We start from the raw sequence: 117,429 nt of genomic DNA on the forward strand, positions 1-117,429 counted from the left end.
CTCCCGCCCATCTTGTCACTGCCTTGGGTACAGATTTGTCTCTGTGCCTCCCCAGCTTCGCATGTTCCCAGAGGTGGTTCCTCTGGGCTCCCAAAATCACCTGTCCCCCCTCATCCCTCCCTCGACCAGTCACTCTCTCACAAGCCAAGACGGGGGGACTGGGGTGCGAGGAGAGCAGGCAGGGACCCGCAGGTCCGGGCTCGCACCTCTTCCCTCCCACGGTCTCCTGGTCTCGTAGCCTCGCATCTTGAGTACCGGACTCCGCCCCTCTCTTCTTCTCACCTTCCCCAGGCCCCAATCTCTGCGGCTCCCGAGCAGCAGTCCCACCCCTGTGCCCGCCTCCCGCCCAATTTCGGATGCCTCTGTCTTGCCTCTTTCCCAGGCTCCTCCGCTCTCAGCTGTGGTGCCAGTATCCTGGCCCACTGGCCAGACGCTGTACCTGGACCTCTCTTTGGTCGCCCTTTCCCTGTCTTCCAGAAGCTCCGGTACTCGCCTAGCCTTTCCTGTGGGTGCCCACTGTCCCTCCCCCAACTTCTTTTCACGCAGGTGTCCGGCGTCCGCATGTGGGACATGGAACAGGAGGAAAGGAGAAGGGTCTCGGGGAGCCTAGGTGCCAGCCAACAGACAGCAAATGAAACCAGTACGCCGGGGTCTCCAACCTGCACTGACAGCTGCAGTGATCCTGCACAAGCAGGGGTCAGCAAGGAAGGGATGCTGATGCGAGAGCTGGAGGCGCTGGTCCTGGAGATGGTGAAGACGAGTAGTTGGTGGGAGCGGCATGGCCTGGATTGCTTCATCCTTGCTCTTAACTTCCTCGCTCTACCCTTAGGTGAGAAGTCTGGGGCACCACCTGCGCTGGGGCCAAAGCGCCAGGACCCCGGGAGGATGGGATCGATCCGCCAGGCGCCGTGGGGGCAGGGAAGGTCACGGTGTTTTGCAGAGTCAGGCCCCAGAGGGGTTAGTTAACGCAGCTTGGTGTATTTCGTGGGATGGGGAAGAGGGTATGGGGAGTGGGAGAAGAGATGCACGTAGGTTCTGTTGGACTGGGGGCGGGGGAAGGAAGGCGGACTTTTTAGCGAAATGCTCCTGGGGTGGACTTTGGGATGAAATGCCCTCTTTCCCCCAGGGATTACATTGTGGCCCTTTCTCTGTAGCTCCAATTTCCTTTGGTCTGAGCGAGGCCGCCAGGCAGATCAGAAAATACAGCTGCAGTCGCTGCGGGTTTCGGGCTGACCTGTCCTCAAATCTTCCTGTCCATGTTGGGGGCTGGGAAAAGAATTGTTAGCCCTCACTGAACGCCTGGAGGGAGGGGATGGTTAGGACGGAGAAGAGTTGAGCTCGTAGTCTGTTCCAAAGTCTCCAGGCTTCTCCTAGGGCTCATTGAGCATGAGGGCAGGGGCTGGCTTCCCTCTTCTCTAAGTCTGGACGTGACCCTGCGAGGTCAGGGCTCTAGAGGGGAGGACGGTGAGGATATTAGGTAGAGTTGGTAAGAAAGAGTGAAGGAAAGGAAGGTGCATGCAGGAGTTCCTTGGAGGTGAGAAATGAGTGGAGAACCTTGTAGGATAGGAGGATGGGGAGAGATTCAGAGGAAAGGGTGAAGGACATGAGGAGAAATGGTGAGAAAGATGGAGAAGGATATTTACCTGGGGACCTGCTGAGATGAGAGACGTTAATTCTAGGATCCAGGACCCAACAGAATTATCTCTGGATACTCTGTCTTCCTGCTGGTGAGGAAGTGGCATTCAGGATGGGAACCCTACTGTCTCCTTGGTCCAGCTCCTGCAGGCTGATCCCCACCCTATGTTTACCCCTAGTTGTCACTTTATGTTCTTGGGTGAATTTGGAAAGGGAGGAGATTCAGAGTGCATGTCCAAAGGAGAGGAGACTCCGGTTCTGATTCTGATGTTGTCACTGCTATGTTGTATGACCTTGGGCAATTGACTTCACCTTTTTGTGCCTCAGTTTCCTCTTCTGTAAAATGAGGGAGTTGGGCTAGGTGATATCCAAGATCCTTTCCAGCTCTAATGTAGGAATCTTGGAAACATATCACTGCCCCGAGTGAGTACCTATTTCAGCACCTACCTCTCCCTCTCCCTCCCCCCACCCCCCCTCCCCCACACCCAGCTTAAAGGTCTGCTTTTCAGGGAGAGGTGGAAAGTACATAGAAGCCAGAGTGGGATCAGGGCAAAGAATCCTTTTAATTAAAAGTTTTCCCCTGTCAAGTAGGGAACCTGAGGATTGGAGGAAGTGAGATTACCTGGGTGAGCAGTGATGACAATGGTAGAATTTGAAACCTTTGCTTCTACATCTCTGTTCTTGGGTCTTGAAGCCTCAAACTTATCCTGATCTCATGTTTTGTTCCCCCACCTTCATTTTTCACCACTCTCCTGCAGGATTCCTGTGTCTTCGATCTCAGAGTGCCCTGGTCTTTGTCCTAGGGATCGTCATCCTGGGGGTGGTGCATCACACATTCACAGTCAAGGGCAGCCATCTGGCCAGCCATGGTGCCCTCAGCAAGTCCAAACACTGGAGCAGATTTTGGGTGCTCTTCTTTGTGGAAGTAAGGAGGGGACTGGGCTTCTGGGACTATGCATAGGACGGCCAGTGTGAATTCAAATATCCAAGCAAATGTGATAACATGGACATATCTGGGCAATTCTAGCTGTATGAGCACATGACTGAGTGTGGGATGAAGATATAAAGTATGCATATATTAACTGTGGTGTGTGCGATGTGGACATACTCCATGTCCATGACTTGTGTGTGTGGATACTTCGAGCTTCTTTAACTCTAGTGTGGTTGCTATTCTTTTTGTGACAGTGGGCTGATAGCTACTTGGAGCTTCTTCCTCTCACCAGGGGCTCCCAATTGGCATGTCCAGACCTGTGGAGGATCCCTCCTGTGACTGCAGCTTACAGGGTGTTGCCTCACAATTTTGCAAGCAGGGTGTCATGGGGGAAAGATAGGAAAGATCCAACTTGGTAGACCTCCTACTTTCCTTCGATGCCAATATCTGAGGGCTTAACATTTGACTTCAGCTCAGGCATCATGACACTCTTATTCCTTCCTTGTGGTGGCAAAGAATACTCTCAGGAGAGCTGTCTTAAATGGAGCAAAAACTACCTTCTCTTGAGGCTGATCATTTTTGAGGTTATGAAACTTATCCATGTTGGCAGTTACAGACACTGAAGGTAGAGATCACCAGGTTTCCAAGCCAGATCTACCCTTAGCTCATTCCTGGCTAAGATTCCCATGCTCTTTGAACAAGTTCTTTCTGTGTCTTCAACTTCCACTAAACTAACATTCTGCTCTCTTAATCTAATGCTCCTTTGTATAATAATAATTATAGCTAGCATTTATATAGCACTTTAAGGTAGGCAAAATGCTTTACAAATATTATATCATTTGATCCTCAAAACAACTGTGGGATGCAGGTGTTATTATCCCCATATTACAGATGAGGAAACAGAGTCAGACAAAGGTGAAGTGACTTGCTCAAAGTTCAATGTCTGAGACTAGATTTGAACTCAAGTCCTCCTGACTCCAGATCCATTACTCTACACACTGTGTCACCTAGCTGTCTTTCACCTGGATGCCTGGGTTCTCTTCTTGTCCCGTCAAATAAATATGAGCATTGATTATTTAAGCCTGAACATAGAGACATTCATCATTCTGAGAGGCCAAAGGAAGTACGGCATTAAAAATGTTCAGAGCAGTGGATTGGGAATATATAAACCTGGATTTGAGTCACAGCTCCATTATTTGCTAAGACCACAGGCAAATTACTCTACTGTGATGCCTTAGTTTCGTCATCTGTAAAATGGGCCATCCTGTCTACCTCAAGGACGGGGATGTGCTGAAACCAGATCAGACCAGTTAATATGAACCAATTGTTAACTTGTCAGTGTGAGCATTTACAGCTCAGAATTCAGAAAATGCTACAAATCCAGGCTTGATTTATTATTGTAAAAAATTGTCTTGACTCAAGAAAGTGGTGGAGAAAATGTTAACAAGTCAGATTAAACTTAGAAGTGTATTGTATGTAATTTCTCCCCCTTGGAAAGCAGGTTGTTAACATTTACCAGCACACCCTTGCTAAGAGGGTTATTAGGTACAGGAACTAGACCTGTGAATTCATTCATAGGGAATGCCTGGGTGAGGAAATACCATATATGTATGTGCAACAATGGCGAAGAAATGCCATATATATGTATATATACATATGTGTGTGTGTGTGTGTGTACCTAAATGTTGTTGTTAATTTGTTTCAGTTGTGCCTGACTCTTCATGAGCCTATTTGGGGTTTTCTTGGCAAAGATACTGGAGTGGTTTGTTATTTCCTTCTCCAGCTCATTTTACAGATAAGGAAACTAAAGCAAACAAGCTTAAATGGCATCCCCAGGGTCACACAGTTAGTAAGTGTCTAAAGCCAGATTTGAACTCAGATCTTCCTGACTCCAGGCCTGTCACCTATCCAATGCACCTCCTAACTGCCTCGGGGTATATGTGTGTGTGTATGTATATGCATAGATGTGTACACACACATATAGATAGTGTGTATGTGTATGTATATATGTATACACACATATATAGATAATGTGTGTATGTGTATATATATATGCATGTATGTATACACACATATATAATGTGCGCATGTATATATAAGCACATAGTGTGTACATCTATGTAAATGCATATATGCATACACACATATAGTATGTGCACATATATGCACACATATGTATACACACATGTAGATAATATATGTATTTATACACACATATATAGTGTATATGTATATGCATATATCTATATATGCAGACATATAGATAGTGTGTATGTGTATGTATATGCATATATGCATATACACACATGTAGTGTGTGCATGCATGCATATGTATGTGTACACACATAGTGTGTCTGTTTATGCATATATATATATATACACACATAGTGTGTATGTGTATGCATATGTGTATATATACACATGTATAGATAGTATGTATATGTATATGCATGTATAGATAGAGTATATGTGTATGTCTGTATTTGTGTATGTATGCATATGTACACATGCATATACACATATACATATGCATATAATATATTTACATATACACAAATATATGCGAACATACATGTACATAAATATGTATGTATAGAGCTCTATCTATAGTTTAGCACCTTATAGCCTGAGAGAGTTACCTTGAGCACTGAGAAGTTAAGTGACTTGCCTAAGGTCATACAGCCTATATGTGTGAGAAGTAGGACTTGAACTAGGCTTCAAGGCCAGCTTTCTATTCGCTATCTCATGCACCCTTTCAGAAGGTTGTTATAAGGACCAAATGAGATAATATAAAGCTGCAAAGTGTCATATAAATGCTTAGCCATCATAGGTGAATTCTTAGCAGTGAACAGTAACCACGGGCACAGCATGAGTTGTTATTTTTGTAAAAACTGCAGCTGGAGAGTTAAGTAGTGCAAGCACATTCAGTCGGGGAAGAGAGTAGGTCCTCATATGCAGCTTATCCCCTCCTCTCTTGTTTTGCTTTTCTCCCTGCATTTTTGAGGCAAACCTCCAGGGAGACGGAAGAGGTCATTGGGTCTTTCATCCTCATAGTCCTAAAATGGGTGGGGACTAGTTCTCTCACTCAATAGGCTAGAGACCAACCACAACCCCAGAATGCTTGCGCTTCTATTGTTAATTAATTAATTAATTTAAGCATTTATTAAGTGCCCACTATATGCTGGGATAAGTGCTTTACAAATATTATCTCATTTTACCCTTAAAATAACCCTGGAATGGAAGGGCTATTATTATCCCCATTTTACAGTTAAGGAAAATGAGGCAGAGGTGAAGTGACTTGACCAAGGGTCACACAGCTAGTAAATGTCTGAAGTTCTATTTGAACTCAGATCCTCCTGACTCCAAGTCCAGCGCTCTGTGCACTATGGCGCCACCTAGTGGCCAGTTGAAGAGTGCGATATAAATGAATAGCTGGAAATCTCTGCACAGTGTGGTTCCAGCCTTATTTTTCCAGACTTTCCCCCTCACTCCTCTTCTTCACATATTCTGTGTTCCAGCATAACTGGCTACTTTTCTGTCCCCAGAACTGAGCATCCCCTTACCCCACCTCTGTGTCTTTGTACTAACTGTTCCCCTTGCCTGGAATGCCTTCCCTCTTCAGCCTCCTCTTAGAATTTCAGCTTCATGTGCCAGGACCTACTGAAGCCTTTTCTAATCCCCCTGGTTGTGTTTTCTCCATCCTCATATTTGCTCATCTGTTTACACATTGTACCTGCTAGAAGATAACGCAAGTTCCCTGAGGGCTGGGACTATTTTGTTTTTGTTTTTTTTGGGGGGGGGCAATCATAGTGCCATGCACATAGTAAGTGATCAAAAATATTCAGCACCTACTATGTGCCAGGCACTGTTAATAGGGAAAGAAGCCTCTATCCTGAAGTCCCTTGGGAACAATCCTAATTTTAGATATAGTCATGACTTGCAAGATGAGATGGGGATTGGAGAAGTACTAAACAGTCCTTTTAAGCTCCTTCCTATTAATTTTTAATCTATGTTTCTATGGCCCCTTATTGAATGTAATTTTTATTACATTATGATCTCAAAAAGGATAAGCTCCTTCCTTAGAAAGGTTCATCTTGTCCAAATCTCTCCTTGAGGCTAGCTGGCATAAATAGGATTCTGGTAATATAAACAATACTCTCTATGTAATGCCTTGTTTCTCAAAAATCTCACAGGCTTGAAACCACCCAAGAATTTTAATTATAATGAAGTTTAAGGAAAGAGTCTTTCCATTGTATAGCTCTCCTTTCTTAACCCTCAGGGCCTGGAGGTGTGAATAAATTAGACACCATTTATAAAATTATAAAATTTATATAAGAACTGGAAACATTTGTTCTGGTGACTCTTTGGAGCCATCTTTGTGCCTGGACTTATTCAATAAAATCCAACAAATATTTCTGAAGCATCCATCATCATGCACCCGGGTTGGGTATAAAAATGATAATGTTCCCACCCTCATGGAGTTTATATTCTACTATGGGACAAAACTGTTATGATATATATACAACTAATGATAATTCAATGTTGGGAGTGATAAGGACCAGTGAGAGATCCAAAGAGGTCCGGGAACATTTGAGGAGGAAGAGAATGCTTTCATTTGGATGGGAATCTATGGAGGAAGTGGAATTTGAGCTGATTCTTTAAGGGAGTTTCAGCCATGATCATCATAATAACTAGCATTTATATAGTGCCACCTAACTTATTAAATGGACAGCTAGGTGGTGCAGTGGATAGAGTGCCAGGCTTGGAGGTGGGAAGACCTCAGTTCAAATCCAACCTCAGACATTTACTAGCTCTGTAACCCTGGACAAGTCACTTAACCATGTTTGCCTCAGTTTCCTCATCTATAAAACGAGCTAAAGAGGGAAATGGCAAACTACTCCAATATCTTTGCCAAGAAATCCCCAAATGGGGTCAGAAAGAATCGGACATGATTGAAAATGACTGAACAACAACAAAAGTGTATTAAACAAGTTCACAAACCCCACATTAGGAACCCTTGCTCTGAAGCAGAAGTGTCAAGCATGTGGCTGAGTGCAGCCTGAACTAGATTAAACTTTAATTGAGAAATATTTAACATTACATTTTAAAACTATGTCTATATGTGGTCTACAGGGATCTTTACAGATTAGTGGCCCCCATTTCTAGCTGAGTTTGACACCACTGCTCTAAAGCAAACTGGCAGAGTTAGGGAGATAGAAAGCCTGGCATACTGAACTGCCCCTACCAAACTGCCTTGGAAAAAAGGTCTGTAGGAGAAGGCTGATTTCAGAGACTAATGTTGAGTATTTAAAGGGGGAGGAATGTGAAATAAACCTGGAAAGAAAGGTTAGAACTAGATTGTGAGGAGCCTGAAATACCAAGGTAAAGGCATTTTATCATTATTATTTTTATTATTATCTCAGAGTCAATTAGAATCTAGTTAATTTTTTTTCAAGCGAAGGAGTGACAAGATCAGATCCAAAACTTGGGAGGATTATTTGGGCAGTTTTGGGAAGGTTGAATTAAAGAGGAGAGGGATAGGAGGCAGGGAGACCAATTGGAGGCCATTACAATCATCCTGATAAGAGGCAGAAAAAGGAAGGTAATCATGTATATAGAGAGAAGGGGATAGATGCAGAAAACATCTGAAGCTGCAGAAAAGGTGCCAACTTGCATTGGCAGAGGGGGTTTCCAATGCCAGTGAAAACCACAAGTCCAGTGCCTAGCCTATGGTTAGGACCATTGTTTTAACCCTCTATATAAGCTGATATGTGTATGTATGTGTATTTGTATGTACGTGTGTATATATGTATACATGTGTATATATGTATATATGTGTATATGTGTGTGTGTATACACACACACACACACACACACACACACACACACACACACACACACCTATTTCCCAGGATTTCTATAGACTGCCATGAAAATTATCTTCTAAAAGGCTATTGCTCCGAGTTTCTGAACTGACTTTGACCTAGCACCTAGGAGGAGTGTGGTTGATATAATAAATAGTGATCTGGGCCCACAGTCAGGAATACCTGAGTTCCAAATGGATACTTTGCTTGCTATGTGACTTTTGCAAGTCACTAAAACTTTCTTACTTTTAGGTTCCTTATCTTTGGGGTGGTGGGGGGGTAATGTGTTGTATCTACTTACCTCGTAGCACTGTTTTGAGGATCAAATATATACAAAAGGCTTTGCAAACCTTAAGGTATGATAAAAATGCCTTATTTCATAGGCAAGGTAGGTGGTCGTTTTGGATATAATATTAGGGATGGGAAGGTACAATAAAGGATGTTTCTGAATATTGTTCTTTATTTACAAACTTTTTTATGTCAGAAAATTCCATTCTCCAGGTCAAATCTCTTTTACATTACCATACTTCTCTTAGATGCAAGGTCAAAGTCAGGCACAAAGACGATAACTTTTATTTATTTTGTGATGAGCCCAGTCACATGTTATGGTGAAGGCCTGAGGCCTCCTGTGAACTATCGCATACAGGGATCACAAATTTCTGACCTCACCTAGGACACAGACATCAATTGTCTCTTAAGGCTTTGTCTAGATCCCTACAAAAATTCCATTTCTTAGAAAGTTGACAAAAAGAATCACTGGTCTGACTACAATGTATGTGTCCTCTATAAAACCAGAGTTACAATAAATGTCCATTTTGTTACAGTATACTTTTTGGTACGAAACTAGAGTTTCTTCTTGGGTTTAGTTTGAGAAAAAAATTTATCCCTGAAGATTAATTTGAATGCTTTCTCTTGTCAGGAAATGAAGTGCAAATAGAAAATGTTAAACTATGTAACCTAACTTGTTTCTCTTTTAGCCTTTGCTGCCAGAAAATTTAGAGCAAAATTTGGTGTTGAACCATAGCATTTCAGTCATCTCAAGTGGTTGGTATTCCTAGGGAGATTTTATTCTGTTTTGTCCCTAACTGTATTGTTTTCCATTTTAAATGCATTTTATTGATGGCTTTTGTCTTTACATCAAAATCATTTCCCTCCCACCCCACCAGATTTAACCATTTCTTGTGACAAAGAAAAGCTACTAAGTAAGAATATCCAAGACAAAGATTGCCTGAAAATGTACATATAGTATGCTGTCCCGGTGGTCACCCACTTTTCTGCCAGAGGGAGAAGGGAATTATTTCTTCTCCAGAACTTTAAGGGTTCAGTTTCTTTTTAGGAATCTGTTCATGCCACAGAGATTGTTTATACTGTTTTCTTATTTAATTTATTTTGCTCTAAATCTGCTCATATAAGTCTTCCCAGAATCCTTTTTAGTGTATGATAATATTTCATTATATTCCTATACCCTGGTTTTTCAGACATTCCCAAAAGGGCACCCCCACACTTTATTTCTGGCTCTTCATTACCAAAAAAGTGCTGCTATGAACATTTTGGTCTATCTTAGATTTTTGTTCCTATCTCTAACTTCTTGGGAAATATGGTAAGATCAATGGATCACAATGTATAAGTGGGTTAGTCACGTTTCTTGAATAATTCCAAATTGAAGTCCAGAATGGTTGGAGCACTTTATGGTTCCGTCAAGAGTACATCAGTGTGCCAGTCTTCCTCCCACATTGCTGGTTCCCATCTCTGCCAATTTACTTGTTGTGAAGTGAAACCTCAGAATTCTTTTAATTTGCCTTATTCTATTAGTACTTGGGACATGCATTCTGTTTTAAAGGGTAAGCTCCCTCATTTCCTCTTGATGATGGGCAGGAGGGTAAATCTGAAATAAATAAAAATTATTGGCCTAGATAAAAGCTTCTAAGGAGTGCTATGCTCTGTAACTTTTGCATACGTTTGCATATAAGGAAAGCATTAACTTCCTATCATGCATTCAGATTTCTTCTTCTATTTAAAGAGTCCTAGGGGGTCTCTCCATGCTTCCTATCTGCAGAGAATTCCACCGGATTTCCATCTCTGTTGCTGTGTGATTTATACAATTAATTATTCTATGGTTTATTGACTTTGTGGACAGTCCATGTACATCTTCAACCCCAGCTTGGCTGTCTTTAGCCACCTAGAACACTCAGGGTCCACCCTGCCCTTTAACTGATGCAGACCCAGAGAGTTCAAAGAATTAGGATAGTAAAGATGCTTTAAGGAAATTACAAATTGCTTTGAAAAGCCAGGAGAAAAATACATTTGCCATCACAATTCTCTATTTGTGTGCATAATGGGAAGCTGACTGCAAATGCAAGAATTCTTGGGTAGGGGTTGGAAGGCGGTCCTAAAGAAAAGCACCCACGTGTTAGCCTGTGCCCAAGAAGGTCTTCTGTTCCCATGCCAATGTTCCTGGCACCCTTATTCTTCCATATCTCTACTCTTACACTCCTTAGGTGTGCACTTCGTTTACATCTGAACAGGCCACACATGGCCATGTGAAGTTACATCATGGTTACACCAATGTGGTGGGATTGGGGGACTCGAGTACGTGGAAGGTGCCTATCCTGAATCGATATGTCTACATGTTCTTTGCTCCATTGATGTTACCCATCATCACCCCTCTGGTGGCACTTGGTGGGTACCTCTCAGGACCAGTCCCCAAATTCCCAGGGCATATCTTGAGTAGAATTAAGGAACCTCCTTGGAAAAGGAATACCACATTTCTCCCTTCCCCTACTATCTTCAAGGAGGCATCTTATGGAATAGATTGGGAGCCCAGACTTCTGGGTCTTTTTCCCAGTTCAGGTAGGATAGATAGATAGCTCACCCTGTCAACAGCTGAGGGACTGTTGGCTTCATATTAAGAGGCAGGGTAGGCTAAGAACCTTTGAATGCTAGTGCAGGATGATGAGTGAGTGGTATGATGGGAATAGCATTGGCCCTGGGATCAGGAGCCCAGGTAAGAATCCCAGGTCCACAATATGCTAGCTGTATGACCCTGGACATGACACTTAAATTATTTGAACCTCAGTTTCCCCATGCTACACATGGATATGACAATATTTATAAAACTTATCTTGTAAAGATCATATGCTGAGAGTTCTTTGTAAACCTTAAAGTGCTATGGAAATGTAAGGCATTATTGTTACCTGGAGGAAGGCACTTATTTGTAACTCTGCATAGCAATAAAGATGCTTGGATTTAGGTATCAGGCTTAGGGCGGAGAAATATCTTATGATACTTAATAACTAATAAATAACTGGCATTTATGTAGCACTATAAGGTTTGCAAAGCATTTTAAAAAAATACCTCGTTTGGTCCTCACAACAGCCCTGTGAGGCATCCCCATTTTATAGATGTAGAAACTGAGATAGACAAAGGTTAAGTGACCTGCCCAGGGTCACACAGCTAGCACGTATCTGAGACAGAATTTGAACTGAGGTCTTCTTGACTCCAAGTCCAACATTTGGTTCAATGGATCACCTAACTGCCTTTACAGAGATGGAGGAAAAAACCCTCGCTAGCCTCTATGGCCTTTTAATAATATGTCTATATTTTCTGTATATTCTATGGCCTGTGGCAGGGCTGAATTCCTTACTTTGCCCCAGCTCCATTAAATATCCCTTCGTCTACTAAGTGCATCAGGTGGAGTCCTATGAACAGAGGGCTTGGAGCTAGCAGCCCTGAGTTCAGATCTTAGCTCTGTGGGCAACACCTGTGGGACTCTGGGCAAATCACTTGGTTTCTCTGCACTCTCTTACTTGTAATGTGAAGGGATTGAATCGTATAGTCCTTAATGCCCCTTCTAGCTCTAAAACCTACAATTGAGCTCCAAGGGGCCCTGGCCTGGGAAAGAATTGGAGAATATTCAAGCAGGAAGATGTCCTTAAAGATGGTCTAGTCCAGCTTCTTCATTTTACATTTGGGGAAACTGAGGCCCAGTGAGTTTAAGTGAATTGTGAAAGGTCACAGAGGCAGTCAGTGGCAGGGCTGAGATTAGAACCTTGATCTCTTCGTTCCTAGTGCTGTGTTCTATCCCCCTTGGCTCTTAGTGGGATGTGGTGTGGAGGGCGATGGATTTGAAGCCAGAGAACCTGAGTTTGAACCCCAGGTCTGTCACTTTCTCCATATGTGTAACCTTAAGCAAGTCATTCCCCTTAATTTTCTCATTTTAAAAATGAATTTTATTGTTGTTATTGTTTAGTCAGGTCTGACTCTTTGTGATCCCATTTGGGGTTTTCTTGGCAAAGATACTGGAGTGGTTTGCTATCTCTTTCTCTGGCTTATTTTACAGATGAGGAAACTGAGGCAAACAGGGTTAAGTGACTTGCCAAGGGTCACACAGCTAGTGTCTGAAGCCAGATTTGAACTCAGGAGGATGAGTCTTTTTGACTCCAGGTCCAGCACTCTATACATTTTGCCCCCTAGCTGCCCTAAAAAGTTAGACCATGAAGGGACTCAAAACTAAACCTCATGATCTGAAGTCAGGCACTTTATCTATTAGGGCATGTGGTCCACCTTAAAAAATGAATAGGGTGGAAGAAATGACCACCCAGGTCCCTTCTAGATCTCTGAATCTACTATTCTACCATCTTAGTCTTTACTTGCTATAGTTCTAGTCTTTTGGAGACTTCGAGGGGGCTTAGAAGATACCCACCGACCTTGCCTCACACTCCTCTTTCCCAAAGGGCTGCTGAGGAAGGAGGAGCCCAGGATAATTCTTCGGACTTTGTGCCTCATGTCCCTGGGGCTCTTCTCTCACTACTGGCTGCTGATCAAAGTCTCTGGTTTCCAGTCTCCTGGGTTTGCTCTTCTCTGCATGCTTATCACCCGGGGCCTGCTGGCTCACCCCTACATCCATGTCAACATCTTCCAGGTATGGCTTTTCCCTATCAACTTTATGAAGTGTTGGAGGGTGGGAGAAGGCAGAGGTTCCAAACACCCTGCCTATGCTGTTGGCAATGCTCTTAAGTACAGCTGAACCAGATTAAAATAGAATTGAGAAATATTTAGCAAAACAAATAAAAATAGATAATATTATGTTTTAGAATGAATTCAATATTTATGTGTATGGATTAGTGGCCTATTTCTATTTGAGTTTGACATTACTGCTCTAAGGCAGCACTTCTTCAACTGTGGGCCCCAACCACATATGGGGGTCATGAAAAATTTGGCAAAGTAAAAGCTTTCTGAGAGCACAACCACCAGAAATTAATTCAAAATTAAATGCCTAATGAATCTGAGGTGTTAATGGCAGTGCTTGCCTATGTTGCATTGGGCAACTTTACTGCAGCCTTGGTTCTGAACACAGAGCATGTGCACTTTGCATTGCATGTGCCTTCAGGCCATATAGCCAACAAACAGTGCTGAAACTCAAAAATGGGGGTCCAGTGGAAAAAGTTTAAGAAGCCATGCTCTAGGGGACTCTGGAAAACAACAGGTAGGGCTAGAAGTGTCCTGGGTGGGTGTGGATATCAAGTGAGGAGAAAGAATAACTAGGGAACTTGGAACAACTGACGAATACTCTCAAATTCAGGAACAGGTTGGGAGATCTCAGATGATTGTGGTTCCAAGAAGTGAATCTTCCAAAGCAAGCCAAAGGAAAGCAGTCCAGCCTAGGGGATCAGTGTGAGCACTGCCTTCCCTCAGGCTGGGAAAGGGCTACGATCTCAGAGTATGGTTGTATGTGTCTCTTTGTGTGTGTATCAAAGCACATCGGGCTGCCCATGTTCTCTTTGGATAAGAAGCCCCGGAGGATCCACATGATGAGCCTTGGGGTGCTCAACCTGCCCCGAAACCCTATCCTGGACTGGACATTTGGCCATTCCCTCATCAGCTGCCATGTGGAACATCACCTCTTCCCCCAGCTCTCTGACAACATGTGTCTAAAGGTAGAAAAGAATGGGGCAAAAAAGGGCTGAGGACAGGAGAGAAAAGAAGGAAAGAAAAGAATTAGGGACTGAGGATAAAGAGTTAGGGGCAGGGAAGAACAGGGTTGGGGCAAGGGACAGCAGTCAGAGGGATGTGAAAAACTGGCCCAGTGGGAATAGCTTTAGGGCATAGGGGTCCCGAGCTGATCCTGCCCACTGCCTCTTGAGGGGGTCAGCACACAATGGAAAATCAACTACTTTAACTCCACATAGAAAAAAAGCATTGATATTTTTGTTTGGGTTTCTAATATCAACCAATCAACAAACATTTATTAAGTACTTACTATGTGCCCAACACGGTGCTATGTGCTGGGGATGCAAAAAGTGGACCAAAAAAAAAAGTCCTTCCCTCTCTCTCCCAAAGAACCATCAACTCTAATAAATAATTTTAAAAAGGAAAGAGGAAAAAAAGCCAGTTCGGTAAAATGAGGCATCGCATCAACCATTTGACTTTATATCCTACACCCATAGTTTTTTACCTCTGCAAAGGCAGGAGAGAGGTGCTTTTTCTTCTTTGGGACCAAGTTTGGTCATTATAATTTCACAGCATTTAGTTTCTATTTTTGGTATTATTACTGTTCCTCTCATCTACATTGCTATAGTTACTGTGTCTATTGTCTAGTTTTGCTCATTTCACTTTGCATCAGTTCATATAAGTCTTCTCAAGCTTCTCACCAGCTCTCTTCTTAAACATCTTCCAATAAGCATCTTTGTGGTGCAGCGAATAGAGCACTGTGTCTGGCCTCAAGGAGACTTGAATTTAAATCTGGCCTCAGACATTTACTAGCTCTGTGACCCTGGGAAAGTCCCTCACCTCTGTCTGCCTCAGTTTCTCCAACAGTAAAATGGAAATAAAATAGCACTTACCTTCTAGGGTAGTGTGAGAATCAAATGAGACAATAATTATAAAGCACTTAGCCCAGTGTCTGACACATAGTAAGCACTTATTTCCTGAAATCTCTAGAATTACAGATTTCATGATTTCTATTGATCCCAGGAGTTAATCATCTTTCAGTCAGATCTAACCCAAGACTCTCATGTTGCAACTGATGGGGAATTCTTTTCATTTGAGCTCTCTTGTGATAGAGAACAAGTAGTCAGCATTTCCTTCCCAATGACCCTGTATACACTAAAGATAGTTCTGAAGATGCTGCTTGCCCATCCCCCCACCCCACCATATGCCCATTCTTCAAACCCTCTCACCCAGTTTTCCTTTGGGCTAAACAGCCACAATAATTTTCAGTCTCAAATTCAACTTGCGCAAACATCTCTCAATTGCCTACTATGTGCAAGACACTATTTCGGTGGTTCTCCAAGAAAGCTGGGAGAGGTCACCAAATATGAGACGTAGACTGGTTCATTTAGTGGGCATAAGAGATGACCTGTCTTTGCTTGGACTCTCGAGGTCAAGGAGGCCTAGAGTATGACCTGTCCTGTTTGGTTTTAGTAGAAGAAGGGAAGGGAGCAATAGGGAATGAAGCTATCTACCCTGTTCAGTGGCCTGGGAGCTTAGGGATGTGCCTCTGGTATTTGGGACAAGTAGTGCCATCATGTCAGGGACCTCTTATAATTCTGTCCTAGAACCTTCATGTGGGTGTTGAAGGAAATGACTCCTCATTTCAGTGAAGGGTATTGGATTTATAACCCAATAACCAGATTCTAATCTTGGTTTTGTTACTTAATACCAGTCTTACTCATTGTACATGATCCTGGACAAGTCATGTAACTTCTCTGGGCCTCGGTTTCTTTATCTGTAATACAAGGAAGTTCCGCTAGATGACCCCCATGGGCCCTTCCAAGTCTAAATTTATGATTCTATTATCCTTTCTTTTGACTGCTGGACCAAACACCCTCATTTCCTGGATTCTGAACTAGAGCTGTCTGCTATAGACATTAGCATATGAAAAAAGGGTGAGTGAAGGAAGAGTCCCCCTTTGGGGAAAAGACCAGGTCTCTATTTTATTAGTTTTTGTTCACTCCCCTTCCTCTAGGTGAAGCCAGTGGTGTCTCAGTTCCTTCAAAGGAACCATCTGCCATACAATGAGGACTCCTACCTGTCAAGACTTGGGCTTTTCTTGAGCAAATATGAGGACCTCATGGTGCATGCCCCTCCCATCACTGACCTCGTGGGGCTCCAGTGAGGATGTCCCCTTATTGACAAGTCTCCCCAGCCCCCTTGCGCTCACCAGGGTTCTGGCTCAAGATCCTTCTGCTTTGGCTGGGAACATACCCAGAGACATCACTCTAGAACCTAAGCCTGCCTCTCTCTCTGCTCCCTGGAGCTCTGAGTAGATTGAGGGGCTTCTCTTGGATGGGTACTATGTCTGCTTTTTTACCTTTCCATCTTGGGGTGGGAGGGATGGGTTTTGAGTAGGAGGTAATCCAGCACTGTACTTCCCCCAGAGGACAAGTGGATATATGCCCTGGAGGCCCATGGAGCATTTCAATCTGTTTTCTACTTTCCTGAGTTGGGCATAGAGTAGGCAGCAAAAGTGGTGGCCTATCCTCCCTTGGGGATGGTGTATCCTTCTCCATAATACTTTAGACTACCTTCATCTTAGGACAAATCAGCCTGATCCTTTATCTCCTTCCTCTGTCTTCCTTTCTCACTCTGACTGTGAAGTGTCAGTGAGGGCAGTAGGCTTTGCTGAGGCATTTGGTAAGAAAGGAAAACGAAGGGAACCTTGGGGCCTGTGGGTTCCCGAGAAACCCGCCACGTAGTAGTCACCGAGTTCCACTTCAAGGCTGCAGTTGCCAATACACTATGGGAACCCCAGCTTAGGCAAGCCAGAATCAGCCCAAGATATTGCCTCAGCATTTTCTGTGGCTCAGGGTACTTCTCTAGGATCTGGGGAAGATTTGACGGCAAAGGGAAATGGGATTAAGCACTTCTTTCAAGATGGAAAACACGGATAGGAACTTAGAGACATCTGTGAGTAATCTTGGTGATCACTAGAAAAAATCTAGTTTTGAAAAAGGTTAGGAGAGTGTAATCTCTTGGAGAGAAGAGGCTTATGGTAGGGGGAAATGGCTGGGGATGGAAATAAAATAAGAAAAAGATTTGGAATGAGAGAGTTAGACAGGAAACAGAGAGGAAGAGGAGGAGAAGAGGACAGGATAGTTAATGCGGTGGGGGAGGGGGGAAAGGAAACCTTGAAGGCAAGGGCAATGACAATACAGATCTGACATACTTTAGCTTGAAGCTTGTAATAAATTATAAGGGAATGCGGCAGGGAGAGGGAGGGGGAGGAAAGGGGAGTAGGTGACTAGAAGAGAGGCCAGGGGAATAGAGGGAGCTGTAGGACACCCACAAGGCTCAGACTGGACAGGTCTGGACTGGCTGCAAGGCTGCGAGTGTGGCTGGCTTGGTTACGTGGCCATACACCAAGTAAAGTAGTTAAAAAGTACGCTAGGATTTATTCTAGGATTTCAGTTGAAATAATTTGAGAATAAGTCACAGGACAGAGCAGAGGATTCTAATTATTCAGATGGGGAATGGGCGCTTAAGGTTTGGGGAAAAAAATCAGAAAGTCAGCCTCAGGTTTAGGGAAATTCTCTCAGCCTTGGAAGAAGGGAACATAATCATTCTCCAGGGTGATTTGCTGCGCTATCTTTGATACCAGAAGTTATCTTCACTCTGTCTTATGGAGGCAGGGAAGGGGGCTGGGGCAGCCCGTTCAGTCAAAGGGATGATGGGAGTGTGCAGCTGTGATGTGGCCGGTGGTATTGTTATTGAGCCATCAAGGTGGTGTGAGCGAGCCACGGCCTTGGAGGAGGGGAAGGGAAGTTGGCATCATGCCTCAGACACTTACTAGTGATGTGACCCCAGACAAGATGGTGACCACGTTGGCAAAATGGAGGCAATAAAGCAACCTTCCTGTGAAGATCAAACTAAATAATATTTGCAAAGCACATTTCAGATCCCAAAGCACTGCATACGTGTTAACAATTACTGTTAGACTCTATGGGTTTGTAGATGCCCCAGCAGCCTTGGGACCTGGGAAGCAAGTTAAATAAATAATGGTCAGAAGAGGTCTCAGTTAGACCGTCCTGGATAATGATTAAAACCATACCAAGATGCGACCATTGGTTCCTGAGTATTGATTTGACTCCTGGAGAATGGAGGGGGCGGTGGCTTGGTGAGACACTAGAGTCGTTGGTTCCATACCTGTTTATATCACAGTCACACGTGGTTCCCCCCTTGGCAGCTAGGGGACGCAGTGAATACAGCTTTGGACCAAAGGCAGGAAGACCCGAATTCAAATTCGATTTCTGAGACTTTACTAGTGGTGTGTGACCCTGGGCCACACGCTTCATGTCTGTCCGCCTCAGTTTCCTCAAGTGAAAAATGGAGAAAATAATAATATCCATTTCCAAGGGTTGTTGTGAAGATCAAAGGAGATATTTGTAAAACACTCCGAAGGCACACAGTAGGTGCTTAATAAATGCTTGTTTCCGTTCATCAACTCAGGGAACGGGGAAAGAAAGGCTCTGCAGGTTCCAGGACAGTGGCCAGTTAACAGAGTTCCTGGACCAAAGTCCCCTCGCCTGGCAGAGCATTTCGGAGTCCTTTTTGAGATTGGCTGTTACCGGGTTCAGTCTAACCCTGGGGTGGAATCAGAGAAGGCAGAGAAAATTTATTTTGAGCCCAATTCCCACGCTGCCAGGGAGGGGGCGGGGCAAAGCAGAACGCTCGCTCCTCATTCCCCTCTTGGGAGGCCGGGAAAGAGAAGGGGCGTTATCCCGCCCTTTATTCCTTTTGCGCCTAGTGATTGGCTTTAATAAACGTTAAGCCGGGTCTTTGTATAGTTAGTCTCCTCTAGTCTCCTGGAAGCGGGGGGTGGGGCTGCGAATGACGGAGGGTGGAGGCCGAGGATTGGGTTTGTCCTAGAAGGCGGAGGTGGGGTGGGGGTGGGGGGGTGGTGCTTACCCAGAAAGGAAGGAGGGGTCGGGGCACAGGCTCTGGCATGACGAAAAGGGGGACTGTGCGGGGGCGGAGCATTTTGCGTGACGTAAGATGAAGGGCTGAGCGTCGTCTGCGCAGCAGCTCAGAGCTGACAGGTGCACGGTGTTCCTGGTTCTCCAGGGCTCCCAAGGGCTGGGGCTGCGGGCGCTGGGCAGCTGCTGACGGAGGCTGGGCCGGCTTCCTGCTGCTGCCTCAGGCTCCTTGCCGTCAACTGCAGGTGGGGAAACTGAGTCCCAGGTGAAGGGACCTGCCTGCCTGATGTCACCCCCCGGGAGTCAGGGGCCAGTTCGAAGCTGGAACCCATCCCCACTGACCCCTAGTTCAGGGCCTTTTGGAGATGGGGGAGGTCAGAGGGAAGGAAGACCCTACCGTGACAGCAATGTTGCTAGCAGCTGCTGTAGGGGTTTGAGGGCAACAACACCAGCACACAGAAGAGCCACCAGAACAGATTCTTTGATCTGCTTTTCTAAGGAAAGCAACCTTAAGGAGTTTACAATCTCAGTTTACTCAAACATACCTATATCATTCACTTAGTTCAGGAAGAAAAGCCAGCCCTCTGAGCTTCAGAGCAAATACAAACAAATTACAGAGATAATATAAACAGAGCAAATAACACAATTCAACAGATAGGCTTTGTTTGATCAAGACATCACATACATAGTTACCAAAAATCACAGGACACTCTTCCAGTGAGTGAGAACCCCAAACAAAATGCTAACCACTGAGTTTATATACCCTTCTTAGAGCTGGAAGGCTTCATACCTAATCAGCAAAAGGGTGTGGGCCTGGGGCTTTGCACCTAAGTAAGTAAGACTTAATCAAAGGCACTTGATTACTTTAGCATTCTAAAAGAGAAAACAGTAAAAAAAAAAAGTCTCACCTTAATTATCAATATACTTCCTCATCCCCATTTAAGGGATTATATAAGAAGTGGGGGAGGGGCATAGAGAATTTCTAGGGGTTGTTTCAAGGGGATCTGGAAGTGACAAGTGACCATGTGGGGCATCTGCCATAGAGAGAATAGGCTGGTGGGGACAAGGGAGGAATGAGAGTGAGGGGTATATGTGTAAATAGGAGAGAGAGAGACTGTCAGTGGAGGTGGAGTAATCCATAATAATGATAGCTGACATTTATATAGCATTTACTATGGGTCGGGCACTGTGCTAAGCAATTTAAGCTTACTATCTCATTTAATCCTCACAACCGTCCTGGGAGGTAGGTGCTGTTATCATACCCATTTTACATATGGGGAAACTGAAGCAAAGAGAGATTAAGTGATTTGCCCAAGGTCACTCAGATATGAAGTGGCTGAGGCCAGATTTGAACCCTGGTCTTCCAGACTTCAGGCCTAGCATCTGGTCCACTTTACTGCCTAGCTAGCTAGGACTGAGAGATGGGAATACTATATATGGAGAGAAAGTATAGAGCAGGGGTGATGAAGGGAGACAGAGACAGAGAGAAAGAGATAGGCATGAATGAATTGAATATAAGGGAAGAGGGAAGGTGGGAACAGGTGAAAGATGAATGAATATATAGAAGTGAGCTCAAACGGAGAGGGAGGAAGGGAGACGGACATGAGAGATAGGAATGAATTAATTTGTGTTTATGTGTGTGTGTGTGTGTGTGTGTGTGTGTGTGTGTGTCTGAGAGAGAGAGAGAGAGAGAGAGAGAGAGAAAGGCCCTTTGGTGGGGAAGGAGGAAGAGATAGAGAAAGGGAGATAGGAATGAATGTGTGGACGACGACATAAGGGCTCTTTGGGATAGAGAGGGAAGAATGGAAGAAGAGACAGATGATAGAGAGGAATAAAGGAATGTGAGGAGGAGAAATATAAGGGTCCTTTCAGGAGAAGGAGGGAAAAAAGAGCTATAGAGAGATATGAATGATTGAATGTGTAGAGGTGAGATATAAAGGCCCTCTGTGTGTGAGTGTGTGTAAGAGAGAGAGAGAAATAGAGAGAGAATAGGAAGGAAGGAATGGTGGAGGTGAAATATAAGGTACCTTTGGGAGGAGAGAGAGAGAGGGGGAGGATGGGGACAGAAGAGAAAGAGATGAATGAATGTGTTGGAGGTAAGATATAAGGGCCCTGTGTGTATATGTGTGTGAGGGAGATAGAGACAGAGAAACATAGAGAAAAAAAGGAATGAATGAATGATGGAGGTGAGGTGTAAAGGCTCTCCCTGTGTGGGCTGCTGACTTTCCCTGGGCTTTGAGGTCCAGGACTGGCTGGAGATTGGGTACTGGGAAGGACAAAGTGTAGGTTAGAAGGGGAGGAGGAGGAGGAGAAAGCTGTGGCATCTATAGGAGCTTGGTGCTGAAGTTTACTGCTGCATGTGAGGGGGTGTCCTGGGCACGAGATGAGGTATGTCTGACCTTAACCCCTCTCCACACCCAGGGTTCCACCAGCTGTTCTCTACCCTAGAGCTGGCCCCTCACATATGTGTGGTAGGCAGTGGTCTGGCTGGCTTCTATACAGCCCAACACCTGCTGAAGGTATGTGACTCTTCCTTATCTCTCCTATTCCCTTGGCCCAGCTCCTCCAAAAGGTTAAAGACAGAGAACTTCTCTAGCATCCTATTCATGGAAGGCACTTTAAGAGATTTCCCAGATTCTGGAGGGTAAAGGACACTTTTCCTCTCCAAGTTTCAGGCTTCTCATCTGTAAAAGCAGGGTGTTGCAGCAGATGAACTTTCAGGACTCTTCCAGGTCTAATAATCCTGTTTCTGTGGATTCCTCTCATCTACCCCCCCATCTTCTCTGGAGCACCACACATTGCCCTGGGGGTGTCTAGGGAGGCATCTGGCCTGGCTAGTGCTGCTATGGTGCTGGCCTGTGTGAGGGAGAGGTTTCCTAATTTAGCCTAGCCTCTCTCCAGCCATCCTGTTTCTGTAATCAGTTCCTGTTCTAAGCCTTCTCTATCTCCCCCCTTCATCTCAGAGCTGCCCCTGACCACTCTTCATCCCAGCCCTCCTTCTCTCTCCTTTCACCACAGTCCCTTCCCTTAGGATCATAGACTGTTAAAACTCCCAGAGACCACAGACACCATCTCATCTAACCCCTTCATTTTACAGATGAGCCAAGAGCGATGAAAGGAGTAACTCAAGGTCACAAAGTTAGGTGATGGTAGAGCTGAGACTAGAACCAGGTCTGCTGATTCCCAGGTCAGTGCTGCTTCTACTGAGACCTTGCTGCTTCCTGACTCATCCTCTCCCCCCTCCTCAGCATGTTTCTCTGGTTCATCTTTGTAGGTGAAGGCTGAGCTCTTCATGCTGAAGTCACTGGCCTTGGTGGCCAATGCCCCAAGGCTGCCTGTTTCCCTTGAGCCTCAGGGCCAGCTCCCTGCTGGGGGGGACGGGAGGGAGGTGGGAAGTAGGATTCAGTGAGGAAGTATCCAATATGGCATAATTAAAGTGTCCGGAAAGAAGCCCATACAGTGCTCTGAGCATCTATGGGTGAAACACCCAACATGGTCCCTACCCTTAAGGAGCTTAAAGTGTAGTGGGAGAAACAGGGTAAACATACACCTTAGGAACACTTACCAAACAACATAGGAAAAAAGGGCAAATTAATGGTGGAAATAGAATGTGAGTGCTGAAGAAACCCAGAATGTCAGGCAAGGCTTAATCAGACCTGGAGAAAGTGAATTATGGCTTATACTTTCGTTAATTTTTTTTTAGCACAAACAAGCAGAGTTTACTACTATATTCATATAAACCTACCAAAAAGTAAACTAAAACCATATCTAATGGAACACATAAGGATTGGGAGTGATATTGTAATTAAACACAAGGACTAGTAGCTTATGTAAGTCATTGGAATTAGTATTTTTATAATGACTGTGAAATGGGTTTATAATTTTTCCTTTTTCCATAGCCATTGGCAGTGTTCCAGATTTCCCTGATGTAAATAGGTGAGTTTTGACTGCACCAGAAGGGGCAGACAATGAAAGAAACCACAAGAAAAAGGCCAAAGTTTGGGAAATCAGGTTGAGTCAGTAGGATACCAAATCCTCCCCCTGCATTTTGGCTTCTTATTCAAATATGGATTTTCTGTCTCTGAGCCCTTATGACCTCCACTTTGAAGGAGAAAATCATAAACTCTGGGTCCCTATAGGGGATAGAGAGGGCTTGGTTCAGGGAATCATGAATAAATATTTACTTAGTACCTATTTTATAGAGCATAGTGTTAAGTGCTCTCCAAACCAAGAGGTAGAAGACAGGGTCCCTGTCAGAGAGACAGGATATGTAAAGGTAGAGTCTGCAATTAAGGTAAATTCAAGCATCTCTGAGGTACTTCATACTCAGATGCTTAGAGGATTGGCTTTTGAGTCAGGAAGATCTGTGTTTGAGTTTTGCTTCTGATCCATACTGGTGACTTGCAAAATACTTATCCCAAGGCAGCTCTTTAAGCCTATACATTGCACTGCAGTGCCTGATCTACATTGGTAGAGGAAGTTTCCACACTGGGTCATTAACAATGAAATCACAAGGTATGGATGAAAAAGAAAAGCATCTCTCCAAAGTACTTCATTTTGGGATTTTTAGCAAATATAGTATGTCACCAACCTGGTATTACAGACTATGAATACCACGTGCCCAGGCACTGTAATGAAGAAAGAAGAGACAGACCAGGCTCTTTGGAGCTCAGAATAATAGGAAAGATGGGATATGTTATAAATGAAAGGCACGAATAAAAAATTAAAATTCTTTTTATATATTAGCGCTCCCTAGTAACTGAAAAAGATAATAATGGATCAAGGCAGAATATATTAGATGTCAGATGAACAGTGTGGACAGTTAATGGAATTCAGAGAAAGGAGGGAGAGATTACTGGGGGCTGGGATGGCCTGGGAGGACTGTGCAGAGTAGGTGGGGCTTAATGTGGACCTTGAAAGATAGACAGGACTTAGATAAGTGAAGAGGAAGTTGGGGAGGGCATTCTTGGCTGGGGGAATGTCAAAAGCAAAGTTATGAGTGGTGTACCTGACCTATGGTCATAGGAAGTTAGAGCTGGAAGAGGCTTCAGAAATCATTCCAACACATAAGGAAACTGAGGCCCTGAGAGAGAAGTGAAGTGACCTGTCTAAAGGTCACTCAGCTGAGATCTAGACATGGGTCTTCTCCAGATCTCATGATCTTGATCTTGATGAATAGGCCAGTTTGTAGAAGGGGATTCACATGGAGGTGAAGTGAGAGAAGGCTGGAGAAGTGGGCAGGAGCCAGATGGGGGAAGATTAGGAATGCCAGAATCAGGGGGTTTGGACTCAATTCTGTAGGCAGTGGTGAGGCAATCGAGGCTTTTGAGTGACATCATCAGATCTATGTTTTAGCAACACTAATCTGGCAACAATGAATAGAGTAGTTGGGGTGGGGGGCATAGAAATTGAGAGGAGGGAAAATCATGGAGGACAGGACAACCTTTACCAGACCATTGTAATCATCTCAGCAGTTAATGAGGGAACATCTAAATCACAGGAGAAGCCCCCATGATTCCCCAAACTCCATTTTGAGGGGTGAGCTTTGTAGGTTGACCCTAGAAATAAAGAACTTCATCAGTGATGTGGGTTCTTTCTTTGGATCCTGCCCATGCTTACCCTCTCAATAGCCCTTTACCCACTATGGCCACTATGTGATGCTATATTTCGGAGATCCCTGCCAGTCCCTGGGGCTGGGTCCAAAGGGCCCCTAGGCCACCTCTCCTTGAAATTCTTTGCTGCTCTCAACTTTCTGCCCTTACCTCCAAACAGATGGCTTTTTTTGGTGGCACAGGCTTCTTTGGCAGTGTGGGTGAAGGGTAGAGACCTCTTCTCAGAAAAATGTTTTTAAATAATGGGAAGTCATGGTAGACTTCGGTTAGAGGTTCATGAAAATGAGGATGTAAATCCTCATTTCCCCTCTGGGTTTTCAGGGACTCCAGGTGAAGAGCCCTTTTAGTAGAGGAGGCCAAGGAGTACCAGTCAGCCCCATCTCCCTCAGGCTTTCATTGGCTTCTCCCAGGCTCTTGAGGAGGAGGAGAAAAGGCAGTGCTGGGAGCTGTTCTTCCCCCCTCCCTGTTCCCAAGGGCTTGCTGTGCAACCTTTCTGTCCGTGGAGGGCACCCCTCCTCCTGCCTAGGGTTCCTCTAGCCTCTTGCCATCATTGATGTTGCTTTCCACGTGGGTTTCCAAGCCCCCTTTAAAGTTGGGGGGGGGGGTCACTCCGAGAATGGTGTGTATTCCAGAAATGAAGAATAGGTCCAAAGCGTACAAGAGAAACCAGGAGTTCTGCCTCCTCCCCCACATCCTTTTTTCCCTGACTCCCGCCCCCCACCCCGGTAGCTTCTCTGCCTCGAGAGAGGTTGGGAGAGAGAGCAACGAGGTGGGCAGAAGAGATCGTTGCATCGGCGTTAAGGCTGCATGCAAAGTGGCTCGAGGAGCTCGAGCGATCCAGTGCTGCCTTCCGGCTATCTACAGGCCGACTCCCGGAGCAGAAGAGGGGCTGGGAGCACCAAGGCAGAAGGAATCGATACCCCTGCAGGATCTGGAAGCCAGCAGCCCAGCCTACCTTAGCCTCAGGTGCCACATACCGAGGGGGACAAGGGTCAGAAGCGTGGAATCGTGGTGAGGGCCCAGTATGTCCGGCAGTGGCTCAGCAGTGCCTGGACTTGGCTCCCAACTGAATGCTCGTGATGCCTCCCTGGAACCCCAGAGAGCCTCTTTCTGGCAGGGCGCCCAGAGGTGGCGTGTCTCTATGAGAAGTAGGTGACGAGGGGGCGAAGCGCCCCTTCTCTTCCGGGCTGAGTGCACCGCAGGAGGCGGGAGTGGCCAGCAACCCTCGGGAGGGGGCCACAACTTCTTCACCAACTTAGACTATCAGAGTAGGGATCCGGTCAGAGATGGGGCAAGGATGGCGGAGACCTAGACTGGAAGATACCTTGGTGGAGCCCGAGTGTGGTCCTGCACTGCTGGAGGAGGAAGAGCAGTGTGCCGGAGATGAGTCCCTTTTTCCCTTCCCTCCCTTGGTTTCCAGGCTCTAGGTTGTCGACCCATAAAAGGCGGGACTCTAGTAAGGGGAAGGGGAGAATTAGGGCTCCCAGCATCTCCATCTCATTCTCCTCTCTTGTCTCTCTAATGCCCAGGAGAGCCTGATGGGGCCTTGGATGCCTAGGGACATTCTTGTTTTTCGCTTGACTCAGTGGTTCAGTCTCCCGGAAGGATGAGAGCAAGATGAAAGGGACCAATTGGCACACCCAGGTGCTCAGCCTCCTTCTTCCTACCCAGTACTGGGTATCAGTTATCTTCTCAGCCCCAACCAGTCTATTAAAAACATGCGTCCTGTTTTTCCAAAGAAAGTGTGGAACTGTAATATGCTTGGACCCTTGTTGGGAGTGACCCCGCTGGGAGTGGAGAAGGAGTAACAGGGAACTTGTGGGTGTATGTGGCCTGGGAGGGGGTAGATAATGCAAGTAATGGCCCCTGGGACCATCATTCTGCAAGGTGAAATCAACTCTGCAACACTCACTTTCTCAGGTCATTTCCCAGTCAAGGACATCATCATGGACCCCACCTCTACCACCTTTCAGCATCTTTTTATGTGTTGTTTTCCCCAATTAGATTGTGAATTCCTTGGGAGCAGGGAATGTTATGCCTTACTTTGTATTCCCAGCACTTAGGACAGTGCCTAGCACATAGTAGGTGCTTAATAAAGATTTAACTCTGTGTCTGCCTCAAGACCCTGGACTTAGTAGATAAGAGATAGGCTCAGTCTGTGCACAGAACGATCAGTCCCAGAGGAAAAGACCTAGGGAGTGTTCAATTCCTTGAATTGAATCTAGTCCCTAAGAAGATTTCCTTTTATTAGGTTTTGCCTGCCATTCTAGACTGAACCTTTTGACCTTTTATATCCATTCCTTTAAGCTGATCCTTCCATCCCTTGTAAGCAGAGGTGACTCAACCTCCTTCACTCTATGTCTTCTTCCCCGACTGTGTGTTTGTGTGTGTGTGTAAGTATGTGTGTACTTACAGTCACAGGATCTCAAATCAGAAGGGAACTTAGACCTCATCCATTTTAACATGTTTATTTATTTAATTTTAAGATTTATTGCTGACCCCTTTTCACAAGGCTGTTACTTCCTGATGATCCTGGACTTCCTCTAACATTGGCCATGTCTGACAATATATGCCTCATTCTGCACCAATAGTTCACCACCTCTCTGCCTCTTGGGAAGCATCCTTGACTAACAGTTCTCTGAAATCATAATTGGTCACTGAATTGATCAGGGATCTGATATTTTTAGTGTTGCTTCCTTTACATTATTAGGTTTATTGTGTAGATTGCTCTAGCAATGGATAGCTAACATGGAAGAAAAGTACAAGGTAGTAAAAATGTAAAAGAACAAATGTGAGAAGCACAGGATTACCAAAATGGGGGAGAGGTACAAGATGAAAAACATGAAGAAATAAAGAATGACAAGCTTGGAGAAATAGAAGTTGGCAAACACAGAGAAATACAGAACGGCAACATGGAGAAATAGACGATTTTAAACTTGGGTAGATAGAGATTAGTGTGGGTTGGAGAGGTCAGGAAGTCTTAATGAAGGAGGGACTAGAAAAGGGTCATATTTGATGGATAGAATTTGGATGAAGAGAGTGGTGAAGAGTATTCAAGGGGAGGAAGAAAGGATGTTAGTAAAGATGTGTAGAAAGGAGTAAGCCTGTGTGGTACAGTGAAGAGAGACCTGCTTCTTCAGACCTCTGTGTGAGTGCTTGCCTTGTGTGAGTTTTCCATAAAATAGTCTTTAGGCAAACATGCTTTTGGCGTTTGAACAAAGTGGCCTGCTCATTAGAGTTGTGCTCTCTGTTGTGGAGTTTGAATACTTCGCAGTTCAGTTTGAGAAAAGGACCTCAGTGTCCAGTATCTTATTTTGCCAGATGATCTTCGGAATCTTCCTAGGACAATTCAAATGGAAAGAATTCAATTTTCTATCATGGCACTGGTATACTGTCCAGGTTTCATAGGCATACAACAATGAAGTCAGTACAAAGGCTCTGTAAACCTTCAGTTTGGTAGGAAGTCTAATACTTCCTCTTTCCCACACTTTCCGTTGGAGCCTCCCAAACTCTTAATTATCTCTGGCAGCTTTTTGGAGCTCTTTTGCCATTTGGGTTAGTCTATTCTTTAAGGTGTTATTTTCTTCAGTATTTTTGGGGTCTCCTTTAGCAAGTTGTTGACTTGTTTTTCATGGTTTTCTTGCATCACCCTCATTTCTCTTCCCAATTTTTCCTCTACTTCTCTTACTTGCCTTTCCAAATCCTTTTTGAGCTCTTCCATGGTCTGAGCCCAGTTCATATTTTTCCTGGAGGCTTTTGATGTAGGCTCTTTGACTTCATTGACTTCTTCTGGCTGTATGTTTTGGTCTTCTTTTCACCAAAGAAGGAATCTAGAGTTTGAGCTTGAGTCTGAGTTCATTTTTGCTGCCTGTTCATGTTCCTAGCCAACTACTTGACCCTTGAGCTTTTTGTCAGGGTATGACTGCTTGTAGAGTAGAGAGTACTTTGTCCCAAGCTTTAGGGTCAAAGCGCTATTTTCAGAGCTACTTCTACTCCACCATCACCCCAGGCTCTGTCACAGCAGCGCTCCTCCTCTCCCAAGAACCACTAACCAGGATCGAAATACAGATCCAAGCAGGGCACAGCAACCTGCCTCCGTGCCCACAAAGCGCTCCTTGCACTCCCACTCTGATCCGCTGCTAGATTCCTCCCACCATGTGAGCCAGGGACTCAGGGAACAGCTGACGCTGGAGCTCTGGAAGCAGCCTCAGGAGCTTCCTGCTGCTGCTACTGCCTCCCCCAGGGATGGGGCCAGACTACTCTAAACTTGCTCCCACAGTTTCCCACTAACCTGCTCTTTGGTATTAGTGGGTTGAGAAGTCTGGTAATTTCCACAGCTCAATGATTCATGGCTCTAAGGCCTGTTCCGGCAGGCTGACTCCAGGTCTGGTCTGTCCTGGTGCTCCCCACACTGGGCTGCGCTCCACTCCCAGTACCATGCGATAGACCCTTCCCAGTGACCATTCAGGCTCTCCTGGGCTGGAGACCTGTTTCCTTCTGCTATTTCGTGGGTTCTGCAGCTCTAGAATTTGTTCAGAGCCATTTTTTACAGGTGTTTGGAGGGATTTGGGAGAGAGCTTAAGGAAATCCCTGCTTTCCAGCCGCCATCTTGCTCCAGGTACATTTTCACAATTTTTATAAGTGATAGTAAAGCAATCTATCAGATAAAACTCATTCTTTAACTATAAGCAAACTTCCAAGTCCTTCCAATTTAGCTGGGAGTGGTCCTAGTTTCTCAAATGTCATTACTTCAGAACTTTACAATATGCCATCAGTAAGGGTGATAAAATCTTATGATCCTGCCTAAATGGAAAGTACCCCAAACTTTATCTATTTAAAGTAAAATATACCCAATTAAATATGCATTTTTGAACATTGTGACCACATTCTTTACCAGCTCAATTCATAATCTAACAGCATCTGGATTAAAAGAGAACTTACTTTTCTAATGATACATTTGCAACACTCTAAGTGTATCATTTTTCAAGTTAACATTTTTTATACAACTGTTATTGACAGTTTTCAGTTGTGACTAACTTGTCATGACCCCATTTAGGGTTTTCTTGGCAAAAATACTGGAGTGATTTGCTATTTCCCTTCCCCAGCTCATTTTACAGATGAGGAACAGAGTCAAGCTGGGGTAAGTAACTTGCCTGGGGTCACACAGCTAGTAAGTGTCTGAGGCCAGATTTGAACTCAGGAAGATAAATCTTCCTGACTTCAGAACCATCCTTAATCCACTATGCTACCTAGCTGCCCTTTTCTTATACAATGGATTCCTCCAAATCACAATGCAAGGAAAATTAGAAACCTAACAATAACATAAACAATATAATAGAATTTTAAAATGTAATGCAAAACTTTTCCCCAGACAAATATTATCAATTCATTTGAATGCAAACACCAAGGGAACTCACCAGGTTCTGGCTGTGTTTGCTGTGATCCTGTTTTGGTCAGTACCACCTATTCTGAATCCTAGAATCACAGAGATTTGCTCAGTTTCCATGGTCTTGGAGAGCCTTCAGGTTTATTTGGGAAATTATGAGAGAATCCCACTTCTGACACCATATTCTTGTTTGGGAGAACAGACCCCAGAATCTGAAATAATTTTAGAAAGAAATTTATTAGACCATTTGGTAGAAGAGAGAGCTGGAAAGAGGGGCTGGCTCCCCTCCCCAGGTTCTGGAATATTATATAGGATTTTGACAAAGGTTTCCTCATGGGAGTCACACACAAATAATCTGACAAAGGTATTGCACAAGAATCCAATGAAGGCAACCCAATACACAAGCCTGGGTGGACCAAAAACAAATCCTGAGTATAGAGACCCAAAACAAAAATGATTTGGGTTGATCCAGGACCCCAAGGGAACCTCAAATTTTTTGTAGCCACTTCTAGCATTCCTAGAGAGTTGCTAAGGTCAGGTGACATTCTGGTGCAAAAAACCTCTAATCACATAAAGTTGGATTAAACAGTATAATAATTTTATGAACAATATAATAAGCATTCTTTTCTTTTTTCTTCTTTTATTATTATTATTTTTTATTTTAAATTTATTTATTTAACATATTTAGTTTTCAGCATTGATTTTCACAAGAGTTTGAATTACAAATTTTCTCCCCATTTCTATCCTCCCCCCCCACTCCAAGATGGTGTATATTCTGGTTGCCCTGTTCCCCAGTCAGCTCTCCCTTCTGTCATCCCACTTCCCTCCCATCCCCTTTTCCCTTCCTTTCTTGTAGAGCAAGATAAATTTCTACACCCCATTGCCCGTGTGTCTTATTTTCTAGTTGCATGCAAAAACTTTTTTTTTGTTTTTGAACATCTGTTTTTAAAACTTTGAGTTCCAAATTCTCTCCCCTCTTCCCTTCCCACCCACCCTCCCTAAGAAGTCAAGCAATTCAACATAGGCCACATGTGTATCATTATGTATAACCCTTCCACAATACTCATGTTGTGTAAGACTAACTATATTTTGCTCCTTCCCAACTCATCCTGCTTTATTTAATTTTCTCCCTTGACCCTGTCCCCTTTCCAAAGTGTTTGTTTTTGATTACCTCCACCCCCATCTGCCCTCCCCTCCATCATCCCCCCCTTTTTTATCTTCTTCCCTCTTCTTTCCTGTGGGGTAAGATACCCAATTGAGTATGTAGGGTATTCCCTCCTCAGGCCAAATTTGATGAGAGCAAGACTCACTCGTTCCCCCCTCACCTGCCCTCTCCCCTCCTCCCACAGAACTGCTTCTTCTTGCCACCTTTATGTGAGATAATCCACCCCATTCTATCTCTCCCTATCTCTCTCTCTCAATATATTCCTCTCTCATCCCTTAATTTGATTTTATTTCTTTTAGATATCTTCCCTTCATCTTCAACTCACCCTGTGTCCGCTCAATCTCTCTCTCTCTCTCTCTCTCTCTCTATATATATATATATATATATATGTATATATACACACACACACACATACATATATACATACATACACATTCACTTATATATATATATACACATAAACATATATAAATATGCATATTCCCTTCAGCTACCCTAATACTGAGGTCTCTTGAATCATACACATCATCTTTCCATGTAGGAATGTAAACAAAACAGTTCAACTTTAGTAAGTCCCTTGCAATTTCTTTTTCTTGTTCTTTTTCTTGATTACCTTTTCATGCTTCTCTTGATTCTTGTGTTTGAAAGTCAAATTTTCTATTCAGCTCTGGTCTTTTCACTGAGAAAGCTTGAAAGTCCTCTATTTTATTGACAATCCATATTTTGCCTTGGAGCATGATACTCAGTTTTCCCGGTAGGTGATTCTAGGTTTTAATCCTAGCTCCATTGACCTCCGGAATATCGTATTCCAAGCCCTTCGATCTCTTAATGTAGAAGCTGCCAGATCTTGGGTTATTCTGATTGTGTTTCCACAATACTCAAATTGTTTCTTTCTGGCTGCTTGCAGTATTTTCTCCTTGATCTGGGAGCTCTGGAATTTGGCGACAATATTCCTAGGAGATTTCTTTTTGGGATCTATTTGAGGAGGCGATCGGTGGATTCTTTCAATTTCTATTTTGCCCTGTGGCTCTAGAATATCAGGGCAGTTCTCCTTGATAATTTCTTGAAAGATGATAGCTAGGCTCTTTTTTTGATCATGGCTTTCAGGTAGTCCAACAATTTTTAAATTATCTCTCCCGGATCATAAGCATTCTTTTCACACAATAAAGTGGGAAGAGGAAAAGGAGATGAACAGGGCAGGCTGGTGAATAGAGACCAGTAAGGGAGGGAGACATATTAGGGGAAGAACCTATGGCAGGGCAATGCAGGGCAGTGAGGGAGCCAGGTAAGAAAGGGTTAGAGGGTCAGTGAATGGGATATAATCAACGAAAGATCACTTGGGGTGTGTGTGTGTGTGTGTGTGTGTGTGTGTGTGTGTGTGTATGTGTGTAACAACAAGGAAGGGATGGGAGGTGAATTGAAAGCTAGTGAGAGAGAGGAGCCAGTGGAGGAGGAGTCATTTGGGGTACAACGAGCATCTTAAATGAAGAAGATCAGTATAGGTGAGGCCATTGTTGTCAGGAATAAGGGAAAATGGTTAACAGGGAACCTTTAAGGGAAAAGCTAGTGGGGAACAGTGAAGGAGGAGCCAATGGAGGATAATAAACAACTGAGTTAGTTAATAAAGCCAGGGATGGGATGGGACTAATGAATGAGGGCATTAAGGGGTAGAAGGGAACCAATGAAAGAGGGAGCTGGCGGGTGGGGGGGGCAATGAAGGAAGACAGAAAAGGAAAGAGCTAGGTACTACTGGAAAGACAAAGAAAGATCAGAGCAGGGAAAAAACACTAGAGAGGCTGGGTCTTGTGGTGGATGTAAGGTTCTGATGGGGAGAATATGATTATGGGATAAAGTGTTTGAACCACCTCACTGGAAGTGAAATAATATTTGACTGGACCCCAAATAGTATGTCTGAGTCCCCTTCTATATGAAGTTTGCTGTGGCTGAGGATTGATGAGGAGGGGAAAAGCTGGGAGCTGATCAGGACAGAAGGCGAGGTCACTGGGTAATGTGCAGAGAGTATAAGCAAAAGTGTCTTTTGTAAACTTCAGAGTCTCCCTGTGCATTGGGTTGAATTATTCTAATCCTTCTGGAGTGCTGGGGTATGTGATCATTCTTCCTATCTCCTCCTTCACTTTGGAAAGAGAGGGATTTGGTATTAAATTCACTAACACAAAGTCTGAAGTCAAGAAATAGGCTGGAAGAATGAGTCAACAAAAACAAAAGAATCCCACCCAAAAGAGCTATTGTGATGACAAAGACTCTCAAGACATAAACCCAGAAGAAGTAAATGACTCCAAAATGTCTACAAGTAAAATTTCTTTCCTTAAAAATTTTTCAAAAATTTTTTTCCTCAATTTCTCTCATTTGATTTTTAAAGTCTTTTTAATGTTCTTCTATGAATTCTTTTGGGGCAGGCGACCATTTGACATTACTCTTTGGGTGCAGAAGAGGATTTCTTTCCTTTAGTATCCTCCTCTGAAGACAAACCCCAGTCTTCTGTATTTCTATAGTTACTCTCTGTGGTTGAACTCATTCTTCTTTGCCTATGCATTAAAAAAAATTTGTAGTAGCATAGTTTTTGTAATCACCTCTAGTCCTGGAGTATGAGGGCAAAGTGAAAGTAGAAAGAATCTATTGGTCATCTTCTAAAGAAAATACCGTAATGAAAACTGCCAGGTCCATTATAGTTAAAATCCAGTGCTTTCAGGTCAAAAGAAAAGTACTATAAATAATGAGAAAGAAAGATTTCAGGTACCAAGAAGACACAGTCAGGATCATACATGAGATAGCCGCTACTACTATGAGCGAGTAGAGAGCTTGGAGTAGAGAGTAGAGAGCATAGTATTACTGTACTAATTACATAGTATTACAGAACACAAAGGATATGGGATTATAGCCAGAATAACTTACCCTCAAAACAGTATAATGCCATAGAGGGGTGGGGCAGGAAATGAACCTTTAATGAAATAGAGAATCTCTAAGTACTCATGATGAAAAGTCCAGAGTAGTATTGAAAACTTAGAAATGCAAACACAAAAGTCAAGAAAAACATAAAAAAGTAAACATGAAAGAATAATAGCAAACTCTAAATAAGGATAAACCACTTATATTCTCATATGAAGAGATGAAACATGTATCCCCTCTGAACCCTGTCATTGCCAGGGACCACAGAGGAAGTCCAATTAGACAGAAAACCTAGGAGTGGTTCTTTTTATTCTTGATGATCTTAAAAGAAAAAGGGGAAATGTAGGGTTATAAGAATACCCTAGGGGCTAGGGAGAAAGAAGAGGAAAAGGAAAATTATGTCAAATAAGTGGGATGTGTAAGTAGAAATCTGTAGAAACAAGGAGATAGAAGTGGGAAGAATAGTGGCTGACATTTGAAACTCACTCCCATCTGAAAGAAAGAATAAACATACACACACACACACACACACACACACACACACACACATTTAGGTAAAGAAATACATTTCACTCAACAGAGAAATAGGAAGGAAAAAGGAGAAGAGACAAAAGGGAACTAGAGAAGGGTAGATTAAGGGAGTGATTAATCTTAGGTAAAACAAACTCCACCTAAGGTTACACAAAAATATAGCATCTTTTTTTGCTCATCAATTTAGGAATGGTTGAACAAGTTATGGTATATGAATATGAGAGAATACTATGATGCTATAAGAAATGATAAAAGAAATGGTCTCAAAGAAACCTGGGGAGATTGAAAATAGCATTAATGAAGAGTGAAGTGAGAAGACCAATTATACAGTGACAATAAAATTGTAAGAACAAACAACTTTGAAAGGCTTAGGAATTCTGATCAGCTTAATGATTGACTACAATTCCAAAGTGCTTGTGATGAACTAACTTTCTTTTTTTTTTACTTTTAAGTTTAGTCTGCATTATTTTTAAAATTTATTTATTTATCATTTATTTTTATTTATTCTAAATTGTTTATTCTTCTGCATTATTTTTTTAAAAAATTTATTATTACTTTCAGTTTCAAATTCTCTCTATCCTTCCACCCCTCTCCCATCAATTGAGAAAAACAAGAAATGCAGTACTCATTATACATATGAATTCATACAAAAAATTTCTACATTAGCCACATTGGAGGGGGGGGGAAGGAGGTGGGGGAGGAAGAATAAGAAAAATAAAGAAAAAAGGCTTCAATCTGTACTCAGTCTGTCAGTTTCCTGGGGGGGTGGGGGGTGGGAAGGGGATGCATTTTTCATCATGATGAAACTTTCTAACCACCTCTTGATAAAGAGGTGAAGGACTCAGTGCAGAATGAGGCATATTTGATTTTGAACAAGGCCAGTGTGGGAATTTGTTTTGCTTAGCTATATATGTGTGTTACAGGAATTTATTTTTCCTCCTCACTTAGATGGCTGATGAGAGAGAGAAGGCATATTTTTGCTGTTTGAAAAAATGAGCATAAGAAAAGAGGAAAAAGCATAGACAAGCAGAACAGTTTTGAAAGTAATGTATGGAATTTATTGCAGACTCTTTATTTTAAAAAGTGGTATTTAATGGAGATTCACTATTTCATATACTATCTTTTTTGTGTTCCATTGTGTATGTGGAAATGCTTGGGTTTTTCCCCTGATATTTTAATTTAAAAATTTAAAAAGTGTTAAAAGTCATTTAGTCAACTCCTCAATTATACAGATGAAGAAACTGAGTCCCAGAGAAATAAAGTGACTTACCCAAGTTCATGCAGTTAGTTAGCTATTATTCCACTTGGTTTTCACAACAATGTTGAGAGGTAGGCGTATCTTACCTCTCAACAAAATCATAAGTTTCTTGAGGACATCCTTGCATCCTCAGAACCTAAGATGTTGACCTGCAGACAGCAAGGACACAGTGCATGCAGATGATCATGGTTGCACTGTTGATAATGGTGATAGTAATGGTGGTGGTTCTGAAGATGATGGTGCTGGGTGGTGATGGGGATGGTAGTGGTGGTGCTTAAAATATTGGTGCTGGCAGTGGTGATGATGGTGCCCAGGACGTGGTGGTGATAATGATAATGATGGTGAAAATTAATGTGAGTAAAGAGGAAGGATAAAAGTAAAGAAGGGAGGCAGGGCCCTGGGACACCAGCTTTGAATTAAAACACAAATTAATATTCAATGCTTACTATGTGCCAAATATCACGCTAAGCACAGGGAATACAGATACAAAGAAAAAGACAGTACCTGCCCTCAAGTAGTTTGCATTCTATCAAAGAAGGATAAGAGCGCAAAAATGAGAGGCAGGGGCAACTTCGAATGATGACATTTATTATTAATGCTTAGTATATATAGTAATGCTTGAAATATGTCCCAAGATGTGTGCCTAGGTTATACAGATAAAGAAGTAAAGGTGTTAAATCCTTTCAAGGGATTTTTGGGGTTTTTAAAATTCAATTTTATTTTATTTTTAGGACTGAATTCTCACCCCCTTCCTCATTCCTACTCTGCTCCCACCCCCACAGTCCCACCCCCTCCCTGCCATTGAGGACAAGAAAAAGAAGACCCATCACTAACATGTATAGTGAAACAAATCACCAAATCAATGATAAAGAGATAGTTACCTTCAATGTTTCTTCGTTGGTTTGTTTGCTTGTTTGTTTGTTTGCACTCAAAGTGCAGGTTCATCTGTATAAAGAGTCAGAGAGCCCAGAACATTATCTTCAACAACCTGAATGCGAATGCAAATATAAAAGCAACAAGGAAAAATGGAATTTTATAGAAAGCAGGAGAGGAAGATCAGAGTATACCATTAGAACTTGGAAGATAAAGGTCCTACCAACTGGCCAGAAAAGGTATTGCGATTTGTTTTCCAACCTTGATTGTGCAGTTGGAGTGACTGAGGCAGTGTCCTCTTAACATAGTGACAGCAAGAAGTCGTAGGAAATTTCTTTACCGTCACGGTCTTTCTCTTATCATATTGGCAGCAAGAGGCCTAAGCAAGAAATTCTCTTGCCACAGCCATGTCAACAACAACAACAACCCAGAAACAAAACCAAAAACATATGCCTGACATGTATAACCTATAATAAATTGCTTGTTGTCTTGGAGAGCAAGGAGAGGAGGGATGGAGAAAAATTTGGAACTCAAAATCTTTCAAATAATGAATGCTGAAAATTGTCTTTATGTGTAATGGAAAAAATAAAATATTATTAAATTTTTAAAAAAATATGCCTTAATCTACATTCTGAGTCCATTATCATCTCTCCATCTGAAGGTGAGTGAACATTTCATCATAAGTCTTCTAGATTGTGCTTGGTCATTGTTTTGATCAGTGTTTCTAAGCCTTTCCAAGTTATTTGACTTTAAGGTATTTTTGTTATTGTATAAATTGTTCTCCTGGTTCTGCTCATTTCCCTTTCCATCAGTTCATATAGGTCTTCTCATATTTCTCTGAAATTATTCCCTTTATCATTTCAGTTTTTTTAACAGTTTTTTATTTTATCTTACTAGAACACAAATACAAAATAGAGAAAAGAAACAAAACATATAATAAACTTAAATATTGAAACTTAAATATAAAGAAAGAAAAAAAGCATGTCATGTGCATAGCAGAACATAGGAGAGGATTCAAAATATGTAACAATAAATTTTCATTTCAAGAAAGCCTGTAGGATAAATAATACACCTAGTGTTGTCCATCTTTTCTTTGCTTCCTTGTGTTTTCTTTTGTTTTCTGCTGTGTACTTTTTAACTTTGTTCTTTTTTCCCCTCCCCCCCCAACCCTCCAGAAGGCTACAACAAAATTTAGATATGTTTCACGATATATACATACACATACAGATATATACATACACTTATACATATATACATATAGACATATACTTTCCCAACAATACTCCACTTGTTTTTATGTTTGTACATATCTTTTGTTTCCTATCCCTCCTGTCTTCTCTACTTTACTTCTCTACCTGCTACATCACCCTCCTATTACTTGCCTTACCCCTTCTAAGGATCCCTCCCCTATCCTCCCATTCCCATTAATCTAAACACCCTTTAACTATTCTCTCATTCTCCCCTCTAAAATTCCCTCCCTTATCCTAATCCCTCCCTGACTATACCCCTACCATTTTATTTCTTCTAAATTTAGAAGACTTTTATACTCTTCTAAATATATGTGTATTGTTCCCTCTTAAACCCATTCCCAATGAAAGTAGGTTACCAGAACTACCAGCCCTCCTCCCCCATCTAAATCTTCTGTATCCTTTCTTCCTCTTGCACCTCTTTTGTATAAAATAATTACTATTTTTTAACTATTTCTAAATGGTTTTACTTTTTAAATTCATATCATAGGTTTATCCCCCTCTTTCTTATGAGCTTGACAATTATTAATAAGAATCTTAGACATACATTTTACATTTTATGTTATATAAAAGGTAAACAGTCTGTCCTTATGAATCCTTTTATAGTCAGTCTTTGGTATGTACCTTATGTCTCTCTTGGTTCTTGTATGTCGAATCTTCTATGAAGTTGCGGATTTTTTTAACAAAGTCTTGAAAGTCTGAGGGTTTGTCGAATGTCCATTTTTTTCATTCAAGATAACATTTAACTTTGCAGGGTATCTTCAGCCTGAGACCCAGGTCTTTTGCTCTTCGATATATTGCGTTCCAAGACCTGTGGTCCTTTACTGTCTCTGCTGCTAGGTCTTGTGTAATTCTAATTGTGGCACCATCATATTTGAATTGTTTTAATCTTGATGCTTTGAATATTTTATCCTGGAGCTGGGGGTTCTGGAATTTGACTATGATATTCCCATGAGTTTTTCTCATAGAATCTCTTTTAAGTGGTGTTGGATGGATTTTTTCCATTTCTATTTCCCTGCCTTGTTCTAATGCTTCAGGACAATTTTCTTTAATTATTTCTTGTATTATTGTATCAAGATTCTTTTTTTGATCATAGCTTTCAGTTACTCTGATTATTTTTATATTTTCTCTTCTTGATCTATTCTCCAAATCTGTTTTTTTTATAAGATGTTTAACTTTCTCTTCTATTTTTTCATTATTCATGTTTTTTTAATTATTTCTTCATCTCATAATTTCGCTGGCTTCTCTTTGCCCAATTCTAATTTTTAAGGTGTCATTTTCCTCCTTGAGATTCTGGATCTCCTTTTCTAATTGGTTGACTTTCCTTTCGTAACCTCCTTGCTTTTCTTGGATTTTTTTTTTTTTTAGTTTTTCCTCCATCTCTGTCATTTGATTTTTAAAGTCTTTTTTAAGATACTCTATAAATTCTTTTTGGGCAAGTGACCATTTGACATTGCTCTTTGGGGGTTTCTTTACTTCAATATCCTCCTCTGAAGATGAACCCTGGTCATCTCTATTCCCATAATAGGTTTCTATGGTTGGATTCTTTCTCCTTTGCTTGTGCATTTTTTTTGGTGGTAGTAACTTGATTTTTGTGATCACCTCTAGCCCTGGGGTATGGGAAATGGTGCCTCTTGCCCCAGATCGTCAGTTCCCCCTTCTAGCCTGGAACAAAGCCAAACCTCCAACCTCCTGTAAGTGCCCACTGCCAGGGTCTTTCTGCCCCACTGCTTCTGCACTCACTGGGCATGTGCTGGTTCCTTCTTGCCCCCACTGCTCTTCCCAGCACAGCTGGGTCTGGCATTCCTGGTCAGCAGAGGTTCCCTCAATCTTCCTGGGCTCAAATGCACAACTCCCCTCACTATCCCAGGGTGAAAAGTTCCAGTGTCTGGGGCCAAGGCAGCCTCTCAGACCAACTAACCCCAGGACTTGCCGCTAGTTGTTTAATCAGCTTACCGCTTGATGTTAAAAAGGAACCAAGCCTGGAGGTGTTTACTCCTCACAGGGACCAAACCAGTACTGGGATTTTTCTTCAGATCTTCTCAAACTATCCCAGGAAGATTCTGGTTGTGCCCCTATTCTTCTTTTTCTCCACCCACACTTTGTTCGCCCTAAAGTGCTATTTTAACTCTTTTATGGGGGAAAATCTTGAGAGCTTGGAATTTTCTGGCCTACTTGGCCATCTTCCCAGAATCCTCTCCCTGTTTGTCATTTCTTATAGGGCAATAGTATTCCATCATATTCATAACTTGTTTTTTATTTAATTATTTTTATTTATTTCATTAAATACTTCCCAATTACATGTTAAAAAAACTTAACCCTCATTAAAAAAAATTTTAATCTCTAAATTCTCTTCCTCCCTCTTCCCTCTTCCCTGCTTTGAGAGCATAAACAATTTGATGTTGACTATTTGTGTGAAGACATGCAAAACATATTTTCATACTAGCCATGTTCTGAAAGAAAATACAATAAAAATAAAGGAAGTGAAAAAAAAGTATGCTTCACTCTGCATTTATAGTTCCATTAGTTCTCTCTCTCTCTGAAGGTGTATAGAATCTTTCAAAATGGATCCTTTGGAATTGTCTTAGATCATTATCTTTATCAGAATAGCTAAGTTTTTCACAGTTGATCCTCCTTACAATATTGCTGTTACTTTGTACAATGTTCTCCTAGTTCTGCCTATTTCATTTTGCATCAGTTCATATAAGTCTTCCCAGGTTTTTCTGAAACCATCCTGCTCATAAATTTCTTGTAGCACAATAGTATTCCTTCACAATCATATACCACACCTTGTTCAGCTATTCCCCAAAGGGCAGCCCCCCCCATTTCCAATTCTTTGCCACCACAAAAAGAGCTACAGTAAATATTGTTGTATCAATAATTTCTTTCCCTTTCTCTTTGATCTCTTTGGGATATAAACCTAGCAGTACTGCCAAGTCAAACCTAGTAGCAGCATTACTAGGTGAAAAGGTACACACAGTTTTGTAGCCCACTGGACATAGTTCCAAATTGTTCTCCAGAATGGTTGGAATAGTTCATAGCTCCACTAACAGTGAATATCCTTTTTTTTTTACGTCCCCTCCAACATTTGTCACTTTCCTTTTATGTCATGTTAGCTAATTTGATAGATATGAGGTGATAGCTCAGAGTTCTTTTAATTTGCATTCCTCTAATCAGTAGTGATTTAAAGCATTTTTATGTGACTATTGACAGCTTTGATTTCTTCTTCTGAAAAGTGTCTGTTCATATCCTTTGACCATTTATCAGCTGGGGAGTGGCTCTTATTTTTGTAAATTGGGTTCAGTTCTTTATATATTTGAGAGATGAGGCCTTTATCAGAGCAACTTGCTGCAATTTTTTTTCCCTGTTTCCTATTTTCCTTCTAATTCTGTCTGCATCCATTTTGTTTGTTCAAAAGCTTTTTAACTTCATGTAATTAAAATTATCTATTTTACTTTCCGTAATCTTCCCTATCTCTTTGTTTAGTCATAAGGTCTTCCCCATCCATTGATCTGACAGGTATATATTTTTTTCAATGTTCCCCTAATTTACTTATGATACTCCCCTTTATGCCTAAATCATTTATCCATTTTGAACTTAACTTGGTATATAGTGTGAGATGTTGGTCTTTGTGTGATTTCTGCCAAACCACTTTCCAGTTTTGTTATATGGTGAGTTCTTACCACACAAAGCTTAGATCTTTGGGTTTATCAAACACTAGATTACTATAGTTATCTACTACTGGGTACTGTGTATCTAATCTAGTCCACTGACCCACTCTTCCATTTCTTAGTAAGTACCAGATTGTTTTGGTAATTACCATTTTATATTATAGTTTGAAATCTGGAAGTGCTAGGGCACCTTTAATCTTTTTTTTTCTTTCTTTCCTTCTTCCTTTCCTTCTTTCCTTCCTTCTTTCTTTCATTTTTTTCTTTTATTAGAGTCTAATTGTACAGAATGACTCATACAGAAATGTTTTACATGATTGCACACGTATAACCTATATTTGATTGCTTACCATCTCTGGGGAGGGGAGAGGAAGGAAGGGGAGAGAGGGATAGAATTTGGAACTCAAAACTTTAAGTAAAAATGTTAAAATAAAAAAAAACAATTTGCATGCTATGCCATTTGGTTGTCTAGGGTTCCTTTTAGCAAGATACAGTTTTCCTGATTATCCTTTTTAATTCCATTTTGCCTGAGATCATGATTGTTGTTGTTTAGTTGTTTCAGTCATGTCTGACTCTTTGTGACCTCATTTGGGGTTTTCTTGGCAAAGATACTAGAGTAGTTTGCCATTTCCTTCTCCAGCTCATTTTACAAATGAGGAAATGGAAAAGAGTGAAATGACTTGTGCAGGGTCACATAGCTAGTAAATGTCTGAAGATGGATTTAAACTCAGGTCTTCCTGACTTCAGGTCCAGTGCTCTATCCACTGTGTCACCTAGCTCCCCTCATGATTGTTGCCCATCTTTTTTACTTCAGCTGAAGCATAGCTGTTCTAGCCCCTTATTTTAACTCTATGTGTGTCTGTCTTTTAAGCGTGTTTCTTGAAAACAACATATTGTTGAATTCGGGTTTCTAATCCATTCTGCTATCTGCTTCCATTTTAAGAGTGAGTTCAAATCCTATTCACATTTACAGTTGTAATCAATAACTGTGTATTTCCCTCCATCCTATTTTCTTCTGTATATCCCTCTCTCTCTTTTTTTTCCAGTTCCTCCTCAAAAGTCTAGCTTTTTTTCTGACCACTGCTTTCTTTTATCTGCACTCCCTTTTATCACTCCCTCTTTCTCCTATCCCCTTCCCCTCTTGCTTCCTTGTTGAGCATCAGGAATGCTTGAAAATCCTCTATTTCATTAAAACTTATCAATGTTACATATACACATACAGATCTATACACACGTAATACATATTATAATATATATATGTATACACATATATATATATTTCCCCTCTTTGAACCAATTTTGATGTGAGTGAAATTCAAGCACTGCCTACTCTGCCTCTCCTCTCTGCCCCCCACCCTGACCATACATACCACTTTCCTCTCCACTGTAAAAGCTCTTCCTTGTGTTACTTCTTTAAGTGAAATAATTTTCCCCATTTTTCTTCTCTCTTCTCCCTTCCCCTAGGGGATCTCTCTTTCTTGCCTATCCTTTTTTTTTTTACATCATCCCAACATAAGCAACTCATTTTCATACTCTATATGTAGAATCCTTCTAATTGCCCTAATAATGATATTAGAAGAATATTGTTAGATATTAGGTATTAATTAATTAGATATCTAATTGGGAAATTAGAATGATTTTCTTAGAAGATATATGTATCATTTTCCCATATAAAAGGTAAACAGTTTAACTACTTATTGAGCCCTTTAATGATTTCTGTTTCCTGTTCACCTTTTTGTACTTCTCTTGAGTCTGATATTTGAAAGTCAAATTTTCTATTCAGCTCTGTTTTATTCATCAGGAATGCTTGAAAGTTCTCTATTTCATTAAATATACATTTTCTCATGAAGAAGTTTTGCTAGCAGGTGGTTGGTTGTAATCCCAGCTCTTTTGCCTTCCAGAATGTCATATTCTAAGCCCTCTGCTCCTTTAATGTGGTAGTGGCTAAATCTTATGTGATTCCTGACTGTGGCTCCATGGTATTTGAATGGTTTCTTTCTGGATGCTTGAAACATTTTCTCTTTGGCCTGGAAGCTTTTGAATTTGACTATAACATTCCTGGGAGTTTTCATTTTGGGATCTCTTTTATGTGGTGATCAGTGGATTCTTTCAATTTCTACTTTACCCTCTGGTTGCAGGATATCTGGGAAGTTTTCCTGAAAATGTCTTGAAATATGATGTTCAGGCTCTTTCTCTGATTATGGCTTTCAGGTAATCCAATAATTCTTACATGATCTCTTTTCAATCTATTTTCCAGGTTAGTTGTTTTTCCTATGAGTTTTTCACATCTTCTTCTTCTTTTTCTTCTTCTGACTTTGTTTTATTGTTTTTTGATATCTCATGAAGTCATTAGATTCCACTTGCTCAAATTCTAATTTTTAAGTAATTATTTTCTTAAGTTAGTTTTTGTACCTCTTTTTCCATTTGGCCAATTCTGCTTTTGAAGCTATTATTTTCTTCAGTATTTTTGGTGCTTCTTTTACCAAGGTGTTAATTATCTTTTCATAATTTTTTTCCTTTGCTTTCATTTCTTTGCCTAATTTTTCCTTTACCACTCTTATTTGATTTTTAAAATCATTTTTTAACTCTTCTAATAATTCTTGTTTGGCTTTTGTCCAATTCACTTTTTTTTTTTTTGCTTTGAGGCTTTGCTTGTAACTTTTTTGCCTTAATTGTCCTCTTCTGAGTTTGTATCTTGATCTTCCTTGTCACCAAAGTAGCTGTTTTTAATCATCAGGTTCTTTTTTTGTTGTTTGTAATTTTTTCCACCCTATTTCTTGATTTATGTTAATGTTGGGATCTATTCCCAGCACTGGGAGTGGAGGGACATTGTTTCAAGGTTCAGTCTTTTTTCAGAGTTGTTTTCAGAGCTAGTTCTGGGGGTTTGGAAATTTTCAGCACTTCTAAGATGGTGTAATCTGGGGAGAGGTGTGGGCACTGATTTCCTAATTTGCCCTACGGTCCTTACCCAAGAGGAACATTCGATCCCTTGGGATTGCAATTAGTACTGCCTCCCAGGGATTCCACTTGGCTGAAAGTGCTCATTCCTGCCCTTGAATTATGCCTCAGAACTGAATATAGACAATGGAATTACCAAATAATCACCCCTCATGGCTCCTACTCACTCCTGGCTGAAAGTGCTCCTTCTTGACTTTGAAATATGATCCAGAAGTAGGTATGGGAAATGGAGTTGCCAAACAGCATCTGGTCCTACATCTAGTGCTAGCACAGGGGTCCCCTGTAGTCTCTTTCTGACCAGTTGCCAAATCCTCTTAATGCCTCTGGCTTGGGAGCTCCTTAAGCTGCTGCTTCTGTCATGGTCACCTAGTCCCACCACTGGTCTTTCATCCACATGGGCTCCAGGCCATCCTGCACCCCATGCCACAGTTCTCTCTTTCCAAACTCCTAAATTGTCTTGGGCCACTCTGACTTCTTGCTGGGTCTGCCACTCTAGAATTTGATTTGAGGTGTTATTTGGAGGGGAATGCTGCAAGGGCTCGACTGAGCACTTTCTCTATTTTACCTTCTTGGCTCTGCCCCTGGAAGTCCATACCATAACCTGTTTAGACATTCCTTAATCGATGGACATCCCCTCAATCTCCAGTTCTTTGCCACCACAAAAATAGTGGCTATAAGTATTTTTTTATTTTTGGGCTTTTCTCCCCTTTCTTTGATGCTTTTGGGTTCTAACCTGGTATGGGAATCACTAGGTTAAAGGCTATGCACAGTTTAATACCATTTGGGGCATAGTTCCAAATTGCTTCCCATAATAGAATAGTTCATAGTTCCACCGACAATACATTAATGTACTGATTTTCCCACAGCTCTTCTGGCATTTTTAATTTTCCTCTTCTGTCTGATGCTCTGCCACTCCGATGGGTATGAAGTGTTGATTTAATTTGCATTTCTCTATTGGCAATTTAGAGCATTTTTCATATGACTATTGCTAACTTGGATTACTTCCTCAGAAAGTTGTTTATTTATATCCTTTGACCATTTATCAATTGGGAGATGGAAGAGGAGCTTACATTATGATATGAAAGGATGTGAATGCACACACACACACACACACACACACACACACACACACACACCCCTACATATATATGTTACATTTTTAGTTCCAAGTTGTCTTTCTCCATCCCTCACAAACCCACATTAGAGAAGGGCCAATACTTGATACAGATATATGTGGGGAAGCAAACAATATACACTTCCATATATCAGTTCTTTCTCTGGAGGTGGGTAGCATTTTCCTTCATAAGTCTATATTTTATTTTATTTTATTTTTTTTCTTTTTCTTTTCTTATTTTTTTTATTATCTTTTTTTTTATTTAAATGCAATTTATTTATTTAACATATTTGGTTTTCAGCATTGATTTTCACAACATTTTGAATTACAAATTTTCTCCCCATTTCTACCCTCCCCCCCACTCCAAGATGGCTTATATTCTGGTTGCCCTGTTCCCCAGTCAGCCCTCCCCGTCTATATTTTATTTGAATGATTGTATTACTCAGAATAGGTTAGTTGTTCACAGTCACTCCTCATGCAATATTTCTATTATTGTATGCAATGTTCTCTTGGTTCTACTCATTTTCATCTTCATTATTTCATGCAAGTCTTTCCATGTTTTTCTAAAACCAACCTGCTCTTCATTTCTTATGGAACAATAGTATTCCATCACAATCATATACCACAACTTATTTAGCCATTCCCCAGCTGATGGGCATCTCCTCAATTTCTAATTCTTTGCCACCACAAATATTTTAGAACACATAGGTTCTTTTCCTTTTTCTCTGATCCTCTTGGGAAACAGACCTAAAAGTGGTATTGCTAGGTCAAAGGGTATATACACAGTTTTATAACTCTTTGTGCATAATTCCAACTTGATCTCCAAAATGGTTGAATCTGAGGAAATTAAATTTATTCTGTATCATTTAATAATTCATTCTATTCTGTAATTGACCCTATTCTCTGTTACTGCCCCATTTTGTTTGATTGCTCAAGCCATATTTCTCCATTCTCGAGTTAAGCTCAGGAATGCAGTTTTCCCCCGGGTTAGTTCAAAAATATAATTAGAAGGAAAAGTTGTTATCACTCATACTGTTAGTCCCTGGGACATTTGCTTGTTGTCTGTCCCAACTACCTTAACTTGGTGCCATACTCCAAATAATGCGTCTCCTTCCTTGCCTGTCCTTACTCAGTTAGAGGAAATTTGATCTCCTCCAAGAGATAACAAGTCTGGTGGTACTGGTTCCCTAGAAAAGATCACAAGAGGCAGATGAGTCTCATGAAACAATTAACATTTCTTAATTGTCAGAGAGGGGCATGATTAGCCTTGCCTGAATGCCAGACTACTTTTCTTAGTATAGCAAATTGTAATGTACCTTGACTTCCTTCCTGTATGTCAATAAAGGGGGTCCCCCCTTCATATTGGGGTTGCTGGCCTTACTGAGATGCCCAGTCTGATCCATTTTGTTAACAGCTATATATATCACTGTTAATAAACTGATTTTTCTTGGAATATATATCTCAGTTTACTGTTACTGAATTTACTTGCTACAATTTGGAGGTCAACAACAAGATGGGAGGAGGGAGCCTGGTTTGTCAAATTCTCTTAGCAGAACACCTAACTTTTCTTCTGGGTACTAGAATTTTTCACCTGAAAGACTTCTTTTAGAGAGCTGTGGTTGAGAGCTGGCTCCCTCCTCAAACCAAAAATAAAAAATCTTCTCCAAACTAGGAGGTAGGTGGCACCCCTTTGGGGAAAAGTTACAATTTTGTCTGCCTTTTTCTTGGGGTGCTGTTTTGTGTTCAGTGTAAAAATTTGGAAATAATTGATGATATAAAGCCCAGGTAATCAGGTATAATAAGGAACTTAAAACCTGGAGTAATTCCTTTTCTCAAGGTGGGCTCTCAATTTCGAGCGGGGACTTAACATCCTTGGAGAAATCTTTCTCGAGAAATCGTTCTTTCTCCAAAGGGTTGGCTCTCAGGTTACCCTGAGAGGGATTGATACCTTTTTTGGGGGAACCCCCTTATTGCTAGCCCTATGTTAGTTTTTGTGTCTTTCTGGTCACATTACATATGTTTTAAAGTCGAAACTAGCTCTTTTCTGGGAACTTATCAGCCCAAAGAGCAAGAATACCGGCATACCTTGAAGATATTTTGGTTCAGTTCCAGACTACCACAATAAAGTGAATAAAACTGCAATAAAGTGGGTCACATAAATTTTTTGGTTTCACAGTGCATATAAAAGTTATGTTTACACTATGCTATTAAATATACAATAGCATTATGTCTAAAAAGTAATACTTCACTGCTAAAAAAAATGCTAACCATCATCTGAGCCTTCAGCAAGTCATAATCCTTTTTGCTGGTGGAGGGTCTTGCCTCAGTATTGATAGCTAGGGTGGTCATTGCTGAAGGTTGGGGTGGTTGTGACAATTTCTTAAAATAAAACAATGAAGTGTGCCACATGGATAGACACCGCCTTTCACTTGAACACTTAGACGCCATTGTAGAGTTATTAACTGGCCTGATTTCAATATTGTTGTGTCTCAGGGAATAGGGAGGGAGGCCCAAAGAGAGGAAGAGAGAATGGGCAGAGCCAGTATGTGGAGCAGTCAGAATATACACAACATTTATCAATTAAGTTCAGTTTTTTATGGGAGTGGCTTGTGGCACCCCCAAGACAATTATAATAATAACATCAAAGTAAATAGTAACATCAAAGATCATGGATTACAGATCAAAGAATTATGAAAAAGCTTGAAATATGGCAGAATTACCCAAATGTGACACAGAGAAATGAACACATTGTGAACACAGGCTGTTGGAAAAATAGCACCCATAGATGTGCTTGACACAGGGTTGCCACAAACCTTTCATTTGCAAAAAATGTAATATCTGTTAAGTGCAATAAAATGAGGTGCCTGTAAAAAGAAAACTTTTTTTTTTTAAAGAAAGAGCCTCCCTTGTCTTTTAACACTGGCCAAGTTGGAAGGTAGGGAGGAGACATAGATAAGAGGGATGGGGTCTTTTCCCCAATTTGTGAGTTTCAGGCTAGCATTCCATAGAAATTTGTTTTAAAGACAAGTTAAAAGTAGGAGATAAATAGTTTTACAACCATGGAATGTCTCTCTGCAGGTGCTTCCTTCCCCCACCTCCAACTGATTTAAGAAGGCAAAAAGAAAACTCCTGGGCCCTTGAATAACTTCCTTTTTCTTGATAAGGTACTTGCAAATGCTACTTAAGTGCAGAATGCACAAGGCAGTATGTAGGACTAGAGCCATCCAAAACATCTGTTTTAGTAAGAAAATAGGACTCCCTTCTGTATTACAAACTCCCTTCTGTATTCCTTGACAAAGGAGGGGGAAGTACAAGTTTTCAAAAATAGTATAAAACTGTTTTATGTGATGATTTATAATTATGAGAATTATGAAGTTATACCTGGATTAATATATTGAAGTTACCTTTTTACATAGTATTTTATTTTTTTCCCCAGTTACATGTAAAGACAATTTTTAACATTCACTTTTAAAACTCTGAGTTCCAAATTCTCTCCCTTCCTCCCTCCCAATCCCCTCTCCCATTGAGAAAGTAAGCAATTTGATATGGGTTACACATGTGTAGTCATGCAAAACATTTCCATAATACTCATATTGTGAAAGAAAACATAGGCCAAAAAAACCCCTCAAGAAAAATAAAGAAAGCAAAAAAGTAGGCTTATCAGACACCATCAGTTCTTTCTCTGGGGAGGGATAGCATTTTTCCTCATAAGTCCTTCAGAGTTGTCTTAGATCATTGTATTGCTGAGAACATCTGATCATCACACAAAACTGCTGTTACTTTTTACACAGTATATTTCACTTTGCATAAGCTCATGCAAGTCTCCCCAGGCTTTTCCAAGAGCATCCCACTCATCATTTCCAATAGCACAATAGTATTTCATCACAATCATATATCACAACTTGTTCAGCCATTCCCTAATTGATGGGAATCCCCTCAATTTCCAATTCTTTACCCCTAGAAAAGAGCTGTTATAAATACTTTTGTACATACAGGTCCTTTTCCTTTTTGTTTTATCTTTTGGGATACAGACTTAGTAGTGGTATATTGCTAGATTAAAGAGTATGCATGGTTTTATAGCCTTTTGGGCATAGTTCCAAGTTGCTCTACAGAATGGCTGAATCAGTTCACAACTCCACCAACAATGCGTTACTGCTCCAGTTTTCCCACATCCCCTCCACCATTTTTCATTTTCTGTTCTGTTCTATTAGCCAGTCTAATAGGTATGAGGTAGTAACTCAGAATTGTTTTAATTTGCATTTCTCCAATTCATAGTGAGTTAGAGCATTTTTTGAAATTACTTCTTGAAAGAGTTTAGTTTTAACAGATTCCAGTCTTAGCAATTTAATTTTGCTTAAGGGGTTAATATACAATACCTTAAGAAATGGAGGGGGCAGTTAGGTGGTGCAGTAGATAGAATGCCAGTCCTGGGATCAGGAAGACTCATCTTCATGGGTTCAAATCCAACCTTAGACACTTACTAGCTGTGTGACCCTGGGCAAGTCACTTAACCCTGTTTATCTCAGTTTCTTCATCTGTAAGGAAATGAGCTGGAGAAAGAAATGGCAAACCATTCCAGAATCTTTGACAAGAAATCCCCAGATGGGGTCACAAAGAGTCAAATAGGACTGAAAAATGGTTGAATGACAAAAACAACAAAGAAATGGATATGTCTGGAGATTACTGCCAGTGTTTTCTGGGGGATTTTTTTTCGAGTGACCAATCATATATTTACTATCTATGTGCAATTTCTGATTGTGATTATTTTCTTTATTTCTAATGATTGATTTTTTTCATCAAGGTGAGTTTAAACTAGGGAAATAGAAGATCAACGTGAGAATACCAATAACTGTATCTAGCCCTAAGCTACAGTTAGTGAGATTTTGCTGTTTAAGGTAAAATCTTTTGGGACTGTGAATTGTTTTTTTTTCTTTTGAGCTTTATTTTCAAGCATGTTTATGACATTAAGCTAACGTTTCACTGCTTCAAGAAAAATGCCAGCCACCCAATGGGAGTGACATCTATGAACTGTGGATATCTATCCCTGGGGAATAGTTGAGATAGGGGGTGTGTGAAGTTGGGATGACTAAGGTAGAATCCTCTTGATTCAGTTTCCCATAAAAGTAATTTTCCTACTTGGTTAATTGTCTGTGATATAGTATCATACTATATGACTTTTATCTGAAGTCAAACAGAACTAAGGATGCTTTATGCTATTATACATGTTTGAAGTAATTCTGTGCCCTTAGTTCTTAGGCTTGTGGGATCAATTCTCATGTTGTTGTAATCATTTCCCTGCTTTTTCCTTTTCCAACAAATTTCTATATTCAGGGCAGGTGGTCAACAGAAGATATGAGTACAATAATTATTCTATTATTTCATAGATCAATACTAGAATAAATCTAAGTTAATCTAATAGGATGCAAGTATGCAAGAGCTCTCTGTTTTCAGCCTGAAATTATAGTCATTTCCTTATCCTAAACAACTAAGTTAAGGAGTTCTTGGGCTTGTCATCTGCCTGCTAGTAATTATATATTCATGTGTGAGGTTGGGTCCTTAAAATAAAACTGTGTATAAAGTATGCTCTGAAGGGCAAGCAAATTATATAAGAGTCACCTAAATATGTCCCCATTGTTTAGAGGTTATTTAAGAGCAGAGGTCTATGTATATAATATGCATTCCATTTGAACATGGTTAACAACTGGACAGGTTTTACTTTAGACAACTCATTTAACATACACTGCTCTCTGTATACAATTTGGAATTAATGACTTGGTATATTTATACATCCCATCCAGGACTTTTGTTATAATCAGAATAAAATAAGCATCTTTTAAGTACGTTCATTTGCATAGCCATTGAACCTAGGCATAGAAGTCATTCACTTATAAAGAATATTGTTGCCTATGTGCTCGTCTTCCTAAGGTGGGGAATTAATTGAACTGGAAAATTTTGAGAAAGCAATAAGATCAGATGATTATATATGTCAAATTTAAACGATTCTAATAAAATATTCAGGCCTGGAGCATGTTCTAATAATAAGTTCTAAAAGTTGCATTCAGGATCTTATATATAAAATTGTATTCTTCACCCTCTGAATAAGCCAGACATTTTCTGGTTTCTTTTAAAACGTAATTTGTTGTTGTTGTTCAGTTGTTTCAGTCATGGCCATTTCTTTGTGACTCCATTTTGCGGTTTTCTTGGTGAAGATATTGGAGTGACTTGCCATTTCCTTTCCAGCTCATTTTACAGATGAGGAAACTGAGGCAAATAGAGTTAAGTGACTTGCCTGGGGTCACCCAGCCAATAAGTATCTGAAGTCAGATTTGAACTCAGGAAGATGCGTTTTCCTGACTCCAGGCCCAGCACTCTATCCACTGTACCACCTAGATGCCCAATACTTAATTTAAAAGTTTTTTTTTTTTAAATTTCATTTTTGATTGTTAAGTTAGTTGTCAACATAACAACTTGCTACATTGTATCACAGGACAATTATAAATGGTAATACTGAAGTTTTTCCATTTATGAAGTTTAAATCTGAAACAAAGAATGAAATAAATGAACACCAGTATTAAAAAGCTAAATGATAAGGGAGTCAATGCCAGTTTAGAAAAACACCCTTGACCTTAACTCACATGTCTACTTTGGTAAATATCCAATCTTTAACCAAAAAGGTTCATTTAACAAGTTGGATCCCAATACTTATCTTTTTAATATTCTTCCTTCAGCCTGTTGTTGACAGTGTCTATGTCAGGTGAGGGGTTTAGATAAAAGTAAAAACAGCAAAGAGTATGTAGAAATGAGTTACTAGTCTGATTTTCTTCTTATAACTCTGTTGTTAATGGGATGAAAACCATAAGGCTTGAGCTGGCTTTTACCACATGACCTAGTCATTTGAAAGGTAAAATTTAAGAGGCTATACTCAATAGTATTGAGTTTTATAGTTGGTGGATTTTAGCAGAAACATCTGAGAACCTCTACAAGTAACTTGAACCAGAGAAGCAGATCTTCTAGGAGAAGCTGCTCTGAGAACATGCCTATTCCAGAATGCCCAAGAGGAGATGCTTTCAGAAACCAGAAGACTGCATGAGGCATCTGAGCCCTAAGATATGATGTGCTGATGAAACGGACTTTGGGAATGGGTTACTAAGAAAGGCATTGAATGTTTGTACTTCCTTCTCATTCCTTCCTCAATCACTGGGGCCTCAGTAAGGCGTATTTGCTGAAGGGGACTGCTCCCAACAGATCCTGTCAATGCATTGGTCAATCTTTCTACCTTCTCACACTATACCTATTATGGTAGAACACTGAAGTCTCATAATTAACAATCCTTAATGAAATCTTTAGTGCTTTCAAGTCTTTTTGAATCCTGCTGAGTCAATCCTGAGAGGCAAAAGGATTTGATAGCATTTGATAATTGGCATATTAGTTTGCGATTCAGTGAGGAATTGCTCCCCATTGAATCAAAGAGGGTGTCAAATATTTTGGAGATACCCTGTTTTTCAGAGCTAAGGCCTAAGAAACAGGTTGTGCCCTGAGCTTGGATGGTATCACCCTCTGGAAAAGCATATTGCTTGTACCAACACCAGGTGCTCACTTAGGGATTTAGCTTCCCCTATTTCCCAGGGCCATCTATCACATGTTCACAATCACTGGCAGGTATTGTACTCCTGTTCCTGTCACAGAGCTCTGGTTCTGTACCTGGCAGGACAGGACCCCCAAGACATTTTATATTTTATTTATTTTATAAATATAATTATATATATATATATATATATATATATATATATATATATATATATTCTAGCTAAAGGTTGAAAAAAAAACAAACAAGACAGAATAAAATAAGCATCTTTTAAGTACATTCATTTGCATAGCCATTGAACCTAGGCATAGAAGTCATCCACTTATAAAGAGTATTGTTGCCTATGTGCTCGTCTTCCTAAGGTGGGGAATTAATTGAACTGGAAAATTTTGAGAAAGCAATAAGAAAACAAGACAAAAAAAAACAACAACGTGTGCTCCTGCCCTCAGAGAAATTAGGAAGAAAAATCTGCTCCCTCAAACAGTGACCATTCCTTGCTGGAATTAATCATTTCAGCTTCAGAACTCCCTCTCTGGGGTTCCATCCTGATTGGCTTCACATTACTCCTTATCATTCTCAACTCTAATTGTAGGAATGATTGCGATCGTGTATGTAAGTGGCCCCAATGTTAGCAGCTTTGAGCCCTCCTTCTTAGGAGGTGGGGGAACAGGGCTTGCATATACATACATCATTTTCCTCATTCTGCAGTTAAACTTCTGTTTTTGTCCTGATTCTCTTGTCTCTAGCCTGCTCTATTTGGCTCCAGCCACACATAGATTAGAAGCAGGTTCTGATCCAATTGACAAGGGGAATAAAGAAATTAGTCTGTATCATTTAATAACTGATTCTATTCTTTAATTGACCCTATTCTGTATTACTGCTCTATTTTGTATAATTGGTCAAGCCATATTTCTCTGAACCTGTATTAATCTCAGGAATTCAGCCTTTCCTCAGAGTTAGTTTAAAGTTACAAGTTAACTTATCATTCCCAAAAGGTATATTGTCCATCCTTGCCTGTCCTTGTACAATTAAGGGAGGGTGTTATCTCTTTAACAAACCCTTCTAGGCTTCTGGGAGTCTAACTGGGGTCTACTAACAAGGTCTGCAAGATGCTGATGGATCCCATAAAATAATTAATATCCCTTAATTGTCAGAGAGGGGTGGTCACTAATCCAGTAGGGTGTGCTAAAATAACCAATCTTATTACCTTCTCAATGAGGGGGAAGGGGAGAGAGGAAGAGAATTTGGAACTTGAAATTGAAGAAAAGAATGTAAAAAATATAAATTAATTCAATGCAAAGTTATACATGGTAGCTATATGAGATTCCTTGCCGTCTTGGGAAGGGAGGGAGGAGGGAGGGGAGAAAATCTGGAACTCAAAATTATGTAGAACTGTGTGTTGTAAACTAAAAATAAAAAAAATTTAAAAATTGTTTTTACATGTAATTGGGGGAAAAAGAAAATATTAAATAAATATATTTAAAATAACCAATCATGTTAATCCCACCCCCATGGTGCTGTCTACTTTGTAATTAATCGTATTGTCTTCTCCACCTACCCAACTCTGTACAGCTCAAAACTATATTAAGGCTGGTGAGCCCTGCCTTGGGGTCATTGGTTATTGAGAAAGGCTGTTGATTCAATGTATTGATTGTGCTCAGACCATTGTCTTAGTTTATGTTAATTGTCAAATGCAACATATCTGACTGCTGCTGCTGGACAGATTCACTATGACCAAGTAAGAGGGGGACCTTAGGGATAGTTAATCAGCAGGCAGTCTGACCTTGATTACCTTTACAGACTACAAGGACATCATGATTTGGAGAACCTTGCATACCTTGAGTAGCTTGCTTAAATGAAACTAGCTAAACTAGTTACAGGGTACACGGAAACTTCTGGGAGAGAAGCAGGTCAATCAAATATGGGGTCACGTTTGTCAGATAAGACCTAATGATAGGCCAAATCTCACATTTATTAAGTAGTTACTATGAGACAAATATTGGAGATGCAGATTCAAAAGCAAAGAGAGTCCTTGTCCTCAAGGAGCTTACTTTCTAACGGGGGTGGGGTGGGGTGGGGGCTGGGGGTGGACAACATATATGGGAAGTGGTGACTAGGGAAAGGTATTTTGGTTAGAAGGTTAGGATAATGAATGAGTGTAGTTATAGGTTGACACACCCTTTCCAGAAGCAATTTATGGTTCCAGAACTGTAAAAAAAAAAAAAAAAAAAAGAGGTGGGGCTAGTGGGTACCCAACCACCTACAATTAGAGTTGAGAATGATAAGGAGTAATGTGAAGCCAATCAGGATGGAACCCCAGAGAGGGAGTTCTGAAGCTGAAATGATTAATTCCAGCAAGGGATGGTCACTGTTTGAGGGAGCAGATTTTTCTTCCTAATTTCTCTGAGGGCAGGACCACACGTTGTTGTTTTTTTTTTCAACCTTTATCTAGAATATATATATATATACACATATATATATACATATATACATATATATATATATATATACACATGACTCTGAGGTTTACATAGCAATTTATATGTATTATGTAATTTGATCCTCACAGCAACCTAGTAGGATAGGTACAATCATTATCCCCATTTTACAGCTAAGGAAACTGAGGCACTGAGCAGTTAAGTGACTTGTCTGGGGTCACACAGCTAGTAAATGTCTGAGGCTGGATTTGAACTCAAGTCTTCCTGACTCCAGGTCTCAACAGGTCTTCACAGCTGCCTCTGTATCAGAAGCAATAGCAAACGTGTGCATGAGAGATTTCACATGTGCTACTGTCACAGAGAATGATAACCACGTATCCTCATGTCATAGAACTCTCTCAGGTTGTAGGAAGTGTGGTTTTTGAGATTAGATCCATTCCTTTTTCATTTATCCCAGCTGTGAGAGGCTAGGGTGAAGCCTGTAGGTATCATGGCATGCCTGATCCCATGATCCCAACTCACTGTTGGGCAAAGATGTCACAAGATGACATCCCATTGTTAATAGAGATATAACTGTGATATACAAATCTCCAACAGCTGGGATAAGCTGGGTCTCCAGGACTTGGACAGTGGCCTTGGCAACAGGATATGACATTGCCACAGCTATTTCACATGTAGCTTAAGTAACGGTGGCTGTAAGAACATGTCAGAATTGCTTTTGTTGAGGCAGTAGAGGTGGGGGAGGGCAATGGAGTCCAGCTGCTCAGAGTAGGCTGCCCTGGTCAGATGCCCCTGGGGATGTGCCCTGCCATAGCTGTAGGGCACATTTCTTCTATTCACACGTTTCAGGCATTGTTCTTGTGTCCATTGGAGTTGGGAGGATTCTGGTCTCAGCTGCAGTCATGATCAATGGGTTACCACATATGATCTGGGCATATATCAAGGAGGCCACTGAGGAGATAGTCTTGCAGTAGGCTTCATCAGCTTTGGTGTTCCACAAGGTTTTTTTGGGGTAGGGTCCACATTGATAAGCCAACACATGGGTTACTAGTATCTTGTGACTAAGGCTATGAGAGGTGATTCAGGCCCAGTGCTGGGCTCTCCAAACTAGGGTGCTTTTTCCATTCATCTCATCTCACTATCAGAGTCCTGATCACTCCTCAAGTCCATTAAGATCAAGCTCAGAGATACTCTATTAATCTTGGACGCTGAATCACCTATACAGGTGGGTCTGAATTGGTGCTTGTCCTTGGCTCTAAGATGTACTGAAAAGGATGCATTTATTAATTTCACTACTATATACCAGGCTCCTTGTGGGGGGGGGCATCTTCTCATTAATGGTGACTGCATGGAGTATGACAGGGACAACCAAGGCTATGGCTTCTTCAGTTCCCTATAGCCAATAGTCAAACTCCAGATGCATTTGACCTCCTTGACTCTCAGCCAGACAAAGCAGGTGCCCCTCTTGCTTCAGTTCTTGTATTAGGACAATGATGTCACTCTGTCCCCTGGGCATTGTTATTCTCTGACTTGAATGTTCCAAACAGGTTAAGGGAGTACTAAGGGTGGGACCTCTCAGTGATGACATTAGTGGTCAGGGATCTGAGGGTTGAGTGTAAGGCCATTCCTGGAACCATCCTGTTGGGATGGTCCAGTGTGATAGTAAATCAAGCCCTATGATACATTTGTCAGTAGAAGAGGCTGTGCCAGTCCAGTTTATTGGGCCAAAAGGACTCACAGCAAGAGTGGCTGTAGTTCGAGTGCCCCAGACAGGGGGTTCACCTCCAAACCCATGGAGAGTTAAATTAGGGTTAGGGTTCTTTCCTCTCCCAGAACCCCTGTCACTTGTGCTCCTGTATCATATTATCCCATCTCAAACAGAACCACTCCTCTACGCCATGAAATTTTAATAAGGGAATTGATCTCGAGTGTTTATTTGCTGATAATGCTGGGAAATGCTTTCCTGTGCCAAATGGTGTTTGATTTTAGAATTCTTGAGAGCCAAATTTCCCCTTTCTAGTTGCCTCTATCCTGCTCCTGAAGGGGGCTGAGTGTTCAACTCCTATTAGGTAGTTGGGACATTTACTTTCCCATAGCTAGGATCCTCCCTGTCCCACTTTCCACAGTCTGTCTCAGAGATAAACTGCCCTAGTAACTTACACATTCAAACCTAGGACAGAGGGCATGTATCTGTCCACCAAAAGGGGATCTTAAATTATTCATACTTGTAGGGGGTGGGTCTGTGGGGGAGAGAAGGAGCCACAGTGGCTTAGTCTCCTGAACTGTCTGCCCAGGGTCATTGTGGAAATGTGAGGGGGTCTTACTCTGTGGAGATAATCCACTATCTGAATTCTTCTCTTGTCTTTGCCACTCAGTTCACCCTTGGGCCCCGTCCCTGGTACATAACCTGACCTCGTCCCTACTGTCTGTGTTTCTGTCTGTATTGCCAGAACGCTGAGAAGGGGAGCTAGTTTCGGGGGAACTTTAGAAGTTTACGGCAGTTGAGTCTCCTTTGGCCGGGATCCTTCCACCGCCCACTCATCCCTCTTTCTGGAATCTGGAGAGCTTCCAGTCTTTTGCCCTTCTTGTCACTGCCGTGGATACAGTTCTGTCTCCTACTGTACCCCCACCCCACCCCAGCTTCGCATGTTCTCAGAGGCTTGGAAGGTGGCTCCTCTGGGGTACCAGGTGATGGATACGTGAGATGGCCCCTTTCCACTCAAAATCACCTGTCTCCCCCCCCTCCCCGCCCCCAATCCCTCCTTCGACCAACCACTCTGCCACAAGCTAAGGGTCGGGGAGAGCAGGCAGGGACCGGCAGGGCCAGGCTCGCACCTCTTCCCCAGAGGGTTTTCTAGCGTCGCATCTTGAGTGCCTGGCTCTGCCCCTCTCTTCTTCTCACCTCCCCCAGGCCCCAATGTCTGCCGCTCTCGAGTAGCAGTCCTAACCCTGTGCCTGCCTCCCCGTTTGGGATGCCTTTATCTGTTGCCGCTACCTGGCTCCGTTCTCAGTCTAGGCGTACCCTGTTGGCACCTCTGGCCAGGCACGGGACTCAGAAACCCTCATCCGCGACTGCTCCTTCCCGGTCCTTCACCCGCACCAGTCCTCACCTGACACTTTCCGTGGCCGCCCCCCTTTCTCATTCTCATTCTCTAGAGCACATGTCCTCTTTAGGGGATATGGAGACTGAGGCAAGAAGGGTCCCGGAGAGCCTGGATTCCAGCCAACAGACGGTCAAGGAAACCAGTCCACCGGGGCGCCCAACCTGCATTGACAGCAGCAGCGATCTTGGACACGCGGGGGTCAGGGAGGACAGGATGCTGATGGGCGAGCTGGAGGCGCTGGAACAGGAGGTGGTGAAGACCAGTAGTTGGTGGGAGCGACATGGTCTGGATTGGCCATCCTTGCTCTTAACTTTCTCTCCTTGCCCTTGGGTGAGAAGTCTGGGGCACCACCTGCGCTGGGGCCAAGTCCCGGCGTGGCAGCCGGGAAACAGAGAGGGTGGGGACCGGTGTGTGGGTAGCCAAGTAGGCACGGAAGGTTACAGTGCTCCGAAGAGTCAAGCGCCAAACGAGTGCAGCCTGGTGTTTCTGGGGGTGGGGCAGAGGAGGAGCGATTAATAATATCAACAGCTAACAGAGCTTACTATGTGCTGGGACTGTGCCAAATCCTTTACAATTATTATCTCATTTGAAACTCACGATAATCCTGGGAGGTAGGTGCTATCCCTATTTTACAGATGAGAAAACAGGCAAACTGGGGTTAAGTGACTTGCCCAGAGTCACACAGGTAAGTGTCTGAGGCTAGATTTGAACTCAGTTCTTCCTGACGCCAGGCCTAGCACTCTAACCACTGCATTGTAAAGAGGGAAATGGAGGGGCATGGGTTGTGCCGTACTGTGGGAGCAGGGAGAGCCCCTCAATGTCTGTGGAGGAGGGTAGACTTTGTTAAAGGAGGTACTCCCGGGGTAAACCTTTTGAGGTTCCCTTGGAATAGTGGCTGGGGCCTTTAGTAGGGAAGATTCCCCCCTGGGGTGGCTCCTTGGGAATGGTAGACTTTGAGGGGGGGAATGCCCCTCGAGTCCTGGGTGTGGACTTTGGGATGGGAGGCCTTCTTCCCCCAGGGCTAGCTTATTGGCTTCTTTCTCTGTGAGTGCAGTCCACTTGGGACTGAGCGAGGCTGCAGTGCCTTCAGGTGTCAGGCTGACTTGTCCTCGGTCCTTCTTCTTAGAGATGAGGGGATGAGAGTGAGGAGGAATGGAGAGGATATTCCCTCAAGAGCTCAGGTTGCTGCTGAGACCAAAAAAGTTACATCTAGGACCCAAGAGTCAAAAGCATTATCTCTGGATACTATCTGTCCCTGGTCTTGGGTGGGGGGTGGGGGATGGAGGGGCGGCCATTCTGGATGGGAGCCCTGTTATCTCCTGGTGGAGATCCTGCAGGCTTCTCCTCCTGGTCACCTCCTATACTTTAGCTCTCTCCTATGTGCATTTGGAGAGAAGGGGAAAAGGGAAGGAGGGGGTTCAGAATGTCTTGGCTAAGGCCGGGAAACAGACAGTTTTATTTCAATTCCAATATCAGATTTGCCACCACTATCTTGTATGTCTTTGGGCAAGCGACTTAACCTCTATGGGCTTCAGTTTCCTCTTCTGCACAATGTGGCAGTTGGGCTAGGTGATAGGTGAGGTCCTTTCCAGCTCTAATGTAAGCGTCCTGGAAACTTATGTCACTGCCCCTGGGTGAGTGCCCATTTCACAATACCCTCCCCACCCCCGCCCCCAGCTTGAAGGTCTGCTCCTCAGGGAAAAGTGGAAGGTACATAGAAGCTAAAGTGGGATTAGAGCTAAGAATCTTTTTTTTTTTTTAAAAAAAAGTTAATTTATTTATTTTTAGTTTTCAACATTCACTTCTATAAGTTTAAAATTTTCTCCGCCTCCCCAAGATGGCATGCAATCCTATATAGGCTCTGCATAAACATTCCTATTAAACATATTTTCACATTAGTCACATTGTATAGAAGAATTAGAATGAATGGGAGGAACCATGAGAAAGAAAAACATAAAATAAAAAAAGTGAAAATAGTCTGCTTCGATCTGCATTCAGACTCCATATTTCTTTTTCTGGATGTGGATGGCATTTTCCATCATGAGTCTCTTGGAATTGCCTTTGGTCCTTGCATTGAAGAATCCTTTTAATTAAAGGTTTTTCCCTCTAGGGTTGGAAGAAATGAGATGACCTGGGTGGGCGTTAATGAATTTGAGAATTTGTAGAATTTGAGCCATTTGTGGCCATCTAAGTGGCCATTCCTAGGTCTTGAAGCCTTGAACCGATTCTAATCTCATGTTTTTTCCCCCCCTACCTTCATTTTTCACCATTCTCATGCAGGATTCCTGTGTCTTTGATCCCAGAGTGCCCTGCTCTATGCCCTAGGGATCATCATCCTGGGGATGGTGCATCACACATTCACAGTCAAGGGCAGCCATCTGGCCACTCATGGTGCCCTCACCAGCTCCAAATTCTGGAACAGATTTTAGGGATCTTCTTTGTGGAAGTAAGAAAGGGAATAGGCCTCTGGGACCTTGCATAGGATAGTCTATGTGTATACAAGTATGCAAGCATGTACGTGTATGGGCCTTTACAGCTGTGTGCCTGTGACTAAATGTGACGAATATATAAAGTATGTGTATCGATAATAGTGGTGCGTGATGTGAGTATACTCTACGTCCATGACTGCTGTGTATCTGAGTACTTCAGGATTCTTTAACTCCATGGTGGTTGACAGCCCTGCCTCTCTGACACTGGGCTGATAGTCACCTGGAGCTTCTTCCTCTCACCCCAACCAGCATGTTCAGGCCTGTGACTGACTCTTCCTTCCCACAAGGTGTTGCTTTATGGTTTTGCAAGCAGGGTGTTTATGGGGAAAGAGTAAGATTAGTGAGCCCCTAGGGAAGCGACTTCCTGCAGAGAGTCATCTCCGTAGGCTCCTTACTTTAGTCAGGCAGTGAACCTTTGTTAGGTGATTACTATGTGCCAGGCCCTGTGCTAATCACTGAAGATACTAAGAAAGATAAGACAGTCCCTGCCCTAAAGAAGCTCTCTGTCCAATGAAGGGTACAGTGTGCAAACAACTAGTACAAAGAAACTACATACAAAATAAAATCGGAAACAGTCAACAGGAGGAAGGTATTAGAATAACAGCAGATGGGGAAAGGCTTCCTGTAGAAGGTTAAGACTTTGTGTTTGTCCTTCCTTTTCAGAGAGGACCATGACATCAGGGAGATGAGGACATGACTTGTAGTTGACTTTGATTTGAATGAAGGAGGGCTGTGCAAGGTCACCAGCCTCACTTTCTCCTCCAGAGCCATCTATGTCCAGTGACCTGATATTCATCAGGATGACTGGATATGACCCAGGATGCAATGGGAGACCTTGGCCCTTTTAGGCTCAGGCCTTTTCATGTACTCACTTAGAGTGAGGTAAGGCCTATTCAGTGAATAGGCCTCTTTAAGAAGTGAGTTAAGGGATGCCCCTTTAATTAGAAAAAAAAATCAAGCTGGGAGGGGAAGACCCTCAAGGTTGCTGTTCCAAAGAGAAACAGTTACCATTGACATTCACTCTAAGCCAGGAGGGCCCAAAATACAGCCATTAAGTGGAGCTTGGGCAGGGACCTATTGTGGTCCAGTCTATGGGCTGCAGAGTGAACTAGGTTTAAGGTTTTGTGAAAAATAGACAGAAAGACAGATGGAAGGAAAGAAGGAAGGAAGGAAGGAAGGAAGGAAGGAAGGAAGGAAGGAAGGAAGAAATCTAGCCAGTAAACCCCGAGTTAAATAAGCAGCTTCTGGCCATCAAAATTTACCTTCCTTTGGAGAGGAGAAGGAGAAGAAGAGAGAGAGGGAGAGGGAGAGGACGTTACTCAACTAGCTGGGTCCCCTTTCAGGCAGCTTGGTTGTGTTTGTCTGGTTAAGACTTTAGAGGAGACATGAAGGAAACCAGAGAAGCCAGGAAGCGGAGGTGAGAAAGGAGCACGTTTTCAGCACAGAGGACAACCAGTGAAAGGAGTCAGGAGATGGAGTGTCTTGTTCTAGATGCAGCAAGGAGACTAGGCTCACTGGTGAGCCACTGCTAGGGCCACTGGTGGTTGTAAGGTGCAAGAAGACTGAAAGGGGGGGATGTTATGAAGGGCTTCAAATGCCAAATACAGGATTTTATATTTGATCCTGAAGGTGACAGGGAGCCACTGGAATCTGAATAGTGACATTGTCAGACCAGCACTTTAGGAAAATCACTTTTTAAAACAAATACTATTTTATTTTTTCCCAATAACATGTAAAAACGAATTTTAGGAAAATCACTTTGACAGCTGAGTGGAGCACAGACTGGGGTGGGGAGAGATTTGTGCCCGGAAGACCCATTAGCAGGCTATTGGAATAGTCCAGGTGTGACATGATACACCAAGGTGGTGGCAGCATCGGAGGAAAGAAGGGAGCATATATGAGAGATGTCACAGGGTGAAACTGACAGATCTTAGCAACAGATTGGATATGGGAGGGGGAGTGAAATAGAGAGTGATGGTTGAGGATATGACTTAGGTTTCAAGCCTGGGTGACTGGAAGTATGGTGGTACCCTCAATAGTGATAGGAAGATTAGGAGGAGGGGAGAGTCTAGAGGGAAATATGAGTTCAGTTTTGAACACGTTGAGTTTAAGATGTCTATGGGACATCAATTTGAGATGTCCAATAATAGGTAATTGGAGATGTGAGACCTGAGAGGAACAGATGGGTTAGGGGTAGAGAAGTAGGCTTGAGAATCATCAGCTTAGAACTAATCATTGAATCCATGGGAGCTTTTGAGATCACCAAGTGAAAAAACATAGAGGGAGAAGTATGGGACAGAGCCCAGTGGGATTTCTGCAGTTAGAGGGTATGATATGGATGAAGATATAGCAAAGGAGACTGAGAAGGAGCAGCTGGGTAAGTAAGAGAACTGTGTCCCAAAAACCCAGAGAGGAGAGACTATCAAGCATTGACAGTAGCATTGACAGTGCCAAAAGCTGCAATGAGTTTGAGGAGTGAGGCCTGAGAAAAGGATCCCATATTTGGCAACTGAGCAATCATTGATAACTTTGGAGAGAGCAATTTTGATTGAATGATGAGGTTGGAAACCAGATTGTAGAGAATTAGAAGAGAGTGAGAAGAGAGGAAGTGGAGGTCCCTATTGTGAATGGCCTTTTCAGAGAGGTTAGCCACAAGAAGGAGGAGACACATGGAGCTATAGCTCGCAGGGTTGGATGAATCAAAAATGAAGGTTTTTTATGAGAATGTGGAAGACCTGGGCATGTTTGTTGACAGCAGGGTAGTGACCAGTAAACAAGAAGAGACTTCAGAAAAGTAAGAGTGGGGATGATGTGGAAGGATAAGGTATGGGGACAATCTGCTGGAGAAAACCAGATGGAATGACTTGTGTATGTATAGAGAGATTTGTGTATGTATAGAGAGATTTGCTTTAGCAAGGATGAGGGCCCCCTCATCATGTGAGATGGGGGTAAAGGAGAAGATGATGTCAGAGGCCCTCTTTTGAATATTACTTTTAATTTACAAACATTTTTATTGCCAGAAAGCCCATTCTCCATAGGAGTTGGTATTTATTTTGTGATCAGCCTAGTCATCCGTTACAGTGAAGGCTTGTAGCCTCCTGTGAACTAACACACACAGTGGTCACAATTTTTATATGTTGCCTAGGATGCAGATATGACGTGTCTCTTCAGGCTCTCCCTTGGTCCTCTCAGAAATGCCACTTTTATAGGAAGCTGATGAAAGAATCTCTGGTCTCATCAGCATATCTCTCTCCTTTGTCAAACCAGAGTATAAGATGCCATCTTTTGTTATAGCACACTTTTTGCACAAAATAGAGGTATTGGGGAAAAATTTTATTCCTTAATATGCATCTGAATGTTTTCTCTTTCAGGGAAGTCCAGCAAAAAATTTTTAAAAATCTTAAAATGATGTAACTTCATTTGTTTCTCTTTCAGCCTTTGTGACTAGAAAATTTATAGCCAAATTCAGTGCTGTCAACCATAGCAATTCAATCATCTCAAGTGGGTTGGTATCTCAGAGAAACTTTATTGTTTCATCCTTAAATGTATTGTTTTGCATTTTAAAAATGCCTTTTATTGATGTCTTTATATTATAATCTTTTCCCACCTACCCTTTTGGATTTAACCCTCCTTTAACTATGAAGCAAAAACCTCTGAGACAGAGTCTGTGTATGAGAATGTATATATAGTATTCTGTCCTGGTAGTCTCCCACCTCTTTGCCAAAGGGAGGCGATATAATACCTTATCTCTTCACTAAGACTTCCATTGGTTTTTGCATTACTCAGAGTACAATTGCCTTTAATGATCTGTTCATGGTTTGACTTATTTTGCGCTGTCTCATTTCATAAGTCTTCTCAGATTTCTCAGAACCTTTCTCCGTACACAATATTATTCCATTACAAGGCAGCTAGGTGGCGTAGGGGGTAGAGCACCGGCCCTAGAGTCACGAGGACCCAAGTTAGAATCCAGCCTCAGACACTCAATAGCTACGTGACCCTGGACAAGTCACTGAACCCCAACTGCCTCCCCCCAAAAAGTCAAATAATGTTCTATTATATTCCAATACCTTGTTTTTCTCCCCAAAGGAGAAAATTCCCCAAAGGATACCTACCTACTTTGTTTCTAGCTCTTCACTACCACTGAAAAATGCTGCTATGAATATTTAGGCATAAATTAGACTTTTTTGTCTCTCTGACTTCCTTGAAGCATAGGGCCAGTAAGTGACTTTGATGAGTCTAAGAATACAAATATTTTAATCCCCTTCCTTGCAGTCCAGAGTGGCTGGATCACTTAATGGCTCTGCCAATAGCGTAAGTTCATGTGCCTGTCTTCTTCTTTGAGCCTCTGGGACATTGCCTGTTCCCATCTTTCCCAATTTACTTGGTGTGAGGTAAAACTCCACAACTGTTTTAATTTGTATTGCTGTATTAGTAACGTGGAGCGTGCATTCTGTTTTGTAGGATAAGCACGATCAAATGCTTTTCAAAGTAGGCAGGAGTGTGAATCTGAAATAAATAAAAATAATTGGCCTAGGTAAAAGCTTCTGAAGACAGTTATGTTCTCTTGCATATGCTAGCATATAAGGAAATCATCAGGTTACGTTTCTTCTTATATTTAAAGGGTCCTGGAGGTTGCTTTATGATTTTGCACTTCTCCAGTCCTTCCTGTTTGCGGAGAATTCTACCAAATTTCCACCTCTGCTGCTGTGGAATTTATGCAGTCAATTATCCAGTGGTTTATTCACTCTGTGGACGATCCCTGTACATTTCAGTCTCAGATTGACTGTCCTTAGCTAGCCAGAACACCCAGGATCCATCCTGACGTCTACCTGCTGTAGACCCAGAGAGTTCAAAGCAAATCTGGGGGAATGAAGATGCTGTAGGGAAATCACAGATGACCTTACTCTTGAATGATCTACTGTCTTAGATGATTCCCATCGCAATCATCTTGATTCATGGGGTTATCTGACTGTAAATGCAAGTAATCTTGGGGGATTGGGAAGAAGTCCTAGATGCTGAACACTGACTAGATGCCAGTTGAGTCAGGCTGTGCCCAAGGAGGTCCTGTGCCACTATGTTGATGCCCCTGGCACCTTTATCATTCCATTTCTCCACTCTTACACTCCTTAGGTGCGTGCTTCATTCACAGCTGAGAATGCCTGCCTTCTCCATGTGAAGATGCATCATGGTTACACCAATGTAGTGGGCATGGGGGACTTGAGCATATGGAGTGAGCCGAGGCTGAATCGATATGTCTATGCTTTCCTTGTTCCTTTCATGTTACCCATTGTGACAGTTGGTAGGTATCCTCCCAGGACCAGTCCCAAAACTCCCAGGGGGCATCCTTGAGTAGAATCAAAGGACCTCCTTGGAAAAGGAATACCACAGTCCTTTCTTCCCCTTCCACGTTCAAGGAGGCACCTTTTGGGGCAAGTTGGGAGCTGGGAATGAGTCCCAGAAGTCCAGAACCTTATCAACAGCTTAGGGACCACTGGCCTGATATTAAGAGGCTTTGAATATTGAGATAGGATGCCAGGTGAATGGTGTGGATGGGAATAGCATTGGCCCTGGGATCAGGAGCCCAGGTGAGAATCCCAGGTCCAAATGTGCTAGCTGTGTGACCCTGGGCAAGTCATTTAAACTGTATGAACCTCAGTTTTCCCATGTGTAACATGGGTATGACACTACTTATACTGCTTGTCTCATAAAGAGCATATGCTGAAAGTTCTTTGTAAACCTTAGAGTGCTATAGAAATGTAAGTTATTATTATTATAATCACCTGGAAGAAGGCACTTATTTGTAGCTCCCCGCAGCAATAAAGCAGCTTGGACTTTGATAATGGTAATGAAAATAACTAGCATAGATGTAGGGTTTTAAATTTTGCAAAGGGCTTTACAACTATCATCTCATTTGGTCCTTTCCTCATAACAACTCTGGGTGGTAAATGCTATCATGTTTCCCATTTTACAGATGAGGAAACTAAGGCCCTAAGAAGTTAAGTGACTTGCCCAGGGTCACACAATTAACTCTGATGTCAAATTTGAACTCAGGACTCCTTCTGGAGAACTTCTATTCTCCAAGTCCAGTGCTCTCTCTCCCCAGAGCTGCTTAGATGCCAAGCTTAGGACAGGGAAATGTATTGCCACACTTAATGATTAATAAAAAGAGTAACTAACATTTCTATAGGACTCTAAGGTTTGCCAAGTTATCTCATTTGATCCTTACAACAAACCTATGAGGTAGGCACTACTAATATGCACATTTTATACATGTGGAAACTGAGACAAACAGAAGTGAAGTGACCTGTCCAGGGTCACACAGCTAGCGAGTGTTCAAGGGAGGGTTTGAACTTGGGTCTTCTGGATTCCGAGTCCAACATTTGATCCATGCACCACCTAACTGCCTTTACCTACCCACAAATGAACAAAAGCCAACCGGCAGAACTCCCTGATGGCTCTGGAGCTGTGCTTTGGGCTGAGGGCCAGAGATGGAGAAAAGAACCCTCACTAGCCTCTATGGCCTTTTAATAATGTGCCTATATATTCTATGGCCTGTGGCAGAGCTGAATTCCTTACCTTGCCCCAGCCTCATTAAATATTCCTTAATCTACTAAGCACACCAGGTGGAGTCCTATGAACAGAGGGCTTGGAGCTAGCGGCCCGGAGTTCAGATCGTAGCTCTGTGGGCACCACCTGTGGGACTCTGGGCAAATCACTTGGTTTCTCTGCACTTTCTTACCTGTAACAGGAAGGGATTGAACCATATGGTCCTTAAGGTCCTTTGTAGCTCTAAAACCTACAATTGAGCTCCAAAGGACCCCAGCCTGGGAAGGAATTGGAAAACGTTCAAGCAGGAAGATGGCCTTGAAGTCCAGCTTCTTCATTTTACATTTGGGGAAACTGAGGCCCAGTGAGTTGAAGTGAATTGTGCAGGGTCACAGAGGCAGTCAGTGGCAGAGCTGAGATTAGAATCTTGGCTTCTTCGTTCCTAGTCCCAGTTCCTTCAAAAGAACCATCTGCCATACAATGAGGACTCCTACCTGTCAAGACTTGGGCTTTTCTTGAGCAGATATGAGGAGCTCGTGGTACATGCCCTGCCAACACTGACCTCATGGAGCTCTGGTGATGCTGTTTTCTCACTGACAAGTCTCCCCAGCCCCCTTGCCCTCACCAAGGTTCTGACTCAAGACCTTTCTGCTTTGACTAGAAATATGCACAGAGAGATCACCCTAGAACCTAAGTCTGCCTCCCTCTGCTCCATGGAGCTGAGGGGCTTCTTTAAGGTGGGTACTATGTCTACTTTTTATTCTTCCATTTTGGAGTGGGAGCAATGAGTCCTGGGTAAGAGGAGGAGAAAGGGATAGGATGGCTAGTTAATGGAAGGGGGTAAGAAAACCTTGTAGGCAAGGTCACAGGTCAAGGTCAGTAATAACATGGATTAGTGACAGTTTAGCTTAAAATTTGTAAGTATAATGATGGGAATGGAGCAGGGAGGTGGGGGAGGGGAGTAGGTGACCAGAAGAGACCAAGGGACTAGTGAACTGTATGACCTCCCCAAAGACTTAGGCTGGACAGATCTAGACTGGCTGCAGGGTTGGGAGTGTGGCTGTTTTGGTTACATGGCTAGACGCCAAGTAAAGTGGTTAGTTCTTAGAGCTGGGAGGTTGACATAAAAATATACTAAGACTTATTCTAGGGTTTCAATTGAAATGATTTTAAAATAAGTCATAGGACAGAGCAGAGCATTCTAAGTATTCAGATGGGGAACGGGTGCTAAGTTTTGAGGGAAAAAAACTCAGGAATTCAGCCTCAAGTTTGGGAAAATTCTTTCAGGCTTGAAAGAGGGGAATATCACTCTTCCTGGGTGATCTTCTGTGGCATCTTTGATCTCAGAAGTTATGTACAAAAGCAAGACTCCACTCCTCTCTCCTATGGAGGTGGGGGAGGGGGCTGGAGCAGCTCTTTCAGTCTAAAAGGGAGATGGGAGTGTGCAGCTGTGATGTGGTAGGCCGTATTATTATCAAGCCAGCAAGTGATGTGACAGAGCCATTTGACTCCATGTATAGGGGTAGGCCAGTATGGGAAGTGACCTATGACTCTCCCAGAGAACGTAAACTACCTTGAGTACGTGTAAACATCAAAAGAAGCTCCAACTATCCCATGGGAAAACTTCCAAATGACCCTGAGTCATCTCTGTCACTGTGCCTTCTTTGTTCTCTTTCTATATAATACCTGACCTGGTCTGGTGCTGGTGTGGAGATCCACAATGTTATATTGTTCTGCTGCCTCCCAGGACAACTGGACTCTTCCAATTAACCTAGTTAACTTTAACAAAACCTATTAGTAACCAAGCTGGCACGATTGTTTCTTTCTTTGGTATCTCAGTATTTTTTGGTATCTCTGTTCTCTTGGAGGTTATGCTACCCTACAATCGGCATAATTAGGATAAACAGATCCACTCCCTTATATCAGGTGTAGTAGGCAGGATAGTCTGCCCTCTCACCTTCCTGAAGAATGGAGGAGGAGGTGGCTGGGTAGGATACCAGAATCTTTGGTTCCATCCCTGTTTATATCACAGTCACACATAGTTTCCTCCTTGGCAGCTAGGCGTCAAAGTGGATAGAGCACTAGGCCTGAAGTTGGGAAGAGCTCAGACACTTTCCTAGTAGCGTGTGACCCTGGACAACATGATTCATCTCTGTCCGCCTCAGTTTCCACAAGTACAAAATGGAGAGAAATAGTAGCACCCACCTCCAAGGGTTGTGTGAAGAAAAGGAGGTTTTTGTAAAATGTTCCCAAGGCTCGCAGTTGGTGCTTAATAAATACTTTATATCACAGTCACACGTGGTTCCCCTTTGTTCCCTCAGGAAATGGGGCACAAAGGAGCATAGCCCTCTGTGAGGCTCTGGAGGTTCTAAGAGCTCAAATCAACAAGGTAGCTGAAGAAGAGATCCATGTCCTCTAGCCATCTGTATTGGGAATGGGGTAGGAAATTTGAATGAGGTTCCTTAGGGGGTGGAAAGTCTATGAAAGGCTTACAAAGGCTTTCCGAAGATTGCTGGAGGAGCCATGACCTCTATCTTTAGTGAAAGAACAGGAAAACCCCAAGTTTCTGTTTCTTCAGCTGTAGAATGGATGGAAATGAAATCTCTAGTACCTATCTTGCAAGTTTTTTGTGAGGTTAAATGAGATAATGTAAGTCATTTAAGTACTTTGCAGACCATAAAAAAAGTCAGGAAAATGTTTGATATTTAATATTAAACAGGTTTCATCTGAAATCCTACTCAGAAATGCACTAGCTGTATCTCCAGAGTTTAGCGAAGGGTTTAACGATGGATAGATGTTTGATTGTGTGATTTTGGGTAAACTACTTCATCCCATGAGCCTGTTTCTTCATCTGTAAAAGGAAGTTATTAGGGGGCAGAGCCAAGATGGCAGAGTAAAAGCAGGGACTCATCTGAGCTCTCCCAAATTCCCCTCCAAACATTAAAATAACACCTCAAAATGAATTCTGGAGCAACAGAAAGAATAAAAGGATAGGGGAAAACAATTTTCCAACCCAAGACAGCTTAGAAGGTTGGCAGGAGAGGTCTGCCTTACTGGGATCAGAGTGGAATGCAGTCCAGTGCAGGCCATCCCAGAAAGTCAGCATCGAAGGCCCTGTGTCCCATCAAAAGCCAGCAGTAGGCCTTAGAGGCAACTCAATCAGCCACAGCAGCTTCTGGAGTTCTCAGCAGTCCCAGGGAGAACCTGACCATAAAAGGTCACTATGGTGACAAGGAAGATCAAAACACAAACTTTCTATGGTCAGGTTATTTTTTTGATGTTTGCTCATTTTTCCAGCCTTTTTCTTGACTTTTAATTTTATGCCAAAGTTCGACTCTGCTCCCAGGGTGGAGGAAGCACTGTCCCAAGCTTTAGGTTTGTTTTTTTTTTTTGTGCTGCTGTATTTAGAGCTAGTTCTGGGGTGGGGAGGAGACTCCATAAGTTTCAATTTTTCCAAGATGGTATGATTGAAGGAGAGGTGTGATCACTATGTGGCCTATGTTCTGGTCTGTGAGCAATCACAAGTACTCCTTTCCTGGAACTGACCTGCTAGTGCTCCTCCTCTCCCTGGGACTGCGACCCAGAACTGTGTATGGGCATTGTAACATAGTGCTGCACCCAGTGCCAGCAAAGGATCTCCTGAAATTTGCTTCTAATCAGTTGTCTGACCTCCTTACCGTCTGTGGGCTGAGAGCTCTAGAAGCTGCTGCTGCTGATTGAGCTGCCTCTAAGGCCTACTGCTGGCTTCTCCCAGGGAGAGGCAGAAGAAAAATGGGGAAAAGAAATGAAAGTGGTATATGAAAGAGTCAATAACTTGGCAAAGAAGGCACATAAAAAAATACTGAAGAAAATGACATCTTAAAAAACAATAGGCCAAATGTTAAAAGAAGCACAAAAATCCACTGAGGAAAAGAATCCTTAAAAAGCAGAACTGGCCAGATGGAAGAGGGGGTACAAAAGTTCACTGAAGAAAATAATTCCTTAAAAATTAGAATTGGGCTAGTGGAAACTAATGATTCCATGAGACATCTAGAAACAATAAAACAAAATCAAAAGAATGAAAAAATAGAAAAAAAGTGTATAATGCCTCACTGGAAAAACAACCTACATGGAAAATACATGGAGGTGAGATCATTTAAGAATGATTGGACTAGCAGAAAGCCATGATCAAAAAAAGAACCTAGACATCATATTTCAAGAAATTATCAAGGAAAACTGCCCTGATATGTGAAAAACAGAGGGTAAAATAGAAATTAAAAGAATCCTCTGAGCATCTCCTGAAAAAGATCAAAAAAGGAAGACTCTCAGGAATATTATAGCTAAATTCCAGAGCTCCCAGGTCAAGGAGAAAATATTGCAAGCAGCCAGAATGAAACAATTTAAATATCACAGAGCCACAGTCAGAATAACACAGAATTGAGTAGCTTCTTCATTAAAGGATCAATAGTCTTGGAATATGATATTCCAGAAGGCAAAGGAGCTAGGATTACAACTAAGAATTACCTACCCAGCAAAACTCAGTATAACTGGGGGAGTGGGGGGCGGGGAGGAGGCGGAGAAATGGATATTTAATGAAATTTAAGATTTTCAAGCATTCCTGATGAAAAAACCAGAGCTGAATAAAAAATTTGGCATACAAATACAAGATTCAATAGAAGCATTAAAAGGTAAACAGGAAAGAGATTTAATAAACTGTTTACATCCTACATGGGAAGATGATACTTGTAACTTCTAAGAAATTTTTCTTTATTAGGCCAGTTAGAAGTATACATAATCAGAAGGCATGGGTGTGAGTTGACTATGATGGGATGACAGAAAAAAAAAATAAGCGGTGAGAAAAAAGGATGTACTGGGAGAAGGAGAAGGAGAAAGGGAGAGGTACAGCGGAATAAATTATCTCACATAAAAGAGGTACAAAAGAGCTTTTATAGTGCAGGGAAAGATGAGAGGGGGGCTGTGTTGGGCAACACTTGAACCTTACTCTTATTGGAATTGGCTCAAAGAAGGGATAACATACACACTCACTTGATTATAGAAATCTATTTCACCCTACGGGAAAGTAGGAGGCGAGGAGGATAAGAAAAGGTGGGAGGGACTGATGGGGGTGGGGAAGGGAAGGCAATAGTCAGAAGTAAAATACTTTTGAGGAGGGACAGGGGGAAAGGAAAGTTAGAAAAGGATAAATGGTGGGGGAAGCAGGATGGAGGGAAAAAAATTAGTAATCATAACTGTAAATGTGAATGGGATGAACTCACCCATAAAATAAGAGCAGACAGCAGAGTGGATTAAAAACCAAAATCTTACAACATGCAATTTACAAGACACAGAACAGAGTAAAGGGCTGGAAGAAAATCTATTATGCTTCAGCAAAAGCAAAAAAAAAAAAAAAAGCAGGAGTAGCAATCATTATCTCAGAAAAAGGAGAGGAAAAAATCTATTTAAAGGAGATAAGCCCTGCAGCTACATTTTGCTAAAAGGTACCATAGACAATGAAGTAATGTCAATATTAAACATATATGCACCAAATGATATAGCAGCCAAATTCTTAAAGAAAAAGTTAAATGTGTTACGGGAGGAAATAGACAGTAAAACCATATCACTGGGGGACCTCACTGCCCCTTTCAGAACTAGAAAAATCTAACAACAACAATAACAACAAACAAGAAAGAAGTTAAGGAAATGAATAGAATTTTAGAAAAGTTAGATATAATAGAGCTCTAGAAAGTTGAATGGGAATAGAAAGGAATATATCTTTTTCGCAGCAGTACATGACACCTACACAAAAACTGACCATCTATTAGGGCACAAAAACCTCACAATCAAATGCAGAAAAGTAGAAGTATTAAATACATTCTTTTCAGATCAAAATGCAATAAAAATTACATTCAATAAAGAGCCATGGAAATATAGATTAAAAATTAATCTGAAGCAAAATAATCTAATCCTAAAGAACGAGTGAGTCAAAGAAAAGGAAGTTAGTAGCACATTTGCTATTTGTCTCCCAGGATTGTTGGGAGGAAAGCATTTTATAAACCAGATGTTACAGAAATGGGAGATATTATTTTTATTTTCAGAAACAAAGGCTCCAGGGTTTCACTGAGAAGGGGACAGAGGTGGTGCTGTGGTTTAGTGCCAATTCTACCAAGGTGACAAAAACTGTGTGGATTTGGACAATTCCACTTTAGTACTTAGGGCCTCAGCTTTCTCATCTGTAAAATGGGTACTTCTAAGTACCCTTCCAGCCCTGGGAAGTCATAGACTTCAGAGACAGAGCATCCACATTTCTTCACTTTGGGAAGTGGTAATTAATATGCGTTTGGGCCTGAAATCTGGTGATTAGCCTCAGCCCGGTAAAGTTCTTCCCGAGGAAGGACAGGAAAGTGAAGTGCCATCATCTCCACAGGGTACTAAGCGCCCTTTTTACGATTGGCTGGAACTGGGCTCAGTCTAACCTTTAGGACGAATCAGAGAGAAAGAAATCGAGAAAAGTCTTTCTCTTGCGCCCAATCCCCGGGCCGTCAGGGAAGGGGCGGGGCAAATCACAACGCTCTCTTTTCATTGGTTGAGATCTATGTTCAGCGCCTTCTTGGAGGCAGGGAAAAAATGAAAGGAAGTTATACTTCCCCTCATTCCCTTTTCTCCTGGTGATTGGCTCAAATGAGCAACAAGGCGGGCCTCTGCACCGTCAGTACTCTCTTCTCCCGGAAGCTTGGGTGGGGGTGTGGCTATGCATGATAGAGGGCGGAGTCCAACGTTGGGAGGCGGGGCCATGGCGGCCCTGAGAGACCTGTGCGGGAGGAGAGGGGCGGGGCCTGGATCGTAACGCAGAGGGGGGGCGGGGCGGGGGCCTCTGAAGGCTCCAGGATCTTGGTCTCCCAACCCACAGGTGCTTGGCCCTCCCTGGCTCTCCATGGCTCCCCGGGGCTGGGGCTGCTGGCGCTTGGCAGCGCGGCCGCGGGCCCTGCTGCTTCCTGGTGCTGCCTTCCCTTTCGGTACGGGATGGGCAACAATGGGGGGCGGAGGTCTCCGAGGGTGGGGAGAGAAGGGGAGGAGAAGAAGGCCCCTCCCCCTCATCTGCAGGTGAGGAAACTGAGTCCAGGAGAGGTGAAGGAATCTGTCTGCCCAACGTCACCCCCGGCGAGTCAGGGGCCACGTCTAGGCTGAAGCCCAGCCCCGCTGACCCTCCGCTCAGGACCCTTTGGAGATTGGGGAGGGCAGAGGGAGGGAAGTCCCATCCCCCCTCCCATCGGCCCCCATGCAGGGGGGAGTATTTGAGAGGTGGGGGAGGGGTACCAGGCATTTCTAGGGGGCATATGGAAGTGACACGTGACAGTGTGGGGCATCTGCCATAGTGAGGGCAGCCTGGTGTGGGCAGGGGAGGAGTGAGTGAGTGTGTGTGTGTAAATAGAATGTGTGTGGAGGTGGAGTATAAGGACCTCGTGGAGGGGGGAGTGAAAGTGGAGCAAAATGTGTGGGGGTGAGATAAGGTCCCTGTGGCAGTGAGGAGGAAGGGAGAAAGAAGGAGTGAATGGAGGCATGTAAGGGGAGAGGACGGGAACAGAAGAGAGAAGGGTGAATGAATATGTGGAGGTGAGACGTGGACATGTGTGTGAGGGAGATAGAGACAGAGAAACACAGAGAAAATAGGAATGAATGAATGAATGAATGGTGGAGGTGAGGTGTAACAGGCTCTCCCTGTATGGGCTGCTGACTTTCCCTGGGCTTTGAGGTCCAGGACTGGCTGGAGATTGGGTACAGGGAAGGACAAAATGTAGGCTAGAAGGGGAGGAGGAGGAGGAGAAAGCTGTGGCATCTATAGGAGGTTGGTGCTGAAGTTTACTGCTGCATGCGAGGGGATATCCTTGGCATGAGATGAGGTATGTCTGACCTTAATCCCTCTCCACACCCAGGGTTCCACCAGCTGTTCTCTACCCTAGAGATGGCCCCTCACATTTGTGTGGTAGGCAGTGGTCCGGCTGGTTTCTATACAGCCCAACACCTGCTGAAGGTATGTGACTCTTCCTTATCTCTCCTATTCCCTTGGCTCAGATCCTCCAAAAGGTTAAAGACAGAGAACTTCTCTAGCATCCTATTCATGGAAGGCACTTTAAGAGATTTCCCAGATTCTGGAGGGTAAAGGACACTTTTTCTCTCCAAGCTTCAGGCTTCTCATCTGTAAAGGCAGGGTGTTGCAGCAGATGAGCTCTCAGGGCTCTTCCAGGCCTAATAATCCTGTTTCTGTGGATTCCTTTCACCTACCCCCCCCCCATCTTCTCTGCCCATCTTGGAGCACCACACATTGCCCTGGGGGTGTCTAGGGAGGCATGTGGCCTGGCTGATGCTGCTATGGTGCTGGCCTGTGTGAGGGAGAAGTTTCCTAATTTAGCCTAGCATCTCTTCAACCATCCCATTTCTGTAATCAGTTCCTGTTCTAAGCCTTCTCTATCTCCCCCCTTCATCTCAGAACTGCTTCTGATGACTCCTCATCCCAGCCCTCCTTCTCTCTCCTTTCACCACAGTCCCTTCCCTTAGGATCATAGACTGTTAAAACTCCCAGAGACCACAGACACCATCTCATCTAACCCCTTCATTTTACAGATGAGCCAAGAGCGATGAAAGGAGTAACTCAAGGTCACAAAGTTAGGTGATGGTAGAGCTGAGACTAGAACCAGGTCTGCTGATTCCCAGGCCAGTGCTGCTTCTACTGAGACCTTGCTGCTTCCTGACTCATCCTCTCCCCCCTCCTCAGCATGTTTCTCTGGTTCATCTTTGTAGGTGAAGGCTGAGCTCTTCATGCTGAAGTCACTGGCCTTGGTGGCCAATGCCCCAAGGCTGCCTGTTTCCCTTGAGCCTCAGGGCCAGCTCCCTGCTGGGGGGGAAGGGAGGGAGGTGGGAAGTAGGATTCAGTGAGGAAGTATCCAATATGGCATAATTAAAGTGTCCGGAAAGAAGCCCATACTGTGCTCTGAGCATCTATGGGTGAAACAGCCAACATGGTCCCTACCCTTAAGGAGCTTAAAGTATATTGGAGGAAACAGGGGAATAGGTGAGTCTTGACTTCATCAGAAGGGGCAGACAATGAAAGAAACCACAAGAAAAATGCCAAAGTCTGAGGGAATCAGGTTGAGTCAGACACCAAATCTGCCCCCTGCATTTTGTCTTCCTAATCATGTATGAAATTTTTTCTCTGAGCTTTTATGACCTCCGCTGTCAAGGAGAAAATCATAAACTCTAGGGCTTGGTTTGGGGAATCATAAATAAATGTTTACTTAATACCTTTATTTTATTTATGTACTTAATACCTAATACCTCAATCCCTAACATTTTATAGAGCATAGTGTTAAGTGCTGTCCAAACAAAGAGGTATGAGACAGGATCCCTGTCCTCAAGTAACTTAGAATCTAGTCTGAGGGACAGGGCTTGTAAAGGCGGAGTCATTAGTTAAGCAATTAAGAGGATATGAGTACCACATGCTCAGGTACAGTAAAAAAGAATACACAGACCAGGCCTTGTGAGGCTCAGTCTAATAGCAAAGACAGGATATGTTATAAATGAAAAACATGGATGAAGAATTAAAATTCATTTTATATATTGACTTCCTCTAGTAACTTGAAAAAAAATAAAGATGGATCAGGGTGGCATATATTAAGTGTTAGATGAATGGTGCAGATAATAAATGGAATTCAGAGAAAGGAAGGAGAGATTATTGGGGGCTGGGATGGCCTGGGAGGACTGTGAAGAGAAGGTAGGGCTTAATGTGGGCCTTGAAGGATAGATAGGACTTAGATAAGTGAAGAGGAAGTTGGGGAGGGCATTCTTGGCTGGGGGAATGTCAAAAACAAAGTTATGAGTGGTGTACCTGACCTATGGTCATAGGAAGTTAGAGCTGGAAGAGGCTTCAGAAATCATCCATTCCAACACATGAGGAAACTGAGGCCCTGAGAGAGAAGTGAAGTGACTTGTCTAAAGGTCACTCAGCTGAGATCTGGACGTGGGTCTTCTCTAGATCTCATGCTCTGGATGCTACTTCATGTTGTGTGCTTTGTGGGAAGCCCATGAATAGGCCAGTTTGTAGAAGGGGATTCACATGGAGGTAAAACGAGAGAAAAGGTTGGAGAGGTAGGCAGGAGCCAGATGGGGGATGATCAGGAATGCCAGAATCAGGGGGTTTGGACTCAATTTTCTAGGGCAATATCGAGGCCATTGAAGTGACATCAGATCTATATATTAGGAACACTAATCTGGTGACAGTGAATAGAGTAGTCAGGGGAGGGAGGAGGGTAGGAATTGAGAGGAGGGAAAATCATGGAGGTTAGGACAACCTTTACCAGACTGTTGTAATCATCTCAGTAGTCGATGGTGAGGGTCATTAACTCTGAATTAGGGTTGTGATAGTGGGAAAGGAAAGGAAGGGGCAGATTTGAGAGATAGTACCAAGGATCAAGGAATCTTGGTGACTGGGTATCAAGTCGGGAGGAGGGAGGATTATGACTGACTCTGTGCCTAGGGGAATGGTGTTTTTAAAGGCCAGAGCCTTTTGCTAAAAGTCATGTTTTAGCACACTGTATATTGCTGCTATGTGATGGGCAGGAGTATTAGAGCATGGTTCCTGGGGGAGTGATCAGAGTTGGGTGTCCATTTCAAAGTAATATTTCAGTTACTCCATGTGCCTGAACTATCATCCAAGCCTTCTGTGTGCTTCAGAACAGGGAAATGCCTAGCTCCCTGGAGAAACCCCTGTGATTCCCAAAACTCCTTTTAAAAAAAAAAGCCTTCCTGACATGCCCATGAAAACATCCCAGTTTTTCCTGCTGTCTTTGGTGCCTCTTGGGTAGACTTCAGTACGGATGAAGGTTCGGCAGGGCCCCTAGTCCTTCCAGTAGGCCTTAAGGGGCAGTGTGGGGCAGGACAGAGATGTCTCAAAACTCCAGAATGCTGCCTGAACCAGATTCAAATGTGATTGGGAAATGTTTAACAAAATCAATAAAAATACAGTGCTGCATAGATATTAATCTGTAGTCACTGTGAAGCCCACGGGGATCCATTTCTATTTGAGTTTGACACCACTCCAGTAGGAGGCAGTGTGCTGGCCCCAGAGCAGTGAAGGTCTCGGTTCTGATCATACCTCAGATAGCTCCTAGCTGTGCGACCCTGGCAAGTCTCTTAACTTTTCTAACCTACAGTTTCTTCCTCTGTAAAAACTGGGCTGATGATAATATTAATATGTTCTTAGAGCTTTTGTGAGGATCAAGTGAAATAATGTATTAAAGTGTTTTGCAAACCTTGAAGCACTGTCTTGGTGTGAGTTATTATAGCCCTTCTAAGACTTAAGACCTGGGCTTTGAATCTTCTGATCTGCTTGAACTGAATTCTCTTGGGAGGGAAATGTGATGAGTCATTATCATTATCATCATTATGGTCATCACTTCCAGTTCTATTGATGATGGGGGAGAGGAGGAGGAGTCTCTGGTCAGAGCAGCACTGTAGCTGCTGCCATCTCTCCTTAGCACCATCCTCGGGCTCAGGTGGACATCTATGAGAAGCAGCTGGTACCCTTTGGTTTGGTCCGCTTTGGAGTGGCTCCTGATCACCCGGAGGTGAAGGTGAGTTCCCTAGGCCTGGGGGTCCCCAAGGACTCAAGCCAAGATGAGAACGAGGCAGGAGTTCTGACTGGGCACTGACTCTTTGCATGGGCAGTCATGCTCCAGGGCACCTCTAGGGCTGATATGAGCCCCGCATCCCCAGAGGGAGCAGTCAAGGATTTCATAGAGGTTTCCTGACTCTAGAGCCTGCCATGTGTCCATATGATATCAAACTGAGGGTGGCATAAGAATGGTTGATCCCATGGCATTCACTTCTCCTGCCCTCTGGCAGAATGTTATCAGCACGTTTACCCAGACTGCCCACTCCCCTCGATGTGCCTTCAGAGGCAACGTGACTGTGGGAAGGGATGTGTCCATGGCAGAGCTTCGGGAAGCCTACCATGCTATTGTCTTGGTAAGTAGAAGGGATGGGTGACTTGTGAGAGTTTGAGGGAGGGTTGGGCAGAGATCACAAAAGCAAAGGGGTTAGAAATTTGGAGAGGTGGGGCATTTGGGGTTCAATGTGGTTGTGGGGTGAAAAGTTGTGAGTATGAAGGAAGGTAGGGGTGAGTAGGGGATGCAAACGGCTTAAGGTATGTTTGAATGTGAATGGTGTAATACAAACTTCTGGAGAGATGGACTAATATACAAAGGGCTAGAGTACTCCTGGGAACAGCAGGAGGGGGCAGTGCGGGGAAGAGGAATATGACCATCACTTGATCTGACTCTCCCAGTGGCCAGTGGATAGTGTGGGTTGTTCAAGGACATTTTCTTCTACAGAGCTATGGGGCAGAGGATCACCGGACCCTGGGCATTCCAGGTGAGGAGCTGCCGGGTGTAATCTCTGCCAGGGATTTTGTGGGCTGGTACAACGGGTTACCTGAGAACCGTGAGGTGAGTGTTGGGGGAAGAAGCATGCCTGGTTCCTCCAGACTTCTTGGGGAATATAACTCTCAGGCAAGGGCCAGAGGTAGCCAGTGATCATCTCTACTGTAGTGTTCAGACTGGGGAAGGAGTATGGAAAGAGATGTAGGGGTAGGGAGTGAATCTTGCAGTCTGATGGGGAAAACTAGATACATAGGAAAGACATCGAGGGAAGGAGCTTCATCAGAGGAAAGTGGTGTTCATAAGAAAGGCCTCTCAGAGGATGGGAAAGTTTTGAAAAAGAAGGATATAAATTGGCAGTGAGGTTGGGGTTTATCTAGCAGATGGGGCAGAGTCACAGAGATGGAAACAGGCATATGGTTTGTGTAAACCAGTAAACTAGCTTAATCAGAGCACAGAGCTGAGAAAGGGATGGAGGAACCATGGCAGGCAGAGAAGGGGGAATCCAGGACCTTCAGAGAGGGGAGGCAGGGCTGGGCTGGACACGGAGAGATCAGCTTTGGCCTGGTCAAAGTCCTCCTTTCTGAATCATTTCTCCCTTAGCTGGCACCTAACTTGAACTGCAATACGGCATTGATTCTGGGACAAGGGAATGTGGCTCTGGATGTGGCCCGGATCCTATTGACCCCAGCAGAGCTCCTGGAGGTGACTGGTGTTGAGGGGCCAGGGATTGTGGAGGATGGATGATGTGCAGAGAGCTCATAGCTCACAGCTCCACCGTTACCCCCTTCAGCCTCGGCTTGGGCTTCAGTCTTCTCTTTGTGCAAGGGAGGTCTCCACCTTCTATAGAGAGAAGAGCAGATTTAGAGTTAGTCTTTACCTGCCCTGGGTTGAGTTGAGTTGGGCATAGTACTGGCCATGACCACCAGGGGGAAGTGGTGCAATTTCTGACCAACCTGTTGTATCTCTAAGATTCTGGGTTTAGGAAGCTGAGTGAAAAGAATTCCTACCCCTTGTTCCCTGGTACCAGAAACCTTCAAGGGTCTTCTTATCCTTCAGAAAACAGACATCACTGCAGAAGCACTGAAGATGCTGAAACAGAGTCAAGTGAAAAGGGTGTGGATTGTGGGACGCAGGGGACCTCTGCAAGTAGCCTTTACCATCAAGGTGAGAAGGGCTGGGGTTCCTCAGAGCTGGAGTGTTACCTTTTTCCCCCAGGATGGGATTGGGCTAGTCTCAGGGATTTGAGATCTTGGTCTTTTTCTTCCCTTGATGCCCAATATATTCCTCATGACCCTTCATGTTCTTAATCATGTTCCTAATGGCCTCCAGGAGCTCCGGGAGATGGTTAACCTACCTGGGAGCCAGCCCCTTTTGGACCCTGCAGATTTCTCAGATCTGGAAAAATCGATCAAAGGTAAGGGGCATTGAATCTGGGTTCCTCTGGTGATTGGAGGGAGGAAAGTCCAAGAGAGACATTGAGTTCCAGGAAGGAAGTTGCCTGTCCTGGTTGATACAGGGCTGAGCAGGTGCCCGAAGGGAAAGGGAGCGGTCTCAGAACTGCTGGATGTTATTGTCAGAGGCTCCCCGTCCAAGGAAGCGGCTATTGGAGCTTATGGTACGAACAGCACTGAAGCCACCAGAGGCCAAGGAGGCTGATAGGAGAGCTGAGACCTCTCGAGCCTGGGGCCTCCGCTTCTTACGCAGTCCTCAGGAGGTGCTGCCCTCTCCAGACAGAGGTCGAGTTGCTGGGATCCGCCTGGCTGTCATGAGACTAGAGGTAAGGATAGGGACAGCCCTCTGCTTTCCCCTTCCCTTCATACTTGTAGGAGCTCCTTACTCTTCCCAAGACCCCTAGGGAATCCTTAATGGGAAGGATAAGGTGAGAAATGCCTTGACAGCCAGCTCCTTGCATTGATTCTGGTTGTGAGGTTCAAATCCTTGCCTGGTTCTTAGGTGGGGTGCTATGGGCTATGTGCTATGGGCATCTTATCTGAATGCACACTCAACTCTTGTCATGCCCTTATTTCCTGTAGGGCTCTGGTGAGGATGCCCAAGCAGTTCCCACAGGGGCAGTAGAGGATGTGCCATGTGGACTGGTGCTGAGCAGTGTTGGTTATAAGAGCCGTCCAATTGACCCCACTGTGCCCTTTGATCCCAAGCTTGGAGTTATCCCCAACAGCGAGGGTCGCGTGTTGGGTGCACCAGGTGTGTGTGAAGGTGGTGGTTGAAAAGTGGGAGGGGGAAAGAGATATGAGAAGGTAATGAGGTGGGGGACAATGGGTATGGAGCCCTCAAAGGTCAGACTTTTTCAATGTATTGCTTAGTTTTGCTAATCTGTTTCTTCACCTTTAAAAATCATTTGTTACATGGGATGGCTTTCTGGCAAGGGGATGGGGACGGATATTTTGAAAAATATAGGTGGTACAAAAACAAAGGTCCATGAAAAGTTATTTTTCAAAGGGAAAGAGGAGAGGCCGGGTGACCCTTTCTTAGGGAACGAAGTGTGTAGACACAGATGAAGAGAAGGGAGGATATAAAGGGGAGGAGGAGAAACAGTTGGCTATAGGAAGAGAGAAGAGCCAGAGGCTAGGGATAGAGATACCAAAGATAGATTGGGACAGATAAAATTAAATTCATCAAATATTTAAGCACCTACTGTGTGTAGAACACTGGTAGCTAGCCTCTGGTAAGATAGAAGATAGGCTTCCTTTTATGTGCTGTCTTCCCCCAGTAGAATGTAACCCCTTCGAGGGCTGGGACTGTCTTTCTGCTTGTATTTGTACTCTATGCCCAGCCCTTAGCACAGTGCCTGCACATAGTAGGTGCTGAATAAATGCTTGTTGATTGACTGACCTCATGCGTGTACCTCATGGGGGAAACGGTGGATTGGGGGATATGACACAAATAACACAGTAAGTATATAATATGTTTGAGGGAAAGGTCATCACTTACTCTGAGGATCAGGGAAGACTTTATTGAGGAAATACCATTTGATTTGATCTTTAAGGGATGGGTTAGAATTCAACAGGTGGCAGAGGCATCATAGGAAAGGCAGTGAGGAAAGGCATAAGGGTGAGGAGACAAAGTGTATGAGGTACGAGTCATCACTTGGCTAGAGTACCAAGTAGGAGCTGGGGAGTGTAAGATAAAGTAGGGTGGCACCAGGTTGCACAGGGCCTTGAATGCCAGAGTGGGCCAGGCTGTCACAGAGGCCGTGTGTCTCTGTGAAAGGTGGTGGAGGAGGCAGGCTTGTTAGGCATGTACTCAAACTCATGTTCTCAATTCTGTTTGTTCCATTTCTACCTTGTCTCTAGGTCTGTACTGTAGTGGCTGGGTTAAGCGAGGTCCCACTGGTGTCATTGCCACCACCATGAATGACAGCTTCCTCACTGGCCAGGCCCTGCTGCAAGACCTTAAGGAGGGAGTGCTGCCCTTAGGCCCCAAGCTTGGCTACTCCGTCATAGAGCCCCTACTCAGAAATCGAGGTAGGATGGGTGACAGCCCCTAGCAGGAGAAATAGGGAACCGGCCTCATTTGTAGGATCATTGATTTAAAGGCCGTGGAGCCAACAGGCTGGGAAGGACTGGAGGAAAATCTATAGGAAGTAAAGGACAATGGGTGAGAAGAGGAACCTAGTCCTGAATCAGTGACTTTTCTGGAAGTCCTCTGCTCTTTCGAGGTTAGTGGAGATTCTGGGGTGGGGCAGGTGGCAGGGCTCAATCAAACAGACTCATTACACTGTGTACTTCTTATGCTGTGCGTTATAGTATACAATACACAGCACTATATACTGTGTGCTAGGAGCTACAAAGACAAATCTGAGAGACTGACTGGGAGGCCATGGTAATACTAGTCCAGGCAAGAAGTCGGATGTCATAGCGAAGATATGGCACGATTTGGCAACTCCTAAATAAGAGGGGTGAGGGAGAGGGAGGGATAGAGAATAGGGCCCAACTTGTGAACACGGGAGAAAGGAAGGAGGGCCACGTCTTAGCAGAAATAGGGAAGTTTGCAAGATGGGTTTGGGGCAGGGGGGGTGGGAGATTTTGTTCTGTACATATTGGGACGAGGGAGCAGCAGTAGAAAGGAAGTGTGAAGTAGCTAGTGGGGTAGTTCTGGCAGACTTGACCCATGTGTTCCTTTTTTTTTTTTACTGCTCCAGGGGTCCAGCCCGTCTCCTTTGAGGACTGGGAGAAGCTAGATGCAGAAGAGGTGGCTCGGGGCCAGGCAGCTGGGAAGCCCCGGGAAAAACTGGTGGATCCACAACAGATGCTACGAATAATAAGACACTGACTCTTCAGATCTGTCCTAGGCCCCAGAGTTTGGCCCATAGAGTGGCAGGGCCAAATTCAGGTGTGGGAGTGATCCAGGAACATGACCTGGTCTGGGCTGGACCAGAGAAGGGGCAAGGAACGACAAAAGACAGTTTGCCCTTGAGCTCTGTGCTCTCTGTATCTCGAAGCCCCCTCCCTGCCTCCCTCAGCCTATGCCACTGCCTCCAGTGCCTTTTGGGGCAAGTTCTCTGCCTCCCTCCCTCCACTGTTTTTTTGTTTTTAGCACGTTCCATTTTAGCCTTCAGCATTTGGATCACTTTATGTTGTGGGGGAGGGGCAGGTCAGATATTGTTCTGAATCCCCAGAAGCCTCAGCTTACATCAGTGCTCCAAACCAGAGCATAGATCCCCACTGCCGTCCTAACGCATCCTTCATCAGACGAGCCTCAGTGGGCCACAGGTATCAGGAACCAAGGTGAAAGTAAAAAACTGGAATAAAAGTAGAAATAAAGAACTGTGTGAGTGAGATGAATTCTTTGGATCCTGCCCAGGTTTACCCTCTCAATAGCCCTTGACCCGCATGGCCACCAGGTGGCGGTGTGTCTCCCTAAGAGATCCACTGTCCCAGTCCTCCCGGCAGGTCTCAATGGGGGACCCAGAAACCCTCTCCCTGCAATTTTCGCTGCTGCCACTCTTCTGCCCTTGCCTCCAAACAGATGGCTTTTTTGGTAACGCGGGCCCTTTTAGCAGTGTGGGTGAAGGGTAGGGACCTCTTCTCGGAAAAAATGTTTTTAAATAATGGGAAGTCATGGTAGATTTTGGTTAGAGGTTCATGAAAATGAAGATGTAAATGTTTTTCCCTCTGGGTTTTCAGGGACTCCAGGTGAAGAGCCCTTTTAGTAGAGGAGGCCAAGGAGTACCAGTCAGCCCCATCTCCCTCAGGCTTTCTTTGGCTTCTCCCAGGCTCCTGAGGAGGAGGAGGAGAAAAGGCAGTGCCGGGAGCTGTTCTTCCCCCCTCCCTGTTCCCAAGGGCTTGCTGTGCAACCTTTCTGTCCGTGGAGGGCACCCCTCCTCCTGGCTGGGGCTCCTTCAGCCCCTCGCCGTCACTGATCGTGCCTTCCACGTGGTTTTCCAAGCCCCTTTTGAAGTTGGGGGTCACTCCCGGAGGCTGGGGAATGGTGTGTATTCTAGAAATGAAGAAGAGCTCCAAAGCGCAGAACAGAAGCCAGGAGTCCTGGCTCGCAACATCCTTTTCCCTCGACTCCCCCTCCCGGTAGCTTCCCTGCCCCGAGAGAGGTTGGGGAGAGAGCAAGGAGGTGGTCAGAAGAGATCGGAGCATCGGCGTTAAGGCTGCATGCAAAGTGGCTCGAGGAGCCCGAGCGATCCGACGCTGCCTTCCGGCTATCTCCGGACTGACTCTGGGAGCAGAAGGGGGGCTGCGCTCCGAGGGGCGGGCGGGAGGGCGGGAGGCGGAAGGAGTCGATGCCCCCGCAGGACTTGCCGGGGACTAGGCAACAACAGCGGACGACTCGGCCACATTTAAACTGGCTAGCGAAGCGAAGCTGCAAGCGGGCAGCCCAGCCCAGCTTGGCCCCGGGCGCCAGGCACGGAGGGGGACAAGGGCCAGGAGCATGGAGTCCCGGGGAGGGCCCGGTCCAGCACATCTGGTAGCGGCTCCGGAGCGCCTAGGCATAGCTCCCAATTGAACGCCCGAGGTGCCCTCCCGGAGCCCCTGGCAGGGCGGCCGCAGGATAAGTCGCGGAGTAGCGGGATTCCGTGAGGAGTCGGAGGCGAGGGCGCAGGAGGACGAGCGGGCGGGCGGGCCGGCGGGCGAAGCGCCCCTTCTCTTCCCTGGGTGAGTGCGCTGCAGGAGGCGGGGCGGGCCAGCAACCCTAGGGTGGGGGGCGGCAACTTCGCCACCAACTTAGGGCTATTGGTGCTGGGATCCGGTCGGAGATGGGGCAAGGACGGCGGAGACCTAGACAGGAGAATACCCGGGGAACTCTGGAGCGCGCGATCCTGCCCTGCTCGAGGAGGAAGGGCAGCGAGCTGGAGGTGAGCACCCGGACCAAAGACCCAGGGGATATACGGAGACTGCGAGCCGGGAGCTGGGAGCGCGGTGCAGAGCAGCAGAGAGCGAGGGGACATACAGGAGACAAGCCAGCTGGGAGGGGACGCCCTGGGGACGCGGGGAAGGACGTGAGTAGAGAGGCCCGGAGCAGCGCACAGTCCTGTCGGCCTGCGGGGGCGAGAAGGAATCCGAGAGGTCCTTTCACTGGCTTAGCCTTGGGCAGGTGGTACTGGGAGGGGGCGGCCAGGGACCCAAATGTCCAAACTGCATTACTCGTCTCTCCGGCCCCCCATCCCACCCCAGCCAACTGTTGCGGGCAGTAGGGCCACAAGCTGGGAACCGTGACTGGATCTGGCTCTAGCCCAGGGGATCGGGTCGGGAGGGAGGCAGAGAGCCGCTGGCGTTCCCTAAGTCCGTCTGTCCCCACCTACAAACAGTCTCCTTGGCACATTGTCGGAGCCGTTCTCATCACCGCCTGTTCGCTGTTTGCCCTTCCCCTTCAGTCCCCGCTTCTTTCCTCTCTCATTCCTCCTTCCCTCGTCCCTCAACATATTGTCTGCTCTCACAAACCCGAGATTCTGCGACTTAGGGAGTGGGGGATGGAGCGCCTAGGAGGTGTTAGTGCTTCTTCCCCTCCCACCCCTAAAGACAGACCCTGACACTCAGGTATCCGAGGACAGGAAAGGAAGAAGTGGGGGGGAAAGGTGTGTGCTAGGCGGGCGCTGGGCACAAGTCTGGCTTGGTAGCTGCTGGGAGCAGTGGGTCCCTCTATTTCCTTCTGCCTCTCCCCCATTCTTGCTTTCTGCCAAGAGCACCAAGGGTCCGTGGTATTGAGATCCAGATAGTGTCCAGCTCGAATCAGGCGGAGTCTGGGAGAATTGTGGCTGTTGCTGTCTGCTATGTAATGTCCAAGCGCTAAACTGTTATAGGACAATTAGCGAAGCAAAGAAGAGAGAACCTAGGGTCTCTGGTTTCCCGAAAGTAATCGCCAGCCAGGACGGCTCATTCTCACATACACTCCAGATCTTCCTAGACCGGACTTCTACACCTCCCCCACCCCATCCCCACCCCATCCACTGTTTGGACATCCTAGGCTGATGGCTCACGAAAGGCGGGATTCTAGTAAGGGGAGAGAGAGAGCTTAATGAGGCCCCCAGCCCCTCGACCCTTATTCTCTTACTTGCCCCTCCAGAGCCTAGTAGGAACTCGTCCTAGCCTTAGACTCCTAGCCCTCATCCTCACCTTTTGCCTGAATCTGTGACTCTCCCTGGGAGGGCCGAGAGCAAGATGAAAGGGAGCTAGGGAAAGGCAGGGAGCCGGGCTCCAGGGTTCCTTCCTAAAGCATCTAATCTTTCGGAACGGGGGACAGAGGGACAAGGTCTGTAACATGCTTGGAGATCCTTGTTTGCAGAAGCAACCTCACCGGAGTGGGGATGGACTGGGGGACAAGGGGTGTGTGTGTGCGTGTGTGTGTGCGTGTGTGTGTGTGCGCGCACACCCGGGGAGAGGGTCGAGTCCGCAGGTAGCAGTGACGCTAGTGCTTGGGCGGTCTCGGATTGACCGCCAGGAGGGGCTCAAAGCCACCGCAGCATCGCTTGTGTCCTTGAGCCTCTGGGTGGCTATGGCCCTCCTCGCCTGCGCCCCTTCCTCCCATGATGGGGTGGGAGCAACCTGATGTCTCGTTCCCTATGAATTATTTATCACTGGCCTAAAAATACCCCGAACTTCACAGCCCGAGTGTCAAAGATCCCTGCTGGGGTGAGGTGGGGAGGGGGTAGACAAGGGCGTCTGGGGGTAGGGGGAGGGGAGATGTGTAGAAGAATTAGCCACTAAAGGGAAAGACCACTATCCTAGGACATAAGGCTCCTGAACTTCTGGGATGGGATGGTAAGGGAGGAAGGGGAGGGAGGAAGGAGAAGGGAAGGATACCAGCTTGCCGGGAGCTGGCTGTGAAACATCTGGACGGCTATTGGGGGTGGTACTCAGGCAGCCCAAAAGAACCTTCGGGGGAAGCACTTTGTGATGGGCAGGTGGGTGAGATTATTGGGTTCTGCCCATTTTCTCTGGGACCCCCTCCTGCTAACCCTCCCCGCAGTCCAGCCGTTGATTCCCTTCTCTGGGCATCCATAAAATGTGGGAGAATAACTGAGGGGCAACAAAGGTGTGGGGAGGGGAAAGTGTCCAACTGTATTTGAATATTGGTTCTTTACTCACCGTCTCCGATCTAAACAAGCCATTTAAATAACCACCCTAGGCCTCGGTTTCCTCATACATAAATTGAGGGGGGCGTTGGGGATTAGGCTAGCTTATCTGTAAGGTTTTAGACTCTAATTCTATGATATCATGATGGGAAGAGTGGAGTACCTGGTGGAGGAAGAGTGGGGGGAAAGTCTTGGAGAGCCTCTTGAGATTGGCTAATCTGAGAAAAATAATGCTTACTAATGCATCAAGGGAGAGAAGGGGGGAGGGAGGGGGAAGGGAGGGGGGAGGGAGAAAGAGAGGAGAGAGAGAGATTAGAGACAAAGAAAGACAGACAAAGATCTGCCTGCTCCTTCCACTAGTTTCCAGGCCCCCCAAAACTATTTTCCCCTGACTCAGCTTACTGATATTTGAAACACCATCAATGGGACTCTATTCTGTCAGTTTAAGATTTTGATTGTAATTAAAATATCAGTACCCTAGGAGGCAAAAAACTTTAAACTCTATTTTTGAACTTTATCTCTCAGCTCCAGTTTGGTGTAACTGAGTCTCAAGTCCTTTCCTGAAAACAAGATTTGAGAAAGAATGAAAGCCCCAGGGAATTGAAGGTATAGGGAAGAGTGTTGCCCAGAGAGTGAGGTAGCTCAATGAGGGAAAGTTAAGAATGGTCAGTCCATTGTCTGGGAACTATGCTAAATGCTGGATGGTAAAAGGTCATAGACTGATGGAGTTCATAGGATTATAGAATCATATATTTAGAGCTAGAAGGCCTGTGAGTCCAACCCCTTCAGTTTACAGTTGAGAAAACTGAGGCAGACAGAGGTGAAGTGACTTGCCTAGGGTCACACAGCTAGTGTCTGAGGCAGGATTGAACTCAGGTCTTCTGACTCCAAGTCCAGTGCTTTATTAACTAACTATGGCACCTTGATCATTTTTGTTTATGCCACAATTTTGCCTTTGGGACAGCCATATTTTAGAATTCAGGGGTCCACTTAGATTGTCAGTTTTAGAGTCTCAAGAAAATTGTCTTTGTTGGCCCTTCATTCACCCTTAGATTAGGTTTGTTCTCCTTGGTCCTTCCAGTAAGAATTAGTTCCAGCAAACCAGCCAGAGGCATAGGTCTAAAAGAAATCAGACGGAGCGCAAAGAGAAGTAAATTAGGTTACGGTCTTAATAAGACTCTTGAGGACATTAATGAATCCACCCTAAAACTCCTGCAGACTTCAGAGGCAGCTGAAAGTGGCAAAGTGGGTAATGATGCTGGGCTTAGAGTTGGAAGGACTGAAGTTCAAATACTCCTTCAGATACTTACTAGCTGTGTGACCCTAGGTAAATCGCCATTGCCTGTCTCGATCTCAGCTTCCTTCCTTATCTGTAAAATGGGATAACAATAAGAACTACTTCATCAGTTTGTCTTGAGGACCAAATGAGATGACATTCGCATAATCCTTTGCAAACCTTAAAGTCTTGTAGAAAGGATAACTGTAACCGTGAATAGATGCCAATGACCAGATTGGCTGAAAGGAACACAAGAGATGGCTTCCGTCATTTGAAAGGATGTCGTAGAGAAGCACATCTAGACGTATTCTCTCTGTGGATCTAGAGGGAAGACCTAGGACCAAGGATGGATTTCCACCGTCTAAAAGGAAGGCCTTTGCAACATTTGTTGTGGAGTTGTTTCGGTCATGGTCAGCCCTTTGTAACCCCATTTTGGGGTTTTCTTGGCCAAGAGACTGGAGTGGTTTGCCATTTCCTTCTCCAGCTCATTTTACAGATGAGGAAACTGAGGCAGACAGAGGTTAAGTGACTTGCCCAGGGTCAGGAAGCTAGTAAGTGTCTGAGGTCAGATTTGAACTCAGAAAGATGAGTGCTCTATCCGCTGCAATACCGAGCTGCCTTTGTAACAATTAGAGCCATCCAAAAGATAAAAGACCTACCTTATGTGGTAATGAGTTTCCTGTCACTGTACTCAAACAGAGGCTGGATGACCATCTAGAATGGTCAGTCCAGAAATGGATTCCTGCACTGGCTAGGGCATTAATTAGGGGACCTCTAAGATTTCTGCCAACACTAGGATTACATCAGTATTCTGTGTATAAATGACAGGTAAACCTCATGGTATATTAGACTCACCATAGTGAATCAACAGTTTGGGGGCTTTTCCCAGCATGTTGTGGCTCTTGCCATCCTACCTAGACTTCTCTCCTCTTCAGTTCCTACTGGTTGTTCCTGTGTTCCTTGCCCCAGCCAGCACCCACCTTGATATGAATCTCCTCAAGGCCCACACCGGACATTTTGTCCCCTTGTCTGTCTTTGTATCATCTCTATCTGGTTTTTTCTCTTTTTCTTATTGTCCCTTTTTGAGGTATGTGTTTATTTTCCTCTGCCTTTTCTTCCTTTCTCTGTGTCTGTACATCTGTTTCTCACTTTGTGTCTCTGTCTCTTTTCTGTCTCTGTCTTCTCTCTGTTTCTTTCTCCTCTTGGTCTCTGTCTCCTCCTTGGTTCTGTCTTTGTTTCCTTTGTCCCTGTTTTTGTGTCTCTTTCTCTTTGGATGTGTGTCTCTTTCTTTCCATTCCTTTATGTGTCTCTATCCCTTTGGATTTATCTTTTTTCTTTTCATCTTTCTATCACCATCCATCTCTCCATGCTTCTGTCTGTCTCTGTTTTTGTATCTCTACAGGACCTCTCCAGTGGACATGGGTAGAGTCTTGGGACTGGCCCTGCTGCTGACCACCCTCCTAGGCACCTGGGCAGGGGTGGGGCCTGGCCGGGGAAAACAGGTGGTGACAGTAGCTGTGGTGTTTGCCAGCTCAGCACCCCCATTGCAGGCCCAGGCTCAGACCCTGGCCCGTGCTCGCCTCACCCCTCAGAACTTCCTGGACCTGCCCCTGGAGATCCAGCCAATCACTGTGGTGGTTAATGACACCAACCCCAGCACCCTTCTCACGCAGATCTGTGGGCTCCTGGGCTCTGCCCGTGTCCATGGCATTGTCTTTGAGGACAACGTGGGCACTGAGGCTGTGGCACAGATTCTTGACTTCATCTCCTCCCAGACACACGTGCCCATCATCAGCATCAGTGGAGGCTCGGCTGTGGTCCTTACTCCAAAGGTGTTTTGGCATCCCCTCCTGCCCTCTCCACCCTTTATTGCTAATATCATAGACACTTGAGCAGGAAATGGGCGCTTCATGGACGGGAGGTTTAGAGGGGCAGCAGATTGGGACATCCAGGATAGGGTGGGGCTGGGAAGGAGTCATGGGCATGAAAGTTGGGAGGCTGATGTTATATTTCGGGGGAGATGGGAGGAAAAAGGCTGGAGGAGGGGACTGAGGTCCTTTGGGATGGTTTAGAGACATCTGGAGGAGAGGGGGTTGGGGTAGGGGAAACTGAAAGTTTTGGAGGACGAAAGGAAGGCAAGATGGAGGAGACTGGACAAGAATAGCAAAGATCCAATGACTTCCCCATTCCATAAGGAGAAATGAGGATGATTACCAGTCCAGGTTGGAGGCAAACTGAATTTGCTTCACTATATTCTTGTTTTTCTAAAAAAAATTATTGTTATTCTTGTTTTCCCTAGTGTGCACCTCCCACGAACCATCCAATGTAACAAATGATGCTTTTAAAAACATAAAAAAAGAAAAAGAGGAAAAAATTAGCAAAACCACTCAATACATTGAAAACATCTGAAAATATGTGTAATGTGCAATACCTGCAGACCTCCCACCTCTCTGAAGGCATGGGTTAGGAGGGCCTTCTCATACCTCTTCTTTTGATCCATGTTTGTGTTTGTAAAAATCATTTTCCAACATTCACTTTTGGTTTTTTGGTGTGTGGATGTCCTTTCCATTTATCTTGTTATCACCATAGTGTATGTGGCTTTTCTTGGCTCTGCTCACTTCATTCTGCATCTGTTTAGGTGGATCTTTCCATGCTTCTCTGAATTCATCACATTTGCCATTTCTCACTTCACTGTGTTTGGATGAGTAAGCATCTCTTTCTACCTGCTGGCATCTCATATCACACAGAACTAGCCCAATGTCCCTTGTTGGGTCTTGGATACAACTTTTAGCCCAAGCCTTCCCATTCACTACATATCCCCAAACCTCCCTTTAATACATATCCTAAATATTCTTCTCCAGTAAGAGACCTGTCCCTGATGACTATTCTGTCAGGGATCTGAGGCAGGCTGGGACAGCTGCATTTCCATTATTTCTTACACTCCAGAAGGCTGTGAGAATTGAAGGAAGGGTGGTTGAAAGAAAGACAGAACCTCAGGCAGTGTGTAACTAGGGTAGAGGAACTGGGTTTCCCCAGGCACTGATGTCCAAGGGGTACACTTCCCCTCATGGCATCCCCCATAACTCATGCCTCACAATCCTCGGCTGGCTGTGTTCCTGCAGGGGGGAGACAGACCCTGAGAGAGGATAGAGAAGTCAAGTGGTGGCGTCATAGACTAGCGTTATTTGGTAGGGGTAAGGGAGAAACAGAAGAAGACAGGCTGTCCCTTCCGGGTCACTGGGTACCTCTCTGGACTGGTGTCCCCTCTTAACTCTTTTTGTCCCAAGTGAAACAATTCCTAGTTCCACCTCTGACCTCAGGGCTAGCAAGAGACAAAGGGTGGCCCTGGGTTCTGGGAGCAGAGAGAGTCTCAGCTCCTTCCCAACTCCCTCTCCCCTCCTGGCAGGAACCCGGCTCCTCCTTCTTGCAGCTGGGGGTATCCATTGAACAGCAGATCCAGGTGATCTTCAAGGTCTTGGAGGAGTATGATTGGAGTTCCTTTGCAGTCATCACCAGCTTCCACCCTGGCTATGCTGTCTTCCTGGAGGGCATCCGCTCATTCACTGAGGCCAGCTACCTGGGCTGGGAGCTGCTGGACATCCTCACCCTGGAGCTGAGCCCTGGCAGCCCCAGCTCACGCATCCAGCGCCTCCTTCGCCAGCTGGATGCTCAGGTGCTCGTGGCATACTGCTCTCGAGAAGAAGCAGAATACTTGTTTTCAGTGGCTGAGGAGGAAGGGCTGGTAGGGCCCGGCTACGTGTGGGTGGTGCCTAGCTTGGCATTGGGCAGCACCGAGGCCCCACCCTCTGTCTTCCCCGTGGGCCTTATCAGTGTGGTGACCGAGAGTTGGCGCCTCAGCCTTCGACAGAAGGTCCGAGATGGTGTGGCCATTGTGGCCCTGGGGGCCCACGGCTACTTACGGTACCACGGGGAACTGCCAGCTCCTGCTCGTGACTGCCATGCTCCTGCTGAACCTATGAGCCCTTCGGGAGAAGCCTTCTACAGGTGAGCATCTTTTGCCATATGTGTACCAAGAAAAAAGGACAGGGGTGGAGAAGGAATAGTGAGGCATGTATCAGAATTAGAGCTCATTTGCATGTTGGTTTGCATCTCATTTGCATCTGTTATGCCCTAAATACTCAGGAATCTTTCTAGCTCCTCACACCACCTTTCTGCACTCTGCTTTTGAGCCCCCAATATCTCCCCATTGTGTCAATGTAAGTTAGTCCAACTTTAAAAAAAATGGTCAGTTGGGCCTTCCTCTAAGTTAGAATCATAGGATCTAACCTTGGAAGGGACCTTCCCTTGAAGGTACCCTAGGGAGGGGCAAACAATTCTGAGGCAGGTGTGATGGTTAGGAAGTTTTTCTTTATATTGAACCAAAATCTGCCTTGGTTTCTCTCTAGTCCTGTCCCCTAAGGCCAAGCAGAACAGGTCTAATGATTCTTAGTGTCAATCCTTCAAATACTTGGACAAGCCTATCCTGTTGGAGTCTTCTCTTCCCTAGGCCAATCATCCCCAGTTCCTTCAATTTCAATATGGCACAGTCCCTAGTTCTCTCACCATCCGTGGTTACCATTTCCTTGGTTGAAAAGCTGAAGTGTGGACAGAAGAACCTGACTATGTCTCTTTGCTGTTCAGTCATTTCTGACTCTTCTTGACCCCATTTGGGGTTTTCTTGGACAAGATACTGGAGTGGTTTGCCATTTCTTTCTCCAGCTCATTTGACAGATAGGAGACTGAGGCCAAAAAGATTAAGTGACTTGCCCAGGGTCACAAGCTAGTAAGTGTCTGAGGTCACATTTGAACTCAGGTCTTCCTGACTCCAGGCCTGGTGCTCTATCCACTGTGTCACCTAGCTGCCCGTGTCTCTTTGAGACCTTGCCATATGAAGAACAATAGCAGAGACTGGAGATGCTGAGCTAAGACTCAGAGAATAGAGAAACAATAGAGGGTACATGAGAATTATCTTCAAGTATTCAAAAGACTGTCAAGTGGAAGACAGATGATATTTGTTCTACGTGGTCTAAAAGGGAAGAACTAGGTAGAAGAAATGAATGGAAGCTGCTGAGAGACAGATTCGGGCTCCAAGTAACAGAAAAACTTCCTATTAGAGCTGTCCACAAATGGAACGACTAGTGTGTTAGACTTCCATGGAAGTCTTCAAGCAGGGACTCTATGGCCATTTATTGACAGTGTAGCAGAGGGGATAGTTCAGGCTAGATTGCCTTTGAGGTCCTTTCAAGAGATTGTCTGATCCTTTCCAACCATTCCTCCTACTTCTACCCTTCTGCAATTGATTTTTTGAACCCAAAGGTAGGACTCTACATTTAAGCAAGCCTTCATTTAGCAGACTACAAAGGACAATTCCAGTTTTTTTCCTTTGTATCTACAGTGACTTCCACATAGTGCCTATAATGAATAAAGACTCCTGAATTAAATCTAATCCCTAATAGATTTTCTTTTATCAGATTTTGCCCATCATTCTAGCTTGAGGTTTTTTGGACACTGAATCAGGAATCCAGGCCCACTAGAAGTGCTGGAGATGAAGAGATTCAAAAGGGTCGGGATCCTATCATTTTCAGGGATAGGACAGGAGGAGAACCGCTTCAGCCCATGAAAAAGGAGCCACCATATCCAGATGTGTAGGTAGAATGGATAGATGGTCTTTTGCATCTACAGAATATCACCCTATGAGCTGATCCTTCCCTCCCCTTGTCAGGCACCTGATGAATGTGACCTGGGAGCAGCGGGATTTCTCCTTCAGCGCTGGCGGGTACTTGGTGCGGCCCACCATGGTGGTGATCTCACTCAACCGGCATCGACTCTGGGAGATGGTGAGAAGGGGAAGGGGAGAGGCTGAGACCTTGAGGCTTCTTCCCCCCACCTCCTCCCTTCCCCTGCCCCAGCCTCTGACTTCATCAACCTAACAGAAGTAAGCTAATTCCTGAGATAGCCTTATCTCCAGTTCTCCTGCTTTTCTACCTCCTCAGGTCTTAGCTATAAGCACTTTTTGCATTTTCTCAATTCTATCAGGCTGTCACTTATATTTTATGTGTCCCATAACTATTTCTGAGGTCCTCTTAGCATAGAATTTCTGCATATTACCCTGCTGTTATCTTACTAAGCCATAGTTGAGGCCTTCCTCAGAATCCCCTCCCACAGTCCTAACCTTTCTTTCCCTTTCCTGACCTCAACTGAAGGGAAACTCTCTCCTCTCAACTTCCCCAATATGTGGATCTCTCTGTTTTCATTTTCTCTGGGGTAGATGTAACAGGGCCAGAGTTCTCCTAGGAGCCAATGGGTTGTTCCTTGGGCCCTGGTCTTTGCTTTTCTGGAAGGGGACAATCTGGGCATTCCCTGTTCCTGGGACACCCAGCCTGATAGTCTCATTTCCTAGGGGAATGCCTTCCCCCTTGTCTTGGGAGAAAGTTGCCCCTCCCTGGCATGACTACCTTCCATGGACTGGGGTATAAGTGTAGGAAGAAGAGGACCCATATTGACTCTTGCTCTGTCACAGGTGGGGCGCTGGGAGCAGGGCATCATTCACATGAAGTACCCTGTGTGGCCCAGATATGGCGCCTACCTGCAACCAGTGGTTGACAACCGGCACCTGACGGTGGCCACCCTGGAGGAGCGGCCATTTGTCATTGTGGAAAGTCCTGACTCCAGTACAGGTGGCTGCATCCCCAACACTGTGCCCTGCCGAAAACAAAGCAACCGCACTGACAGGTTTGGCAGGTCCGTGCGCGCGCGCGCGCGCGCGCGCGTGTGTGTGTGTGTGTGTGTGTGTGTGTGTGTGTGTGTGTGCGCGCATGCATTTGTGTGTTGACAATGAGGGGATTTTTCCTCTCTCCCAGAGAGCCACGAAGCACACACCAGAGTCCTGTGGGGCTTTTCAAAAGACCAATTTAGGGTAAACCCAAATGCTTGAACTCTATGCCTCCTGGCTGTGTACCCAGAGTACTTTAGGGAGGGTGGCACTGTATGGCCTTCTTCTAGTTAGATGGACTTGCCCAGGGACATTGGGAAGACCAGTAAGACAGCAAGGCCGGAGGCCAGGGTTCTAATTCTGCTATTCTAACTCACTGAATGACCTTGAACAAATCACTTCGCTGGTCTCAGGTTTCCCCATCTATAAAGTGAGGTTTGGGGGAGAGGTTGAGGGGAATGATAGGAACTAGATGACCTCTAAGGATCATCCTGTTTTAGCATTCTAAATCATCAGATAAGAATCATAAGCCTTATGATTAGGGATGGAGGTGGACTTTTTCCTCCCCTGTCCTTCCTCTTCCTCAATGTTCCCTGAAACAAGCTCCCTTACCCTCACACTGGCAGGGCTGTTTATACTCGAGCCTGTGGCAGGGTCTCATTTCTTTCTGTCTTCACCAGCCCTTAGGCTCCCTACCCCCAACTCCTGATTTATCCCCTTCCCTGGGGTCCAGAGGCATGTTAAACAGGGGAAAAGGAGGAAGGTGGTTCAGAAGAAAGCTTTGAATTCATGAGGATAATTTCAAAGACAAGACCTTATTCTTTGGACTTGAGTTTGGCAAAGGGCACCTAGGTGGCACAGTGGATAGAGCATCAGCCCTGGAGTCAGGAGGACCTGAGTTCAAATCTAGCCTCAGACACTTGACACTAGCTGTGTGACCCTGGGCAAGTCACTTAATCCTGATTGTCTCACCAAAAAAAAAAAAAAAGTTTGGCAATGACCACATTAGCTACACCAACATAGGCTCTGTGGGTGTGGAGGGGTGACCCAACTCCTGGCACTCGATGCTCCTTCCCTAGGGGAGTGTGTGTATGTATGTGTGTGTTTCCCATAGTGAAAGAATCTCAAACCAGAAGGGACATTAGAACTCATCTAGCATAATACCTTCATTTACTTTATTTTTTAAATGTTTTGTTGCTGCCCCTTTTATACATTGTGGTCATTTCCAAATATTCCCTGGAGCTCCCTTTGCATTGGTCATGTCTGAGAATGTATGCCCAGTGGTGGGATTCAAATGAATTAACAACTGGTTCTCCACAGAACCAGCCAAGGCCTTGCCCCCGCTAACAACCGGTTCACCAAACTCAACCTAAAATTAGGTACCGGTTCCACTGAGCTGATGTGAACTGACTGAATCCCACCACTGTTAGGCCTCATTCTGCACTGAGAGTGCACCACGTGTCTGCTTCATAGGAGGCCTCCTTGATCTGTAACAGTTCTCCAAAAGTCCTGATTGGTCACTTCCTTAATCAGGGAGCTGATGTTTACCTATGATGTTTTTCCTACATTATTAGGATCATTGCATAGATTATTCTCATGGATCAATTTATTTTTAGCATTGGTTTTTAACACTTTTAACACTTCCCAAGTTTCTCTAAATTCTTTGTACTCATTTCTTTGTGGCATAATAGCTTTCCATTAAATTTGCATGCCACAATTTTAATCGGTCATTCCCCAAATTATGATCACCCATTTCTCTCCAGTTTTTTAGTGCTGCCAAAAAAAAATGCTGCTATGAATATCTTGGTTATATGGGACCTTTCCTTGGGGTAGTTGCCTAGTGGTAGATCAAAGAGTATTTTAACTTTTACGGTATAATTCAATTTACAACTTCAAAACAGTATTAGAGGACCCATTCTCCTGTGACCCTATGTGATGACTTTTGTTATCTTTGCTAACAATATTCCCATTTTATAAAGGAGGAAACTGAGTCTCCGAAAGAGAAAGTATGTGTGTATGTGCATGTGTGTGTGTGTGCGAGCGTGTGTGTGAGTGAGTGAGTGAGCATGCCTGAGATCAGTCAGGAGGGACAAGAGTTGGGGGTTGGGCTGGCTCTGGGGGGGGGGCGGGGAAAGGCTCCAGTCACAGAATGAGGCTGACCTTCTGGCTGGGTCTCTGCTGGACGGTGGCAGCAGCGATGGCCCTGGGGACTCCTACACCAAACTGTGCTGCAAGGGTTTTTGCATCGACATCCTGAAGAAGCTGGCCAAGGGGGTCAAGTTCTCCTACGACCTGTACCTGGTGACCAATGGCAAACATGGCAAGAAGGTGCGGGGCATCTGGAACGGCATGATCGGTGAGGTAGGTGAGGGCTCGGCTGCAGCCCCCATCAGCAAGGTCCCTCACACTTCCCTGCGTTGGTCAACTTGCTTCAATTTAATATTTTTTTTCTTGGAGGGGAGAAGGCAGTGAAACTGGGATTAAGTGACTTGCCCAAGGTCACACAGCTAGTAAGTGTGTCAAGTATCTGAGGCCGGATTTGAACTCAGGTCCTTCTGACTCTAGGGCCGGTGCTCTACTCACTGTGTCACCTAGCTGCCCCCCAATTTAATATTTCTTTATTGAACACCTACTATGTGTAAAAAAAAAGTTTTGTGGATACTTTTCCTCCCACCAATCCACATTCTTTAGATGCACAGATCCACCTGTGTCTCTTCTCAGCTCAAAATTCATTGTCGGCTCCTTCTATCCAGTCTCAGACAGTTACTAGCTGTGTGACCCTGGGCAAATCCCTTCACCTCTGTTTGCCTTGGTTTGCCCAACTGTAAAATAGGGGAAGTAGTAATACCTCCTAGGGTCGTTGTGAGGATTAAATGAGATATTTATGAAGCACTTACACTATGCCCGGCACACAGTAGGTGGTGTATGTATGTGTTTTTATTATTATTATTATTATTATTGCTTATTGAGTCATTCAAAGGCCCTTTCAGGCCCTTGAGGCCCCTTCTTCCCATGACTTTTGTAGGCCCCTTGAATCCTGTCTCCTAGGGTCAGGGAGACTACCCACCCCACAGAACATGGAGCCCAAGTGGCTGAGGCTGGGCTGGGTGGTGGGGTTCTTGTGTGTCATTGTGATTTCTGCTAGAATCTGATTTCTTCCTACTTTGCTCCTCATTTTGTTGAGGTTTTTTTTGTTTTGTTTTGTTTTGAGGAGGGGCCCAGGCTAAGCTGTTGGGATGGGGATGAGGATACAGCTGAGGCGAGCTGGGTCTGTGAGGGCAAGCGTTGGGTGCCTGGATCCTTCTCTTCACCACTCCCCTCCCCCAGGTGTACTACAAGCGGGCAGACATGGCCATCGGCTCCCTGACCATCAATGAGGAGCGCTCGGAGATTGTTGACTTCTCCGTGCCCTTCGTGGAGACGGGTATCAGCGTCATGGTGGCCCGGAGCAATGGCACCGTCTCGCCCTCTGCCTTCCTGGGTGAGCTGGGAGTGAGGAGGGAGGGAATCAGGGTCGTTTGGGTCCCTGGGCTGGGATCAGAGCTGGGGGCAGGAGATAGTCCTGGGGAAATCCTCAGCAGCTGGTGTCCTCATTATGCCATGGTGTAAAGACCACTGGAGTTGGGATCAGAGCTTGAGTTCTGATCCTGCTCTTTCTACTTGTGCAGCCTTGCCTAAAGTCACCAGAACACTCCGGGCCCTGGTTTTCTCATCCGTAAAATGAAGGAGTTGGACGAGATCCAGGAGTTCTTAGCGTGGGAGTCCATGAATACATTTCAGGGGTCTGTGAAGCTGGATGGGAAAAGCATCCCATATCTTTATTTTCACTAACCTCTAAGTAAAATTTAGCATTTCCCTGAATTATTCATTTTTTTTTTTTTTTGCTGAGACTGGGTCCATAGGTTTCCCCAGACTGCCAAAGGGGGCACATGCCACAAAAAGCTTAATAACCCTTTGCCATAGAGGATCTCTGAGGACCCTTCTATACCTGTTATTACTTGTCTTTTCCTTAGTGGTGAGAGGAGAAGTGGGCCCTTTTCTCAGTTGTTCAGGTTTCTCTCCTCCCCCTCTACTCCCAGGGCTGGACACCCTCCTCAGACTATTCCAGGGCCTTACTATGGCCCCTTCTTCCCATGGCTCCCATAGGCCCCTTGAATCTCATCCACTGGGGTCAAGGAGAGAAGAGTGGACAGTGTCTCTCTCTGCCATCGGGAAGCAGAGGATCTAGGGGTCAGGAGCATACTGTTCTATCTCCCCAGGCTCACCAGGAGAAATTGGAAATAGGGTGAGTTCTGTCTCAGGCACCTGGCACACTCAAGTTTTATCAGACTTTTTGGTAACAGCTTCTCTGCACAAGGGACTGAGGAGGAGCCTCTCCCCCCTCCAATCCATCCTTCATGTCACGGCCAGACCAACAACACTTATGGAAGTGTTACAGGAGACTAGCCATCTCTGAAAACAGTCAGGATACCTGTGCATGCTCGGAGTCCCAGGAAGGGCCCCTCCAATACACTTTCAGTGGCCCCTTACAGCCTCTTGAATTCTTTTTTCAACTCCTTTGTCTGGTATCCTTAGAGCAGGCATAGCATGATCTCTCTGCCTGGCACCAACCCATGTAGAGGGTAGGTGAGCTTGTTCCCTGGAATGTATATTTATATTGGAGGGGCCTTTCTCATGACTGGAGCATGTACAAGTAACACCACTGTTTCAAGAAGTGACTCCTCATTAGGGACTTGGCTTCAGTGGCTACTGTTTAACTCAGCTGTAGACTCCAGCAGCTCTGGTGGCTCTTCCAACCTTCTAGAGCTCATAAGGTGGTAATCTGGTCCATTTTGTCTCTGATACTCATTCTCTGAAGATCAAGAGAGAAGATCCACCACCAAGTCAGCAGAAATATAGGTGGCATGTGCTCACAGCCATATGGTAGCCTGGTGGGGAGATCTAAGGCAGCCTATCATTCCTGTTGCCTCTCACCCCACTTGCAGGTTTTATGGAAGTTCTTGCATTGCTGGTCACCAGGGAATAGAGGTCAATCTTGCTGTGCCTTTTGCATTCATATTTGGCTCTGGTAGGCAGCCAATTAAAAGGCCCTTTGTCACTAATTGGAAACAGGATATTTTTGAATTCTTTGAACTGGAGGAGGGGCATCTCTAATACCCATTCCTGAAACAAGCTCACCCACCTCCCCCATGGGTTGTTACCAGGCAGAGCATTTTATGAATGCTCTAAGACCTGTACCCTTATTGGGAAATCCCCCATTACACATAAATCTACCTGCATCACTCCTCTATTCAAATTTCAATGGCTCCCTACTACTTACTCAATCATGTTCAGACTCCTCAGGCTGGTGTCCTTCATCTCAGCCCTCCGCAATCTGGCACCACCCCAACTTTCCAGCCTTCTCTCCCCTCCCGAACTCGGCACTCCAGCCAAATTGAATTGCTTTCTGTTCCCAGATCACCTTGTGCCTGCCTATCTCCACACTTTTGTTCATGCCTTGTTCCCAATGCCTGGAATATCCCCACTCCTTCTCTTGACCTGATGAATTCCTACCCATCCCTTAAAGTCCAAGTCCAAATCCACTTCCCCCATAAAAAGCCTTCCTTGTTCCTCTAGGCCAATAAGGTACTTTTCCCACTCAGACCCTATACTTTTTTTATATTCATCTAGTATATTTGTTATGTATTCTAGCTAGTTATACAAGGTGTTTGTGTGATATCCCGCTATTGGACTAAGCTCCTTGAGGGCAGCTGTCTTCAGGTCAAAAAAAAGAACCGATGAGTTCAGACCTTGGCCTTTATACTTGCTATCATGGACACGTCATTTAAACTCTCTATGCCTCAGTTTCCTTACCTATCAAATGGGATGAGTAAGGCTTGCTGTGCGTACTCGACAGGGTTATTGTGAGGAAAGTACTTTATAAGCTTTAAAGTTCTACAAAAATGTATAATTACCACCATCAATTTTTGCAGTGCTCTGTTCACAATGCACACTTAAATGCTTGCTGGATTGATCGAATGAAACAACAGCATTCATTTATTCAATCAACAATCATTCCTTCAGCCACCATTTAGTAAGCCTTGATTGAGGACTGGCCACCGTGGAAGGTGCTAACAAACACAAAATAACACAAGACAAAGGAATCTCAGTGCCCATCTAGTGCCACCCATTCTTGAAAGGAATTTCCACTATAACCCAACAGACAAGTGGGCACCCGACCTCTGCTAAGGCTTCCATTTTTGAACAGCTCTGACTAGTAGGGAGTTTCTCTTGACTAGGAAACTGAGTCAGGCTTCTGGGTTACATCTGCCTCTTGGCAGCTTCCACTCACTGACCTCTGATGCCAGACAGAACAAGTCTTCCTGTTTCCTCTGCTGGGCCGTTATCCATTCCAGGACCCTTCACTGTAAGTGTACTCAATATCTCTGTCTTTATGCCTTCTTTCTTGGTGCTGCCCTTAGCTCACTTTAAGCTCCAGTTGATGGCCCCATTTTGGGCCCTCCTGGCTTAGAGTGAATGTCAATGGTAACTATTTCTCTTTGGAACAGCAACCTTGAGGATCCTCCCCTCCCATCTGGATTTTTTTCCCCTTTTTCTAATTAAAGGGGCCATCCCTTGACTTACTTCTTAAAGAGGCCTATTCCCTGAATAGGCCTTACCTCACTCTAAGTGAGTACATGAAAAGGCCCAAGCCTAAAAGGGCCAGGGTCTCCCACTGCATCCTGGGTCATCTCCAGTCATCCTGGCTAATATCAGGCCACTGGACCCAGATGGCTCTGGAGGAGAAGGGGAGGCTGGTAACCTTGCACAGCCCTCCCTCGCTCAAATCAAAGTCAGCTGCAAGTCACGTCATCATCTCCCTCATGTCATGGTCCTCTTCAAAAATGAAGGACAAGCACAATTATCATCTCCATGTCAAGGAGGCTCAGACTGACACGTGTAGTCCTACTCTATCTCCTGGACTATGGTCCCAAATCGACAGCTGCCTATTGGTCATTTCAAGCTGGTTGTCCTATAGGCCTCTCAAATTCAGCATGTCAAAAACAAAATTCATTATCTTTCCTTCCAAACTTCCCTGTTTCTATTGGTCTCCCAGGCCTACAATCTTAATGCCATTTTCAACTCCTCACTCTCACTCCTTCCATATAAAAACTAGCATTTATAAAGCCCTTTAAGGTTGCATCTCATTTTAGAGCCCTAGAAGGTTTATCCTCATTTTACAGATGAGAAAACTGAAGCAGACAGAAGCTGTGACTTGTCCAGGTTCACCCAGCTAGCAAGTGTCTAAAGCAAGATTTGAACTCAGGTCTTGAGGTCCCAACTCCAGGTCTAGCACTTGATCACCAAGCTGCCTTATATATATCCAATCAGTCACCAGATCTTGACTATTCCACCCCTTTTCTCTAGTCACACAACCACTACGCAGGTTTGGGCCCTCATCGTGGGTCATATAGACTTTTGCAGCAGGCTGCTAATGGGTTTCCCTGCTTTAAAGCAGTGTCTCTACTCCGGTCTATCTTCTACATAACTACCAAGGAGCTTCACCACTAAAGCACAGGGCTAACCATGTCACTGCCCTATCCAATAAATTCTAATGGCTCCGTATTATCTCTGTGATTAAATATAGACTCCTCTGGCATTTACAATCCTTCCCAACTTGGCCCGAGCCTACCCTTTCAACCTTATTCCACATTGTTCCCCTTCGTGCTTGCTACAGTCCAGCCAAACTGGCTTTCTTACTGTTCCCCACACCTGGCATTCCATCTCTCATGACTAGACTTTTGCATTGGCCGGCTCCCACACCTAGAACATTACTTCTTCCTTCCCTCTGCCTCTTAGAATCCTTAGTTTCCTTCAAAGCTCTGCTCAAGTACCGCCTTTGACATGAAGCCCTTCCTAACCCCTCTCCTCCCAGCTCCTTGTACCTACCCCTTACTCCTCATTATGTTTATTTTATTGTCTCTCTGGATAAACCATAAGGTCTTCAAGGCCAGGAACTATTCCTCTACATGCCCACATCTTAGAAACAAAACCAAACCTTTGCTTGATCTGACTTCTCCCTGATCCTATTATGTTTTTCCTCCCTGTCCCCACCAAACTCCTAGAAAAAGTTTCCTATAGGTGTTGTTTCTAATCTCTTGACTCAGTCCTTTACGATCTGACTTCAGACCTCACCACTCAACTGAAACTGCCCTCTCCAAGGTTACCAATGACCTCTTAATTGCACACAGCAGGCACTTAATAAATGCTTGTTGGGTTGGATTGGATTGGGTTGGCATGGTGATGCTCTGAAGGATATGCCAGGAGAAGACAAGCTCTGGTAGGTACTACCGAGGTGGAAAGGCTTCCAGTTCAGGTCTGGTGAAGAGCTGTGTGCATCTGTTATTCAGGGACCAGACTAAGTCCGCAGAGGCTGATCAACAGGACGTTGGTCACCGGCTGATGACTTTTTCCCATGATAATGAAACTGTCTACCAAGGTGTGGAGGGGTCTTGGGCTGTTGGGTTGGGGGTGGGGGCTATACTTTCTGGACAGTCTGAAGTACAGAAGGTTGAGGAAGAGTTTGAGATAATGGTGATATATCAGAGGGCTGGATCTGAAGTCAGAGGACCTGGCTTCAAACCTTGGCCCACCACTTTTATTACCCAGGTGACATTTGTCACCCAGGCCTCATTTTTCCCATCTGTAAAATGAATGGGTTGGACTAAATAACCCCAAAGATACATTCCCATTCTAAATCTATAATCTTATGCTAGATGATATCCAGGCTATTTGGAGATATCCAAAGGCTTGCAAAAGAGGTCAGGGTTTGAAGTGCATATCTGTGAGTCATAGAGGCCATGGAGTCCAACCCCTTAATTTTTACAAATTAGGAAACTGAGGCACAGCAAGGCCAAATGACTCAGGATCATTCAGCTAATAGATGTCTAAGGTGGGATTTGAACCTGGGTCTTCTTCCACGTCCAGTGTTCTGTGCACTATGCCATGCATCTACCTTGAAGTGGCAATTGATACTCTGAGAATGGAAAAGCCTTAATTCCTTTTTGGGGTGGGATGGGGGTGGGAATGATCAGAAGGTTGAAAATTGTGCCTTGGAGATTCACTAAGTCATAGGGCAGGACCTGGAAGAAAAACCTGAGGTTTTGTCCTCCCAGTTGAGGGGGAAGGAACAGTCAGAGAGGGAGGAGGAGAGCAAAGGGGGGGTCAAGAGTGAGAGGGCAGGCGACAGTGCTCTGGGATGTGCATCACTAAGTGGTTTAGGAGGATGAAGAAAAGGCTTTTTTAACTGGTGATTAGGGAGTCACTGGGGTTGTTGGAGAGGACAATGGAGAGAGATTTAGTGGGTAGTGGTAGGGATGGTGATAATCCGGAGTGGTCCTGAGGAGGCAGGCCAGAGTGCAAGGATTTAAGAGTGATCAATGGAAGCAATTGAGGACAGATTAATCTTTCAAGAAATCTTGCTGTGAAAAGATGCTGGAAGTGGACAGTAGCTCCTGAGCACTGTAAAGTCAAAGGCAGGTTTGGGGTGTGTGTGTGTACATGTTTGAATTCGGGCAGTCTGTATGTTTAAAGGCAGAAGGGAAGGGACCTGTTCTTGGGGAGAAAGTGAAAGTGCATGGAGGCCCAGGGGTGCATTGCCCCAGCTCCGCAGGGGGAAAAAATCTTCTCAGAGACCTCCGAATTCTGGGCATGCTCTACAACCCTGCTTCTGATAGCAGGCTGCTCACGAGTCTTTCCTCTGAGCCTGGAGGGGTCTGGACACCTTCTCCCCTAGCTTCCTGGTGGGGGGGTGGGGTTCAGGCCTGGTTGAGCAGTGTCCCTGCCTGCTGCTGAGGAGGGTCACGAGGACCCTGTTCCCTCCATTGGGAAGAGGGCGAGTGTGTGGTGGGAGTGGTGGTGATGGTGGTGGTGGTAAGTTTGGGTGAGGGAGGGAGTCAGAGCTAGGGATGCTCTGATGACCTTCTCTGAGCTCCGCCCTTCTCTCTTTCAGAGCCCTACAGCCCAGCTGTGTGGGTCATGATGTTTGTCATGTGTCTCACCGTGGTGGCCATCACTGTCTTCATGTTCGAGTACTTTAGCCCAGTCAGTTACAACCAGAACCTCGTCAGCGGCAAGAGTGAGTAACCCCTAGCAAGGGGGAGTCGATGGGAGGGTGAGGAAGGAGGGCCTGAGGGAAGAGGAGCTAATGAGGGGCCCTTGAAGTCAGCTCAGGGCAGTGAAGGATTCAGCCAGTGGGAGTTAGAGATTGATGAAGATGGGAGATCCAATGAAGAAGTGGCTGGGGTGGGGTGGGGTGGGGTGGTACCAGTAGAAGGGCAGGCTGGTGAAAAAGTCAGTGATGGAAGAGACAGTGAGGGGGGTGCCAATGCAGGTAGGACCTAGTTAGAGGGATACGAGGGGTCAAATACAGGATGGAATCAGTGAAAGAGCAGCCATGGTGCAGGGCAGGGGGCAGGCAGGCACATAGGAGGCTAGAATGGGAGGGGAGCCAGTGGAGGAGCTGGGGGAGATGCTCCTCGGGAGAAGGAGAGGCTAATGAAAAGGAAGCACTGCTCTCCACCAGAGAGCTGAGGGGAAGCTGCTGAATAGGGGCTCAGTAAGGGAGGCCCCAATAGGGGAAAGTGAAGGAGCCAAAGTGAGATGGGCTGGGTAGTGCAGTGGACAGAGCACCAGCCCTGGAGACCTGAGTTCAAATCTGGCCTCAGACACTTGACACTTACCAGCTGTGTGACCCTGTGCAAGTCACTTAAGCCTGATTGCCTCGGAGGAAAAAAAGTGAGGTGGCCTAGTGAATAAGGCCAGTGGGGATAGGAGTGGACAAGGCTAATGAATGAGGTTGTTGATTGGTGGAAGAAAATCAGTGAAGGAGGGAGGTTGGGGGGGTGCTGGGGATAATAAGGGGGGACAGTGAGAGAAAGAGCCAGGTACTACTGGAAACACAGAGGAAATCGAGAGCAGGGAATGAACAGAAGAGAAATTGGGGGTGGGAGGGGTCTTATGGCAGATGCAGGGCTGTAGTGAGGGAAAACCTGAATGTAGATGTTTAACTCTCCTTCCTAGAAGTGAACAGCACAGAAATGAGACCCTAGAATCTCAGGACTGGGGAGCCTGCAGCCTCGAGGCCTTGTCCTCAAGGCTGATGTTCCCCACCCCTGCCCTAGATCGTACATCTGGATCCTTCTGCATGAGGTCTGCTGTGGCTGAAGATGGATGGGGAGAGGGAAGTAGGGGGATGTGGGCAGGACCAAAGGTGAAGGCTGTGCCTAGGGTGTGGAGAGTATAAGCAAAGGTGTCTTTTGTGAACTTCAGGGTGACCTTTACCTGGGGTTGAATTTTTCTAATTCTGACTCTTCTGGGGCATTGGGGAATGGAATCATTCTCTCTTCTCCCTCACCTTGGGAGGAGAGGGATTTGGGGGTTAGGTTCACTAGTCTAATGGTACTTTTTAAATCTGCAAAGCATTTCACATACTTGTGTCATGTGTGCTGCCCAATAACCCTTGGGATTGTGGAAGATGCCCAGAATTTGGAGGGTCTCTGGGAGGATTTGGGGAGGTAGGCACTGGCAGTATTAACATGCCCATTTTACAAGAGAGGACTTTGAGGCTTACATAGGTGAATCCAGGACTTTATTCACTAGAGCACCCATGAGCTAGCCCTTTAAGTGAAGATGTTTTCTGATGGACTAAGAGGGAGGTGGAGCACTGTAGAATGCCACAATGGCTGCCATTCGGTGAACGTGGGGAGCAAATTCCACAATCAGCTTGAGAGCAAGAATTTTAGGCCTGGAGCCAATGTTCTCTTAGTGGGGGCCTATGAGGCACATTCCGGTGGAGAGGTGATTAGGAAGGATGGTGGCAAGAAGTCATAACCGGGTAGAATGGCTTAGAACCTAGCGTGGAACTTGGTACTTTGAGATGTTCCTCTAAATACTTTGCCCTGTTGAGACCAATGGTGGGGGACAGAGGAGGGATGGGGCACTTGACCAGAGCCTCCAGGTTCACATTCCACCCCCACCACTCCACGTGCAGGATCATAGGCCCCTGTGAATCCTAGGCTTCAGCTCTGCTATGCGAAGCAGATTCAGGGGACCTTGCCTCTCAGTCCCAGGGCCTGAGACCTCCAAACTCTGGCCATCCTCTACAGCCCTGCTTCTGATACCAGGCTGTTCACAAGCCCTTCCTCAGAGTCTGGAAGGCTCCCTGAACTGTGGATGCCTTCTCCCCCCCCCCCAGCTTCCTGGTGTGGGGGGAGGGTTCAGGCCTGGCTGGACTTCCATAGGAGCATTCTCCCTGACTGCTATTGGTGAGGAGGGCCTCACCATTAGTTTTTGAAACTTTCTCCATTACTGACTCCATCTCCAGGCACCAAGCCTCCTGCATTTCTTCAATCTCTGAGTTCAGAGATATAGAATATCTATATTCAACCCTTAACTAATTTTCAATTACTGCTGTGGAACTGGTGCCTTGACCTGGGGTCTGCTGCTATGTTCTCTGGACCACAAGAGCATATCCCTAGGGCTTGGGGAAAGAGGCAGGGTGCTGCAATAGATAGTGAGACCTGCCTCAAAGTCAGTTAGAACTGGGTTCAAGTCCTGCCTCTGGAATAGGCTGTGTGAACCCTGGGCAAATCACTCAGTGATTTATTCTCAGTGAGAGCTCTTAACCTCTCAATGCCTTCTCATTCTCTCTCTCTCTCTCTCCCTCCTCTCTTCCCTCTTCCTTTCTCTTCTCCTCTCCCCTCCCCTCTCCTTTCCTCTTTCCTCCCCTCCTCTTTTCTCTTGTCTCTCTCGCCTCTGTCTGTCTGTCTGTCGGTCTGTCTCTCTCTCTCTCTCTCTCTCTCTCACACACACACACACACACACACACACACACACACACACGCGCGCGTGCGCGTGGAGTCAGTTTACTCATCTGAGAGGTCATATCCCTATCCCTAGCAATAGGGAAGAGGGGAGATGCAAATTCAGAAACAGTACACCAGAGCATGATGATTAGAAAAGAAAGGCACCCAGCCTCAGTGTAGGGAGTGCTTGGCTTCCAATATATTCTTAGACTTCCCCTACTTGGCATGGCCATGACTCCCAACTGGCTCTTGTCTAGAGTTTCCTTTATACCCTCCTCCAACGTCTCCCCTCTCCCTTCTCCCATCCTCCCTGCCTCCCACCCCATGAGAATGCTTCTTTGTCTGTGAAAACCCTCTAAGCCAATTCTGAATTAATTCTTTTATTTGGATTAATTAGACCAAGCCCATCCTTAGGAAGCCTCCCTATTGCCATGGAGGGCTTATGGGTGCTGTACCAATATTACTAATAATTATCCAGCTAACCATTAGATATGCGGAGGTGGGGGTGGGGAGTATTGGAGAAAACTGAATCTGTGTAGGAAGTTCCCAGTGTTGAAACCTCCCCAGATGTAGATAAGCACCTAATTTGCAACTTATAGTCTAGATCATTACTTGAGGGGCATTCAGAGACAGGTTAAGTGACCCGACCATAGTCTCATAGTATATGTCACCAGCAGCACTTAAACCCAGGCCTTCCTGACTCTAGGGCTTTGTCCTCCTCATTCTAGGACTGATCCTCTAATCCATCATGCCAAGCCGTCTCTCTAACAGATAATAATAGCTCTCATTTCTATAAGGTTTTAAGATTTAAAAAGTGACTTTTTTTTTTTTATTACAACCCGGCAAGGTGGAATGTGCAAGTAATACTTGCTCCCATGTTAGACATGAGATCTGAGACTCAGAGATTAAGTGATTTATCCGTGGTCACACATGGACTGTAAGTGTGGGAGCACGTATATCTCCCCGCCCTCTGTCCAAAGTAGAGAAGTGGGCAGAAAGAAAAATCACATAAAAATTTTCCCATCATTTCAAAAAGAAAATCAGAATAATTCAACTCGATGTACTGGCCATCCCCCAAAATGTATCTGCAAATTGTGGAGGTAGATCTCATAGTCTCTCCCAGGTCTAAATTCCATGATTCTATGAATCTGTTTTCTACCAACCCTCTGCCCCTCAAACAAAAAAAAAAAGCAAACAAAACAGCTCAGAGCCATAATTCTTGAGGTTTTCTGGTTTGGGGGGAAGGGGTAAGGAGGCAGGGGAGGGGAAAAAAGAAATGAAGTCAGTTCCTTAGGTGGTGGTGTTTGGTCCCCCATTCCACTGACCTCTCACCCTTTCCCCTCGCTCACACAGAGTCTGGGGGTCCCTCCTTCACTATTGGCAAATCTATTTGGCTGCTGTGGGCTTTGGTCTTCAACAACTCAGTGCCTATTGAGAACCCGCGGGGCACCACCAGCAAGATCATGGTACTCGTCTGGGCCTTCTTTGCCGTCATCTTCCTCGCCAGCTACACGGCCAACCTGGCTGCCTTTATGATTCAGGAGCAGTATGTCGACACTGTGTCTGGCCTCAGTGATAAGAAGGTGAGGGGAGCGAAAGAGGGACAAAAGGGAGAAGGGAGGAGAGGTGGATTAGGGTAAAAGACAAGAAAGGCTAGGAGTGGAACAGTTTGGGAATCAAATGAAGGAGAGGTGAGCTGCCCATCTCTACCCCACCCCACCTGGTGCCATCTCCTCACTGGTAGGGCAGACTTCTTGCCAAGATGCCCAGCCACGTGGGAGACAGATCCAGACAGGGGCGGTTCAGAGAACAGAGCATGGGCAAGGGGGCTGTGGAGCCTTTTGTAACAATAGGACCCTGGCCCTGAGTGACTCATCCTGGCCTGTGTGACTAGGTTTTTGATCCCCTCCCCTTAATCAGGGAACCTCAGAGGCAGTATAGAGGAGGAGAGATGATAGGAAGAGGCAGCTGAAGCTGGTGGGCAAGAGCTTTGGGTGGGATGGTCTTCGGGGCACACCCCTTGGGAGGAGTGCATGGATGTGGTGGCTTCTCCCTTGAAGTTCCAGCGTCCCCAGGAGCAGTACCCTCCGTTCCGCTTTGGCACGGTGCCCAATGGCAGCACAGAGCGCAACATTCGGAGTAACTACAGAGATATGCATAGCCACATGGTCAAGTTCAACCAGCGCTCAGTGGAGGATGCACTCACCAGCCTCAAGATGGGGTAAGTCACCTTGGCTTTCTGGGTCCTCCAAGCCTCGGCCCCCATCTTCTTCCCCAAGGCTTGGCATCTAACCCTCCACTCCTCTGTCTCCCTTGGGATCTGTTTCCCACCCAGTGAACCTTAATTCTTTCCCCCTTTTTGGTCTCTTGAGGTACCCCAGTGTGGGAGGGCCGAGGAATACCCACCTGAGTTGCCTATGGAACTGCCAGGGAGGGGGGATGCAGTCTTATTCCCTGGGAGCAGGGAAAGGAAGAACTGCGGGGGTGGGGGTAGGGGAAGGAACACGTCCTATTTGTACCAGGATGTGCTCCTTTCCTGGCATTATTTAGCCAGTGTCCACCTGGCTAAGATCCCTTCACCCTCTGGTGCCTATTTCTGGCACCGAGGGTTCTGCCTGGCTCTAGGAAGCTGGATGCTTTTATCTATGATGCTGCTGTTCTCAACTATATGGCGGGCAAAGATGAGGGCTGCAAGCTGGTGACCATTGGGTCAGGCAAGGTCTTTGCCACCACGGGCTACGGCATCGCTTTGCAGAAGGACTCCCGCTGGAAACGGGCCATTGATCTGGCGCTCCTACAGTTCCTGGGGGACGGTGGGTTGTGCTGGGGGCCTTTAGCAGCCAGGGTGGGGCCTGTGGCTAGGAGACAGATGCCTAACAGGCTGATGCTGCTGGCTTGAGGCTCCTTGGGCACCAGTTAAGAAGCCTGTTCCCAGCTGGCTGCTGGCTTTTAACGCTGATTCTATGTCAGGCTTCCTTTTGTTTAGCTAACTTTTCTGATCTAGGTCCCCCTCTCACCTTGTTATGCACTGCGATGGAAAGGAGGGTGGGGCACAGGAGCACTCTTAATCTTTTTATGATTCTGGAGAAATCAATTCAGGGAAAGCAGTTTGGTCTGGGGGTACCCATGACTTACGTGAAGATCATGGAGCTGAGGGCTGAGGTCTTCTTCCTCACAGAATAAGCCATGAGGTTCTAGGGGCCATGGAAGACTGGGGTGGGGGAAAAATAAGGATGGTTAGGTGGAGAGGGCAGGATGAAGATGGAGGGAGCTGAAGAGATATCTAGGGCAAGGGGCCTTAACTCTTAAAAGGGTCCACTGCTCCCCTGCCACAAAGGTCTATAGATAGAATTCAGGGGGCTAGTGAACTTGAATGGAAAAAATATATAATTTTCTATAACCTCTAACTAAAATTTAGTATTTCTAAATTTTAATAAACTGCTGCTGCAAAGTGGGACGCTGAATGTTTAAATTTTTAAAATTAAATTTAAATTTAAAAAATCTTTAAAAAACATTCTGAGAAGGGACATGGGAGTGACATGGGAGACACTGGCACAGGACTGCTCAGCACGGCGTGCCCACATCAGAGAAGGTGCTGTGCTCTTTGAGCAAAGCAGAATTGAAACAGTTCAGAGGAAATACAGGATGTACTAATTTAGAGAATCCATCCCAAATGTTCACACGGACTATTTGTGCCCGACCTGTGGTAGAGCATTCCCAGCTTGTATTGGTCTGATCAGCCATAGTCGGACACACTGAAACTTTACTCCAGCATAGTGATGTCACTTTGGTCCTCTTTGAGAATGAAGGACAACCACAAACCAACCAACCAACCAACCAGGTTTTCCTATACTGCCAAAGGGGTCCATGCCACAAAGAAAGCCTAAGATGCCCTGTCTGAGAGCCAAAGTATGTGAGCGAGGGGGTGAGGAAGCTTGGTTCAGAAGGGACTGAGGAGGGCTTTGGGCTATATGGCCCTAGACGCCTGCTCCTCCATCCAGCTTCAACCTCATGCTCCGACTGTCCTCTACCTCCGGCTGACTCTCTAGGAAGAGATGTTGGCTGTCCTATTATGGCCATCTCCTGGTTCTTCACTCTGGCGGATTATCTGTGGTTACCCAATGGAGACCCTCTTCAAGTCACAGAGCAGGGTCCCAGGCCCAGGGGAAGCTGTGTCAGGCATATAAATGGCCTGAAAGTCTCAGACTGCCTTTCTAGGTCAATGAAAGTTCTAGATTTGGGGAATCATCCACTGTTTGTGTATGATCAGATGATCCATTTCTAGGAGCTGATTAAACGCTATTCTTGAACAACAGAGTGCTTCTAGGGATGCTCTGTTAGGCCCTGTTCCTCTATTTTGGTGAAGTTTGTTTGATTTTGAGAATTGGTCTCCTTATCTCACCCAGGCTGGAAGTGCATTGATCACTCAAATCCCCATGCTGATTGGCATGGATACTTTGATCTGCTCAGTCTCTGACCTGGGTGATTTTGCCCCTCCTTAGGAAGCCTCATGGACCCCCACTACTGGGGGCTCGCCCTACTGGTGCCAGGATTAATGCAGACACTAATCGGCATTAGCACTGCTGTAGCTCAGAACTCCTGAGCTCAAGAGATCCACCATCCCAGCAGCAAGGATTACAGGCAGGCACCACCATGCCAAGTCTCCTTCTCAAGGACTGTGAAAGGGCTCAAATTTATAGCATTTGAGGATTGGTTAAATTTAACTGGGGGATGTTTATCCTGGAAGAGAGGAGATAGGGTGGATGTGACAACTGCCCTCTAGTCCTTGAAGGAATGTTACCATGAGATTAGTTGTGTTTTGTTTGGCCCAGAAGGCAGAAAGGTGGAAATTGTAAAAAGGCAGATTTTAAATTTTGGCTTGATATCCGAAATGCCTTCCTAACCATTAAGAGCTGTCCAAAAGTGTAATGGCTGCCTTTGTAGGGAGGGGGCAGTTGCTTGATGGCCACTCATCAAGTCTGCTGTAGAGGGGATTCTTGTTCAGGCCTAGCTTGTACCATATGGCTTCTGGGGTCCCTTCTAACTCTGAGATTTCAGGATGCCTAACTCACTGCTTCCTTTTCTCTGCCACCCTCCCCCCCTACCCCCCCACCGCATGTTGGGTTGGGTAGATGAGTGGGAGAAGCAGGGGTGGCTGAGGAAGTCTTACCCTAGCTTTGATCTGTCCTTCTCCAGGGGAGACCCAAAAGCTGGAAACAGTGTGGCTATCAGGGATCTGCCAGAATGAGAAGAATGAGGTCATGAGCAGCAAGCTGGACATTGACAACATGGCCGGGGTCTTCTATATGCTCCTGGTAGCTATGGGGCTGGCCCTGCTTGTCTTCGCCTGGGAGCACTTGGTCTTTTGGAAACTCCGACACTCTGTGCCACATACTCCAAGGCTGGATTTCCTACTGGCCTTTAGCAGGGTAGGTACCTGTGTGGATCAGTTCAGCCTTGCCCTCATCCCTGCTCCCCTGTCCCGACCATTCCCACCACCACCATGCTTATAGAAGGAGCCTGATCTACTGGGAAAGTACTTGGAGATCCCCAGGGCTGGATGGAGAGGCTGAGAGCTGACGACTCAGGAGGTGTGGTCCTTGGGGTGTGGTCGTCTCCCTTCTACATCTCTGAACCCACAGTTCTCTGTGGCCACTGCTGCCCATCAAGCATCCTCACCACCTTCTTCTTCCTTTCTGGCTCAGGGGATCTATAGCTGCTTCAGTGGGGTACAGAACCTCAGTAGCCCTGCAAGGTCCCCCAGCCCAGACTTGACAGCAGGCTCTGCCCAGGCCAACGTGTTGAAGATGCTGCAGGCGGCAAAGAAAATGGTGAATACGGCAGGTGTGGGAAGTTCCCTGGACTGTGCCACTCGCACCATTGAGAGTTGGGGCAACCGCTGTGAGCCTCCGCCACCCACCTTCTCTCTTCGAAATCCCCAACTGCTGCTGCAAAGTGGGACGCTGAGCTTGCCTGGCAAATCCACCAGAGCCCCGACCGCATGGCCCCCGATCCCCAGGGGAGGTCCCCAAGACCCTGGTTACAAAGGCCAGGGTGGGGCCAGGGACCTGATGGTTCGAAGGGTCCTTCAGCCCCTTGCCCATGTTGTTTCACCCACCCTGCCCCTGCCTGACGTCTCTCAGGCTCCTGGGTGTCCTAGCAAGGGGTCTCCCCGACGAATGGGCTCAGGACATGGAGGCAGGCTGTTCTCAGCCTCAGGTGGGTGCCAGCCCCCTGAGTGCCCACACTCACCTGCTCCCTGTACCCATGGATCCTTCCTCTGGGCAGACCGGACAGGCCGCCCCTTTCTCCCACTTTTCCCTGAGCCCTCAGAACCTGAGGACTTGCCTCTTCTGGGACCTGATCAGCTGGCGCGACGGGAAGCACTACTGCGCTCAGCTTGGTCCCGTGGGCAATGCCTGCGCCAGGGCTCCTGGCCAAGGTCAATGCCCGAGTATTGCTCTCCACCTGGCCTGACCCTACCGGCAGCCTCGATGCCTGCCCTGTGCCCTTCCCAGGCTGTTCAGTGTAGGGGGAGTCCTTCTTGTTCTGGCACTGATGCCCGAGTGGCATGGAAGCGCTTGGCCCATGACCACTCCCTTCGGCTGCCCTCCTACAGGGAGGCATGCCAGGAAGGGGCTGGTGCTCCCACCATGCTGCAGAGACAGTACTGCCTCAACCCCTGTGCCCCTCTGCCACTGTACTGGGGCTCTTTATGTCCACATTCCCCATCCTGTGCCAACCAGGGCCCCTGGCTCACTGAGACCTGGAGATCTAGAAAGCGCAGGGGCAGGACTCTGGGGGGGCCAGACACTGGCTACAGGGATAGCGGAGGGTGGGGGGAGTCAAAGGAGGCAGGGGCTATAGCCTGCAGAACACACAGCCCCCTGGGGCCCTGTGCTTGGAGACGGGTCTCCAGCTTAGAATCGGAGGTGTGAGTTAGCTGTGTGCTCCCTTATTGCTCACTACCTGGTGGGGACTATTGGAGGAGACCTCGGCTGAAGAGTTGGCAGGAGGCAGGATGGAGTCTCCCCTGGGATCTGTCCCAGTAGATGGCAAGTAGGCTCTTGATTCTGGATCTTTCAAGGTGTAGCCAAGCACTCATCCCAGACTCTGCCCTGAGTAGCGTTATACAGACAATATCCACGTCTTCCATGGTCATCCCTGTGACCCCAGAAGAGAGGGTCAAGGAGAAGCTACCTTCTTGTCTTACCATCTTCCCATTCCCTGCCCCCAAGAAAGGAAGTGTGGGAGTGCTAGAGTCATAGGGACACCTGGGTCTGCCCAGAGGGGCTTCTGGGTTCCCTGTTACTAGACAGTTGGGCCTGGTCTGGCTTCTTAACTGCTCTGGACTTGGGAATGAGAGAGCCTGGAGGCAGAGACAGGACAGTGGGAAGAGTTTTCTCTCCATCAGACT

General features: G+C 44.9%; 3 protein-coding genes and 1 pseudogene across 3 annotated transcripts; all 4 read left to right on the forward strand.

Annotated features, from left to right (window-relative positions):
- The first annotated feature begins 386 nt into the window (after positions 1–386).
- Positions 387–18,488, forward strand: FADS6 (fatty acid desaturase 6). Its single transcript, XM_036756075.1, has 6 exons — positions 387–829; positions 2,394–2,560; positions 10,929–11,109; positions 13,164–13,351; positions 14,187–14,366; positions 16,397–18,488. The coding sequence occupies exons 1-6, from the start codon at positions 562–564 to the stop codon at positions 16,544–16,546; spliced, it is 1,134 nt and encodes a 377-aa protein (XP_036611970.1). The 5' UTR covers positions 387–561; the 3' UTR covers positions 16,547–18,488.
- Positions 18,489–59,264: 40,776 nt separating this feature from the next.
- On the forward strand, positions 59,265–70,643 carry LOC118846994 (annotated as a pseudogene).
- A 4,388-nt stretch (positions 70,644–75,031) lies between these two features.
- Positions 75,032–85,431, forward strand: FDXR (ferredoxin reductase). The gene is made up of 12 exons (XM_036757971.1): positions 75,032–75,216; positions 76,135–76,232; positions 79,732–79,827; positions 80,099–80,221; positions 80,587–80,700; positions 81,235–81,336; positions 81,691–81,798; positions 81,964–82,048; positions 82,212–82,411; positions 82,668–82,839; positions 83,949–84,119; positions 84,797–85,431. Exons 1-12 carry the CDS (start codon positions 75,135–75,137, stop codon positions 84,925–84,927), a joined length of 1,482 nt encoding a protein of 493 aa, XP_036613866.1. The 5' UTR covers positions 75,032–75,134; the 3' UTR covers positions 84,928–85,431.
- A 6,442-nt stretch (positions 85,432–91,873) lies between these two features.
- On the forward strand, positions 91,874–117,032 carry GRIN2C (glutamate ionotropic receptor NMDA type subunit 2C). The gene is made up of 12 exons (XM_036756778.1): positions 91,874–92,287; positions 93,862–94,460; positions 96,178–96,292; positions 96,976–97,187; positions 99,363–99,528; positions 100,495–100,648; positions 107,159–107,284; positions 111,366–111,595; positions 112,073–112,233; positions 112,638–112,825; positions 115,209–115,441; positions 115,718–117,032. The coding sequence occupies exons 1-12, from the start codon at positions 91,874–91,876 to the stop codon at positions 116,948–116,950; spliced, it is 3,831 nt and encodes a 1,276-aa protein (XP_036612673.1). The 3' UTR covers positions 116,951–117,032.
- The last annotated feature ends 397 nt before the right edge of the window (positions 117,033–117,429 follow it).

The sequence above is a fragment of the Trichosurus vulpecula genome, chromosome 4 (genome assembly GCF_011100635.1).
Source record: "Trichosurus vulpecula isolate mTriVul1 chromosome 4, mTriVul1.pri, whole genome shotgun sequence".
NCBI lineage: Eukaryota > Metazoa > Chordata > Mammalia > Diprotodontia > Phalangeridae > Trichosurus > Trichosurus vulpecula.

What these genes read in the sequence shown, in the direction of transcription:
- FDXR (XM_036757971.1), top strand. Translation starts at nt 75,135, where the DNA reads ATGGCTCCCCGGGGCTGGGGCTGCTGGCGCTTGGCAGCGCGGCCGCGG. An exon ending in CTGATCACCCGGAGGTGAAG is followed by an intron (nt 79,828 to 80,098) that starts GTGAGTTCCCTA and finishes GCCCTCTGGCAG; the next exon opens with AATGTTATCAGCACGTTTAC. An exon ending in GCCCCTACTCAGAAATCGAG is followed by an intron (nt 84,120 to 84,796) that starts GTAGGATGGGTG and finishes TTACTGCTCCAG; the next exon opens with GGGTCCAGCCCGTCTCCTTT.
- GRIN2C (XM_036756778.1), top strand. Translation starts at nt 91,874, where the DNA reads ATGGGTAGAGTCTTGGGACTGGCCCTGCTGCTGACCACCCTCCTAGGC. An exon ending in GGAACGGCATGATCGGTGAG is followed by an intron (nt 99,529 to 100,494) that starts GTAGGTGAGGGC and finishes CCCCTCCCCCAG; the next exon opens with GTGTACTACAAGCGGGCAGA. An exon ending in CTCGCCCTCTGCCTTCCTGG is followed by an intron (nt 100,649 to 107,158) that starts GTGAGCTGGGAG and finishes TCTCTCTTTCAG; the next exon opens with AGCCCTACAGCCCAGCTGTG.
- FADS6 (XM_036756075.1), top strand. Translation starts at nt 562, where the DNA reads ATGTGGGACATGGAACAGGAGGAAAGGAGAAGGGTCTCGGGGAGCCTA. An exon ending in CTTCCTCGCTCTACCCTTAG is followed by an intron (nt 830 to 2,393) that starts GTGAGAAGTCTG and finishes ACTCTCCTGCAG; the next exon opens with GATTCCTGTGTCTTCGATCT. An exon ending in CACCCCTCTGGTGGCACTTG is followed by an intron (nt 11,110 to 13,163) that starts GTGGGTACCTCT and finishes TCTTTCCCAAAG; the next exon opens with GGCTGCTGAGGAAGGAGGAG.